Source organism: Pristiophorus japonicus, unplaced genomic scaffold, assembly GCF_044704955.1.
Source record: "Pristiophorus japonicus isolate sPriJap1 unplaced genomic scaffold, sPriJap1.hap1 HAP1_SCAFFOLD_83, whole genome shotgun sequence".
Classification (NCBI taxonomy): Eukaryota; Metazoa; Chordata; class Chondrichthyes; family Pristiophoridae; genus Pristiophorus; species Pristiophorus japonicus.
Window position 1 is genome coordinate 50,128 of NW_027254751.1, and position 144,179 is coordinate 194,306.

General features: G+C 44.6%; 2 non-coding genes and 1 pseudogene across 2 annotated transcripts; 2 read left to right on the forward strand and 1 right to left on the reverse strand.

Annotated features, from left to right (window-relative positions):
* Positions 1–3,466: 3,466 nt before the first annotated feature.
* LOC139257405 (probable G-protein coupled receptor 139) lies at positions 3,467–59,383 on the forward strand (annotated as a pseudogene).
* A 31,102-nt stretch (positions 59,384–90,485) lies between these two features.
* Positions 90,486–90,579, reverse strand: trnai-uau (transfer RNA isoleucine (anticodon UAU)). The gene is made up of 2 exons: positions 90,542–90,579; positions 90,486–90,521 (listed from the first exon to the last, which is right to left on the reverse strand). It is a non-coding gene; the product is annotated as a tRNA-Ile (tRNA).
* A 12,896-nt stretch (positions 90,580–103,475) lies between these two features.
* trnap-ugg (transfer RNA proline (anticodon UGG)) lies at positions 103,476–103,563 on the forward strand. Its single transcript is given in 2 exon segments — positions 103,476–103,511; positions 103,527–103,563. It is a non-coding gene; the product is annotated as a tRNA-Pro (tRNA).
* Positions 103,564–144,179: the final 40,616 nt, after the last annotated feature.

A 144,179-nucleotide genomic window follows, 5' to 3' on the forward strand; every position in this document is an offset into this window, starting at 1 on the left:
TCCAAATACACCACATACACTGGTTCTCCCTTGTCCACTTTATCAGTTACATCCTCAGAAATTCAAGAAGATTTGTCAAGCATGATTTCCCTTTATAAATCCACACTGACCTGGACCGATCCTGTCACTGCTTTCCAAATGCACGGCTATTATATCTTTAATAATTGATTCCAACATTTTCCCCACTACCGATGTCAGGCTTAACGGTCGATAATTCCCTGTTTTCTCTCTCCCTCCCTTTTTAAAATATGTGGTTATATTAGCGACCCTCCAATCCATAGGAACTGATCCAGAGAATATAGAATGTCACGACACTTCCAGGTACATCAATGACCTCACTCATACTGTCACTACCCATCCAGATACATCACTCACCTCACTCATACTGTCACTACCCATCCAGATACAACATTGACATCACTCATACTGTCACTACCAATCCAGATACATCACTGACCTCACTCATACTGTCACTACCCATCCAGATACATCACTGATCTCACTCATACTGTCACTACCCATCCAGGTACATGACTGACCTCATTCATACTTTAATTGCCCATCCAGATACATCACTGACCTCACTCGTACAGTCACTATCAATCCAGGTGCAACACTGACCTCACTCATACTGTCACTAAATCTTCAATCAACTTGTCTCATTTAAAAAAAAATGTTAGAAATACTTTTAAATTCTTAAACTTTTAAACAACTACCCCGGCGTACAGCTGACCTTCCCAATGCCTGCCCTCCAACAATTCCTCAGACTACATACCATCAATGCTGCTACTCGGAGCCGAGCTTGCGGCCAACAACTCACCGTAGGTAATTAGGCCTATATAGCAGTGCCTGCTCTCCAGTCACCTTGGACCCCGAGGACCAAAACCTTGCTCAGCTGAGTCTGTGTGGTTGCAGTTGTGCAGTTGTCACCCCACGTAAAAGTAGTCACGCACATGCAACTTTCACTTCGTTAATGTAACATTCGGGAACTGGACCGTCTGGACTCTGATGGACAATTGCAACAGCAACAGGCCGGTACGCCGCACCGCCATAGTTGCCCAGGAAAATACATGTTTTGACATTGACATCGCCATCCTAAGCGAGAATGGGAATGGCAGCTCAAGGCGCATGGTGTAGGTTACACCTTCTTCTGGAAAGGAAAACCAGAGGAACAACGGCACCTTCATGGATTCGGTTTCGCCATCAGAAATGAACTGGTCGACCGCCTCAAAGACACCCCATGCGTGTTTAACAAACGCCTCATGACTCTTCACCTTACCCTATCCCGGAACCAATGAGCCACATTCATCATCGCGTAAGCCCCAACACTCGATGCAACAGATGAGGCTAAAGAGGGTTTTTATTCCAACCTCGAGACATCACTGCCCCACCTCCCCACGGGCTTCAAATTGATCCTCATACTTGACTTTATTGCCAGGGTCGACAAAGACACAGCATTCTGTGGAGGTGTGATTGGCAGAGAGGGGGTAGGGAAAGCCAACTCCACTGGTACCCTACTCCTGACAAAATATCTAGAATACGAACTCATCACCAATCCTCTGTTCCTCCAGAGGGACAAACACAAGGCATCGTGGCAACACCCTCGCTCTAAACACTGGCACCTGCTCAGCTACATCATCGTCTGAGCCAGGGATCGCAAGGATGTGCACATCACCCACGTCATGGCAGGAGCTGATGGCTGTTGGATGAACCATCACCTGATCGGATCCAATATCGATATTAACATAGCCCCAAAGCAGAGGGGACAGCAGAAGCAGTACTGAAAAAACGTTATTGCCAGGGCACTGAAAGACCCAGTTAAGAAAGTCCTATACAGCCAGTGCCTCACAGCTAATCTCGCATGCCTTGATGACCCTGAGATGCTGAATGCCCACAGCGCTTGGTCTGCCCTCCAGGTCTCCATAACCAGTGCCTGTGAAGAGACACTTATTTACTCAACGAGAAACCAGTAGGACTACGATGATGAAAATGATCAGGAGATGCAAGAACTAATAACTCGTAAGCACAGAACATTTCTGAGTCTCAAGGAACAACCCAACTCTGGAGTTGCAAAGCAACGTTACAGATGGATCAAGGCTGAGGTCCAACAAAAAAAACAGGCACCTAAAGAACAGGTGGTCGGTAGAGAAAACATGGGAGATACAACAACTGGCCGACAACCACGATATGCGAGGATTCTTCATTGCAGTCAAGGCCACCTACCGTCCAAACTCACAAGGCCTCACCCCAAACCAGGTCAAGCATGGGGAAACGCTCATCAAGGACACCAAGGCTATCAGGGACCACTGGAAGGAGCACTTTCCAGATCTCCTCAATCGAGACTCTGCCTTTGACTCGAGTGTTCTCGACTCTGTCCCGCAGCATGCGACTCGCTACCACCTCAGTGAAATCCCAACATTGAACGGGGTTGGAAAAGCCATAAAACAGCTCAAGACTAACAAGGCTACAAGAGCGGATGTAACCCCTGCTGAGGCACCAAATTATGGCAGAGAGGCACTGCTGGCGCGGATAAATGACCTCTTCTCTCTCATCTGGAGGGAGGAGAGCATGCCATGAGATCTCAGAGATGCATGATCGTGACCATCTTTAAAAAGGGGGAAAATTCTGACTTTGGCATTTACAGGGAAATCTCCCTGCTATCAGCCACTGGAAAGGATTTCGCGAGAGGGCTCCTCAACTGTCTTCTCCCTGTTGCCGAGGAGCTTCTCCTGGAATCACAATGCAGATTCCGTCCCCTACGGAGCACAATGGAAATGCACTTTGCGGTGCGACAGCTGCAAGAAAAATGCAGCGAGCAGCGCCAGCCCTTATACATGGCCTTGTTTGATCTTACAAAGGCCTTTGGCACTGAGGGCATATGGAACGTCCTCCTCTGTTTTGGGTACCCCCAAAAGTTTGTCAACATCGTTCGCCTGCTCCACGAGGACATGCAGGCTGTGATCTTTACCAGCATTCCCATTACAAGCTCAATCCATGTCAGGACCGGGGACAAACATGGCTTAGTCATCGCTCCAATCTTCTTCTTAATTGTCCTCGCTGCCATGCTCCACCTCAAAGTCAACAAGCTCCCCGCTGGTGAGTCTGCTCACATTCTGAGGCTGAGCTACAGGATATTGGCGATGTATTCACAGAGGCTATGAATGCATGGCCCTTACGCTTAACATCGGTAAGACAAACGTCCTCCAACAGTCTTCGCTGCACAGCACTGCCTTCCATTCATCAAGATTCATGGCGCGGCCCTCGACAACGTGGCCGTACATCGGGAGCCTTTTATCAACAGTCAGATTGACGCGGAGATTCAACATCGCCTCCATTGCACCAGAACAGCATTCGGTTGGCTGAGGAAACGAGTGTTTGAAGACGAGGCCCTTCAATCTAACACCAAGCTCCTGGTCCACAGGACTGTTGTCATACCCATCTCCTGTATGGCTCAGAGGCATGGACGATGTACAGAAGACACCTCAAGTTGCTGGGGATATATGACCAACGATGTCTTCGCAAGATCCTGCAAAACCCCTGGGAGGACAGGTGCACCAACATCAGTGTCCTCGCCCAGGCTAACATCCCCAGCATTGAAGCACTGACCAAACTCGATCAGCTCCACTGCGCAGGCCTCACAGTTCACATGCCAGACATGAGGATCCCTAAGAGGCTCTATGCGGAGCTCCTCCACGGCAAACGAGCCAAAGGTGGGCAGCGGAACCGTTACAAGGACAACCTTAAAATCACCCTGGTAAAGTGCGACATCACCACTGGCACCTGGAACTCCCTGGTCGAAGAACGCCCGAGGTTGAGAAGGTGCATCTTTCGGTAGCATGAAGAGGTCAGGTGCAGGCAGCGGAATGATCGTGCGGCAAAGCAGTCCCACGACCCCGCCCCTTCAACCGACAGATGTCTGTTCCACCTGTGACAGGCTATGTGGCTCACGCATTGGAATGTTCAGCCACCAGAGGTCTCACTTTAGGAGTGGAAGCAACTCTTCCTCGATTCCGATGGACTGCCTGTGATGATGATGACATTATCTGATACAGTACAATTTGACGATCATATTATTTTTAACAAATGTGCTGTGTTAACAAACTGATCTTTGGGTGATTTGGAATATCCCGATTGCCCCTGCTTGATATCTGTACTTAAAGAATTCAGTTATTCAATCAACATGACCGGGAATAATTTCTTATGTGCTGTGTGCAGCCGGCTGGCACTAATACGGTGATCTAATCTGAAAGACTCACTTGAATTTGCAACAGCAACAACAGACATTATCGCGACTCACAAAAGCTGCAGGAAGATTTGTTAGTTATTTGAATATATCACTGACATACTATCAACAGTTAGAGACCATCCAATGTTCACCGTTGATCTCAAGCGTACTTTCACAACACATCCTGTTACATCACTGACCTCATTCATATTTTCACTACCCATCCAGGTACATCACTGACCTCACTCATACTGTTATAACCCATCCAGGAACATCACTGACCTCACCAATATTGTCATTACCGATCCAGATCCATCACTGACCTCACTCATACTGTTATAACCCATCCAGAAACATCACTGACCTCACCAATATTGTCATTACCGATCCAGATCCATCACTGACCTCACTCATACTGTCACTACACATCCCGGTACATCACTGACATCACTAATACTCCCGCTACCCATCCAGGTATATCACTGACCTCAATCATACTGTCACTACCCATCCAGGTGCATCACTGAGCTCACTCATACTGCACTACCCATTCAGATACATGACTGTCCTCACTCATATTGTCATCACCAATCCAGATACATCACTGACCTCACTCACACTGTCACTACCAATACAGATACATCACTGACCTCTCTCAAACTGTCACTACCCATCCAGGTACATCACTGACCTCACTCATACTTTCATTACCCATCTAGATACAACGCTGACCTCACTCATACTTTCACTACCCATCCAGATACATCACTGACCTCACTCATATTGTCACTACCCAACCAGGTACAACACTGACCTCACTCATACTTTCACTACCCATCCAGTTACATCACTGACCTCACTCATATTGTCACTACCATCCAGACACATCACTGACCACACTCATACTGTCACTACCGATCCAGATACATCACTGATCGCATTCATATTGTCACTACCCATCCAGATACATCACTGACCTCACTCATACTTTGAAGACCCAGCCAGTTACATCACTGACCTCACACATATTTTCACTGCCCATCCAGGTAATTCACTAACCTCACTCATACTGTCACTACCGATCCAGATACATCACTGACCTCACTCATACTTTCATTACCCATCCAGATACAACACTGAACTCACTCATACTTTCACTACCCATCCAGATACATCACTGACCGCATTCATACTGTCACTACCCATCCATTTACATCGCTGACCTCACTCATACTGTCACTACCCATCCAGATACATCACTGACCTCACTCATACTCTCACTACCCATCCAGATACATCACTAACCTCACTCATACTGTCACTACCCATCCAGGCACATCACTGACCTCACTCATACTTTCACTATCCATCCAGCTTTATCACTGACTTCTCACATAGTGTCACTACACATCCATATACACTTGCTTAAGTCGCCTGACGTGTTTATTGCAGGAATTCAGCATCACTCTTCGTGTTCGAAAAATCAAAGTGATCTTGTGTTGCACAGTCTTCGTTTAGTACCAGCATAAAATATATGACCAGATTCACACCATTATCGGCAAAATTTCAGTTCAATCTCCTTCCCCGCAATGAGGGACTGTCTGTGTTTTGTAGTTCCTGCCTATTGAGGAGCGATCTGGATTTCCAAATTGATGCAATTTAGGCTGAAATTAGAAAGATGAACAGTGAAACTATGAACGCTCTTGATTTCAATGGTAGACACTGTTACAGAATTTTGGAATTCCTGCTATTACTTAGAACAGTCCCACACAAAGTGTGCATTTTCAATCCTGCACCGTAGCCCCAATTCCCACAATGCAACCTCACTGAATGTGATGAACATCGCTCAGTGCTTTACAATCAGGATTTTAATAATCAAATTATAGGAATTGATTTATAGCCGTGAAAAACATTCAGATCTGAAATTTGTTCTAAATATATTCCAAAATAATAAACATTAATTAGTACATTTTATGAACCTGCTGTTTTCAACTGAATAGAATTAAGATCAATAATTAGTTCCCATGGAAAGTACTATTAATTGCAGTCATTGCACAGGGGCATATTAACCCGTTCTGGTCCGTCACTTTTCATATAAAACAAAATGTATATAATATACATGCATATAATTAGACAGGTTTTGAAATTTCGCAAGGTGGATGCTCCAAACATAGAAACATTAGAACATAGAAAACAGGTTCAGGATTAGGCCCTTTGGATCTTGGAGCCTGCACCACCATTCAAAACGTTATGACTGACCATTCACCTCAGTACCCCTTTCCTGCTTTCTCTCCATACCCCTTGATCCCTTCAGCCGTAAGGGCCACATCTAACTCCCTCTTGAACATATCCAATGAACTGGCATCAACAACTGTCTGCGGTAGGGAATTCCACAGGTTAACAATTCTCTGAGTGAAGAGGTTTCTCCTCATCTAAGTCCTAAAGGCATTACACCTCATCCTTAGTCTATGTCCCCTGGTGCTGGACTTCCCCAACATCGGGAACATTCTTCCTGCATCGAACCTACCCAGTCCCGTCATAATTTTATATGATTCGATGAGATCACCTCTCATCCCTCTAAACACCAGTGAATACAGGCCCAGTCGATCCAATATCTCCTCATTTTCAGTCCTGCCAATCCGGGAATCGGTCGGGTGAACCTTCGCTGCACTTCCTCAGCAGCAAGAACGACCTTCCTCAGATTAGGAGACCAAAACTGAACACAATATTCCAAGCGAGGCCGCACCAAGTCCCTGTACAACTGCAGTAAGAACTCTCTGCTCGTATCCTCAAATCCCCAAGCTATGAAGGCCAACATACCAGGTGCCTACTTCACCACCTGCTGTAGGTCCTTTGCAGTCGGATTCAGGTGAATTTATAATGGGGAACAAAGAAATGGCAGAACAATTGAACAAATACTTCGGTTCTGTCTTCACAAGGGAAGACGCAAATAACCTTCAGAATGTACTCGGGGACAGTGGGTCCAGTGAGAAGGAGGAACTGAAGGATATCCTTATTAGGCGGGAAATTGTGTTAGGGAAATTGATGGGATTGACGGCTGATAAATCCCTGGGACCTGAAGGTTTGCATCCCTGCATTCTTAAGGAAATGGCCCTGGAAATAGTGGATGCATTGGTGATCATTTTCCAACAGTCTATCGATTCTGAATCAGTTTCTATGGACTAGAGAGTAGCTAATGTAACACCACTTTTAAAAAATGGAGGGAGAGAGAAAATGGGTAATTTTACGCTGGTTAGCCTCACATCAGTAGTGGGGAAAATGTTGGAATCAATCATTAAGAATGAAAAAGCAGCGCATTTGGAAAGCAGTGACAGGATCGTTCCAATTCAGCATGGATTTATGAAAGGGAAATGATGCGTGACGAATCAACTGGACTTTTTTGAGGATGTAACCAGCAGAGTGGATAAGGGAGAAAGAATGGGTGTGGTGTTTTTGTACTTTCAAAAGGCTTTTGACAAGGTCCCGCACTAGAGATTGGTGTGCAAAATCAAAGCGCATGGTATTGAGGGTAATGTACTGACGTGGACAGAGAACTGGTTGGCAGACAGGATGCAGAGAGTCGGGATAAACGGGTCCATTTGAGAATGGCAGACAGTTACAAGTGGAGTGCCACACGGCTCAGTGCTGGGATCCCAGCTCTTTACAACATGCGTTAAGGATTTAGATGAAGAAATTGAGTGTAATATCTCCAAGATTGCAGATGACACTAAACTGGGTGGCGCTGTGAGCTGTGAGGAGGACGTTAAGAGGCTGCATTGTGACTTGTTCAGATTAGATGAATGGGCAAATGCATGGCAGATACAGTATAATGTGGATAAATGTGAGGTTATCCATTTTGGGGGCAAAAACACAAAGGCAGAATATTATCAGAATGGCGGCAGATTAAGAAAAGGGGAGGTGCAACGAGACCGCTTTTTCATGGTTCATCAGTCATTGAAATTTGGCATGCAGGTACAGCAGGCGGTGAAGAAGGCAAATGGTATGTTGGCCTTCATAGCTAGGAGATTTCCGTATGGGAGCAGGGAGATCTTACTGCAGTTGTACAGGGCCTTAGTAAGGCCTCACCTGGAATAATGTGTTCAGTTTTGGTCTCCTAATCTGAGGAAGGACATCCTTGCTATTGACGGAGTGCAGCGAATCTTCACCAGACTGATTCTAGGGATGGCTGGACTATCATATGAGGAGAGACTGGATCAAATAGGGCTTTATTCACTGGAGTATAGAAGAATGAGATGGGATCTCATAGAGGCGTATAAGATTCTGACACGAGTGGAAAGGTTAGATGCGGGATGAATGTTCCAATTTTGGGGAAGTCCAGAACCAGGGGACATAGTCTTAGAATAAGGTGTCGGCCATTTAGGACAGAGATGAGGAGAAACTTCTTCACTCAGAGAGCTGTTAACCTGTGGAATTCCGTGCCGCAAAGAGTTGTTGATGCCAGTTCATTGGATATGTTCAAGAGCGAGTTAGATATGGCCCTCATTAAGGAAGAAAAGGCGGGACATCTAGATAGGAACAGTGCAATCAAGCAGACACAACATGGATTCATCAAGGGGAAATCATGTTTAAATAATTTACTGGAGTTCTTTGAGAATATAACGAGCATGGTGGATTGACGTGTACCGATGGATGTGGTGTATTTAGATTTCCAAAATATATTTGTTAAGGTGCCACACAAAAGGTTACTGCAGAAGATAGAGGTACGCGGAGTCAGAGGAAATGTATGAGCATGGATAGATAATTGCCAAGTTAACAGAAAGCAGAGAGTCGGGATAAATGGGTCCTTTTAGGGTTGGAAATCGCTGGTTAGTGGTGTGCCACAGGGATCAGTGCTGGGACGACAACTGTTTACAATATACATAGATGACCTGGAAGAGGGGACAGCGTGTAGTGTAACAAAATTTGCAGATGATACAAGAATTAGTAGGAAAGCGGGTTGTGTAGAGGACACAGCGAGGCTGCAAAGAGATTTAGATAGGTTAAGCGAATGGGCAAAGGTTTGGCAGATGGAATACAATGTCGGAAAATGTGAGGTCATCCACCGAGGACAAAAAAACAGGAAAAGGGCATATTATTTGAATGGGGAGAAATTACAACATGCTGCGGTGCAGAGGGACATGGGGGTCCTTGTGCATGAAACTCTTTTGAGTGAAACTCTTTTGAGTCCTTGTGCATGAATCCCAAAAAGTTAGTTTGCAGGTGCAGCAGGTAATCAGGAAGGCGAATGGAATGTTGGCCTTCATTGCGAGAGGGGTGGAATGCAAAAGCAGGGAGGTCCTGTTCCAACTGGACAGGATATTGGTGAGGCCGCACTTGGAGTACTGCATGCAGTTTTGGTCAACTTACTTAAGGAAGGATATACTGGCTTTGGAGGGGTTAGAGAGACGATTCACGAGGCTGATTCCGGAGACGAGGGGGTTAACTTATGATGATAGATTGTGTAGACTGGGTCTTTACTCGTTGGAGTTCAGAAGGATAACGGGGGATCTTATAAAAACATTTCAAATAATGAAAGGGATAGATAGACAAGATAGAGGCAGAGAGGTTGCTTCCACTGGTCGGGGAGACTAGAACTAGGGGGCACAGCCTCTAAATACAGGGGAGCCAATTTAAACCGAGTTGAGAAGTAATTTCTTCTCCCAGAGCGTTGTGAATCTGTGGAATTCTCTGCCCAGGGAAACAGTTGAGGCAAGCTCATTGAATGTATTAAAATCACAGGTAGATAGATTTTTAACCAATCAGGGAATTAAGGGTTATGGGGAGTGGAGGGTAAGTAGGCTGCTCCATGCACCCCGGAATCGCGCTGCTCGAACTGCTGCTCCTCCTCCGACGTTGCCTTTTGTAGCTCACTAACCATCCAAATACATCACTGACATCACTCTTACTGTCACTACCAAGTCAGTTACATTACTAACCTCACTCATACTGTCACTACCGATCCAGATACATCACTGACCTCACTCATACTGTCACTACCCATCCAGGTACATCACTGACTTCACTCATACTATCATTACCCATCCAGATACATCACTGTCCTCATTCATACTGTCACTACCCATCCAGATACATCACTGTCCTCATTCATACTGACACTATCCATGCAGATACTTCACTGTCCTCACTCATACTGTCACTACGCATCCAGATACATCACTGACCTCACATACTGTCATTACACATCCAGATACATCACTGACCTCACTCAGATTCTCACTGCTGTCGAAATGTCGACTCACAATATACGACTTTGACACCTTCAGCTCCGGCAGATGTTCTTTAATTGTTACCTTGCAGCCAGGAAAGTGTCTCACTCCGTCAACGGCTAAATGTTGACTCCCAAAATGATACAGCTTCACAAAGTATTTATACAGTAAAAAAACAAGTTATGGTCTCATCCTGTGTATTGGGTCTGCCTTTGCAGTCAGTGAATAAAGTTAATGAGTTAATTACCACATCCTTGTCTTGACATCATTTCCAAATGTCTCCTTTGTCAGGGTTATTTGTGGGCCAGTCAGCCATTAATCGATCAGTGTGTGAGAATGTGCTATTTACCGACGTTGCATTGTGTTTGGATTGTCCAGTTTCCTGGTCAGTTATTTTGGGCCCATGATTTCCACAGTGCTTGATTGGGTGATTAACTTTTTGGATAACATGGATGAGTTTTGTACAAGAGATAATGGCTGGTAGTTTTAGTATCTTTTTGGGGGTGTATTGGTAATAAAGGGGAGCACCATGGGTGGTACTTATCTCGGCAAGACAGCTTAATGTTTTCTGGTAGCTATTAATCAGCCCTCAGCAGTTCAAGTCCGGGTTAGCATTTCTTATGCATACTTCTGTTGCAGACATTTCTGGAAGGACCAGGACTCCATTTTGTTTTATGACAGAAAAAGGTACAAAAACAGTGTAATTCAGCTGATAAAAATACATTTCCATATTCCCCCCTTTTGTCCTTCACAAGGACAACTTAATCCATTGTGACCTTGCACAGTCTCACTATTTCCATTTCCACACAAGGGCCCTCAGTAGTTGTTGCTACCATAACCCTAGCAGTGGTCTCAGTTATAAAACACTGTTTTTCCCCAACCTGGCACAGCAACACTTAACCAAGACAAACAAAAGATATAGGGCAAAGTCTATCAGCAAGAATATGATCAAACCCTGTACCAGAGATCTCCCGAGGGATCACAACCATCCCGATGCCCAATCCCAAAAGATGGTACCGTCCTGGCCAATAGTCTGTTTGTACTCTATTACATTTTTCCTAATGTATTCAGCTAGATTGCCGATTTTTTCTGACTTATCCGGGATATACTTACAGTATTCTCCACCTATTAACGCGCAGGTCCCTCCTTCTTTGGTTAGGAGATAATCTAAAGCCAGACAATTTTGGAGAGCCACTGTTCGAATGGCCATCATTTCATCATTCACCCCTTCGAAGTCTTGGGAAGTTGCGTTGGCTACTGATTCGACTAATTTAGCCAGTGCCCGTAACTGCCATTCATTTGAAGCTATCGCATAGCGTGGTATCATTACCTTGAATATTCCATGTATCCATATCAAATTCCTTTTAAGTCTATGGCTTCAATAGGCATCCTTTAAAATCTTTGTTGACCGAATAAAGGGTACAACAGATCCTAAGGAACAGGACCCTTCCTGTTGGCTGGCCACAAATAAAGTGCGTGGAACTATAAGACTCAGCTTTTGGTCCCTTCATGCCATCCATACTCGAGTGTTCTCCCCATCTCACCCTTCACTTGAGGCCTTATAATGGACCATTGTCCAGTTACCGGTTGCTATCTTTCTCCCGTCAGGGAGATTTGTTATGGCTGGCCACTTTGTCATTTTGGAACACTTGCTGTGTCCCATTTCTGGTTCCTTATTCTCATTACTCACGAGGCATATTATCCCTCCAGGATTTCCTATTCCTGGAGTAATACTTAGGAAGGGTGGCTGATGGTTATTATTATAATTTGGTGGGTATCAATCGTGGAACGCTGTAAGTTTATACCCTGCTGACATCCATTCTGTTAGATCCTTTGTTTCTGACACCTGGATTAGGTTTGTCCTATTTTGCACTATCAACCATTCTACCATTTCTGAATCGTTAAAGAGGACGGTTCTCAGGGGAATACCCCCTTCGGAGTGAACAGGTACATGGGAACATATCCAACAACTGGGCAAGTTTCTTTCTTGAGCATACTTATGACTCAGAGTCATAAATACGTTTACTTGCAGTTCCATTTGTTTGCGTGTCTGTACCCCGGGTACTATCATTAATGCAAAGCAAAACCCTGTCAAGCAAAGCACCATCAGTCCCCATAGCCCGTAGAGTTCCTTATCCAGTCTTCCTTTTCCTGTCAACCTGGTTCCTTCTTCCCTCCCTTCTGGTCGGGTGCCCTTTTGCAATGGGACGCATGGATCCAGGTTGGTCTTTCCTTTCCCTTGATTGCAGTATTAGTCGCCAGCAGGACCTGGTATGGTTCTTCAAATCTTGGTTGTAGACTGCTTTTTCTTTCAAAGATTTTGATGTAAACGAATTCCCCGGGCTCCAGATTATGACACTTCCCTTCCGCTGGCTTGACTTGAGCATCTTTTACCTGCCAATGAAAGCTGGAAATACATTTGGTTAGTACAATACAATAATTCAACATTTTTTCTTCCATTTTGTCTATCTCCATCTGTTTTGCAGTAAATGGTGCTGTAAAAGGTAGTCGTTGGGGACGTCCCATAACTATCTCATGCGGTGACAGGCCTGTTGTTCTGTTGGTTGCAGATCGCATTACCATCAAGGTTAAGGGCAGCAGTTCTGTCCATTTTAGTCCAGTGTCATTGCATAATTTTGCCAGCTTATTTTTAAGTATTCCATTATGCCTTTCAATGAGTCCCGCTGATTGTGGATGATAACTGCAATAAAAACATCGGTTAATCTGTAAAACTTTATACATTTCTTTTATAACAGTTCCCGTGAAATGTTACCCATTATCACTAGAAAGCTTAGCAGGGATTCCAAAGCGCGGTACGATTTCTTTCACAAAAATTTAGCAACTGTTGTAGCATCGGCCTTTTTACATGGAAAGGCTTCAATCCATCTAGAGAACACATCTACAATAACTAATACATACTTGAATCCCATACACATAGGTAATTCAATAAAATGTATTTGTAAATTTACAAAAGGCCCTATTGGATTTGGGTGGGAGGCAGATTCTACTTTTCCATCTTACCTGGATTCATTGTCTGACAGGTAAAACAATTTTCACAGATTTCTTTTGCAACTGCCGAAATACCTGGTGCATACCATGTTGCCAAAATGTAATCTGCCATCCCCCCTTTACCAGCATGTGTCAATGTATGAACACTTCGGGCAATCCATGGATGTAAGGATTTTGGCGCCACCACGCGGCCGTCATGGTGAACAGGTATTCCTTCTGGATTTTTGTAACATTGATCCTTCATCCAGGTCAACACCTCCTCCGTACTGGCTTGTATCTGGAAAGGCCAGCACATCATTAATAGTGGGTGCTGGATCTGAGCAATTATTTGTCATCAGTATAAAGAATGACACCTGCATCGCCCCTTTTGACAGAGCTGCTGACTTACTGCATTATCAGCTCAAGCGTTTCCACGTGCTGCCTCATTCAACTGGTCTGTATGTGCTTGGCATTTGTTGATGGCAAGTTTTAAGGGATATTGAATGGCTCGCAGAAGATTTTCTACTTGTTCTGCAATCTTGATAGTGGTTGCTGAAGAAGTCAGGTACCTGCGAATTTTCCAAATTTGTCCATAGTCATGTGTTACTCCAAAAGCATACCTGTAGTCGGTGAAGATATTAACTGTTTATACTTTAGCCAGAATACAGGCTCGAGTTAACGCAAACAATTCAGTTTGTTGGGCTGAAAAGGAGTCTGGAAGAGAAGCTGTTTCGACAACATTAAAGTGGGTTACAATTGCATAAGCCGCTTCAGGTTGGCCCCTATCATTTCGTAAGGCTAATCCATCAACATAATTGTTGTAGGAGGGAGGCACCTTGAGAACATACCAGAATACTAGGCATTAGGCACCTGCTAGATATATCTAAACGCATATAAGTTTAAAGTGGACACACACATAAAATGGCTGCCCAGGCATGATGGGAAATCAGGTAGTCAAGCTGTGAACTGTTGAACGTTCAATAACCAAGCAATAATGCTGTGAGGCCCACTGTAGGAATGCCTGGGATGCGGGAAGACAGATAAGAAGGAAACCATCTCCTGTGAACAAGGTCATAAACCAATTAATTCCCCAGGAAGAAAGATAAGAGGGAAACCATCTCCTGTAAACAAGGTTATAAACCAATTATTTCTCCCAGATGAAAGAACTCGGGAGAGAACCTATAAAGTCATCGATCAGCCCAAGCTGACAATAACCGAACATATGCTTCCCGGGATAATAGGGGAATTCTATTGGGTTAAAATAACCTATATGTCATCTATAATCGTTGTGATTGGCTTGTGTCCAGCCGTGATGGGCTGTGTAGCTGTAGTAAACTGTTTTATAACTGTTGTGAAACATATAAAGGTGCATGTAACCCTTTGTTCTGTGGAGAGAAACCTGGATACGGTCCTGAGTTTTTCCTCCCCGCTGAGCGTAATAAAAGCTGCATCAGCATTGGAACCGACTCTGAGTGTTGAGTGATTCTTCTCAGAAAACACTAACGCTAACAATAATATACTAGATCAGGGTTACACATTGGTACATCCGTTTAATTAATACTTAATTTAGTCACTAATTCGATTACCATTTCACATGAATGGGGTTCGCCGTCTTCTTCCGTGGGGAGTAGAGTGGCTGGATTTAAGGTTGTACATCTTTTAATTAATTCGATTTGAGAACAGTTCAACTTCATATTTAGTGGCTCTTGCAGAAGTTCGGTGTTGGGTGGCACATTTACTAAGTACAATCTCGACAGAGTTTTGGATATATAAAACGATTTGATGAATTAGAGTTATTGTCTGAGCCTGTTGTACAGTGTAATAAGCTGCTGCCAATGAAGCAAGACATCCTATGTAAAGTCCTTAATCAACAACACAAAACCCACACGAGGCACATTCTACGGAAAAGGTCACTCTATGAACTGAACCTTTATTCACAGGACCAAGTAGTGATGACCCTGCGTGTGACCTCCCTTTATATACCTGGATGACGAGGTAAGGAGTGTCTCCCACAAGTTCACAACCTGTGGTCAAGTGTGCACTTCTTAAGTACATACAGTATTGCAGTGGTGTTACATTGAGGTTATATACATGTCATAGCCTCACCCCCAAAGTCTTATTGGGATCATAGGTTAAGTCTTTCAGGTGTTCTATGCTCCCCCGTGGAGCGCTGCAGTTGGGGCTCTGGTTGTTGAACCTTGGCGTGAGTGTCTGTCACCTGTGGTGATTCCAGCCTGTCCGGGCTGACCGCAGGAACTGCTGAATGATCTTGTTGCTCGTTTACTGCTGGTGGTGTTGTGATCACCATCTCATGATCTTCCTCAGGTTACTCAATGTCCATGCTGAACTTTTTTTTACTTGCTCCAGATGCTAAGGGCATATTTACCCATTGTTATGTTTAACCACGATGATACTATTCCCCGCTTTATCCATCACCGTACTCTCAAGCCATTCGGGCCCCAAAGCGTAATTGACGACAAATACGGGGTAATTTATTTCTATACATCTCCCCCTTGAATTCGGTCTTGGTACTCGTTTTGGGACTAGCGCTTGCACTCAACTATGTTGGTCAGGTCTTGATGAATGAGGGACAACCGAGTTTTGAGTGTTCGTTACATAAGTAGCTCCGCGGGCGGGACCCCCGTCAGTGAGTGTGGGCGGGACCTATAGGCCAGCAGGAGGCGCGATAGGCGGCATTGAAGGGAGGGTCATTGAATCCTGAGCATTCATTGTTTACTGATTTGGACCGCACGTTCCGCCTGGCCATTGGAAGCTGGCTTGAATGGTGCTGTCCTGATATGGTTGATGCCATTGCCCGGCATAAACTCCCGGAATCCGTAGCTTGTGAAACATGGGCCTTTATCGCTAACAAGGATGTCCGGCAAGCCGTGGTTTGCAAAGACTGCACGTAGACTCTCCACAGTGATGGATGTCGTGCACGAATTCAAAATGATGTAATTGATCCCTTTTGAGTAGGCATCTACCACAATGAGAAACATTTTTCCTATGAACTGGCCCACGTAGTCTACATGAATACGTGACCAAGGCCTGGTGGTCCAGGGTCACGGGCTCAGTGGGGCCTCCCTGATGGCATTGCCCAGCTGAGCATACGTCGTGCAATTGCGAACTCACTGTTCCAGGTCTGAATCAATTCCCGGCCACCAAACATGTGACCGGGCAATGGCCTTAATCAGCACGATGACTGGGTGTTCACTGTGGAATTCCCTGATGAATAGCTCCCTGCCCCTCTGGGGCATTACTACCCGGCTGCTCCATAGTAGTCAGTTGGCTTGGATGGAGAGCTCATCGATCCGTCTCTGAAACGATCTGACCTCCTCAGGGCATGCTCCGTGTGCGGGCGCCCAATCCCCAGTCAGGACACATTTCTTAATCAGCGATCGGAGGGGATCTCTGTTTGTCCAGATTTTGATCTGGCGGGCTGTGATAGGGGAACCTGCGCTCAAAGGCCTCAACGGCCATGACCATCTCAGCGCTTTGCTCTGCTGCCCCCTCGGTGGTGGCCATTGGAACCCTTCTGAGCTCATCAGCGTAATTTTCAGTGCTGGGCCGGTGCCGAATGGAGTAGTGACAAGCAGCCAGCATGAAAGCCCATCGCTGTATGCGGGCTGACGCATTGGCATTGACAGCCTTGCTACCTGACAACACGGATGTTATTGGCTTGTGGTCCGTTTCTAATTCGACCTCCTGCCAAAAATGTACTGATGCATTCTTTTACACCATAGACACAAGCGAGTGCCTCATTCTCAACAATTCCATATCCCCGTTCTGTTTGAGAGAGCGAGCTGGAGGCATTAGCCACAGGTTGTCGTTGGCCCTCAGCATTAAACTGCTGCAATAAGCACCCAACCACGTAGGACGCTGCAGCGCATGTCAGAACAAATTTCTTACAGCGATCGTGCAGGGTCAACAACTTATTTGAAGTACGTTCCCCGCCCGATTGAAAGCCCGTTCCTGACAATCTCCCCAAAACCAATCGCAATCCTTACACAGGAGCACGTATAGCGGTTCCAAAATCGTGCTTAAGTGCAGCAGAAATTTCCCAAAATAGTTCAAGAATCCCAGAAAAAAACGCAATTCCGGTTCTGTTTTGGATTCGGTGGGGCGAATCCCATCTGCAGCAACCCTCCTGCCAGGAAACTCAACCTCAGGAGCCAAAAACACGCATTTAGACTTCTTGAGTCGCAGGCCATCCGGTCCAGTCGGTGGAACACATCCTCCAGGTTGTGGAGATGTTCCTCGGTGTCACGACCTGTGATGAGGATGTTGTCCTGAAATATGATTGTTCCAGGAATGGATTTGAGCAGGCTTTCCATGTATCTTTGAAAAATCGCAGCCGATGATCGAATGCCAAACGGGCACCTGTTATAAACGAACAATGCTTTGTGCGTGGTGATGGTGGTCTGTAGCTTAGATTCGACGGCCAGTCCTTGGGTCATGTGGACTGAAGTGAGGTCCAACTTGGCAAACAGCTTGCCGTTTGCCAGCGTGGCGAAAAGATCCTCCGCTCTCTAGAGACGGTATTGGTCTTGTAGGGACACCCGATTGATAGTGGCCTTGTAGTTGCTACAGATCCTGACAGAGCCATATGCCTTATGGACGGGAACGATGGGGCACGCCTAATCACTGAATTCAATGGGTGAGATGATGCCCTCTCTCAACAACCAGTCCAATTCGCTCTCAATTTTCTCCCGCATCACATATGGCACCATTCTGCTTTGTGGTGCACTGGTCTGGCATCCGGGGTGATCCGTCTCACTACTTTGATAGATTTCAACGTCGAGACGCCAGGTTGAATAGTGACTCAAATTGTTGTAGGACTTGTGATCACGAACTTCGCTCCACAGAGGACATTGTGTGCACATTCCCTCATTTTCAGTTCATTTCAGTTAAACAGCTCTTCCTCAACAGTGCGGGACAATTGCCCTGGACAATCCAGAGCAGCAGCGGCTCACTGATCCATTGTGTGTGACCTCCAACATTGCACTGCCTAGCACCGGAATTATTTCTTTAGTATACGTCCATAGTTGTGTCTCAATGCGTTCTAGTTTGGGTCTCTTGGATTTGAGTGTCCATAGCATTCCGAATTGTTGAATGCTCATGAGTGACTGGCTCGCCCCCGTGTCCAGCTCCATGCGTACAAGGATGCCGTTTAATAAAACCCTTATCATCATTGGTGGTGTTTTAGTATATGAGCTGTGAATGTTTGTCACATGAACGCGCTGAACTTCAGCGTCCATTGATTTGCACCAAGGGTCATCCTGCTTCACAGACCCCTCTTCTGGGCCATCCGCCTCGTAAATTAGCCTGGCTGCAGGCTTCCTGCACATTCGAGCTAAATGGGCAATGAGGGTGCAAATTCTGGAGACGACTTTGTTGAAACCTGAAAATCCTAGCAGTATGTTTGCCTCCATACCTCCAGCATGAGCCGAGATTCCCATTGTTGTGAACAAAGGAGCTATGATACGGCATTCCTCGCTGATTGTCCCTTTGACTGCTCTTGAGTACCCTGTTGGTGGGTGTCAATGGTCCATCCCGGACTGCATTGTCCACTGTGATGACGTAAATATCCGATCAGCCTGCCATTGTCTCTGTTGAAAATCTTCTCTGGGGTCGATTGCTGCCAAGGGCGTGTCGAACTGCCCCTGACTGCCTGCGGGGCTCTGAGTCACGTTTATGATATTCACTGCCTGATCCCCCGCCGCGTTGGAGGCAGAATTGCACCCCTATAGTATTTTGCTTTCCTCCCCCTCTGCCATGAAAGTCTGAGCCATCAACGCCGTTGCTTCTAACTTCAAGTCCTTGGTCTCAATTAGCTTTCACAAAATCCCTGCATGACCGAGTCCATCAATAAAAACAACTCTTTACATCTCCCCACTGCAGGCATCTGTGAACTTACAGAGGCTGGCCAAACGACGGAGGTACGCAACGAAGTCCGGTATTCTCTGTCCTTCGTGACATCGGTGGGTATAGAATCTGTGTCGGGCCATGTGTATTCTGCTTGCCGGTTTGAGGTGGTCACCGATTCGTTTGTTGAGCTATTCAAAGGTTTTGCCCACCTGCTTTTCGGGTGCTACTAGGTCTTTCATGAGCGTGTAAGTCTTAGGTCCACAGCTGGGCAGCAGATGAGCACTTCGCTTACCAGCCGCTGCATCTCCCAGCAACTCTTTCATGACAAAGCTTTGCTGGAGCATCTCAGTGCAATCGTCCCAGTCCTCACCAACAAAGTACCGTTCCTCTGTGCTACCGCTGGCTGGCCATTCTCCTGGGGCGTTGATTCCAGTTTCTCGTCGCCAATGTAATGTCCTTACTCAATGGCACAAAACCCACAGGAGGCACGTTCTATGGACAAGATCATTCTATGACCTGAACCGTTATTCACTGGACCAAGAAGTGATGACCCTGCGTGGGACCATTCTTTATATACCTGAATGACCAGGTAGGGAGTGTCTCCTAAATGTTCACCGCTGTGGTCAAGCTCTGGATTATTTGAGTACACACAGTAATGCAGTGCTATTACATGGAGATTATATACATGGCAGCGACAGTGCGTTCATCGCCCAGTGAGTGGGAACAATGTGTGGGGACAGTGTTGTCATTGCCCAGTGAGTGTGAACAATGTGTGTGGACAGTGCGGACTCCCATTGACCAGTGAGTGCGGAACTATATTTGGGAATAGTGCCGGCACCCACAGCCCAGTGAGTGGGAAAAATGTGTGGGGACAGTGCCGTCATTGCCCAGTGATTGTGAACAATGTGTGGGTACAGTGCCGTCATTGCCCAGTGAGTGTGAACAATGTGTGGGGACAGTGCGGGCTCCCATTGCTCAGTGAGTGTGAACAATGTGTGGGGACAGTGCGGGCTCCCATTGCCCAGTGAGTGTGAACAATGTGTGGGGACAGTGCGGGATCCCATTGCCCAGTGAGTGTGAACAATGTGTGGGGACAGTGCGGGATCCCATTGCCCAGTGAGTGTGAACAATGTGTGGGGACAGTGCGGGATCCCATTGCCCAGTGAGTGTGAACAATGTGTGGGGACAGTGCCGTCATTGCCCAGTGAGAGTGAACAATGTGTGGGGACAGTGCGGGCTCCCACAGCCCAGTGAGAGTGAACAATGTGTGGGGACAGTGCCGTCATTGCCCAGTGAGAGTGAACAATGTGTGGGGACAGTGCCGTCATTGCCCAGTGAGAGTGAACAATGTGTGGGGACAGTGCCGTCATTGCCCAGTGAGAGTGAACAATGTGTGGGGACAGTGCCGTCATTGCCCAGTGATTGTGAACAATGCGTGAGGACAGTGTGGTCATTGCCCAGTGAGTGTGAACAATTTGTGGGGACAGTGCGGTCATTGCCCAGTGAGTGTGAACAATGTGTGGCGACAGTGCGTCCATTGCCCTATGATTTTGGACAATGTGCGGGAGCAGTGCAGCCTCCCATTGCCCTGTGAGTGTGAACAATGTGTGGGGCGAGTGCGGGCTCCCATTGCCCAGTGAGTGTGAACAACTTATGGGGAAAGTGCGGTCATTGCCCAGTGAGTGTGAACAATGTGTGGGGCCAGAGCGGGCTCCCATTGCCCAGTGAGTGTGAACAATGTGTGGGGCCAGAGCGGGCTCCCATTGCCCAGTGAGTGTGAACAATGTGTGGGGACAGTGCGGTCATTGCACGGTGAGTGTGAACAATGTGTGGGGACAGTGCGAGCTCCCATTGCTCAGTGAGTGTGAACAATGTCTGGGGACATTTCGAGCTCCCATTGCCCAGTGAGTGTGAACAATGTTTTGGGACAGTGCGGGCTCCCATTGCCCAGTGAGTGTGAACAATGTTTTGGGACAGTGCGGGCTCCCATTGCCCAGTGAGTGTGAACAATGTTTTGGGACAGTGCAGTCATTGCCCAGTGAGTGTGAACAATGTTTTGGGACAGTGCGGTCATTGCCCAGTGAGTATGAGCAATGTGTGGAGCAAATGATTCATGAGACATGTGTGGGGACATTGCGTGCTTCTATATCAGAATATGGACACGCATTATATAAACCATTCCCAGGTGGATATTGGGCCCCTCAGTAAACAGTTAAAATTAATTTCCAATCACAAGTTAGAGCTTGGACTCTCAGTCTCCCATATGAATGTAAAGATAGCCTATATCCCTTGGGCTGGTGGTAATTTCCCAGTCCGTAGTCTGCAACAGCAAGAGAAATAGAAACTAAATGAGAAAAGGTTACAAGAATGAATTGTGCGCTAATGCAGATGGCTCAACCATGGCTATCGAGGGAAATCAGTGAACGTATTAAAGCCAAGGAAGTGGCATACACATTGGCCAGAAACAGCAACGAACCCGGGGACTGGGAGAAATTTATAACTCAGCAGAGGAGGACAAAGGTTTTGTAGGGCAGGGAAAATAGAGTACGAGAGGAAGCTTGCAGGGAACATTAAGACGGACTGCAAAAGCTTCTATAGATATATAAAGAGAAAAAGGATCGTAAAGACAAACCTAGGTCCCCTGCAGTCAGAATCAGTGGAAGTCATAACTGGGAATAAAGAAATGGCTGACCAATTGAACAAGTACTTTGGTTCGGTATTCACTAAGGAGGACACAAACAACCTTCCGGATATAAAAGGGGTGAGAGGATCTAGTAAGAAGGAGGAACTGAGGGAAATCCGAATTAATCGGGAAATTGTGTTTGGGGAAATTGATGGGATTGAAGGCCGATAAATACCCATGGGCCTGATGGACTGCATCCCAGAGTACTTAAGGAGGTGGCCTTGGAAATAACGGATGCATTGACAGTCATTTTCCAAAATTCCATTGACTCTGGATCAGTTCCTATGGAGTGGAGGGCAGCCAATGTAACCCAACTTTTAAAAAAATGTGGGACAGAGAAATCAGCGAATTATAGATCGGTCAGCCTGACATCGGTAGTTGGTAAAATGATGGAATCAATTATTAAGGATGTCATTGCAGCGAATTTGGCAAGAGGTGACATGATATGTCCAAGTCAGCATGGATTTGTGAAAGGGAAATCATGCTTGACAAATCTTCTGCAACTTTTTGAGGATGTTTCCAGTCGAGTGGACAAGGGAGAACCAGTTGATGTGGTGTATTTGGACTTTCAGAAGGCTTTCGACAAGGTCCCACACAAGAGATTAATGTGCAAAGTTAAGCACATGGGATTGGGGGTAGTGTGCTAACGTGGATTGAGAACTGGTTTGCAGACAGGAAACAAAGAATAGGAGTAAATGGGAATTTTACGAATGGCAGGCAGTGACTAGAGGGGTACTGCAAGGTTCTGTGCTGGGGCCCCAGCTGATTACATTGTACATTGATGATTTAGCCGAGGGTATTAAATATAATATCTCCAAATTTGCGGATGACACTAAGTTGGGTGGCAGTGCGAGGAGTATAGGTTAGGTGAGTGGGCAAATGGATGGCAGATGAAGTTTAATGTGGATAAATCTGAGGTTATCCACTTTGGTGGTAATACAGTGAGACAGACTATTATCTGAATGGTGACAGATTAGGAAAAGGGAGGTGCAACGAGACCTGGGTGTCGTGGTACATCAGTCATTGAAGGTTAGCATGCAGGTACAGCAGGCGGTTAAGTAAGCAAATGACATGTTGGCCTTCATAGCGAGGAAATTTGAGTACAGGGGCAGGGAGATGTTACTATAGTTATACAGGGCCTTGGTGAGGCCAAGCCTGGAGTGTTGTGTGCAGTTTTGGTCACCTACCTTGAGGAAGGACATTCTTGCTATTGAGGGTGTGCAGCGAAGTTTCACCAGACTGATTCCCGGGATCGAGGGACTGACATATCACGAAAGATTGGATCAACAGGGCTTGTATTCACTGAAGTTCAGAAGAATGAGAGGGGATCTCATAGAAACCTTTAAAATTCTGACGGGTTTAGACAGGTTAGATGCAGGAAGAACGTTCCCAATATTGGGGAAGTCCAGAACCAGGTGTCACAGTCTAAGGATAAGAGGTAAGCCATTTAGGACCGAGATGAGGAGAAACTTCTTCACCCAGGGAGTGGCGAACCTGTGGAATTTTCTACCACAGAAAGTTGTTGAGGCCAATTCATTAACTTTATTCAAAAATGAGTTAGATGTAGTCCTTACTGCTAGGGGCATCAAGGGGTATGGCGAGAAAGCAGGAATGGAGTATTGAGGTTGCATATTCAGCCATGAACTCATTGAATGGCGGTGCAGGCTCGAAGGGCCGAATGACCTACTCCTTCCTGTACCTATTTTCTATGATATCTATGGTTCTAGGTGCCTGGAGGTAATTGCTCTGTTTCTGGTGCTACTAACTTTTTTTGTGGCGAAAATTCGTGTGGTGCTCCAAATTTCCCTTTATCTGGAGCTCCAAATTGTGCGGTTTATGAAGCACATAATTGTCCTTTTTACGTGTCTACTAGTTTGCCGATTATATATTGCTCCTAATTGTCCTTTTTAAGTTGCGCTCTCCTAATTACTCTGCAACATGAACAGAAAATGCACCTTTTCAGGAGGTAACTCTCCTCTTTGTAAAGATAATTCCTCTGTTTCTGGAGATAATTGCGCTGTAATATCATTATTTCTGCGTTCCTGGAGTCCGCTTCCTTTGTTTCTGGAGATAAATCCTCTTTCTCCAATTTATCATTTTCTGTAACTCCTATTTTCATCTTTCAAAACCTAATTCCACAGTTTCTAGACCTAATGTCACTGCTTCTAGCGCTAAGTCACGTGTTTCTTGCGCTGAATCCCTTGTTTCTGCGCTAATTACATTGTTCCTGGAGCAGCTACTTTCCCTCTTTCTGCGAATCTTATTTTCCCTGTTCCCGGAAGAAATTCCCCTCTTTCTGTAGCTAATTCAGCTGTTTCTGAACCTACCACATTTGTTTCTGGAGAACGATCCATAATTTCTGGAAATATTAGTTCCTCTCTTTCTGGAGATTCAGAGTTGTTTGTGGAGCTTCCAATTGCCCCTCTTTTGGAGCTCCAAATTGCGCTATTGATAAAGCACCTAATTGACCAAACATATACATATAATTATATATCTATATCCGAAATGTCTTGTTTAAGGTGCGCCTTGCTAAAGCCCTTACTGCAGGGACAGCTAAGTCACACCTTTCTAGAGCTAACTCTACTTGTTCTAAAAGCAACTCCCCTGTTTCTGAAGCTAATTCCACCGATCGTGGAGTTGCTAATTTCCCAGTCTGTGGAGCTCATAATTCCTCTGTTTCTGGAGTTATTTCAGTTGTTTGTGGTGATCCTAATTCTCCTTTTTCCAGAACTTCAAATTGCGCAGTTTACAAAACGCCTAATTGTCCTATTGAAGTGTCTACTAGTTATATATATATATCTCCGAAATCTCTTTTTTATAGTGCGCTCTCCTAAATCCCCTGCTGCAGGAATAGCTAGTTTACCTGTTTCTTGAGACAATTCCTCTCCTTCTAAATGTAATTCCTTTGTTTCTGGAGCTACTTCTGCTGTACTGAATACATTTCCGTGTTTCTGGAGTTCCCAATTCCTCAGGTTCTGCAGTGCCCAATTCGGCAGTTTCTATAGCTCCCGATTCTCATCTTTTTATACATAATTCCCATGTTTCTGGAGCTAATAACTTTTTATTGGGAGAAAATTCCATAGTTTCTCGAAGTCCTAGTTACCCTCTTTCTGCAGATTCTGAGGTGTTTGTGGAGCTCCTAATTGTCCTTTTTCTAGAGCTCCAAATTGCACTGTTGATGAAGCACCTAATTTTCCTATTGAAGTGTCTACTAGTTATATATATATCTCCGAAATGTCTTTTTTATAGTGCGCTCTCCTAAATCCCCTGCTGAGAGACAGCGAAGTCACCTCTTTATAGAGCAACCTCTGCTCTTTCTAACCGCCATTACCCTGTTTCTGGAGCTCATTGTGATGTTTCTGGATCTAATTCTAATGTTCCTGAGGCTGCTACTTTCCCAGGCTGCGTAGCTCCACATTCCTGTTTCTGGAGCAACTTCCCCTGTTCCTGGAGCTAATCACCTTATATCTGTCGCTGCAAAGCTCTCTTTTTCAGGAGCACATGATTGCCTCTCTTTCTGGAGCTAATCACCATATTTCTGGACATAATTCCCCTCTCTCTGGAGCTCCTAATTCCGTTGTTTCTGAAGCACTTAATTCGAAGTTTGTGGAGTTAACTCCAATATTTCTGCAGCTAATTCCCCGGTTTATGGAATTAATTCCTGTAATTAAGGATATCCCATTCCCCATGTTTCTGGAGCTATTTCCCTTGTTCTGGGGTTAGTTTCAACGTTCCTCAAGCTGCTAAATCCCATCTTATGGGAGCTCCGAATGCCACTGTTGCTGAACTCCTCTATCCCAGGTCTGAGTTCCCATGTTTCTGGAGTTATTTCAGTTATTTATGGAGATCCTAACTCACCTGTTTCTGGAGCTTCAAATTGCACTGTTTATGAAACACCTAATTGTGCTTTTTATGTGGCTATCATTTACTCATATATTTTGCTCCGAAGTATTATGTTTATGGTGCACACTCCTAATACCACTGCTACAGGAATATCTCGTTTACCTGTTCCTTGAGCCAACTCTTCTCTTTCTATATTTAATTCATTTGTTTCTGGAGCTACTTCCGCTGTACGGAACATATTCCCGTTATTCTGGAGCTGCTAATTCGCCAGTTTCTCCAATTTCCATTTCGGCAATTTCTGTAACACCTAATTCTCATCTTTCTAGACCTATTTCCCCTGGTTCTTGTCGCAAATACCCTTGTTTCTGAACTAATTCCAGTATTCCTGGAACTCCTAATTCCATTCTCTGCAGCCCCAATTCCCCTGTTCCTGGAGCTAATTCCCCTGTTGCTGGGGCTCATCTTTTTTCTGGAGTACATATTAACCCAAATTGTGGATCTCCTAATGCATCTGTTTCTGGAGGTAACTCCCCTGTTTCTGTTGCTAATTCAACTGTTTCTGGAGCTAACTTTTTTTTCTGTGGAAAACTCCTGTGGAGCTCCAAATTTCCCTTTTAATGAAGCTCCAATTTGTGATGTCTATGAAACATATAATTACTCATTTTACGTGACTAGCAGTTTGCCGATATATATTGCTCCGAATTTTTCTTTTTAAGGTGCGCTCTCCGAATGAACAGCAAATTCACTTTTTCTGGAGGTAACTCTCCTCTTTCTAAACGTAATTCCCCTGTTTCTGGAGTTAATTGCACTGTACTGTGATTATTGCTGTGTTCTTGGAGCTCGCTTCCCCTCTTTCTGCAGCTCCCATTGCCCTGTTCCTGGAGATAAGTCCCCTGCGTCTGGAGCTGCTAATTTACCAGTTTCTGAAAGTCCTACTTTCCATCTTTTTCCAAGGTTTCTAGATCTAATTCCCCAATTTCAGGCGCTTATTTCCTTGTTTCTGCGATAATTACCGTGTTCCTAGAGCTCTTGCATCCCGCCATTCTGCGACTAATGTTCCTGTTCCTGGAGGGAATTTCCGTTGCTGTAGCTAATTATCTCTTCATGGAGCTAATACCTTTGTTTCAGATGAAAATTCCATAGTTTCTGGAAGTCCTAGTTCCCCTCTTGGGGAAGTCCAGAACCAGGGGTCACAGTCTAAGGATAAGGTGCAAGCCATTTAGGACCGAGATGAGGAGAAAATTCTTCACCCAGAGAGTGGAGGACCTGTGGAATCCTGTACCACAGAAAGTTGTTGAGGCCAATTCACTAAATGTATTCAAAAAGGAGTTAGATGTAGTCCTTACTACGAGTGGGGTCAAGAGGTATGGCGAGAAAGGAGAAGGCGGTACTGAAGTTGCATGTTCAGCCATGAACTCATTGAATCGCAGTGCAGGCTACAAGCGCCGAATGGCCGACTCTTGCACCTATTTTCTATGTTTCTATGTTTCTATGATGGACTGAATTAGTTTGAGGGACTGTATTAGTTTGATGGACGGTATTAGTTTGAGGGAGTGTATTAGTTTAAGGGACAGTATTAGTTTGATGGAATCTATTAGTTTGATGGACTGTATTAGTTTGAAGGACTGTATTAGTTTGATGGATTGTATTAGTTTGATGGACTGTATTAGTGTGATGGAATATATTAGTTTGATACACTGTATTAGTTTGATGGACTGCATTAGTTTGATGGACTGTATTAGTTTGGGGGTGTGTATTAGTTTGATGGAATGTATTAGTTTGATGTACTGTGTCAGTTGTTGGATTGTATTCGTTTGAGGGACTGTATTAGTTTGATGGAATGTATTAGTTTGAGGGACTGTGTCAGTTTTTGGATTTTATTAGTTTGATGGACTGTATTAGTTTGATGGACTGTATTAGTTTGAGGGACTGTATTAGTTTGATGGACTGTGTTAGTTTGAGGTACTCAAATAGTTTGATGGACTGTATTAGTTTGAGGGGCTGTATTAGGTTAATGGACGCTATGAGTTTGATGGACTGTATTAGTTTGAGTGTCTGTAATAGTTTGATGGACTGTATTAGTTTGATGGACTATATTAGTTTGATGGACTGTATTAGTTTTATGGACTGTATTAGTTTGAGGGTCTGTTTTAGTTTGATGGATTGTATCAGTTTGAGGCACTGTATTAGATTGATGGACTGTATTAGTTTGATGGAATCTATTAGTTTGATGGACTGTATTAGTTTGATGGACTCTATTAGTTTGATGGACTGTATTAGTGTGATAGAATGTATTAGTTTATTGGAATGTATTAATTTGATGTACTGTGTCAGTTTTTGGATTGTATTAGTTTGAGGAACTCTATTAGTTTGATGAACTGTATTAGTTTGAGGGTGTGTATTAGTTTGATGGAATGTATTAGTTTGATGTACTGTGTCAGTTTTTGGATTGTATTAGTTTGTGGGACTGTATTAGTTTGATGGAATGTATTAGTTTGAGGGACTGTGTCAGTATTTGGATTTTATTAGTTTGATGGACTGTATTAGTTCGATGGACTGTATTAGTTTGAGGCACTGTATTAGTTTGATGGACTGTATTAGTTTTATGGACTGTATTAGTTTGAGGGTCTGTATTAGTTTGATGGACTGTATTAGTTTGATGGTCTGTCTTAGTTTGATGGACTGTATTAGTTTGAGGGATTGTATTAGTTTGAGGGACTGTATTAGTTAGAGGGACTGTATTAGTTTGATGGACTGCATTAGTTAGATGGACTGTATGAGTTTGACAGACTGTATTAGTTTGATGGACTGTATTAGTTTTATGGACTGTATTAGTTCGATGGACTGTATAAGTTTGAGGGCCTGTATTAGTTTGAGGGACTGTATTAGTTTGAGGGACTGTATTAGATTGAGGGACTGTATTAGTTTGATGGATTGTATTAGTTTGAGGGCCTGTATTAGTTTGAGGGATTGTATTAGTTTGAGGGACTGTATTAGTTTTATGGACTGGATTAGTTTTGAGGGCTTGTATTAGTTTGAAGGACTGTATTAGTTTGAGGGATAGTATTAGTTTGAGCGATTGTATTAATTAGAGATATTGTATTAGTTTGATGGTCTGTATTAGTTTGATGGCGTGTATTAGTGTGAGGGGCTGTATTAGTTTGATGAACTGCATTAGTTTGATGGACTGTATTAGTTTGATGGATTCTATTACTTTGATGGATTGAATTAGTTTGAGGGACTGTATTAGTTTGAGGGACTGTATTACTTTGATGGACTATATTAGTTTGATGGACTGTATTAATTTGAGGGCCTGTATTAGTTTGACAGACTGTATTAGTAGGAGGGTTGTATTTGTTTGATGGACTGTATTAGTTTGAGGGACTGTATTAGTTTGATGGTCTGTGTTAGTTTGAGGTACTCAAATAGTTTGATGGACTGTATTAGATTGAGTGGCTGTATTAGGTTAATGGACGCTATTAGTTTGATGGACTGTATAAGTTTGAGTGTCTTTATTAGTTTGATGGACTGTATTAGTTTTATGGACAGCATTAGTTTGAGGGTCTGTATTAGTTTGATGTATTGTATCAGTTTGAGGGACTGTATTAGATTGTGGACTGTATTAGTTTGATGGAATCTATTCGTTTGATGGACTGTATTAGTTTGATGGACTGTTAGTTTGATGGACTGTATTAGTGTGATAGAATGTTTAAGTTTGATGGACTGTATTAGTTTGAAGGTGTGTATTAGTTTGATGGAATGTATTAGTTTGATGTACTGTGTCAGTTTTTGGATTGTATTAGTTTGATGGACTGTATTAGTTTGAGGGACTGTGTCAGTATTTGGATTTTATTAGTTTGATGGACTGTATTAGTTTGATGGATTTTTTATTAGTTTGAGGGACTGTATTAGTTTGATGGACTGAATTAGTTTGTTGGACTGTATTAGTTTGAGGGACTGTATTAGTTTGATGGACTGTATTAGATTGAGGGACTGTATTAGTTTGATGGACTGTATCAGTTTGAGGACCTGTATTAATTTGATGGAATATGTTAGTTTGAGGTACTGTATTAGTTTGATGGACTGTATTAGTTTGAGGGACTGTATTAGTTTGATGGACTGTATGAGTTTGATGGAATATATTAGTTTGAGCGACTGTATTAGTTAGATGGACTGTATAAATTTGACGGACTGTATTAGTTTGATGGACTGTATGAGTTTGAGGGACTGTATTAGTTTGATGGACTGCATTAGTTTGAGGAACTGTATTAGTTTGATGGACTGTATGAGTTTGACGGACTGTATTAGTTTGACGGACTGTATGAGTTTGAGGGACTGTATTAGTTTGATGGACTACATTAGTTTGATGGACTGTATAAGATTGAGGGACTGTATTAGTTTGATGGACTGTATTAGTTTGAGGGCCTGTATTAGTTTGAGGGATTGTATTAGTTTGAAGGACTGTATTAGTTTGAGGGATTGTATTAGTTTGAGGGATTGTATTAATTAGAGGTATTGTATTAGTTTGATGGTCTGTATTAGTTTGATGGCGTGTATTCGTGTGAGGGTCTGTATTAGTTTGATGAACTGCATTCGTTTGATGGACTGTATTAGTTTGATGGATTGTATTAGTTTGAGGGCCTGTATTACTTTGATGGATTGAATTAGTTGAGGGACTGTATTAGTTTGAGGGACTGTATTAGTTTGAGGGCCTGTATTACTTTGATGGATTGAATTAGTTGAGGGACTGTATTAGTTTGAGGGACTGTATTAGTTTGCTGGACTATATTTGTTTGATGGACTGTATTAATTTGAGGGCCTGTATTAGTTTGACAGATTGTATTAGTAGGAGGGTTGTATTTGTTTGAAGGACTGTATTAGTTTGAAGGACTGTATTAGTTTGATGGACTGTGTTAGTTTGAGGTACTCGAATAGTTTGATGGACTGTATTAGATTGAGGGTCTTTATTAGTTTGATGGACTGTATTTGTTTTATGGACTGTATTAGTTTGAGGGTCTGTATTAGTATGATGTATTGTATCAGTTTGAGGGACTGTATTAGATTGATGGACTGTATTAGTTTGATGGAATCTATTCGTTTGATGGACTGTATTAGTTTGATGGACTGTTAGTTTGATGGACTGTATTAGTGTGATAGAATGTTTTAGTTTGATGGACTGTATTAGTTTGAGGTTGTGTATTAGTTTGATGGAATGTATTAGTTTGATGTACTGTGTCAGTTTTTGGATTGTATTAGTTTGAGGGACTGTATTAGTTTGATGGACTGTATCAGGTTGAGGGTGTGTATTAGTTTGATGGAATGGATTAGTTTGATGTACTGTGTCAGTTTTTAGATTGTATTAATTTGATGGACTGTATTAGTTTGAGGGACTGTATTAGTTCTTTGGACTGTATTAGTTTGAGGGTCTGTATTAGTTTGATGGACTGTATTAGTTTGATGGTTTGTCTTAGTTTGATGGAATTTATTAGTTTGAGGGATTGTATTCGTTTGAGCGACTGTATTAATTTGAGGGACTGTATTAGTTTGAGGGACTGTATTGTTAGAAGGACTGTATGAGTTTGACGGACTTTATTAGTTTGATGGACTGTATGAGTTTGAGGGACTGTATTAGTTTGATGGACTGCATTAGTTTGATGGACTGTATTACTTTGAACGACTGTATTAGTTTGATGGACTGTATTAGTTTGAGGTACTGTATTAGTTTGATGGACTGTATTAGTTTGAGGTACTGTATTAGTTTGATGGACTGCATTTGTTTGAGGGACTGTATTAGTTTGATGGACTGTATTAATTTGATGGACTCTATTAGTTCGATGGACTGTATAAGTCTGAGGGCCTATATTAGTTTGATGGACTGTATTAGTTCGAGGGACTGTATTAGTTTGATGGACTGCATTAGTTTGATGGACTGTATTAGTTTGAGGGACAGTATTAGTTTGACGCACTGTATTAGATTGAGGGACTGTATTAGTTTGATGGAATCTATTCGTTTGATGGACTGTATTAGTTTGAGGGTCTGTATTATTTTGAGGTACTTTATTAGTTTCAGCGGCTGTGTTACTTTGATGCACTTCATTAGATTGAGGGTCTGTAAAAGTTTGAGAATCTGTATTAGTTTGAGGGACTGTATAGGTTTATCGGTCTGTATTAGTTTGTGGGTCTGTATTAGTTTGAGGGGTTGTATTAGTTTGAGGGTCTATATCAGTTTGAGTGCCTGTATTAGATTTATGGACTGTATTAGTTTGAGGCTCTGTTTTAATTTGATGCACTGAATTAGTTTGAGGGTCTGTATTAGTTTGAGGGACTGTGTCAGTCTGAGGGGCTGTATTAGTTTGAGGGAATGTATAATTTTGAGGGACTGTATTAGTTTGAAGGCCTGTATTAATTTGAGGGCCTGTATAGTTTGAGGCACTGGATGAGTTTGAGCGACTGTATTAGTTTGAGGGGCTGTATTAGTTTGGTGGACTGTATTAGTTTGATAGCCTGTATTATTTTTGCAGCTGTGTTAGTTTGAGGGACTGTATTAGTTTGATGGACTGTATAAGTTTGAGGGCCTGTATTAGTTTGACGGACTATATTAGTTTGAAGGTCTGTAATAGTTTATTCGGACTGTATTAGTTTGAGAGGCTGTATTAGTTTAATGGACTGTATGAGCTTGATGGACTGTATTCATGGATCACTTCGAGGGACTGCATTGTTTGAGGCGCTTTATTCATGTGATAGGCTGTATTAATTGGCGGGTCTGAATTAGTTTGATGGACTGTATTCGTTTGAGCGGCTGTATTAGTTTGAGGAACTGTATTAGTTTGAGGGAATGTATTAGTTTGATGGACTGTATCAATTTGTGTGGCTGTATTCGTTACAGGGACTGTATAAATTTGATGGGCTGTATTAGTTTGATGGACTATATTAGTTTGAGGGACTGTATTAGTTTGAGGGACTGTATTACTTTGACAGACTGTATTACTTTGAGAGACTGCATTAGTTTGAGTGGCTGTATTAGTTTGAGGTTCTGTATTAGTTTGAGGGACTGTATTCATTTGAGGGTCTGTATTAGTTTGATGGACTGTATTAGTTTGAGGGACTGTATTAGTTTGAGGGACTGTATTAATTTAAGCCGCTGTATTAGTTTGAGGGACTGTATTAGTTTGAGGGGCTGTGATAGTTTGAGGGGCTGTATTCGTTCGAGCGACTGTATTAGATTTTGGGTCTGTATTGGTTTGAGGGTCTGTATTAGTTTGAGGGACTGTATAAGTTTGATGGACTGTATTAGTTTGAAGGACTTTATTAGTTTGATGCACTGTATTAGTTTGAGGGAATGTATTACTTTGAGGGACTGTTTTCATTTAAGGGTCTGTATTAGTTTGATGGACTGTATTAGTTTGAGGGACTGTATTAGTTTGAGGGACTGTATTACTTTGATAGACTGTATTACTTTGAGAGACTGCATTAGTTTGAGTGGCTGTATTAGTTTGAGGGACTGTATTCGTTTGATGGTCTGTATTAGTTTGATGGACTGTATTAGTTTGAGGGACTGTATTAGTTTGAGGGACTGTATTAGTTTGAGGGTCGGTATTAGTTTGAGGGGCTGTATTAGTTTGAGGGTCGCGATTAGTTTGAGGGGCTGTATTAGTTTGAGGGTCTGTATTAGTTTGAGGGACTGTATTAGTTTGAGGGACAGTATTAGTTTGAGGGACTGTATTAGTTTAAGCGGCAGTATTAGTTTGAGGGACTGTATTAGTTTAAGCAGCAGTATTAGTTTGAGGGACAGTATTAGTTTGAGGGACTGTATTAGTTTAAGCGGCAGTATTAGTTTGAGGGACTGTATTAGTTTAAGCGGCAGTATTAGTTTGAGGGACTGTATTAGTTTAAGCGGCAGAATTAGTTTGAGGGACTGTATTAGTTTAAGCGGCAGTATTAGCTTTAGCGACTGTATTAGTTTGAGCGACTGTGTTCGATTGAGGGGCTGTATTAATTTGAGCAGCATTAATAGTTTGAGGGACTGTATGAGTTTGAGAGACTGTATTAATTAAGTGTCTGTATTAGTTTGAAGGGCATATTAGTTTGAGTTGATAATATGTTTGAGGGGCTGTATTAGTTATAGGTCTGTATTAGTTTGAGGGCCTGTATTAGTTTGAGGGGCTGTATTAGTTTGAGGGCTTGTATTAGTTTGAGGGGCTGTATTAGTTTGAGTGGCTGTATTAGTTGAGGGGCTGTATTAGTTAGATGGTCTGTATTCGTTTAATGAACTGTGTTACTTTGAGGGATTGTATTAGTTTGATAGACTGTATTAGTTTGAGGGTCTTTATTAGTTTGAGGAACTGTATTAGTTTGAGGAACCGTATTAGTTTGAGGGACTCTATTAGTTAGAGAGGTTGTATTCGTTTGAGATTCTGCATTTCTTTGAGGAACAGTATTAGTTAGAGCGGCTGTATTAATTTGAGCAGCATTAATAGTTTGAGGGACTGTATTAGTTTGAGGGACTGTCTTAATTTCAGGGTCTGTATTAGTTTGAAGGGCATATTAGTTTGAGGTGATATACATGTTTGAGGAGCTGTATTAGTTTGATGGAGTGTATTAATGTGATGGACTGTATTAGTTTGCGGGGCTGTAAAAGTTTGAGGGACTGTATTAGCTTGAGAGGCTGTATTAGTTGAGGGGCTGTATTTGTTTGAGGGTCTGTATTAGTTTGAGGGACTGTATTAGTTTGAGGGACTGTATTAGTTTGAGGGACTGTATTAGTTTGAGGGACTGTATTAGTTTGAGGGACTGTATTAGTTTGAGGGACTGCATTAGTTTGAGGGGCTGTATTAGTTTGAGGGACTGTATTAGTTTGAGGGACTGTATTAGTTTGAGGGACTGCATTAGTTTGAGGGGCTGTATTAGTTTGACAGACTGTATTAGTAGGAGGGTTGTATTTGTTTGATGGACTGTATTAGTTTGAGGGACTGTATTTGTTTGATGGTCTGTGTTAGTTTGAGGTACTCAAATAGTTTGATGGACTGTATTAGATTGAGTGGCTGTATTAGGTTAATGGACGCTATTAGTTTGATGGACTGTATAAGTTTGAGTGTCTTTATTAGTTTGATGGACTGTATTAGTTTTATGGACAGCATTAGTTTGAGGGTCTGTATTAGTTTGATGTATTGTATCAGTTTGAGGGACTGTATTAGATTGTGGACTGTATTAGTTTGAGCAGCATTAATAGTTTGAGGGACTGTATGAGTTTGAAGGTGTGTATTAGTTTGATGGAATGTATTAGTTTGATGTACTGTGTCAGTTTTTGGATTGTATAAGTTTGATGGACTGTATTAGTTTGAGGGACTGTGTCAGTATTTGGATTTTATTAGTTTGATGGACTGTATTAGTTTGATGGATTTTTTATTAGTTTGAGGGACTGTATTAGTTTGATGGACTGAATTAGTTTGTTGGACTGTATTAGTTTGAGGGACTGTATTAGTTTGATGGACTGTATTAGATTGAGGGACTGTATTAGTTTGATGGACTGTATCAGTTTGAGGACCTGTATTAATTTGATGGAATGTGTTAGTTTGAGGTACTGTATTAGTTTGATGGACTGTATTAGTTTGAGGGACTGTATTAGTTTGATGGACTGTATGAGTTTGATGGAATATATTAGTTTGAGGGACTGTATTAGTTAGATGGACTGTATGAATTTGACGGACTGTATTAGTTTGATGGACTGTATGAGTTTGAGGGACTGTATTAGTTTGATGGACTGCATTAGTTTGAGGAACTGTATTAGTTTGATGGACTGTATGAGTTTGACGGACTGTATTTGTTTGACGGACTGTATGAGTTTGAGGGACTGTATTAGTTTGATGGACTCTATTAGTTTGAGGGACTGTATTAGTTTGATGGACTACATTAGTTTGATGGACTGTATTAGTTTGAGGGACTGTATTAGTTTGATGGACTGTATAAGATTGAGGGACTGTATTAGTTTGATGGACTGTATTAGTTTGAGGGCCTGTATTAGTTTGAGGGATTGTTTTAGTTTGAAGGACTGTATTAGTTTGAGGGATTGTATTAGTTTGAGGGATTGTATTAATTAGAGGTATTGTATTAGTTTGATGGTCTGTATTAGTTTGATGGCGTGTATTCGTGTGAGGGTCTGTATTAGTTTGATGAACTGCATTCGTTTGATGGACTGTATTAGTTTGATGCATTGTATTAGTTTGAGGGCCTGTATTACTTTGATGGATTGAATTAGTTGAGGGACTGTATTAGTTTGAGGGACTGTATTAGTTTGAGGGCCTGTATTACTTTGATGGATTGAATTAGTTGAGGGACTGTATTAGTTTGAGGGACTGTATTAGTTTGCTGGACTATATTAGTTTGATGGACTGTATTAATTTGAGGGCCTGTATTAGTTTGACAGATTGTATTAGTAGGAGGGTTGTATTTGTTTGAAGGACTGTATTAGTTTGAAGGACTGTATTAGTTTGATGGACTGTGTTAGTTTGAGGTACTCGAATAGTTTGATGGACTGTATTAGATTGAGGGTCTTTATTAGTTTGATGGACTGTGTTTGTTTTATGGACTGTATAAGTTTGAGGGTCTGTATTAGTATGATGTATTGTATCAGTTTGAGGGACTGTATTAGATTGATGGACTGTATTAGTTTGATGGACTGTTAGTTTGATGGACTGTATTAGTGTGATAGAATGTTTTAGTTTGATGGACTGTATTAGTTTGAGGTTGTGTATTAGTTTGATGGAATGTATTAGTTTGATGTACTGTGTCAGTTTTTGGATTGTATTAGTTTGAGGGACTGTATTAGTTTGATGGACTGTATCAGGTTGAGGGTGTGTATTAGTTTGATGGAATGGATTAGTTTGATGTACTGTGTCAGTTTTTGGATTGTATTAATTTGATGGACTGTATTAGTTTGAGGGACTGTATTAGTTTTATGGACTGTATTAGTTTGAGGGTCTGTATTAGTTTGATGGACTGTATTAGTTTGATGGTTTGTCTTAGTTTGATGGACTTTATTAGTTTGAGGGATTGTATTCGTTTGACCGACTGTATTAGTTTGAGGGACTGTATTAGTTTGAGGGACTGTATTAGTTAGAAGGACTGTATGAGTTTGACGGACTTTATTAGTTTGATGGACTGTATGAGTTTGAGGGACTGTATTAGTTTGATGGACTGCATTAGTTTGATGGACTGTATTACTTTGAACGACTGTATTAGTTTGATGGACTGTATTAGTTTGAGGGACTGTATTAGTTAGAAGGACTGTATGAGTTTGACGGACTGTATTAGTTTGATGGACTGTATTAGTTTGAGGGACTGTATTAGTTTGATGGACTGCATTTGTTTGAGGGACTGTATTAGTTTGATGGACTGTATTAAATTGATGGACTCTATTAGTTCGATGGACTGTATAAGTTTGAGGGCCTATATTAGTTTGATGGACTGTATTAGTTCGAGGGACTGTATTAGTTTGATGGACTGCATTAGTTTGATGGACTGTATTAGTTTGAGGGACAGTATTAGTTTGACGCACTGTATTAGATTGAGGGACTGTATTAGTTTGATGGAATCTATTCGTTTGATGGACTGTATTAGTTTGAGGGTCTGTATTATTTTGAGGTACTTTATTAGTTTCAGCGGCTGTGTTACTTTGATGCACTTCATTAGATTGAGGGTCTGTAAAAGTTTGAGAATCTGTATTAGTTTGAGGGACTGTATAGGTTTATCGGTCTGTATTAGTTTGTGGGTCTGTATTAGTTTGAGGGGTTGTATTAGTTTGAGGGTCTATATCAGTTTGAGTGCCTGTATTAGATTTATGGACTGTATTAGTTTGAGGCTCTGTTTTAATTTGATGCACTGAATTAGTTTGAGGGTCTGTATTAGTTTGAGGGACTGTGTCAGTCTGAGGGGCTGTATTAGTTTGAGGGAATGTATAATTTTGAGGGACTGTATTAGTTTGAAGGCCTGTATTAATTTGAGGGCCTGTATAGTTTGAGGCACTGGATGAGTTTGAGCGACTGTATTAGTTTGAGGGGCTGTATTAGTTTGATGGACTGTATTAGTTTGATGGCCTGTATTATTTTTGCAGCTGTGTTAGTTTGAGGGACTGTATTAGTTTGATGGACTGTATAAGTTTGAGGGCCTGTATTAGTTTGACGGACTATATTAGTTTGAAGGTCTGTAATAGTTTATTCTGACTGTATTAGTTTGAGAGGCTGTATTAGTTTAATGGACTGTATGAGCTTGATGGACTGTATTCATGGATCACTTCGAGGGACTGTATTGTTTGAGGCGCTTTATTCATGTGATAGGCTGTATTAATTGGCGGGTCTGAATTAGTTTGATGGACTGTATTCGTTTGAGCGGCTGTATTAGTTTGAGGAACTGTATTAGTTTGAGGGAATGTATTAGTTTGATGGACTGTATCAATTTGTGTGGCTGTATTCGTTACAGGGACTGTATAAATTTGATGGGCTGTATTAGTTTGATGGACTATATTAGTTTGAGGGACTGTATTAGTTTGAGGGACTGTATTACTTTGACAGACTGTATTACTTTGAGAGACTGCATTAGTTTGAGTGGCTGTATTAGTTTGAGGGTCTGTATTAGTTTGAGGGACTGTATTCATTTGAGGGTCTGTATTAGTTTGATGGACTGTATTAGTTTGAGGGACTGTATTAGTTTGAGGGACTGTATTAATTTAAGCGGCTGTATTAGTTTGAGGGACTGTATTAGTTTGAGGGGCTGTGATAGTTTGAGGGGGTGTATTCGTTCGAGCGACTGTATTAGATTGTGGGTCTGTATTGGTTTGAGGGTCTGTATTAGTTTGAGGGACTGTATAAGTTTGATGGACTGTATTAGTTTGAAGGACTTTATTAGTTTGATGCACTGTATTAGTTTGAGGGAATGTATTAGTTTGAGGGACTGTATTCATTTAAGGGTCTGTATTAGTTTGATGGACTGTATTAGTTTGAGGGACTGTATTAGTTTGAGGGACTGTCTTAGTTTGAGGGACTGTATTACTTTGATAGACTGTATTACTTTGAGAGACTGCATTAGTTTGAGTGGCTGTATTAGTTTGAGGGACTGTATTCGTTTGATGGTCTGTATTAGTTTGATGGACTGTATTAGTTTGAGGGACTGTATTAGTTTGAGGGACTGTATTAGTTTGAGGGTCGGTATTAGTTTGAGGGGCTGTATTAGTTTGAGGGTCGCGATTAGTTTGAGGGGCTGTATTAGTTTGAGGGTCTGTATTAGTTTGAGGGACTGTATTAGTTTGAGGGACTGTATTAGTTTGAGGGTCTGTATTAGTTTGAGGGGCTGTATCAATTTGAGGGACTGTATTAGTTTGAGGGACTGTATTAGTTTGAGGGACTGTATTAGTTTGAGGGTCTGTATTAGTTTGAGGGACTGTATTAGTTTGAGGGACAGTATTAGTTTGAGGGACTGTATTAGTTTAAGCGGCAGTATTAGTTTGAGGGACTGTATTAGTTTAAGCGGCAGTATTAGTTTGAGGGACTGTATTAGTTTGAGGGACTGTATTAGTTTAAGCGGCAGTATTAGTTTGAGGGACTGTATTAGTTTAAGCGGCAGTATTAGTTTGAGGGACTGTATTAGTTTAAGCGGCAGTATTAGTTTGAGGGACTGTATTAGTTTAAGCGGCAGTATTAGCTTTAGCGACTGTATTAGTTTGAGCGACTGTATTCGATTGAGGGGCTGTATTAATTTAAGCAGCATTAATAGTTTGAGGGACTGTATGAGTTTGAGAGACTGTATTAATTAAGTGTCTGTATTAGTTTGAAGGGCATATTAGTTTGAGTTGATAATATGTTTGAGGGGCTGTATTAGTTATAGGTCTGTATTAGTTTGAGGGCCTGTATTAGTTTGAGGGGCTGTATTAGTTTGAGGGCCTGTATTAGTTTGAGGGGCTGTATTAGTTTGAGTGGCTGTATTAGTTGAGGGGCTGTATTAGTTAGATGGTCTGTATTCGTTTAATGAACTGTGTTACTTTGAGGGATTGTATTAGTTTGATAGACTGTATTAGTTTGAGGGTCTGTATTAGTTTGAGGAACTGTATTAGTTTGAGGAACCGTATTAGTTTGAGGGACTCTATTAGTTAGAGAGGTTGTATTCGTTTGAGGTTCTGCATTTCTTTGCAGAACAGTATTAGTTAGAGCGGCTGTATTAATTTGAGCAGCATTAATAGTTTGAGGGACTGTATTAGTTTGAGGGACTGTCTTAATTTCAGGGTCTGTATTAGTTTGAAGGGCATATTAGTTTGAGGTGATATACATGTTTGAGGAGCTGTATTAGTTTGATGGAGTGTATTAATGTGATGGACTGTATTAGTTTGCGGGGCTGTAAAAGTTTGAGGGACTGTATTAGCTTGAGAGGCTGTATTAGTTGAGGGGCTGTATTTGTTTGAGGGTCTGTATTAGTTTGAGGGACTGTATTAGTTTGAGGGACTGTATTAGTTTGAGGGACTGTATTAGTTTGAGGGACTGTATTAGTTTGAGGGACTGTATTAGTTTGAGGGACTGCATTAGTTTGAGGGGCTGTATTAGTTTGAGGGACTGTATTAGTTTGAGGGACTGTATTAGTTTGAGGGACTGCATTAGTTTGAGGGGCTGTATTAGTTTGAGGGGCTGTATTAGTTTGAGGGACTGTATTAGTTTGAGGGACTGTATTAGTTTGAGGGACTGCATTAGTTTGAGGGGCTGTATTAGTTTGATGGTCTGTATTAGTTTGAGTGACTGTATTAGTTTGAGGGACTGTATTAGTTTCATGGACTGTATTAGTTTGAGGGTCAGTTTTAGTTTGAGGGTCAGTATTAGTTTGAGGGACTGTATTAGTTTGAGGGACTGTATTAGTTTAAGCGGCAGTATTAGCTTTAGCGACTGTATTAGTTTGAGCGACTGTATTCGATTGAGGGGCTGTATTAATTTGAGCAGCATTAATAGTTTGAGGGACTGTATGAGTTTGAGAGACTGTATTAATTAAGTGTCTGTATTAGTTTGAAGGGCATATTAGTTTGAGTTGATAATATGTTTGAGGGGCTGTATTAGTTACAGGTCTGTATTAGTTTGAGGGCCTGTATTAGTTTGAGGGGCTGTATTAGTTTGAGGGCCTGTATTAGTTTGAGGGGCTGTATTAGTTTGAGTGGCTGTATTAGTTGAGGGGCTGTATTAGTTAGATGGTCTGTATTCGTTTAATGAACTGTGTTACTTTGAGGGATTGTATTAGTTTGATAGACTGTATTAGTTTGAGGGTCTGTATTAGTTTGAGGAACTGTATTAGTTTGAGGAACCGTATTAGTTTGAGGGACTCTATTAGTTAGAGAGGTTGTATTCGTTTGAGGTTCTGCATTTCTTTGAGGAACAGTATTAGTTAGAGCGGCTGTATTAATTTGAGCAGCATTAATAGTTTGAGGGACTGTATTAGTTTGAGGGACTGTCTTAATTTCAGGGTCTGTATTAGTTTGAAGGGCATATTAGTTTGAGGTGATATACATGTTTGAGGAGCTGTATTAGTTTGATGGAGTGTATTAATGTGATGGACTGTATTAGTTTGCGGGGCTGTAAAAGTTTGAGGGACTGTATTAGCTTGAGAGGCTGTATTAGTTGAGGGGCTGTATTTGTTTGAGGGTCTGTATTAGTTTGAGGGACTGTATTAGTTTGAGGGACTGTATTAGTTTGAGGGACTGCATTAGTTTGAGGGGCTGTATTAGTTTGAGGGACTGTATTAGTTTGATGGACTGCATTAGGTTAATGGACTGTATTACTTTGACGGAATGTATTAGTTTGATGGAGTGTATTAGTTTGAGGGACTTTATTAGTTTGATGGACTGTATTAGTTTAATGGATTGTATTACTGTATTAATTTGAGGGACTTTATTCATTTGAGGGGCTGAATAAGTTTAAAGGACTGCATGAGTTTGATTTACTTTATTAGTTAGAGGGATTGTATTAGATTGAGGGACTGTATTAGTTTAATGGATTGTATTACTGTATTAATTTGAGGGATTTTATTCATTTGAGGGGCTGAATAAGTTTAAAGGACTGCCTGAGTTTGATGGACTTTATTAGTTAGAGGGATTGTATTAGATTGAGGGACTGTATTAGTTTGAGTGGCTGTATTAGTTTGATGGACTGTATTCGTTTGAGGGTCTGTATTATTTTGAGGTACTTTATTAGTTTCAGGGGCTATGATATTTGATGGAAGTTATTAGATGGAGGGGCTGTATACATTTGAGCGTCTGTATTGGCTTGAGGGACTGTATTAGTTTGAGGGTCTGTATTATTTGGTGGGACTGTATTCGTTGAAAGGTCTGAATTAGTTTGAGAATCTGCAGTAGTTTGAATGCCTGTATTAGTTTGATGGACTGCATTAGTTTGATGGACTGCATTAGTTTGAAAGTCTGTAATAGTTTATGGGACTATACTAGTTTCAGGGGCTGTATTCGGTTGTTGGACTGTATGAGCTTGATGGACTTTTATAATGGATTACTTTGAGGGACTGTATTAGTTTGATGGAATGTATTCTTTTGAGGGGCTGTATTTGTTTGATGGAATAAATTAGTTTGAGAGTCTGTATTACTTTGATGGTCTGTATCAGTTTGAGGGGCTGTATTAGTTTTATGGACTGTATTAGTTTGAGGGGCTGTATTAGTTTGATAGACTGTATGAGCTTGATGGACTGTATTCATGGATTACTTCGAGGGACTGCATTCATTTGAAGGTCTGAATAAGTTTAAAGGACTGCATTCGTTTGATGGACTGTATTAGTTTGAATGGCTGCATTAGTTGGAAAGACTGTATTAGTTTGACGGACTGCATTAGTTTGAGGGTCTGTATTAGTTTGATGGACTGTATTAGTTTGAAGTTATGTATTAGTTTTAGGGGATGTATTAGTTTGAGGGACTGTATTAGTTTGAGGGACTGTATTGGTTTGATGGACTAAATTAGTTTGTGGAGCTTTATTACTTTGAGGGAATGTATTACTTTGAGAGTCTTTATTAGTTTTAAGGGACTTAATTAGTTTGAGGGCCTGTATTAGTTTGAGGGCCTGTATTAGTTTGAGGACTGGATTAGTTTGATGGCCTATATTAGTTTGAGGACTGGATTAGTTTGATAGACTTATTAGTTCGAGAGTCTGTATTCGTTTGATGGACTGTATTAGTTTGATGGACTGTATTCAATGACGGACTGTATTAGTTTGATGGACTGCATTAGGTTAATGGACTGTATTACTTTGACGGAATGTATAAGTTAGATGGAGTGTATTAGTTTGAGGGACTTTATTAGTTCGATGGACTGTATTAGTTTAATGGATTGTATTACTGTATTAATTTGAGGGACTTTATTCATTTGAGGGGCTGAATAAGTTTAAAGGACTGCATGAGTTTGATTTACTTTATTAGTTAGAGGGATTGTATTAGATTGAGGAACTGTATTAGTTTGAGTGGCTGTATTAGTTTGATGGACTGTATTCGTTTGAGGGTCTGTATTATTTTGAAGTACTTTATTAGTTTCAGGGGCTATGATATTTGATGGAAGTTATTAGATGGAGTGGCTGTATACATTTGAGCGTCTGTATTAGCTTGAGGGACTGTATTAGTTTGAGGGTCTGTATTATTTGGTGGGACTGTATTCGTTGAAAGGTCTGAATTAGTTTGAGAATCTGCACTAGTTTGAATGCCTGTATTAGTTTGATGGACTGCATTAGTTTGAGGGACTGTATTAGTTTGAAAGTCTGTAATAGTTTATGGGACTATACTAGTTTGAGGGGCTGTATTCGGTTGTTGGACTGTATGAGCTTGATGGACTTTTATAATGGATTACTTTGAGGGACTGTATTAGTTTGATGGAATGTATTCTTTTGAGGGGCTGTATTTGTTTGATGGACTAAATTAGTTTGAGAGTCTGTATTACTTTGATGGTCTGTATCTGTTTGAGGGGCAGTATTAGTTTTATGGACTGTATTAGATTGAGGGGCTGTATTAGTTTGATGGACTGTAAGAGCTTGATGGACTGTATTCATGGATTACTTCGAGGGACTGCATTCATTTGAAGGTCTGAATAAGTTTAAAGGACTGCATTCGTTTGATGGACTGTATTAGTTTGAGTGGCTGCATTAGTTGGAAAGACTGTATTAGTTTGACGGACTGCATTAGTTTGAGGGTCTGTATTAGTTTGATGGACTGTATTAGTTTGAAGGTCTGTATTAGTTTTGGGGGATGTATTAGTTTGAGGGGCTGTATTAGTTATAGGGACTGTATTCGTTTTAGGTTCTATATTAGTTTGATGGTCTGCATTAGTTTGATGGACTTTATTACTTTGATGGTCTTTATTAGTTTCGGGGACTGTATTAATTTGAGGGCTGGTATTAGTTTGAGGGCCTGTATTAGTTTGCGGAATGTGTTATTTTGAGTGCCTATATTAGTTTGAGGACTGTTTTAGTTTGATGGACTGTATTAGTTTGAGGGACTGTATTAGTTCACGGGACTGTATTAGTTTGAAGGTGTGTAATATTTTATGGGACGATATTAGTTTGAGGGGTTGTATTCGTTTGTTGGACTGTATGAGTTTGATGGACTTTTTTAATGGATTACTTTGAGGGACTGTATTAGTTTGATGGAATGTATTCGTTTGAGGGGCAGTATTTGTTTGATGGACTGTATTAGTTTGAGGGACTGTATTAGTTTGATGGACTAAATTAGTTTGTGGAGCTGTATTACTTTGAGGGAATGTATTAGTTTGACGGGCTGTATTAGTTTGATGGACTGTATTAGTTTGAGAGTCTGTATTAGTTTGATGGTCTGGATCAGTTTGAGGGGCTGTATTAGTTTTATGGACTGTATTACTTTGAGTGGCAGTATTAGATTTAGGGGCACTATTAGTTTGATGGTCAGTATTAGTTTGAGGGTCTGTATTAGTTTGATGGACTGTATTAGTTTGAGGGTCTCTATTAGTTTGATGGACTGTATTAGTTTGAGGGGCTGTATTAGTTTGAGCGGCTGTATTAGTTTGAGGGTCTGTATTAGTTTGATGGACTTTATTAGTTTGATGGACTGTATTAGTTTGAGGGGCAGTATTAGTTTGATGGACTGTATTAGTTTGAGGGGCTGTATTAGTTTGAGGGGCAGTATTAGTTTGAGGGGCTGAATTCGTTCGAGTACTGTATTAGATTGAGGGTCTGTATTGGTGTGAGGGGCTGTATTAATTTGAGGGACTATATTAGTTTGAGGGGTTGTATCAGTTTGAGAGGATACATTAGTCTGAGGGGCTGTATTAGTTTGATGGACTGTATTAGTTTTAAGGACTATATTAATTTGATGCACTGTATTAGTTTGAGAGGCTGTATTAGTTTGAGGGACTGTAGTAGTTTGAGGGACTGTATTACTTTGATAGACTGTATTACTTTGAGAGACTGCATTAGTTTGAGAGACTGCATTAGTTTGAGTGGCTGTATTAGTTTGAGGGACTGTATTAGTTTGAGGGAATGTATTAGTTTGATGGACTTTATCAATTTGTGTGGCTGTATTCGTTACTGGGACTGTATAAATTTGATGGGCTGTATTAGTTTGATGGACTATATTAGTTTGAGGGACTGTATTAGTTTGAGGGACTGTATTACTTTGATAGACTGTATTACTTTGAGAGACTGCATTAGTTTGATGGACTGTATTAGTTTGAGGGACTGTATTAGTTTGAGGGACTGTATTAATTTAAGCGGCTGTATTAGTTTGAGGGACTGTATTAGTTTGAGGGGCTGTATTAGTTTGAGGGGCTGTATTCGTTCGAACGACTGTATTAGATTGAGGGTCTGTATTGGTTTGAGGGTCTGTATTAGTTTGAGGGACTGTATAAGTTTGATGGACTGTATTTGTTTGAAGGACTTTATTAGTTTGATGCACTGTATTAGTCTGAGGGAATGTATTAGTTTGAGGGACTGTATTCATTTGAGGGTCTGTATTAGTTTGATGGACTGTATTAATTTGAGGGACTGTATTAGTTTGAGCGGCTGTATTAATTTGAGCAGCATTAATAGTTTGAGGGACTGTATTAGTTTGAGACACTGTATTAATTTCAAGGTCTATATTAGTTTGAAGGGCATATTAGTTTGAGTTGATAATATGTTTGAGGGGCTGTATTAGTTATAGGTCTGTATTAGTTTGAGGGCCTGTATTAGTTTGAGGGGCTGTATTAGTTTGAGGAGCTGTATTAGTTGAGGGGCTGTATTAGTTTGAGGGTCTGTATTCGTTTGAGGAACTGTATTAGTTTGAGGAACTGTATTCGTTTGAGGAACTGTATTAGTTTGAGGGACTATATTAGTTAGAGTGGTTGTATTAGTTTGAGGTTCTGTATTACTTTTGGAACTTTATTAGTTAGAGTGGCTGTATTAATTTGAGCAGCATTAATAATTTGAGGGACTGTATTAGTTTGAGGGACTGTATTAATTTCAGGCTCTGTATTAGTTTGAAGGGCATATTAGTTTGAGGTGATATATATGTTTGAGGGGCTGTATTAGTTTGATGGAGTGTATTAATGTGATGGACTGTATTAGTTTGCGGGGCTGTGAAATTTTGAGGGAATGTATTAGTTTGAGAGGCTGTATTCGTTAAGGGGCTGTATTAGTTTGAAAGATTGTATTCGTTTGATGCATTGTATTACTTTGAGGGATTGTATTAGTTTGATGTACTGTATTAGTTTGAGGGCATGTATTAGTTTGAGGGGCTGTATTAGTTTGTGTGGCTATATTAGTTTGAGAGGCTGTATTAGTTTGATGGACTGTATTAGTTTGCGGGACTGTACTAGTTTGACGAGTTGTATTTGTTTGATGGTCTGTATTAGTTTGAGGGACTGTATTAGTTTGATCATTGCGAAAGTCTGTTACTGAATCAAGGCTGGTTCTGAGTTCGGCTGATCTCACACCCAGTGAGGGTCTGAGCCCAACACACACAGAATGGGACAGTTTCGAGAGTGATTTATCTGTGTCTAACCCGTGTGCACATGCTCTGGGAAATTTCATGGGACAGTTTAGAGGGAGCGTTTCTCTGTATCTAACCGGTGATGTACTTGCCCTGGGTATGTTTGATGGGACAGTGTAGAGGGAGCTTTACTCTGCATCTAAGCCGTGCTGTACCTGTCCTGGTATTGTTTGATGGGATAGTGTGCAGGAGCTTTACTCGTATCTAACCCCCTGTACCTGCACTGGGAATGTTTGATCGGGACAGTGTAGAGGGAAATTTACTCTATATGTAACCGGTGCTGTACCTGCGCTGGAAGTATTTGATGGACAGTATAGAGGAAGCTTTACTCTGTATCTAATTCCGTGCTTTACCTGCCCTGGGCGTGTTTGATGGGCCATTGTAGAGAGAAATTTACTGTGTGTCCACCCGTGCTGTACCTGCCCTGGGAGTGTTTGATGGGACAGTGTAGAGAGAAATTCACTGTGTATCTAACCCCGTGCTGTACCTGCCGGTGAAACAATTTAACCTGAACTGGTTGTCATTCTCCACGCCTCAAATTGCTGAGCATTAAACACAGATGCAGCATTTTTGTTGGTCAGTCGTATTATTACAAAACTCATTTTGTTCACTCTGGTAGTTTCTGTCTCTGGCTGGGGTTCCGGTTCCTTAGGCACTTCCTTCACTCGTCAGCGCTGAGTATTGCGATTGAAGCATCGGTGGCATCATGTTCTGTCTCCATCGTGATTTCCACCTTCATAACTTTGACGGTCTGCCCGAGCTTCTCTTCTGCTGCAACCTTCATCTGTGATTTGGTTACATCTAGCCTTGATATACTTCGAGGAAATAGATACAAATAATGTAATAGGAATCAGAGCAATGCTTTATAATGTGCGGATTGAATCCCGGCGCGGGATGTGTTCAGCGCGGGGCTCATGCTCCGCTAAGCAAATGATATATCACCGTACAGCACACAAAGCAGACATTCGGACCGATTGCTCCATGCTGGCGTTTATGCAGCACATACACCACCAACCTACCCCCACACAACCCCCACAACTCTACATCTTACCCTATTAGCAATATTTTCTAATGTTTTCTGCCTGATTTGTTGACCTGGCTTCCCATTAAATGGTTCTGTACTATTCGCCTCAACCACTGCCTGTGGTGCTGGGGTCCACATTCTCACCTCTCTGGTTACAGAGGCTTCTCCTGAAATTATTATTGGATATATTGGTGACGATTTTATCATCATGGCCCGATTTTTTCTCTCATAATTATTTCATGATTTCAGTTTTTTAAAACTCTGTTTTAAACTGTGCTTGCTTTTCTGCTATTGCATTTATCACAGCACAAGTAACGATTAGAATCAAGCTCAAAAAGAGCACAGCTTCGATTCTACACACGAGACAAGGACGCAATGGCTTCTGTTATCAAAGGACCACAGAATCATACAGCACAGAAGAGGCCATTCGATCCATCATGCTGCTCCAGGCTCTGTGATCGAGCTATTCAGTCAGCCCCACACACCTGTTCTGTTCCCAGATCCCTTCAAATGCCGGAATTCCAGTATTGATTCCAATGACATAAGAACATAAGAACATAAGAATTAGGAACAGGAGTAAGCCATCTAGCCCCTCGAGCCTGCTCCACCAATCAACAAGATCATGGATAATCTGACCGTGGACTCAGGTCCACTTACCCATCCGCTCCCCATAACCCTTAATTCCCTGAATGGTTAAACATCTATCTATCTGTGATTTGAATATATTCAATGAGCTATCCTCAACTCCTTCCTTGGGCAGAGCATTCCACAGATTCACAGCGCTCTCGGAGAAGAAATTCCTTCTCAACTCCGTTTAAATTGCTCCCCCGTATTTTGAGGCTGTGCCCCCGAGTTCCAGTCTCCCCGACCAGTGGAAACAACATCTCGGCTTCTATCTTATCTACCCCTTTCATTATTTTAAATTTTTCTATAAGATCACCGCTCATCCTTCTGAACTCCAACGAGTAAAAACATCGTCTACTCAATCTATCATCATAAGGTAACCCCCTCATCTCCGGGATCAGCCTACTGAATCGTCTCTGTACCCCTTCCAAAGCTCGTATATCCTACCTTAAGTAAGGTGACCAGAACTGCACGCAGTACTCCAGGTGCGGCCTCGCCAATGCCTTGTACAGTTGCAGCATGACTTCCCTGCTTTTGTATTCCATCCCTCTCGTAATGAAGGCCAACATTCCATCATCCTTCCTGATTACCTGCTGCACTTTTTGAGATTCATGCACAAGAACCCCCAGGTCCCTCTGCACCGCAGCATGTTGTAATTTCTCCCCATTCAAATAATATTCTCTTTTACTGTTTTTTTTTTCCAAGGTGGATGATCTCACATTTTCCAATATTGTATTCCATCTGCCAAAATTTAGCCCATTCGCTTAACCTATCTAAATCTCTTTGCAGCCTCACTGCGTCCTCCACACAATCCGCTTTCCCACTAATCGTTGTGTCATCTGCAAAGTTTAAAAGTTATTGTTAAATCTGCTTCTATCCTATTTTTAGCGAGAACAAGCCAGATCATGCAAACTCGCAGTGTAAGACAAATTCTCCTCATCTTCCCTCTGCTAATTTTCGTAAAAAAACTTCCCTCTGGTTAACAAGTCTTCTACCACTGGCAGAGTTTCTCTTCAGTTACTTTATCCAAAGCCCTCATATTCTTGAAAACCTCTATTAAATCTATCGTTAATATCTCTGATCGAACGGGAAAAATCACAGTTGCTTATATCTCCTCATAACTCTCTCTGGGGGAACCAGTGCACCAGCGCAGCCTTCGGTCGCATGAGGAAGAGAGTGTTGGAAGATCACGCCATAAAATCTGGAACCAAGCTCATGGTCTACGAGAATGTAGACATATCCAGCCTACTGTACAGATCACAAACGTGGACCGTATATAGTAGGTACCACAAATTACTGGATAAATACCTATGTCTTCTCAAGATCCTGCAGATCCCTTGGGATGTCAGACGTTAGCGCCCTCGATCAGGCCAGCATTCCCACATCGAAGCACTGAGCACACTTGATCAGCTCGCTGGGTGGGCCACATTGTCCGCATGCCTGAAACGAGACTCGCAAAGCAAGCGCTCGAATTGGAACTCCTACACGGCAAACGAGCCCCACGTGGGCAGATGAAACGTTACAAGGTCACCCTCAACGTCTCCTTGAAAAAGAGCAACATTCCCACTGACAGGTGGGAGTCCCTGGCCAAAGACTGCACTAATGGAGGAAGAGCATCCGGGAGGTCGCTGAGCACCTCGAGTCTCATCGCCAAGAGTATGCAGCAAACAAGCGCAGAGAGCAGAAGGAGTGTGCGTCAAACCAGTCCCACCACCCTTTCCCTCAACCATTATCTACCCCATTTGGTACAGAGAACGTAATTCCCATATATGTTCAATCACCTAAGAACTCACTTTTAGAGTGGAAGCAAGTAATCCCCGATTTCGAGGTACTGCCTATGATGATGATTAAATCTCTTCCACACCTTCTCCAAGGCTTTCCTAATGTGTGATGCGGAATCGTCATGCAGAGATTAACCGATGTTTAACAGATTTTTATTTTATCTACATTATGGGTGAATCGGTGGTGTGGGCAGCATTTATTGTCCATCGCAAATTCCACCTTAACGCTGCTGGTGAATGCATCGATACATCTAGAGGGCTATTTAGAGTTAACCATATTGCTGTGGGACTGGGGTCATATATATGCCAGTCTAGGTAAGGACGGGGGATTTCCATCCCCAAAACAGGTTATTGAACTAGACGGGTAATGACAATCGAGATCCACACGGTCACCATTGCTGACACAATATTTTAATTATAGATTTATTGATTCACCTTAAATTGCACAGCTGGTGGGATCTGAACTCATGCCCTTGGATCTTTACTCCAGGTCTCTGGATCATTAGCACAGTAGCACAATCACTTTGCTACCATACCCGATGATTCATAAAGTCATGATTCTTCCTGCGTTTTTAACAGTTTTATTAACTTGCCCTGCCACCTTCAAAGATTTGTGCACATCGACTCCCAGGTGTCTCTGCACCAACACACCATTTAAAAATGTATTTTTTTACTTATATTGCCTCTTGGCATGTTCCTTCCCAAAATGTATCACTTCACACATGTTTAATTTTACCTGCCATGTGTCTTCCCATTTAACCAGACTATCGCTGTGCTCCTGAAGTCTGCTATGCTCCTCACTGCTTACTACATTTCTGAGTTTCGTGACATCTGCAAATTTGAAATTATGCCTTTAGACTTAGGTCCTGGCTATTAATCTCTATCAGAAAGAGCACTGCCACTAATATAGAACCCTAGGTTTCTCCACTCTATACTTCCCTTCTGTCTGAACGCCAACTTTTCACACCACTCTCAGTTATTTGTTCCGGTGCCAATGTTGTATCCACGCAGCTACTGTCCCTTTAATTCCATGAGGTTCAGTTACCCTATCAAGTCGATGAAGTGACATTTTATCAAACGTTATACACAACATCAGCTGCACTACGCTCATCAAACCGTTAGGTTATGACATCAAGGAACTCAATCAGGTTTTTCAGATACACTTCGACATTAACACAATTTGTGCAGGTTGTCTTTTATTAATCCAGGTTTTTCCAAGTGACAGATAATTTCATACCGGATTATGGCCTCCAGAAGTTTCCCCACCACAGACGTTAGTCTGACTGGCCTGTAGCTACAGGTTTTATCTCTCTTTCCTTTCTTGAACAGGGTGTACCATTTGTGAACCTCCAGTCCTCTGTCACCACTGACATATCCAGGGAGGATTAATGATTCTGGCCTGAGCTATTTCCATCATTCCTTCACTCAGCAACACTCATACATCCATTCGGACTAGTTATAGAGAAACATAGAAAAATAGAAATTTACAACACAGGAGTCCATTTCCAACCCATCGTGTCCGCACCGGCCGACAAAGACTCACACGACCATTGGTTAGCAGCCCTGAAGCTTACATGTCATCCTTTTAACCATTAACAATGGGGAAAAGTAAAGATCACCAAGCACAAGCAGACTGCCCCACACAACTGTGATATATCTTAAACTGAACCATTCTACACTCCAGACCAACCGGAGCCATGTGATCTCCTGGGAGAGGCAAAAACCAGTTTAAAATCCAGGCCAATTTCGTGAAAAGTATTTGAGAACATTCCTATCCGACCCATCCAGGTGATCAAAACTAGTCCTGGAGATCAACTTTATTGTGGTAGATAAAGTGTTGGATTGAAAGGGGTTAATTGAAAATGTTTGTTCAGGGACTGTAATTAATATCAGTCTCCACGGGTTTACAGAAGCTGCTTGTTCAGTGACTGTAATTAATATATGTCTCTATTTACCGAATTGTGTCACTGGAGTGATTCTCGCTCATTTTAAAAAGGCACTCCTTTCAATGTGTTACCCAATAGTCACAGTGAGAGCATCACCTCTGGCACTAACAGCGATCATCGCACTGCTCCACAGAGAGGGAGTCGGAATCTGAGAACAGTAGATTCGAATGTTACAACAATGGATCAGAATCTGAAAAAAATGGATTGGAATGTTACAACAAATGGCAGGAGTTTCATCTTGTATTTTAACTATCTTGTTGCACATTATGAGGAACTACCATTAGTATTGCGAATGCGTTATGCATTGCGTATTATTCAATACATTTACTATCCCGTCCTTGCTGTTGTTGGTTTTGCTGGTAAGTCTATCTAGTTATTCCAGTAACCATGTTTCAAAGTATTACTGGTCTCATATTTTACTCCCCCCCCCCCCCCCTCCTTGCTGCATTTGTTGTTCCTGGTAGTCTCTGTATCCAACTATTAACTCTGCAAACCATGTTTCGCTGTATTACTAGACTTGTAAATTGCTTTCTCATCTTTGCTTCAGTTGTTGTTCCTGGGACATCTCTACATCCAGCTATTAATTATTCATACGTTGTTAATTGTACGAGTGTTCTTTTAATTTATTCCACACTCTTTGGTGTTGTTGGTGTTCCTCTTAAGTCTCCATATCCAGCAATTATAACTCTAATCTATATTTCACTGTATTACTGAGTATGTCACTTAAATCTTTGGAAGACTTTATCACATTGTATATCTATTGACCCAGTCCCCTCTGTGGCCAATGTCTGAAGCTGATCGAGATTGTTCACAAATTCGGTATTCTGTTTTACCCTGAGTTCAGTTCTGACCTCTTCTCCTTTGAATCACTGGTCCTGCCAACTATCATCTCGATAATACTGGCCACCTCATTCCTTCGCTTCAATAGCCCAGTGACTTTGTTAAACAGGAATTCACCATTGCAATGCTTTCCTTGCCCACCTCACAGTTACAGTCCACTATGAATTAGAGTTCACCTAAATAATTTGCTCTTCATATCCAAACTCCACTAAGTCCTGTTCACCCATCAACAATCTGCTCTTCAATCAACATTGGATCCCGATTAAGTAATGCCTCATTTTTATTATTCTCACCCATGTATTCAAATCCCACCATGGTCTCACCCCCTCCAATTAGTCCCATTCCCCTGCTCTATTCCTATCGTCCAACAATTTTCCCCTTCAAGTATTTATCCAATTGCACAATAAATGTTAATTTACTTCCCTCTATACGTCCTCCAGTCATACTCTCTCTATTCTCTTTTTCTCATTCATTCTGGCACTTTGTAAGTTTCTCACTTTCTCTCTGTCTCTCTGTCAGTTTAACTCTGTCTCTCCACATTTTACTGTCTCTGTCTCTTGCTCATAGAATGAAAGATTAATACAGAAAGAAAGGCAACTCGGTCCATAGTGTCCATGCCGTCTCTTGGATAGAACTATCCCAGATGTCCAACTCTTTAGCCAGAAAAATGTAAATTATCCCCTTCCACGAATAAAGCAATTCCCTTTCAAAAATAAAGATTAAATTTACTTCCACCGTGTTCTCACAAATCCTATTCCAGATCGCAACAGCTCACTGCATAAAGAACACTCTTCTCATCTCTCCTGTGGTTCGTTTTTCAATTACCTTAAACCTGTCACCTCTGGTTACGCACCATTGTGCAACTGGAAGCATTTGCGACTTACTCGGTCTATCAAAACCCATCATAACTTTGAAAATCTATATTAAATGTTAAATCTTTGCTGATGATACAACGTCATCATCGTAGACAGTGACTTTAAATAGAGGAAGGCTTGCTTCCACTCTAAAAATGAGTTCTTATGTAACTGAACAGTCCAATACGAAAATTATAATCTCTGTCACACGTGGGACAGAGAGTGGTTGAAGGAAAGGGTGGGTGGGGCTCGTTTGCCGCATGCTCCTTCTTACTCCTGCGTTTGGTCTCTGCTTGCTCTCCGCGACGAGACTCGAGGTGCTCAGCGCCCTCCTGGATGCTCTTCCTCCACTTCAGGCAGTTTTGGGCCAGGGACTTCCAGCTGTCGGTTGGGATGTTGCATTTCATCAAGGAGGCTTTGATCGTTTCATTCAAAAGTTTCCTCTGCCCACCTGGGCCTCGCTTACTGTGTAGGAGTTCCGAGTAGAGCGCTTGCTTGCGAGTCTTGTGTCAGGCATTCGGAAGATGTGGCCCGCCCAATGGAACTGTCCAGGTGTACCAGCATCGAGGCACTGATAATACAAAGATAAGTGTGAAAGCATGTTGTGAGGAGGACGCAAAAAATCTGCAAAGGCATATCGATAGGCTAAATGGATGGGCTAAAAGAATGGCAGATGGGGTATAATGTGGAAAATGTGACGTTATCTTCTTTGTTATGAAAAATAAATAAGCAAATTATTATTAAATGGGGAGAGATTCCAAATTACTGTGGTCCAGATTGGTCAATGATTCTTGTGCATAAAACACAGAAGGTTTGCATGTAGATACAATTAGCAATTAGAAAAGGCAGCAGAATGTCTGGCTTTATTTCAAGTGGGACTGTATATAGATGTCCTGCTACAACAATACAGGTTGTCAATAAGACTACAGCTGGAGTATTGTGTACAGTTTCGGTCACTTTAGTTAAGGAAGGATTTACTTGCATTGGAGGCAGTTCAGAGAAGGTTCACGACGTTGATTACTGTGATGAAAATGTTGTCATAAGAATAAAGGTTGAGCAGGATGGGTGTGAATATATTAGAGTTAAGAAAACTATGAGGTGATCTTATTTAAATGTGTAAAATTCTATAGGGGCTTGATGGGGTAGACGCAGAGATGATGTTTCCTCTAGTGGGGGAAATCTAGAACCAGGGGACATCGGTTCAGAATAACGGATCGCCCATTTAAATCACAAATGAGAAGCAATTTATTCTCTCAGGGAGGCGTGAATCTTTCGAATTCTCTGCGACAGAGAGCTGTGGAGGCAGCTTCTATGAATCTTATTAAATGGAGATAGACTGATTTTTAAATGACAAGGCAGTTCAGGGTAATGTGGAGTGGGCATGAAGTGGAGTTGTGACCAAGATCAGATGTTCTTTCCAAAGAGTCAGGTCCAATCACAGATGCGTGAGCGGAGTAAAATATTTGGCTCTCGGAATGAAATCCCTGGACCGACGTGAGAGCACTGGAAGTTAGGAGAACCTGTGAATGAAATTTCTCGTCAGAGGTGGGTGTAGTGTAATGTAGGCGAACCTGGTCCTTAAATATCTAGACTGAGGGGTGTAGCAGTGTAATCTAGGGAGATGTTGGTGTGAACTCCTGAAGCGAGATGGGAGCCCTATCTGGGAAGTCCCATCATCGCATCACTGGAATCATCTCAGAGACCCCGAGGTTCATGAATATTTATTTATTGTGAATGTTTTATCGTTATTTTCTGTGATGCAATAATTCATAAATCATATAAGAGGCCGTCCATTTTTTAATATTTTATTCCTTCCTTTTATCAGCCAATTTCTCGTCTTTTGTTCTCACTTGGAGTTGAATAGAGGAAGCAAAACTCTGTTCGCTCTGTTCTGTCCACGCTATGTTATTGGCAGGTTAATATCTGCTGATCATTTAGTTCCAGTCAGTGTCTCCTTTGTCACTATCTCAAGTTCTGCATTAATGGCACTGCTTCTGATGGATGGAACAGGATTACAAGCATCATTAACATTCACAAACAAAAGGTTCGTTCAGCCAGATTTCTTTCATTTATTTACCAATCTTTAATTTGAATTTGCAATTTGGTCCCACCCATTCCGATCTGTCTCAGTTCAGTGGGTCTCTCAGCGAGAAACAGAGTGGATATATCTGTTGCCTCCGGCTGTACACTCCTGATCGTTGGGCCCCTCGTGCGGAGGGGGAGCGGGAGGTCAGAATCCTCGTCGTCGTACTGCTCCGAGGCATGGCCAAGCGGACCATCAGCTGGTCCAGGCAGCGGGCGGTCGAGAGGATCGTTCAGCCCGGCTGCCTCCCTCTCTTCCGCGGAAATGTTCAATCCAGGGTGTCCCTGGAGATGGAGCACGCGGTGTCTACCGGAACGTTCATTGCCTTCCACGAGAGGTGGGTGCCGGAGGGACTGAAGTGCATCATCATCACCGGCAAACACATTTAATTTGATTCTTCAATGGTAAAAGTTTAATTTGATTACAGTTATCGATTTTATTGCACATATATATCATCGCAGCACATTTGGAATGAGGTCACATGATGGGTCCAAGTCAGCATGGATTTGTGAAAGGGAAATCATGCTTGACAAATCTTCTGGAATTTTATAAGGATGTTTCCAGTAGAGTGGACAAGGGAGAACCAGTTGATGTGGTATATTTCGACTTTCAGAAGGCTTTCCACAAGGTCCCACACAAGAGATTAATGTGCAAAGTTAAAGCACAAGGCATTGGGGGTAGTGTGCTGACATGGATTGAGAACTGGTTGTCAGACAGGAAGCAAACAGTAGGAGTAAATGGTACTTTTCAGAATGGCAGGCAGTGACTCGTGGATCTGTGCTGGGGTCCCAGCTGTTTACACTGTATATTAATGATTTCAACGAGGGGATTAAATGTAGTATCTCCAAAGTTGCGGATGACACTAAGTTGGGTGGCAGTGTGAGCTGCGAGGGGGATGCTATGAGGCTGAAGAGTGACTTGGATAGGTTAGGTGAGCTGGCAAATCCATGGCAGATGAAGTATAATGTGGATAAATGTGAGGTTATCCAATTTGGTGGTAAAAACACAGAGACAGACTATTATCTGAATGGTGACAGATTACGAAAAGGGGAGGTGCAACGAGACCTGGGTGTCATGGTACATCAGTCATTGAAGGTTGGCATGCAGGTACAGCAGGCGATTAAGAAATCAAATGGCATGTTGGCCTTCATCGCAAGGAGAGTTGAGTACAGGGGCAGGGAAGTATTGCTACAGTTGTGCAGGGCCTTGGTGAGGCTACACCTGAAGTATTGTGTACAGTTTTGGTCTCCTAACTTGAGGAAGGACATTCTTGCTATTGAGTGAGTGCAGCGAAGGATCACCAGACTGATTCCCGGGATGGCGGAACTGACATATCAAGAAAGACTGGATCAAGTGGGCTTGTATTCAATGGAGTCAGAAGAATGAGATGGGATCTCATAGAAATGTTTACGATTCTGACGGGTTTAGACAGGTTAGATGCAGGAAGAATGTTTCCAATGTTGGGGAAGTCCAGAACCAGGGGTCACAGTCTAAGGATAAGGGGTAAGCCATTTAGGACTGAGATGAGGAGAAACTTCTTCACCCAGAGAGTGGTGAACCTGTGGAATTCACTACCACAGAAAGTTGTTGAGGCCAATTCACTAAATATATCCACAAAGGAGTTATATATTGTACTTACTACCAGGGGGATCAAGGGGTATGTCGAGCAAGCAGGAAAGTGGTGCTGAAGTTGCATGTTCAACCAAGAATTCATTGAATGGCGTTGCAGGATCGAAGGGCCGAATGGCCTACTCCTGCAAATATTTTCTATATTTTCTATGTTTCTACAATGAGGGAGCAATTGATATATAATTTAAATCAAATATCGTTATATTTCAGGATAAACAACCCCAGCTGATTGGAACTTAGGTACTTAGAATATGAACAAACTTTCATATTTTCTCGTCTAATATTCTCTGCACAAGTGGAAACCAACAGGTGAAAAGCTGCAACAATTAATCTCTTCCATTTGTGTTCAAATACTTTAAATACTCGTTTCAAGGACACCCTCAAAGCCTCCATGTTAAAATGCAACATCCCCACCGACACATGGTAGCTCCTAGCCAAAGACCACCCTAAGTGGAGAAAGTGCATCCGGAAGGGCGCTGAACAAACCGAGTCATCGCCGAGAACATGTAGAATCCAAGCACAGGCTGCGGAATGAGCGTGTGGCAAACCAGAGTCCCCACCCACCCTTTTCTTCAAACACTCTCTGTCCCACGTGTGACAGAGACTGTTATTACCATGTTGGACATTTCAGTCACCTGATAACTCACTTTAAGCGTGGAAGCACGTCTTTCTCGATTTCGAGGGACTGTCTATGATTATGATGTTACATAAGCATTTGGCGGCTCATTGACTGAGGGATAGGTCGTCTGATTTAATGCTGATAAATTAATTTATTTGGTGATTACCTTGTCAATGATTGCTAATTATTTTACTTTGGAGTCTATTTCTTGCTCCCAAATTAATGTTTAATTTACCTGTTTATTTCCCTGCCTGACAGTTAACATCCTGACGATTGTGATCCTGCCTCGTGGATCCTCCAGATGTGTCACTCGCTATCTGGTTGCCATGGCAGTGACGGATCTCCTGGTCATTATCCTCGACGTGATACTGAGGCACATTCCATTTCTTTATCAGAAAGAGTTACATTTCGTGCGGTCCTTCCACGTGTGTAATATTCACGCCGTCTTACTTCACGCAGCAACAGATTGTTCTGTCTGGTTCACCATCAGTTTCACCTTTGATCGCTTTGTGGCCATTTGTTGCCAGAATCTGAAAACTAAATATTGCACCGAGAGAACGGCGGCTGTGGTTCTGGCAACCGTTACTTTGCTGAGCGGGTTAAAGAACATTTTCTGGTATTTTATGTTGACAGGTTTGTATACACTTGCAAACATGCCCTGGTTTTGCTATATAACAAATGATGTTCTGTATTCACCGGTCTGGGCAGCAATCATATTCCTTCATTATATTCTCACCCCATGTATCCCATTTGCTGTGATTCTGCTGCTCAATACTGTCACCGCCAGGCATATTATATTGGCCAGCAGAGCCCGCAGGCAACTCCGGGGTGCCAGCAGTGGCGATTGTCCCAGTGACCCAGAGATGGCGAGCCGCAGGAATTCCATCATTTTACTGTTTGTTATCTCCGGCAATTTCATCCTGTTGTGAGCGGTGCTTATGGTGAATTCTATCTGGGCCCAGATGTACTTTTTGGGGCATGATTCTGTTTATATACCTTTTTATGTAATGGACGTTGGAATAATGCTGCAGCTGCTGAGTTGCTGCACAAACACGGCAATTTATGCCGTGACCCAGACTAAGTTCAGACAGCAGTTGAAGAATGTAGGGAAATATCCCTTCACACTGATTCTGAAATTAATTAAACGATGAGAAGACGCAGAAACGTTCCTGCATCAGATTCCCTGTGTCCTGATATTGTGAGCGAGCTGCTCTCCCCCGCGTGGCCAGTGATTCGCGTGAATAATAACACTCTCACTCACACATTGTCTACATCGTGCGCCCTGTGAGGGGCCTGCAGTCCGGGTGAATCACCATCAGCAACATAGGCAGTCCCACGAAATATAGAAACATAGAAAAATGGAAAATAGGTGCAGGAGTAGGCCATCCGACCTTCCGAGACTGCATCACCGTTCAATCAGATCATGGCTGGTCATTGACATCAGTACCCCGTTCTTGCTTCATCTCCATACCCCTTGATCCATCCGTAAGGGCCATATTTTGAATATATTTAACGAATTGGCATCAACAACTTTCTGTGGTAGTGAATTCCACAGGTTAACAACTCTCTGAGTGAAAAGATTTCTCCTCATCTCGGTCCTAAATGGCTTACGCATTATCCTTAGACTGTGACCAGTCGTTTTGGACCTCCCCAACATCGGAAACATTCGTTTTGCATCTAAACTGTCCAGTCCCGTCAGAATTGTGTATGTTTCTAAGAGGTCCCATCTCATTCATTTAAACTCCAGTGAATACAGGCTCAGTGGATCCAATCTCTTCTCCTATGCCCGCCATGGCATCCCGGGAATCAGTCTGGTGAACCTTCGCTGCACTCTCTCAATAGCAAGATCGTCCTTCCTCAGATTAGGACACCAAAATTGATCATAATAATCCAGGTGATGCCTCACCAAGGCCCTGTACAACTGCAGTAAGACCTCCCTGCTCCAATACTCAAATGCCCTAGATATGTAGGCGAACATGCCATTTGTCTTGTTCAGCACTTGCTAACTTTCAATGACAAATGCACCATGACTCCCAAGTCTCGTTGCACCTCCCCTTTTCCTAATCAGCCACCATTCAGATAATATTCTGCCTGCACGTTTTTGCCACCAAAGTGATAACTTCACAATTATCCGCATTATACCTCATCTGCGATGCATTTGCCCACTCACCGAACCAGTCCAATTCACCCTGCAGTCTCTTAGCATATTCCTCACAGCTCACACCGCCACCCAGCTTAGTATCATCTTCAAACTGAGAGATATTACACACAATTCCTTCACCTAAATCATCGATTTATATTTTAAATTGCTGGGATCCCAGCACTGAGCCCATATGCACCACATTAGTCACTGCCTGCCATTCTGAAAAGGACCCGTTCATCCCGAATCTCTGCTTCCTGTCTGCCAACCAGATCTCTATCCACGTCAAAATATTACCACCAATAGCATGTGCATTAATGTTGCACAAACATCTCTTGTGTGGACCCTTGTCCAACGCTTTTTGAAAGACACCACAACTACTGGTTCCACCTTGTCCACTCTACTCGTTAAATCCTCAAAAAATTCTTGAAGATTGGCCAAGCATGAAGAGGGCTTACTTCCACGCCGACAAATGATGCGTTGGGAGCGAGATCGAGGAACAATTAGTTAGGCAAGTTATTGTGAAGTCCAAAAACGTTAGGGTAGTAATAGTGATAGTTGGAAAATAATCAGCGTGTTCTGTGCCGTGTGTGGGAAGCAAATCAATAATTCATCCGGCGTGCAGAAGCACGCGATAATTCACACTGATGAGAGCTGCCACTCAGAGGCTCTTATTGTGGAAAGTCTTTTACGCACTCTTTCCACCTGCTGACACATTAAGAGTTCACACTGGAGTGAGATCGTTTACTTGCCAAGGGCGTGCGAAGGGATTCACTCAGTCCACGAACCCCATGGAACTGCAGTGGATTCACAGCGGAGAGAAACAAGTTAAATCTTAGAATAAGGGGACATAAAAACATAGAAGCATAGAAAATAGTTGCATGAGAAGGTCATTCGGCCCGTTGAAGCTGCACCACCATTCAATAAGATCATAGCTGATCATTCACCCATTTACTCCTTTCTCTCCATAATCCTTCATCCATTGAACTGTAAGGGCCATATCTAACACCCTCTTGACTTTCCCCAATGAACTGGCATGAACAACGCTGTGCAGGAGGGAATTCCACAGGGTAAGAACTCTCAGAGTGAAGAGGTTTGCCTCATCTCAGTCCTAAATGGCCTATCCCTTACCCTAAGACTGTCCCTTGGTTCTGGACTTCTCCAACAACGGGAACATTCTTCCTGCGTCTAACCTGTCGAGTCCAGTCAGAATTTTAGTTGTTTCTATGAGATCCCTTCTCAACATTCTGAACTCCAGTGAATACAGTCCCAGACGCTCTAGTCTGTCCCATATGTCTTTCCTGCCTCCCGCGAATCAGTCTGGTAAACCTTCGCTGCACTCCCCCAATAGCAAGAACGTCCTTGCTCATATATGGAGACCAAAATTAAACACAATATTCCAGGTGAGGCCTCACTGAGGCCCTGTACAACTGCAGTAAGACCTCCCTGCTACTATATTCAGATCACCTAGCTATGAAGGCCAAAAACCAATTTGCCTGCTTCACCGCCTGCTGTACCTGCATGCCAAGTTTCAATGACTGATGTACCATGACACCCAGGTCTCGTTGCACCTCCCCTTTTCCTAATCTGCAGCCATTCAGATAATATTCTGAATGGCGGCAGATTTGGAAAAGGGGAGGTGTAATGCCCATTTAAACCTGATATGAGGAGGAATTTCTTCTCTCAAATCTTAGTAGAGGTGTTGAATTCGCTGCCTCTGAGCGCTGTGGAAGGTGGGTCATTGAAAAAAATTAAGACAGAAATAGACATTTTCTTAACAGATGTGGGGATAAAGGGTTATGGGGAACAGGCAGGCAAGTTGACCTGAAAACGTGATCAGATCAGGCATGGTCGTGTTAAATGGTGGAGCAGGCTCGAAGAGCCGTGTGGCCTGCTGCTGATCCTATTTCTTATGTTCTTATGTCTTTATGCTGTTAAATGTACTGTGTATGGCAATGTATCCACCAATCCCTCCTGCTTGATGGTGCATCAGTGAGTTCACACTGAGGAGAGCAGTGCAAGGAATGTAGTGCAGGGGTCCAATGCATTCAGTCCCTGCAAAACAGATACACCGTTTTGGGTACTTTTGAGGGTTTTGACTCATCAGTTGGTAGCAGCAACAGCCAAGGTCAAGGCACAGTGACTGGCTCTGCTGCACAGCAGGGCAGGGAGATCAGTGGGAAAGCTCTAGTGAGAGGGGATTCGATTGTAAGGGAAATAGATCGGCGTTTCTGCAGCCACAACCGAGACGCCAGGATGGTATGTTGCCTCCCTGGTGCAACAGTGAAGAATGTCTCGGAGCGGGTGCAGGAAATTCTGAAGAGGGAGGGTGAACAGCAAATTGTCATAGTGCTGTCGGTTCCGACGATCTCGGTAAAAAAAAGGGATGAGGTCCTACGAGACGAATTTCGGAAGGTAGGAGCTAAATTAAAAGGTAGGATCGCAAATGTCGTAATCTCAAGATTGGTACCAGTGACACGTGCTAGTCAGAGGAGGAATCGCAGGATAGCTCAGATGGATACGTGGCTTGAGGAGTGGTTCAAGAGGTCGGGATTCAAATTCCTAGGACATGGGAACTGTTCTGGGGGAGGTGGGACCAGAACAAACCGGACGGTCTGCACTTGGGCAGGACCGGATCCAATTCCTAGGGGGAGTGTTTGTTAGTGATGTTGGGGAGGACTTAAACTAACATCACGGGGGATGGGAACCTATGTCGGGAGACAGAGGAAAGTAAAATGGAGGCAGAAGCAAAAGATAGAAAGTGGAATAGCAAAGGTGGAGGGCTGATAAACTCAAGGCAAAAAACCAAAAGGGCCGCATAAAAGAGAAATTCTGAAGAGGCAAAGTGCGTTAAAAAGACAAGCCTGAAAGCTCTGTGCCGCAATGCGAGGAGTATTCGAAATAAGATGGACGAATTAACTGCTCAGTCAGCAGAGAATGGATATGATGTATTTTGCATCACAGAGACATGGCTCCAGGTTCACCAAGGTTGGGAACGCAACAGCCAGGGGTATTCAACATTTAGAAGAATAGGAGAGAAGAAAAGGAGGCGGGGTGGCGTTGCTGATTAAAGAGGAAATTAATGCTACAGTAAGGAGGGACATTAGCCTGGATGATGTGGAATCGGTATGGGTGGAGCTGCGGAATTCCAAAACGGCAGAAAACGTTATTGGAATTTTTGTACAGACCACCAAACAGTAGTCGTGATGTTGGGCACAGCATCAAACAAGAAATAAGTGGGGTGTGTAATAAAGGTACATCAGTTATCATGGGCGACATTAATCTACATATTGATTGGGCTAACTTCACTGGTAGCAATGCGGTGGGAGAGGATTTCCTGGAATGTATTAGGGATGGTTTCTCGACCAATATATCTAGGAACCAACTATAGAGCTGGCCATCATAATGTGATGTGTAATGTGAAGGGACTATTTAGCAATCTTTTTGTGCGAGGCCCCTTAGCGAAGAGTGACCATAATATGGTAGATTTCATTAATAAGATGGAGTGACACAATTAATTTGGAAACTAGGATGCTGAACTTAAGACAAGGTAACTTCGAAGGTATGAGGCGTGAATTGGCTAGAATAGACTTGCAAAGGACATTTAAAGGGTTGATGGTGAATGAGCAATGGCAAACATTTAAAGATCACATGGATGAGCTTCAGCAATTGTAGATCTCTTTCTGGAGTAAAAATAAAACGGGGAAGTAGGCTCAACCGTGGCTAACAAGGGAAAGTAAGGATAGTCTTAATGCCAAGGAAGAGCCATACAAATTGGCTAGAAAAAGCTACAAACCTGAGGACTGGGAGAAATTTAGAATTCAACGGAGGAGGACGAATGATTGAGAAGGGGAACTTATATAACGAGAGGAAGCTTGCAGGTACATTAAAAATGATTGCAAAAGCTTCGAAAGAAATGTGAAGAGAAAAAGATTAGTGAAGGCAAATGTAGATCGCTTGCAATCGGATTCAGGTGAATTTATAATGGGGAACAAAGAAATGGCAGATGAATTGAACAAATACTTCGGTTCTGTCTTCACGAAGGAATGCAACAATAACCTTCCGAATGTACTCAGGGACAATGGGTCTAGTGCGGAGGAACTGAAGGATATCCTTATTAGGCAGGACATTATTTTCGGGAAATTGATGGGATTGAAGCCGATAAATACCAGGAGCATGACAGTCTGCAACCAGAGTACTTAAGAAAGTGGCCCTAGAAATAGTGGATGCATTGGTGATGATTTTCCAACAGTCTTTCGATTCTAGATCAGTTCCTATGGACTGGAGGGTAGATAACGTAGCACCACTTTCTAAAAAAGAAGGGAGAGAGAAAACTGATAATTATGGACCAGTTAGACTGATATCAGCAGTGGGGAAAATGTTGGAATCAATCGTTAAGTTTGAAATAGCAGCGCATTTGGAAAGCAGTGACAAGACCGGACCAAGTCAGCATGGATTTATGAAATGGAAATCATGCTTGACGAATTGTCTGATATTTTTTTGGGATGCAACTAGCAGAGTGGACAAGGGAGAACCAGTGGATGTGGTGTATTTGACTTTCAAAAGTCTTTTGATAAGGTCCCGCACGAGAGATTGGTCTGCAATATCAAAGCACCTGTTATTGGCGGTAATCTACTTACGTGGATAGAGAACTGGTTGGCAGACAGGAAGCAGAGAGTCGGGATAAATGTTCCTTTTCAGAATGGCAGGCAGTGGCTAGAGGAGTGCAGCAGTGATCAGTGCTGTGACCCCAGCTCTTTATAATGTACATTAACGATTTAGATGAAGGAATTAAGTGTAATATCTCCAAGTTTGCTGATGACACTAAACTGGGTGGCGGTGTGAGCTGTGAGGAGGACGCTAAGGGCTGCAGGGTAACTTGGGCAGGTAAGGTGAGTGGACAAATGCATGGCAGATGCAGTATAATGTGCAATTGGTGGCAAAAACACGAAGGCAGAATATTATCTGAATGGCGGCAGATTAAGAAAAAGGGAGATGCAACGAGACCTTGGTATCATGGTTCATCAGTCATTGAAAGTTGACATGCAGGTACAACAGGCAGTGAAGAAGGCAAATTGCAGTTTGGCCATTATAGCACGGGGATTTGTGGATAGGAACACGGAGGTCTTACTGCAGTTGTACAGGGTCTTGGTGAGGCCTCACCTGGGGTATTGTGTTCAGTTTGGTATCCTAATCTGAGGAAGGACGTTCTTGCTGTTGAGGGAGTGTAGTGAAGGTTCACGAGACTTATTCCAGGGATGGCTGGACTGTCATGTGAGGAGAGACAGGATCAACTGTGCCTTGATTCACTGGAGTTTCGAAGGATGAGAGGGGATCTCACAGAAAAGTGTAGGATTCTGAGGGAATTGCAGAGGTTAGATGTGGGAAGAATGTTCCCGATGTTAGGGAAGTCCAGAACTATGGGACTGTGTCTTAGGGCATGAGGTTTGCCATTTACGACTGAGATGAGGAGAAACTTATTCACTCAGAGAATTCTTAACCTATGGAATTCCCTGCCGCAGAGAGTTGTTGATGCCACTTCATTGGATATATTCAAGAGGGAGGTAGATATCGCGCTTACAGCAAAGGGGATCAAGGGGTATGGAGAGAAAGCAGGAGAGGTGTGTTGAGCGAATGATCAGTCATGATCTTATTGAATGACGGTCCACTCACGAAGTGCAGATTGGCCTAATCCTGCACCTATTTTCTGTTTCTATATTTCTATGTTCACCTGCTCCCAGTGTGGGAAGTGAGGTACTTATTAGATCTATCTGCTGAAACACACACCGAGCAGTTCACAAGAGACTCCCCCTGTTTACTTCTGATGTTAGTGCTAGTTTTAATCACATCCAGGTCTGAACTGTACGTGAGATGTGGTTAATATTCTGGATATTTTTCAAATAAAGGAAAGAGTGATGGGCTTTTTAAGTGCTTACTTCCAATACTGTAATTTAATAAGTATGTCGTCAATACAACCGAAAATAAGATTCATTCTTCTGGCCGGACGTTGCAATTAGAGTACTCTGTGAAAGAGCAGAGCTATCACGATCTGATCAGTAGTACCACCTGCTTCCAGCAGATGGGGATGTCCCACAATTTAATTCCAACTGGAGGGCGCGGAAATGTCCCCGAGAAAAGTATGTGTGAGGAGAGCTCATTGTCAGATTATGAGCATACAGCTCCCCACAGGGACATCACACACTGCACCCTTTCTGGGGCAGCTCTGGGTCAGACACTGAACATACTGCACCCACAGGGACATCACACACTGCACCCTTCCTGGGGCAGTTCTGGGTCAGACATGTACATACTGCACCCACAGGGACATCACACACTGCACCCTTCCTGGGGCAGTTCTGGGTCAGACACTGTACATAATGCACCCACAGGGACACCACACACTGCCCCTCCGTGGGGCAGCTCTGGGTCAGACATGTACATACTGCACCCACAGGGACATCACACACTGCCCCTCCCTGGGGCAGCTCTGGGTCAGACACTGTACATACTGCACCCACAGGGACATCACACACTGCCCCTCCGTGGGGCTGGTCAGCGTCAGACACTGTACATACTGCACCCACAGGGACAGCACACACTGAACCCTCCCTGGGGCAGCTCTTGGTCAGACACTGTACACACTGCACCCACAGGGACATCACACACTGTACCCTCCCTGGGGCAGCTCAGGGTCAGACACTGTACATACTGCACCCCACTGGGACATCACACTCTGCACCCTCCCTGGGGCAGCTCTGGGTCAGACACTGTAAATACTGCACCCACAGGGACATCACACACTGCACTCTCCCTGGGGCAGCTCAGGGTCAGACACTGTACATACTGCACCCACAGGGACATCACACACTGCACTCACCCTGGGGCAGCTCAGGGTCAGACAGTGACAAACTACACCCACAGAGACATCACGCACAGCATCCTCCCTGGGCCAGCTCTTGGTCAGACACTGTACATACTGCACCCACAGGGACATCACACACTGCCCCTCCCTGGGGCAGCTCAGGGTCAGACACTGTACATACTGCACCCACAGGGAGATCACACACAGCACCCTCCCTGGGGCAGCTCTTGGTAAGACACAGTACATACTGCACCCAAATAGACTTCACACACTGCACCCTCCCTGGGGCAGCTCTGGGTCAGACAGTGACATACTGCACCCACAGGGATATCAAACACTGCCCCTCCGTGGGGCAGCTCAGCGTCAGACACTGTGCATACTGCATCCACAGGGAAATCACACACTGCACCCACTCTAGGGCAGCTCAGGGTTAGACACTGTACATACTGCACCACAGGGACATCACACACTGCACCATCGCTGGGGCAGCTCTGGGTCAGACATGTACATACTGCACACACAGGGATATCAAACACTGCCCCTCCGTGGGGCTGGTCAGCTTCAGACACTGTACATACTGCACCCACAGGGACATCACACACTGCACCCTCCCTGGGGCAGCTATTGGTCAGACACTGTACATACTGCAGCCACAGGGACATCACACACTGTACGCTCCCTGGGGCAGCTCAGGTTCAGAGACTGTACATACTGCACCCACAGGGACATCACACACTGTACCCTCCCTGGGGCAGCTCAGGGTCAGACACTGTACATACTGCACCCACAGGGACATCACACACTGCACCCTCCCTGGGACAGCTCTTGTTCAGACAGTGTACCTACTGCACCCACAGGGACATCACACACTGCCCCTCCCTGGGGCAGCTCAGGGTCAGACACTGTACATACAGCACCCACAGGGACATCACATACTGCACCCTCCCTGGGGCAGCTCTTGGCAAGACACAGTACATACTGCACCCACAGGGACATCACAAACTGCACCCACCCTAGGGCAGCTCAGGGTCAGACACTGTACATACTGCAGCCACAGGGACATCACACACTGCACTCCCCCTGGGGCAGCTCAGGGTCAGACACTGTACATAGTGCACCCACAGGGACATCACACACTGCACTCACCCTGGGGCAGCTCACGGTCAGACAGTGACATACTGCACCCACAGGGACATCACGCACAGCACCCTCCCTGGGCCAGCTCTTGATCAGACACTGTACATACTGCACCCACAGGGACATCACACACTGCCCCTCCCTGGTGTAGCTCAGGGTCAGACACTGTACATACTGCACCCAAAGGGACATCACACACTGTACCCTCCCTGGGGCAGCTCTGGGTCAGACATGTACATACTGCACCCACAGGGATATCAAACACTGCCCCTCCATGGGGCAGCTCTGGGTCAGACACTGTACATACTGCAACCACAGGGACATCACACACTGCACCCACCCTAGGGCAGCTCAGGGTCAGACACTGTACATACTGCACCCACAGGGACATCACACACTGCACCCTCCCTGGGGCTGGTCAGGTTCAGACACTGTACATACTGCACCCACAGGGACATCACACACTGCACCATCCCTGGGGCAGCTCTGGGTCAGACACTGTACATACTGCACCCACAGGGATATCAAACACTGTTCCTCCGTGAGGCTGGTCAGCGTCAGACACTGCACATACTGCACCCACAGGGACATCACACACCACCCTCCATGGGCCAGCTCAGGTTCAGTCAGTGACATACTGCACCCACAGGGACATCACACACTGCACCCTCCCTGGGGCAGCTCAGGGTCAGAAACTGTACATACTGCACCCACAGGGACATCACGCACAGCACACTCCCTGGGACAGCTCTTCGTCAGTCAGTGACATACTGCACCCACAGAGACATCACACTCTGCACCCTCCCTGGGACAGCTCTTGGTCAGACACTGTACCTACTGCACCCAAAGGGACATCACACACTGCCCCTCCCTGGGGCAGCTCAGGATCAGACACTTAACATACAGCACCCACAGGGACATCACATACAGCACCCTCCCTGGGGCAGCTCTTTGCCAGACACAGTACATACTGCACCCACAGGGACATCACACACTGCACCCACCCTAGGACAGCTCAGGGTCAGACACTGTACATACTGCACCCACAGGGACATCACACACTGCACCATCCCGGGGGCAGCTCTGGGTCAGACACTGTACATACTGCACCCACAGCGACATCACACACTGCACCATCCCTGGGGCAGCTCTGGGCCAGACAGTGACATACTGCACCCACAGGGATGTCAAACACTGCCCCTCCGTGGGGCTGGTCAGCGTCAGACACTGTACATACTGCTCCCACAGGGACATCACACACTGCACCCTCCCTGGGGCAGCTCAGGGTCAGGCACTGTACGTACTGCACCCACAGGGACATTACACACTGCACCAACCCTGGGGCAGCTCTGGGTCAGACAGTGACATACTGCACCCACAGAGATATAAAACACTGCCCCTCCGTGGGGCTGGTCAGCGTCGGACACTGTACATACTGCACCCACAGGGACATCACACACTGCACCCCTCCCTGGGGCAGCTATTGGTCAGACACTGTATATACTGCACCCACAGGGACATCACACACTGTACCCTCCCTGGGGCAGCTCAGGGTCAGAGACTGTACATACTGCACCCACAGGGACATCACATACTGCAACCTCCCTGGGGCAGATCTGGGTCAGACACTGTACATACTGCACCCACAGGGACATCACACACTGCACCCTCCCTGGGGCAGCTCTGGGTCAGACACTGTACGTACTGCACCCACAGGGACATCACACGCTGAACCCTCGCTGGGGCAGCTCTGGGTCAGACACTGTACCCCACAGGGACATCACACACTGCACCCTCCCCGGTGCAGCTCTGGGTCAGACACTGCACCCCACAAGTACATCACACACTGCACCCTCCCTGGGGCAGCTCTGGGTCAGACGCTGTACATACTGCACCCACAGGGACTTCACACACTGCACCCTCCTTGGGACAGCTCAGGGTCAGACATTGTACATACTGCACCCACAGGGAAATCACACACTGCACCCTCCCTAGAGCAGCCACAGGGCAGACACTGAACATACTTCAGCCACAAGGATTTCAGACACTGCACCCTCCCTGGGGCAGCTCAGAGGCTGACAGTGACATACTGCACCCACAGGAACATCACGCACTGCACCCTCCCTGGGGCAGCTCAGGGTCAGACACTGTACATACTGCACCCACAGGGAGATCACACACAGCACCCTCCCTGGGGAAGCTCTTGGTAAGACACAGTACATACTGCACCCAAAGAGACTTCACACACTGCACCCTGCCTGGGGCAGCTCTGGGTCAGACAGTGACATACTGCACCCACAGGGATATCAAACACTGCCCCTCCGTGGGGCAGCTCAGCGTCAGACACTGTGCATACTGCACCCACAGGGAAATCACACACTGCACCCACTCTAGGGCAGCTCAGGGTTAGACACTGTACATACTGCACCATAGGGACATCACACACTGCACCATCGCTGGGGCAGCTCTGGGTCAGACATGTACATACTGCACACACAGGGATATCAAACACTGCCCCTCCGTGGGGCTGGTCAGCTTCAGACACTGTACATACTGCACCCACAGGGACATCACACACTGCACCCTCCCTGGGGCAGCTCAGGGTGAGACACTGTACATACTGCACCCACAGGGACATCACACACTGCACCCTCCCTGGGACAGCTCTTGTTCAGACAGTGTACCTACTGCACCCACAGGGACATCACACACTGCCCCTCCCTGGGGCAGCTCAGGGTCAGACACTGTACATACAGCACCCACAGGGATATCACATACTGCACCCTCCCTGGGGCAGCTCTTGGCCAGACACAGTACATACAGCACCCACAGGGACATCACACACTGCACCCACCCTAGGGCAGCTCAGGGTCAGACACTGTACATACTGCACCCACAGGGACACCACACACTGCACTCTCCCGTGGGGGAACTCTGGGTCAGACACTGTACATACTGCACCCACAGGGACATCACACAATGCACCCTCCCTGGGGCAGCTCTGGGTCAGACACTGTACATACTGCACCCACAGTGCTATCAAACACTGCCCCTCCGTGGGGCTGGTCAGCGTCAGACACTGTACATACTGTACCCACAGGGACATATCACACTGCACCCTCCCTGGGGCAGCTATTGGTCAGACACTGTACATACTGCACCCACAGGGACATCACACACTGCACTCCCCCTGGGGCAGCTCAGGGTCAGACACTGCACATACTGCACCCTCAGGGACATCACACACTGCACACACCCTGGGGCAGCTCAGGGTCAGACAGTGACAAACTGCACCCACAGGGACATCACGCACAGCACCCTCCCTGGGGCAGCTCTGGGTCAGACACTGTACATACTGCACCCACAGGGACATCACGCACTGCCCCTCCGTGGGGCTGGTCAGCGTCAGACACTGTACATACTGCACCCACAGGGACATCACACACTGCACCCACTCTAGGGCAGCTCAGGGTTAGACACTGTACATACTGCAGCCACAGGGACATCACACACTGCACCATCGCTGGGGCAGCTCTGGGTCAGACATGTACATACTGCACCCACAGGGATATCAAACACTGCCACTCCGTGGGGCTGGTCAGCTTCAGACACTGTACATACTGCACCCACAAGGACATCACACACTGCACCCTCCCTGGGGCAGCTATTGGTCAGACACTGTACAAAGTGCACCCACAGGGACATCACACACTGTACGCTCCCTGGGGCAGCTCAGGTTCAGAGACTGTACATACTGCACCCACAGGGACATCACACACTGTACCCTCCCTGGGGCAGCTCAGGGTCAGACACTGTACATACTGCACCCACAGGGACATCACACACTGCACCCTCCCTGGGACAGCTCTTGTTCAGACAGTGTACCTACTGCACCCACAGGGACATCACACTCTGCCCCTCCCTGGGGCAGCTCAGGGTCAGACACTGTACATACAGCACCCACAGGGACATCACATACTGCACCCTCCCTGGGGCAGCTCTTGGCAAGACACAGTACATACTGCACCCACAGGGACATCACAAACTGCACCCACCCTAGGGCAGCTCAGGGTCAGACACTGTACATACTGCACCCACAGGGACACCACACACTGCACCCTCCCTGGGGCAGCTCTGGGTCAGACACGGTACATACTGGCCCCGCAGGGACATCACACACTGCACCCTCCCTGTGGCAGCTCTGGGTCAGACACTGTACATACTGCACCCACAGGGCTATCAAACACTGCCCCTCCGTGGGGCTGGTCAGCGTCAGACACTGTACATACTGCACCCACAGGGACATCACACACTGCACCCTCCCTGGGGCAGCTATTGGTCAGACACTGTACATACTGCACCCTCAGGGACATCACACATTGCACTCCCCCTGGGGCAGCTCAGGGTCAGACACTGTACATAGTGCACCCACAGGGACATCACACACTGCACTCACCCTGGGGCAGCTCAGGGTCAGACAGTGACATACTGCACCCACAGGGACATCACGCACAGCACCCTCCCTGGGCCAGCTCTTGGTCAGACACTGTACATACTGCACCCATAGGGACATCACACACTGCCCCTCCCTGGTGTAGCTCAGGGTCAGACACTGTACATACTGCACTCACAGGGAGATCACACACAGCACCCTCCCTGGGGCAGCTCTTGGTCAGACACTGTACATACTGCACCCAAAGGGACATCACACACTGTACCCTCCCTGGGGCAGCTCTGGGTCAGACATGTACATACTGCAGCCACAGGGATATCAAACACTGCCCCTCCATGGGGCAGCTCTGGGTCAGACACTGTACATACTGCAACCACAGGGACATCACACACTGCACCCACCCTAGGGCAGCTCAGGGTCAGACACTGTACATACTGCACCCACAGGGACATCACACACTGCACCCTCCCTGGGGCAGCTCTGGGTCAGACACTGTACATACTGCACCCACAGGGACATCACACACTGCACCCTCCCTGGGGCTGGTCAGGTTCAGACACTGTACATACTGCACCCACAGGGACATCACACACTGCACCATCCCTGGGGCAGCTCTGGGTCAGACACTGTACATACTGCACCCACAGGGATATCAAACACTGTTCCTCCGTGAGGCTGGTCAGCGTCAGACACTGCACATACTGCACCCACAGGGACATCACACACCAGCCTCCCTGGGCCAGCTCAGGTTCAGTCATTGACATACTGCACCCACAGGGACATCACGCACAGCACCCTCCCTGGGACAGCTCTTGGTCAGACAGTGACATGCTGCACCCACAGGGACATCACACACTGCACCCTCCCTGGGGCAGCTCAGGGTCAGACACTGTACATACTGCACCCACAGGGACATCACGCACAGCACACTCCCTGGGACAGCTCTTGGTCAGTCAGTGACATACTGCACCCACAGGGACATCACACACTGCACCCTCCCTGGGACAGCTCTTGGTCAGACACTGTACCTACTGCACCCAAAGGGACATCACACACTGCCCCTCCCTGGGGCAGCTCAGGATCAGACACTTAACATACAGCACCCATAGGGACATCACATACAGCACCCTCCCTGGGGCAGCTCTTTGCCAGACACAGTACATACTGCACCCACAGGGACATCACACACTGCACCCACCCTAGGGCAGCTCAGGGTCAGACACTGTACATACTGCACCCACAGGGACATCACACACTGCACCATCCCGGGGGCAGCTCTGGGTCAGACACTGTACATACTGCACCCACAGCGACATCACACACTGCACCATCCCTGGGGCAGCTCTGGGTCAGACAGTGACATACTGCACCCACAGGGATATCAAACACTGCCCCTCCGTGGGGCTGGTCAGCGTCAGACACTGTACATACTGCACCCACAGGGACATCACACACTGCACCCTCCCTGGGGCAGCTCAGGGTCAGACACTGTACGTACTGCACCCACAGGGACATCACACACTGCACCAACCCTGGGGCAGCTCTGGGTCAGACAGTGACATACTGTACCCACAGAGATATAAAACACTGCCCCTCCGTGGGGCTGGTCAGCGTCGGACACTGTACATACTGCACCCACAGGGACATCACACACTGCACCCCTCCCTGGGGCAGCTATTGGTCAGACAATGTATATACTGCACCCACAGGGACGTCACATACTGCAACCTCCCTGGGGCAGCTCTGGGTCAGACACTGTACATACTGCACCCACAGGGACATCACACACTGCACCCTATCTGGGGCAGCTCTGGGTCAGACACTGTACGTACTGCACCCACAGGGACATCACACGCTGAACCCTCGCTGGGGCAGCTCTGGGTCAGGCACTGTACCCCACAGGGACATCACACACTGCACCCTCCCCGGTGCAGCTCTGGGTCAGACACTGCACCCCACAAGTACATCACACACTGCACCCTCCCTGGGGCAGCTCTGGGTCAGACGCTGTACATACTGCACCCACAGGGACTTCACACACTGCACCCTCCTTGGGACAGCTCAGGGTCAGACATTGTACATACTGCACCCACAGGGAAATCACACACTGCACCCTCCCTAGAGCAGCACAGGGCAGACACTGAACATACTTCAGCCACAAGGATTTCACACACTGCACCCTCCCTGGGGCAGCTCAGAGGCTGACAGTGACATACTGCACCCACAGGAACATCACGCACTGCACCCTCCCTGGGGCAGCTCAGGGTCAGACACTGTACATACTGCACCCACAGGGAGATCACACACAGCACCCTCCCTGGGGCAGCTCTTGGTAAGACACAGTACATACTGCACCCAAAGAGACTTCACACACTGCACCCTGCCTGGGGCAGCTCTGGGTCAGACAGTGACATACTGCACCCACAGGGATATCAAACACTGCCCCTCCGTGGGGCAGCTCAGCGTCAGACACTGTGCATACTGCACCCACAGGGAAATCACACAATGCACCCACTCTAGGGCAGCTCAGGGTTAGACACTGTACATACTGCAGCCACAGGGACATCTCACACTGCACCATCGCTGGGGCAGCTCTGGGTCAGACATGTACATACTGCACCCACAGGGATATCAAACACTGCCCCTCCGTGGGGCTGGTCAGCTTCAGACACTGTACATACTGCACCCACAGGGACATCACACACTGCACCCTCCCTGGGCCAGCTCAGGTTCAGAGACTGTACATACTGCACCCACAGGGACATCACACACTGTACGCTCCCTGGGGCAGCTCAGGTTCAGAGACTGTACATACTGCACCCACAGGGACATCACACACTGTACCCTCCCTGGGGCAGCTCAGGGTCAGACACTGTACATACTGCACCCACAGGGACATCACACACTGCACCCTCCCTGGGACAGCTCTTGTTCAGACAGTGTACCTACTGCACCCACAGGGACATCACACACTGCACTCCCCCTGGGGCAGCTCAGGGTCAGACACTGCACATACTGCACCCTCAGGGACATCACACACTGCACTCACCCTGGGGCAGCTCAGGGTCAGACAGTGACAAACTGCACCCACAGGGACATCACGCACAGCACCCTCCCTGGGGCAGCTCTGGGTCAGACACTGTACATACTGCACCCACAGGGACATCACACACTGCCCCTCCGTGGGGCTGGTCAGCGTCAGACACTGTACATACTGCACCCACAGGGACATCACACACTGCACCCACTCTAGGGCAGCTCAGGGTTAGACACTGTACATACTGCAGCCACAGGGACATCACACACTGCACCATCGCTGGGGCAGCTCTGGGTCAGAATTGTACATACTGCACCCACAGGGATATCAAACACTGCCACTCCGTGGGGCTGGTCAGCTTCAGACACTGTACATACTGCACCCACAGGAACATCACACACTGCACCCGCCCTGGGGCAGCTATTGGTCAGACACTGTACAAAGTGCACCCACAGGGACATCACACACTGCACCCTCCCTGGGGCAGCTATTGGTCAGACACTGTACAAAGTGCACCCACAGGGACATCACACACATCAGAATCTGAAAAAAATGGATTGGTAAAAAAACTGATAACGTCTGTTGGCGAGCGAGATGGACTCGGGGGCTCGTGCACGACCTGCCTCGTCCTCCTATTCTGTCTGCTGATCACCCTCTCCCTCTCTACCTGCAAGCTCTTAGGTTGCGGGGTGACCACTTCTCGAAGGGAAGTGGGTAACTATTTGATAGCGAACAGTTTGCAGAGCTCTGGGGAAAGAGTCTCATTCCATGCTTCTGTGATGCTACAATCCTCTCTCTCAGTGAGCTTGTGTTTTCACCTTTAATCGTCAGTTCATGGATTTAATTCCCGGCCGTGCCGGCAGGGATTTTCTCACATTTAGTGTGCTGGTTCTCTTTTTCTCTCTCTATCATTCATTCTATTTCTCTCTGACTCTAACTTTCTTTACGTGTGTCAGTCTCGCTTTATGTATACTTCAGTTGCAGTCAATTTATGTCCGCTTTTCTCATTGGGGATCTGTTTATCTGTCCAAATATGGTTTTTCTCTCTGTCACTCTCTCCTTCGCTCCCCACATCATTTTATTCCATACCTTATGAGTTATCTCTTAAGCGCTGGTTCAGTCTGAACTTGCTGATACTGATTGGTTGACGTGCATTTTAACATTATTCATTCAAATATGTTCAGTGTTGACGGGAAGATTACATGTTCTGTGGGTTAAAGCAAGGAGCTTTCTTGTCTAGTTACGGACGGTCAGTTCAATGCGTTATTTGCCTAAGTGCTGTGCTTCTGCGGTTCAACTTTTCACCGACCACAGTTAAAAACAAGGCATATATCCTCCCACGTTTGCAGAGTATGCAGGCGTGTAGTTTGCTCTGCGCTGAAAACTAAATTTTGAGTCTGCAAGCGATTTGCCGAATTTCCAAGCACTGCATTGCAGCGTGCCCATGACCAGGATGGCCGAAATGTTAATGCGATGGAATTAAAATCCAACTGATGTGTCTCTGCTTCTGGTAGATGTTCAAACAACTGGTTTGACAATTAAACTTAATGCTTGTTTGTTATGAAAGCGTGGAAGCGGTCATAATCTCTGCAAATAATATACTTTTAATTCACCCATCAAGACAACATTTCTTTAATTATATTAGGTGTTCTGCCAATTGTCTGAACATTGGAACAGGATTAGACCATTCCGCCCTTTGTGCCTATTTGCCATTCTGTTAATTCTTAGCTGAGCTCGATCTTAACTCCATCTATCTGCATTGGCTCCACATCATTTTAACGAGTGTCTAGCAAAAACTATTAATCTAAAATTAACATTTTTAATTGAGCTAGTATATCCTGCCTTTTGTAGAAGATAAATCCATCACCCTTTAAGTGAAGAAAATTTTCCTAACGTCTCTATCGAATGTACTGCCTCTGATTTTAACATTGTCGTAAACTCCCCCGCGAACAGTAAAAAAAAGCTTGATCTCTATATATCTTATTCATTCGTTTCAAAACCTTAAAATCTCAATCAAACCACCACTTAATCTTTTATATTCCAGGGAGTACAGGCCTAGTTAATGTAATCTCTCCTCATAATTTAACCCGAGGCATCCTGGTAACATTCTGGTGACTATGACCTGCACACATTCCATTCCCGCCTATCATTTCTAAGGGGCCGTGCCCATAAGGGGACTCGATATAATGTCTTTCTAGATATAGCAGAGGGCTCAACAAACAGCGGGCACATATTTATAGTAATTGGAGAAGGTTTACAGGAGATGTGATGGGAAATTTCCACAGGCAGAAAATTGTGGTTGTCGAATACGAATTGCCTGAAAGAGTGTGCCTTTTGATCAAAATGGAGTCCTGGCCCTTCCAGAACTTTCTGCATTTTAGCAGTCAGCTTGCATAAACAGCTATACCTGGGTTGAGATGGTTGATGGCCATCAGACAGCTAGGAGACAAGTCATGCTGAGACAAGTAAAAAAAAAAATTCAAAAAAATAAATAAAATAATTTTTTTAAAAAATAAAAAAAATAAAGCTAGCAAAAAAAAAAGCTTTATTGAATGGAGAGAGACTTGTGAATGTCTTGTCTTTGAATGAGAATGCTTCTGTCTTTTCTCCTTGTGTCTGGAAACCTGTTTGGAAAGGTTGTGGAGCTGCCTGTTTGTTTTAGCTCCACCCACTTTTTCAAACAAAGTGAAGTTTTTTTTAACCCTTCCTAGTTTTGTCCTGTATGTGGGAAGTTTAAGACATTTTAAGTTAGAAGCGCAGGTGTGAATTTATTCGGATGAGAAGTTACGGAGCTAGGAAATGCACAAAGGATAGGTTTGTTGAGACATGGTCCCGGTGGTTAAAAGTTGAAATGACTTTTTTTTTTAAAAAAAAGCTTTGTGGGTCTCTCGATGTGCAGGCTGGGGGAGTACACTATTTGTCCTTGGTGTAAAATCTTGGTACAAAAGCTTCTAGCTCAGTAAGAGGATTTGTTTTTGATAAAGAGTGGCAGTACAATAGTTGAATTGGGATTTTGAGATATTTCAGGTGATCTCCTTGAGTGCATTGGAAAAATCTTGGGTTTGGAAGCCTTTTAATAAGATTAGAAAACAAGTACTTTACATTCTGTGATCTGTGAATCACTATAAGCATAACTGAGAAGTCCGTGCAAAACACAGATTCTTCCGGTTCAGAAGCCCAATAGTGACAAATGGAGGTTTGTCCATGACCAACGAGCTGTGAATGAATCTACTATATTCTCACAATGCTTAGAGTTGATTTGGAATGAGGTATCCCGGAATGCTTTCCAGAACCTTAAAAGTCCCTCACTTCAGCACCCGCCTTGGGATTACAAGATTACACTAAGCTATTCAACTTATTTGTGCATCACAAGTCGGGTTTTGCACAATCTGTTTTGACTCAGTTACATGGGGACAGGCAGCGACCGGTAGCATATTTCAGTACCCAACTAGACCCAGTGGCACGCGGACTACCAGGATGTCTTCCTTCGTTGGCAACAGCTTATTATGCTATGCAACAGGCTCAGACAATAACTCTAAATCATCAGACCATTTTGTATATCCCACACTCTGTCGAGATTTTACATCCTAAATGTGCCACCCAATACCTAACCTCCGCAAGAACCACTAAATACGAGGTCGAACTGTTATCAAATCCGAACCTTATCATCAAAAGATGCACTACCTTAAATCCAGCCACTCTACTCCCCACGGAAGACGACGGCGAACACCATTCATGTGAAATGGTAACCGAATTCGTGACTAAACCACGTATCAATCTCACAGATGTACCAATGTGTAACCCTGAGCTAGTGTACTATGTTGACGGATCAGCCCTACGAAATGATAGGGGCCAACCTAGAGCGGCTTATGCAATTGTAACTCAGTTTAATGTTGTCGAAACAGCCTCTCTTCCAGACTTCTTTTCAGCCCAACAAGCCGAATTGTTTGCGTTAACTCGAGCCTGTATTCTGGCTGAAGGACACACAGTTAATATCGACACTGACTCCAGGTATGCTTTTAGGGTATCACATGACTATGGACAAATTTGGAAGATTTGCGGGTACCTGACTTCTTCAGGAACCCATATCAAAAATGCAGAACAAGTGGAAAATCTCCTGCGAGCCATTCTTTGCCCTTTGAAACTTGCCATTATCAAATACCAAGCACATACAGGCCAGTAGAATGAGGTGGCACTTGGGAATGCCAGAGCTGATAATGCAGCTAAGTCAGCAGCTCTGTCAAAAGGGGGGATGCAGGTGTCATTGTTCCCACTAAGGAAAGATAATTGCTCAGACCCGCCACCCACTATTAATGACGTGCTGGCCTTTCAGACACAGGCCAGTACGGAGGAGGTGGTGACCTGGACGAAGGATCAATGTTATAAAAATCCGGAAGGAATATGGGTTCAGCACGACGGCCGCGTGGTGGCCCCCAGATCCTTACTTCCATGGATTGCCCGATGTGTGCATACATTCACACATGCAGGCAAAGGGGGATTGGCAGATTATATTTTGGCAACTTGGTATGCACCAGGTATTTCGGCAATTGCAAAACAAATCTGTGAAAATTGTGTTACCTGTCAGACAATGAATCCGGGTAAGACGGAAAAAGTAGAATCTGCCTCCCACCCAAATCCAGTCGGGCCTTTTGTTCATTTACAAAACGATTTTATTGAATTACCTATGTGTATGGGATTCAAGTATGTATTAGTTATTGTAGATGTGTTCTCTAGATGGATTGAAGCCTTTCCATGTAAAAAGGCCGATGCCACTACTGTTGCTAAATGTTTGTTAAAAGAAATTGTACCGCGCTTCGGAATCCCTGCTAAGCTTTCTAGTGATAATGGGTCACATTTCACGGGAACTGTTATAAGAGCAATGTGTAAAGCTTTGCAGATTAATCAACGTTTTCATTGCAGTTATCATCCACAATCAGCTGGACTTGTTGAAAGATATAATGGAATGCTTAAAAATAAGCTGGCAAAACTGTGCGATGACACTGGACTGAAATGTCCAGAACTGCTGCCCTTAGCCTTGATGGTAATGCGATCTGCAACCAACAGAACAACAGGCCTGTCACCGCATGAGATAGTTATGGGACGTCCCCAAACGACTACCTTTTACAGCACCATTTACTGCAAAACAGATGGACATCCACAAAATGGAGGAAAATATGTTGAATTATTGTATTGCACTAAACAAATGTATTTCCAGCTTTCATTCACAGGTAAAGGAAGCCCAAGTCAAGCCAGCGGAAGGAAAGTGTCATAACCTGGAGCCAGGAGAATTCGTTTACATCAAGATTTTTAAAATAAAAAGCAGTCTACAGCCAAGATTCGAAGGACCATACCAGGTCTTGCTGGCGACCAATACTGCAATCAAGGTAAAGGAAAGACCAACATGGATCCACGCATCCCATTGCAAAAGGGCACCCGACCAGGAGGAAGGGACGAAGGAATCAGAGGAACAGAAAAAGGAAGACTGAATAAGGAACTGTATGGACTATGGGGACTGATGGTGCTGGGCTTGACAGGGTTTTACCTCACATTATTGATTACACCAGGGGTACAGACCCACCACCAAAGGGAATTGCACGTAAACGTATTTATGGCACTGAGTCATAGGTATGCTCAAAAAAGAAACTTGTCGAGTTGTTGAATATGTTCCCATGTACCTGTCCACTCCAGGGGGGATATTCCCCTGAGATCTGTCCCCTTTAACGAATCAGAAATGGTAGAATGGTTGACAGTGCAAAATCTGTGGAACAGGGTTTGATCATATTCCTGCTGATAGTCTTCGCCCTGTATCTATTTCTGTCGTTATTAAGTGTTGCTGTGCCAAGGTCGGAGAAACTATGTTACCTACCGAGACCACGGCTAGAATTATGGTAGCAACAACTGCTGAAGGCTCTTGTGTGGAAATGGAAATGGAGAGACTGTACAAGATCAGAATGGATTGAGTTGTCCTTGTGAAGGACAAAATGGGGGAATGTGGAAATGTATTTTTATCTAAGCTGATACCATACGGTATTTGTGTGCCTTTTGATCAAAATGGAGTCCTGGCCCTTCCAGAACTTTCTGCATTTTAGCAGTCAGCTTGCATAAACAGCTAAACCTGGGTTGAGATGGCTGATGGCCATCAGACAGCTAGGAGACAAGTCATGCTGAGATAAGTACCCCCCCCCCCCCATGGTGCTTTCCTATTGTCTACACTACAGGAGTTCCATGTCACCCCACCCTTATCTTCTAGCCATTATCTCTTTCCGAGACCTCATCCATTTGATGCAAACAGATAAACTGACCAGGAAATTGGAACAATCCTGACACAACACAAGACAGGTGATAGCCCATTACCTATGACTCATGGAATAATGGCCATTTGGCTTTCTGATAACCATGACAAAAGAAAATATCTGGATACCATGTCAGGACCAGGATATAGTAATTAACTCTTTATCTGTATTCACTGACTGTGAGACAGAACAATACACAGGGAGACGCCAGAACTTTGGTTTTACTGCATAAATATCTTGTTAAACTGAACCATTTCGGAGTTGTTCACTTAGCCCTTGACTGAGTGTAATCTACCCCTTGCTAGCAAGTAAATTGAAACTTCTACCGGAGCTGTAAGTGTCTGTGTCATTCTTTTCGGAGGTCGAGATTTCGACACAGGATGGGCCGAAATTGCCTCCTTCCGTGCTGTAAACTTCTATGAATCTATTATATTCTATAACTTAGTTTACTCCAGATATAATCTAACTACATCTCTGTACTGTTGATGAAAAACTTCCATTGCATTATAGTCTAACCCCTAGTTATAAAGCCTAACATGCCATTAGTTGTTTCGAATATATTTGTAACTTGCTAATGCATTTTAGCGGGATGGACACTTGGACTGAAAACCACTTTGGAACTCCATCCCTCCGAGCTGTGCTCTATTTAATTAGTACTCGGACCTAATCTATGTGATCTAAAATGGATGACCACACAATTACCTGTCAGGAAACTATCTGCCACTGAGTCGTCCATTCATTTAATCTATCAATATATCTTTATAAATACACGGTAGCATCTTCACTAATTACTATATCACCAATATTTGCATCATCGTCAAACTAGGATATATGGCTGCCTGTTGTGCCTTCTTAATCTTTAAGAAATATAGAATGAAACAATTTTTTTAACACTAACATTTTAAAACGTGCCATACTTTGAAGCCCTGGTATGGTCTGTCGGAAGAGGAGGTAGGAGTAAGATTTCGGGTCGATGACCCATCTGATCCTACAAATATACATCATGCAACTGTGCGCTGTTTTCAAACAGTAAAAGCACGGGCTTGCATCCCCGTAGCATCTTTCAGAAACATAGGATGATCCACTTGCTCGCCGTTGCTCAGTTTGAGCTCCGACAGGACGACCAGCCTCCAGACATCATTACAGCCTTAGTCCAAATATGGACAAACGTGATTAATTCTAAACTTAGACGAGAGTGATTTTCCTGGACATCAAAGCAGCATTTTACGGAATGTTTCATCAAGGAGGGTTCCAACGTTGAAGTCCTTGCGGGATTAATCTCCACTGCTGGAGACATACCTAGCAGAAAAAATGATGGTTATTGTCGTTCGACGCCAATGATCTCAGCTCAGGATATCACTGCAGGAGTTCATCATCACCTGCTTCATCAATGACCTGCCCATCATCATAAATTCAGAAGTGGGCACGATCGTTGAAGATTGATTTTTCCAACTCGAGTCTCAATTCCACAGATAATGAAACAGGAAATATATCGCCTTTCCTTTATTTTCGCTTGGAAATACTTCTACAACAGGACATTGGTAGTACCATCACCTCGATGACTGGACCATAGAGCCACATAAATTTACAGCACAGAAGGAAACTATTAAGTCCATCGCGTCCTTGCTGGTGGACAAAGCACTATCCTGCCAAATCCAATTTCGAGCTCTTGGACCATAGCCATCAAGTCCATATACAAGTACTGCAGTGGTTCACGAAGTTTGTTCATCACTACCTTCTCAAACGCAATTAGGGTTGGGCAATAAATGTCAGCCATGCTACTTACGCCCACATCCACTGAATTAATATTTTATTAAAACGTGCTTTACAATAAATAAAGTCATTCTTCAAGTATGGTCACTGGGTGTACTGTCGGGCAATACTGCAGCCAATTACCACACAGCAAGATCCCATCGATGGTGGGATACAAATATGTGCAGGACACAAAAGAGCATTCCCCACCTCTTAGAATCATAGAATCGTAGAAGTTTGCTTCAGAGAAGGAGAACATTCGGCCCATGCTGTCTCCGCCAATCGAAAGAGCTATCCAGCCGAATCGCACTTCCCAGCTCCTGATCTGTAGCGTTGCAGATTCGGGCAATTCAATCCATATACAAGTACTGATTGAATGTGATGAGGGATTGTGTCTCCGCCAACTTTTCAGTGAGTGAGTTTCAGACCCAAATTCATTCTGGGCGAACAGATTTCTCCTCGACTCTCGTGTAATCTTTTTATAAATTACTTTAAATCTAGGCACTTGATTATTGACCTCATTAATCAGGGGCATATGTGTTTCTTATGGAAACTATCTCGGCCCCTCACAATGTTATACACCTCAATTATGTCACCCATTATTCTCATCAGTTCCGAAGAAAACAACTCCAATCTTTCCCCAGAACCAAATCTATCCATTCCTGGCAACATCCAGAGGACAATAGAGGAAACAGATGGAAGTGGAGGAGAATTGTTTGTTTTTAAGCTGTGAGTTGTCGTGATCTGTAATGCACTGCCTGAAAGGGTGGTGAATTATAGAATCATCGATGAATAGAATTGTTACAGCACGGATGAAGGCAATTTGGCCCGTCGAGCCCGTGCTGACACTCAGTGAGTCTCACCCCCATGTCATTTCCTTGTAGCTCTGCAGTTTCAACAGTAACCCTCAAAATGGAATTGGATAAATGCTTGAAGGGGCACATTTTGCAGGGCGCTGTGGAAAGATCTGGGACTAATTGGATAGCTCGTTCAAGAGTACGATGGTCCAAGTACTCTCCATTGGTAATGTATGATTTTATGAAATGTTTTCTGATAGTTTCATGTAAATGGCGCTAGTCATTTGCCCGTTCCACAGTCCCACTTCATTCATTTGTACATGCGAATATGCTTTTCCAACCGAGTTGCAATGAAGTGGGATTCGGTGGCAATGCGATGCAGGTCACGTAGTTTATCAGGGCGCAGTGGCCAAGTGGTAAAGCTTCGGTCTCGTAAACCAAAACACATGGGTTCGACCTCCACATGCATCTATCGAGATTTTATCACATTAAATGTGACATTCTAAAGCTTTTTCCTTTTTAACTATCAAAACACTTCACAATTTTGAACTTATATCATAAGTCGCCTCTTAACGTTTTGTATTCTAAGGAGAAAAATCCCAGCTTCTCCATTCTCTTCGTGTAATGAGGTCCCCAACTCTGGCAGTATTCTTGTAAATCTATTCTGCACCCTCTCCAAGGGCTTGACTTCTTCCATGAAGCGTGTTGCCCAGAACTGAACGTAATATTCGAGCGAAGACCTCATAAGAGCTTTTTAATTGTTTGGCATAAATTCCTTGTTTTTATACTCTATTCTTCTATTAACAAAGGAAAAGTCCTCATGTCTTCCAGATCCTGCCCCGTGTATTAAATTGTACGATTTAGAGCTGGTTAATACAATACAGGGAGAGTATTTTGACCGGTTTCAGGATCATTGATCTCCAGACGCAGATGCCTCAAAAGGGATTTAAATTTTCACGTATAAATCTGGCCCCGTTAAAATTGTATCACTAATTCATATTGCCTCTCATCATCCTCCTAAAATATATCACTTCACAATTCTCTGCGTTAAATTACATCTGCTATCTGTCTGTTCATTTCACCAGTTGGTGATTTTCATACTCCCTCTTTGTAGCACTTACTATCTGCTTTGTGACCCTTTGCTTTTCTTTCGAGCTTTCCCATTCACCAGGATCTGTGCTACTTTTTGCATTTGTGTACGTTTTTACTTTTAGTTTAATGTGGTCCCTTACTTCTTTATTCGTCCATGCCTGTTTTTTTGGCCCCTCAGGGGTACACACTGATACTGTATCACTTTTAATTATTTTTAACACCTCCTCTCATTTTACCCATTAACAGATTTTCCAAGTTTATTCTGGACAGTCTCTGTCTCAGCCCCTTGAAGTCGGTCTTACCTAAATATAGAATGGTAGTAACTGTTTCGCGTTTCTCCCTGTGAAGTTGAAGTCGATAATGTTTTGATCGCTATTAAATACATTTTCACTTACCCTTAGGCTATTGAATAAATCCGGCTTGTTACTCATTACTAAATGTAAATTGGTATGCCCCTTGTTCGTTCTGGAACATATTATTGTAGAACTAGCCCGGACACACTCAAGAAATTCACAATTTTCTAACAGGTGCTAGTCCGATTATCCCAATATATATGAACATTTAAATCCGCTATGAAAACCACACTTTCTTGAATACACGCTTGTCTAATGTCTACATTTATATATTCTAGTACTTCACAGCTGCGACCAGGGGGCCGATACACAACTCCCACTTTTGTCTTAATTCCTTTCCTATCTCTTAATTCTACCCATAAAGTCTCCACGTCCGGCTTACTTGTAATTATATACTCGCTTAGAACTGAATCGTAGAATCATAGTTATTTACAGCACGGAAGAAGGATATTTCGGCACATTCGCTCAACGCCGGCCAACAAAGAGCTATCCAGAGGAATCCCATGTTCCAGCTTTTGGTCCGTCGCCGTGTAGGTTATTGCACTTCAAGTGCATATCCAAGCGTGCTTTAAATGCGCCGAGGGTTTTTGCCTCTACCATCCTTTCAGGCAGTGAGTTCCAGATTCCCAACTTGTTCTGGGTGAAGACATTACCCTTCAATTCCCCTGTAAACTTGCAACCAACGACTTTAAATCTATCTCCCCTTCTTGTTGAACATTCTGCTCTGAAAAATAGGTCCTTCCTATCCACTCTCTCTCGGCCCCTCATAATTTTGAACACATCAATAATGTTTCGCCTCAGCTCCCTATGTTCTAATGAAAATAAACCCAGCCTATCGAATCATTATTCATAGCTAAAATTCTCCAGTCCAGGCAACATCCTCGTAAATCTCTTTTGCACCCTCTCTAGTTCAATTACATCTTTCCTGTAATGATGTGTACGCAGTAATCTAGCTGTGGCCCAAATAATGTTTTATATAGCTCAAGCATAACTTCACTGCTATTGTACAATATACCTCAGCTAATAAAGGTAAGTATGCCGCATGCCTTCTCAACTAGCACGTTTTCTTTGCATCCTGAAACAGGGAGACAATGATGAAATATTACAACAACAACTTGCATTTATGTAGCGCATTTAATATAGTTTGACGTCACAGGGTGCTCCACAACAGCTTAAACCAAATCAAATAATGTTGACACCGAGCCACATAAAAGAGATATTACGGCAGATGGCAAAAAACTTGGTCAAACAGGTAGGTTTTAAGGAGCATCAATCTTGACATCTTTTTGAAAGACCGTAAGCCCGGAATATTAATCAGTTTTATTTCCTCAAGGTCTGAAAGTTGTGAGAAGTTGGCTTTTGAAGTAGACTCATGGGTGTCGAATTCATTATATCATATAGGATATTCATTGGAAAAACAGGCTTTTCGGCCCAACCTGTCAATATCGCCGTTTGAGGCCTCTTTCCGCATCCAGCACTATCAGCATTCAGTTCTCCCTCATATATTTATCTAACCGCTCCTGACATGCATCTATAATATTTGATTCAACCACTTTGGTAGCAGCGAGTTCTACATTTTTACCACTCTCTGGCTAAAGAAGATTCTTCTTAATTCCCAATTTGATTGTTGCTGATTTTTCTTATATTGATGTTCTCTAGTGATACTCTTCCCCACAAGTGAAAACACTCTGTATCTACTCTCTCAAACATTTCAAGATATTAAAGGGCTCTATTAGGTCACCCCTCAGACTCCTCGTTTCGTTACAAAATAAATTGAGCCTGTCGATACTTTCCTGATAGTATACCATCTTCTCCACACCCTATCCAGTGCCTCGCTATCTTCTTTTTAATTTGGCGACCAGCATTGCATACAGTACGCCTAATGTGGTCTAACTGTCGAGAGGTCTGAATTTGGTCAGTTTTGAAACAGGCGTGGCCCGCATATCATCTTTTGAGGAGACATTTCACAGCCATCCTGTAGCAACTAAAGGCCGTTTGCTTACAGAAGCTGATTGTACATTTTCAACATTCTCGATATGGGTGCACGGGCAGGACACGTCGTGAAGGGGACATTTTGCAGCGTATTTATGTACGGATGCAAAAAGCCTGAAATGGAATAGCCGAGTTCCGCTGGATGGCAGACGAGAGGTTAAGGCGATGGACTGCGAATCGATTGTGCTCATTTACGTTGTTAATCGTTTGTTGTTGATAAACCTTCCAAGCATTTGACTGAATATGACATAAATTATGCTTTGAATCCAAATCTCATCAAAACTCAAATTTCCTGAAAACATAGGTTATCCATTAAGCTGACTAAGTCACGGTGATTTATTATATTTTCTTGAAATGCCAACTGAATTTACTGACTGGAGGAATTGTACTAACTCCACGTGATCGGCTCGGCACATCCTTGGGGCGAATTGCGAGCGGTGCGAGCACATCCTGCAGCAAAAACTGCAACTGAGTCATTAATCTTCTTTAAGGAAGGGGAAATGCCCCCTATACCTCATGCTATACAAGTGGGCACAGTTACATCCAAATCTCATCATGCTTAATCCCCTCTTCGCGGGACTGGAGAACCATTTTCAAGAAGGAGGCTCATGGTCTGCTCAGCAGAAAGTCAATGTTCTGCATGTTCTTTCATTCAGCTTTCCAACTGGACACAGGCGACCAATTGCCGTGCGAGCAATGCTGACTATTCTAAGTCAACAATATTGGAATGTGTTTACAAAACTAATTTTGAATATGTAACCTGTATTATCAAATAAGAATTTGCAGCATGAATAGCTCTTTATTGTCGTCTCTCTCGGCATTCTCATAATGAATACTCTACCTTAAGCCAACTGTAATTGGTGCTGCTTTACTTCACTGCGAGCGCGAAGGGACACATCTGTGAAGATATTTGCCCCGAATTAACACTATTCCTGTGCTATTGTCCACATCTTTCTTACCCATTTCTGCCCTTGTTGCAGGTTAGATCAGCCCAGGCCGTCCATTGAAGCCTGATAACTCAATCAGCGAAAAGCAGAGAAATACAAGAGACAGAGACAGGTAGAGACAGAAAGAAGCATGCGAAGACAATATCAGAAAAGGTCATTGCATCTTGAGGGGAAATTCTTTTGCTCTCTTGAAATGTTGTAAAGCGTAAAAGATAATTGGGCGACGGTTTAAACGTGACTCGTTCCCTGGCGGATCTCTCAGGCGCTTAGATAGGGAAATGCAGCCCGCAACTAGAGCTCTTATTTGTTCGAGCACTGAATGGAGCTTTAAACAGTGTAGTGGCGAGCAGGTAAACTTGAGTGGATTTCAGACCCACAACAATAAATTATACGGCTATCGCAGGCAATTGCGGTTTGCTGCAAACTTTCACTTTCCAGCCTCGGAACCAGCCAACCCTGACCTGAAGGGCTATGTGGAAAGGACAGGAAAGTGGGACTAGCTGAGAGCTGGCACACTCTCGATGGGACGAGTGACCTCCTGCTGTGCGGTAATAATTCTATTAATTTACAATTGGACTTTGATAGGAATGGAATCGACAAGTTTGAATGTTTCTGTAGAACATAATCAGCGAGAAGTCCAATGCACGAGCCATTGCAACACTGAGCACAACATTTGTCGCGAAAAGTTCAGGAACATCCTTGTTTCTGTTGGAGGTGGTGCAGGAATTATGTGGAGATAACCAATGCGTTTACATATCTTCTCTTTGAAATCGAGCGTGTTTCCGGCACATTATTCTTTACATCAGAGTTACTGATTAAATGTTTATGCTGTTGTCACAGGAAAAACTCCCGAAGCATCCGAAACTCCCGTGGCTTTTCTGTGGCTCTGTTTACTCTCTTCCCTTCCTCCTGCACGCTGCCAGTTGGTAACCTTGTTTTAAATGTTGCTCTGGTCGAGGGCATTCTACAGTCTCAGAACCCTACCGTTTCATATGTTTAGTAATTATGAAATTCATTGAGCTACAATGGCAGCGCTTGCGACAATACATTAAAAAGCGGTTTATTGGAAACACGTTGAGATCACAGTTTGGTTTTGCGCAGAATTGAACCTCTATCACTCAAGATTGACTGTTATATTTACAATAAACTGTATCTTGTTATAAATGTTGGCTCATTAGTTCCGTAGAATTAGATGAGGAATTGTTTGATCCCCTCATTTATCACATGTGGGGAACAGACACGGGTACTCATTGACAAATGGCCCACAGATTGCCACTGAGATAACCGGAATGAGAGAGACAGACAGCACCGTGATACATGGCCGAATATACAAGACAGATGGATCAATAGAAAAAGGCCTCAGACATCACATGCAAAATCATCGGTTGCTCTAGGTGAGGCTCGAACTCACAACCTCGGCATTTCCCGGGCCTGCACTGTCATATAAGTACCGCGCGCTAACCGATTGCGCCACTAGAGCTGCATGCATTGCGGCATCAGTGCTCCCATCATAGAGCTGCCTGTTCCATCTGTCTCACAAGCAAGAAGACAAAGATTCATCGAATCATTCCACACAGAAGGAAGCTGTTCATCCCATCGTGTCAGTGCCGGCTCTCTGCAAGAAGCCTTCAGTTATTGCGACTCCAAACTTTTTCGCCATAGACGTGTTTTATTTTCGTGTGTAATCCATTTTGTTATTTGTAATGAATTTGGATGTCCTTGCGGGAAATTTATAAATATATCTGTGCATCTATCTGTGATTTGTAAATTAAATTGTGTGGAACCTTGATAATCAAATTATTTGTGTTCATATCTTTGATTTTATAAATGTACTTGTTTTATGTCTGTTTTCTTTATGAATTTATCTCGAAGTATCGCTGTGCTATAATTGTATTTACGTTTATTTGCGAGGTGTTTAAAAGTAACATAGATAGAAAGGTATGCACAGAAAATACATTTATAACAAATACAGATGCTCCACAATACTATTATAAATAACTTTGTTGCATTCAAATGCATAAACACTAACATAGATATACAAAATATATTTATATCCCACAGAACAAATTGCAACAGAAACACCAAAATATACTTAGAGCAATCACTAATCAAAGAACATTGTACTCTCTACGGTCCTCAGCAAATTCTGGTGTGCCTGTGTTTCCTGTGCTTGTGCTCAGTGTAAGGGAAGGTTTGGGCGAGCCGTGGTATATCGTTTCCCAAGGATGGGCTGAAATGTGGTGTCTGAGGCCACGTTCACTGCTATAGTTGATATATAATAATCAATTGGACTTGTGTAAAAAGGCATAATTACAACATCTACAGATGTTTCATCCTGGTACACAAATCCACTGGCAAATTAGTTCAATCCCTCACCCGCCCCAGTAGTTAACCTTCCCGCGAGCTCTATTGATGTACAACGCGACGTACTGTAACAGGTCACTCCTGCGCCAGAACTGGTCCCAATGCCCCCGGATTCTGGAGCACAACCTCGTGCACCGTTTATCCAGACACACGTTGCCATTTCTAAATTCAATTGCGCGGTGCACTGGAACTAATCCATAGAATACCTTTGTGGTCCTGCTCATATATTTCCTCAATTGCACTTGAAACTGTGACTAAAGGAACTCATCCCCTTCATTACTTATGTCAATGGTTAGCACATAGATCACGGCTGCTCCCCTTCACCTCTCAGAATGTTCTGCACCGACTCAGTGATGTTCTTTACCTGGCAGCAGGGAGGATGCACACCACGCATGACTCACGTTTGCCATTGCATAAAGGTACTGACTGTTGAATCGCCAATGACGTCAACTTATGTTACTTTTTAGCTTCAAAAACAAAGTACTGCGAATCCTGTAAAACTGAAATGAAATCAGAAAATGTAGGATATACACAGCCAGTCAAGCAGCATCTCTAGAAAAAAACTTCTGATGACTGGTTTGTGATTAAATGTCATTGACGTGAAGCTTCAACAATGCAATCCAGACACTGTCCGATATTGTAATCCTAAAGCGCCAGTTTGTGGGTATTGAAACCAATCCAGGTACCACGCATGAATCTGGGAGCTAAAGTGTCGTTGTTGTTCTTGTAAAGTCGCAACATCAGAGGACTGCAATGAAATGTCCAAGTCTTTAAGATAAATCATATATTTTACAGTTAATAAAACGAGCCAGTTAGAAAACACATTCAATCTACAAAATGGTTAACTTGTGCCGTTTAATTTCCGCCATGGGAGCCGGGGAAAAATACAGACTTTGGCTGTTTTTTAAATTGCAGTTCACTGCTGTTGCCACTAGTTTACTTTGAACAGTCTCCATTTGAACATTCTCACAGAGGCTGTCTGACTGGTTCACGAGTTCTCGATATCAATGTTTACTCACCCCTGTGACCACCACCTAGTTGTTAGGATGCAGCGCTCTATTCTCGTCGACACAGTTTCGATGCCCGTTCCGGCATTCATTAAATTAAAATGAAGCTTATTAAATTAATTTCATAACACTCTGTGAAAGATTAATAATTATTGCAATCGCCATTCACAACATGTCATATTCTGTTTCAGACTGAGGGAAATACATGGCAACAGAGAGCCTGCCAAACTTGAATCAGATTTTGTGCTTTGCGTGTGATGACATTTCAGCCGTTCTCAGATATGAGAGGCAGACGGGGAAGACTGACGGAAGGCAGACAGAGAGCGAAAGACAGGGGCAGAAGAGGGTGAATGGTGGAAGGGAGACAGTAAGTGACAGACAGGGTAGGCAGACGGGAGCTAGCCAGAAAGATAGCAAACTGGGCTGAGATAGAGAGAGACAGACAGACGGTGGGGTGAGGCAGTGAGAATGAGAGAGAGCGGTTGAGACAGAGGTTTAAGAGACAGATAAATAGCGAGTTGGCTGAAACAATCGGGGTAGATAGGGTGAGACGCCGAGTGATACAGATGGGGGAGACAGCAACGGCAGACAGATGAAGGATAGAATAAAAGGAAAAGGAGGTGGGGTAGCATTGCTGGTTAAGGAGGAGATTAAGGCAATAGTTAGGAAGGACATTAGCTTGGATGATGTGGAATCAATATGGGTAGAGCTGCAGAACACCAAAGGGCAAAAAACGTTAGTGGGAGTTGTGTACAGACCTCCAAACAGTAGTAGTGATGTTGGGGAGGGCATCAAACAGGAAATTAGGGGTGCGTGCAATAAAGGTGCAGCAATTATAATGGGTGACTTTAATATGCACATAGATTGGGCTAACCAAACTGGAAGCAATACGGTGGAGGAGGATTTTCTGGAGTGCATAAGGGATGGTTTTTTAGACCAATATGTCGAGGAACCAACTAGGGGGGAGGCCATCTTAGACTGGGTGTTATGTAATGAGAAAGGATTAATTAGCAATCTCGTTGTGCGAGGCCCCTTGGGGAAGAGTGACCATAATATGGTGGAATTCTGCATTAGGATGGAGAATGAAACAGTTAATTCAGAGACCATGGTCCAGAATTTAAAGAAGGCTAACTTTGAAGGTATGAGGCGTGAATTGGCTGAGATGGATTGGCGAATGATACTTAAGGGGTTGACTGTGGATGGGCAATGGCAGACATTTAGAGACCGCATGGATGAACTACAACAATTGCACATTCCTGTCTGGCATAGAAATAAAAAAGGGAAGGTGGCTCAACCGTGGCTATCAAGGGAAATCAGGGATAGTATTAAAGCCAAGGAAGTGGCATACAAATTGGCCAGAAATAGCAGCGAACCTGGGGACTGGGAGAAATTTAGAACTCAGCAGAGGAGGACAAAGGGTTTGATTAGGGCAGGGAAAATGGAGTATGAGAAGAAGCTTGCAGGGAACATTAAGACGGATTGCAAAAATTTCTATAGATATGTAAAGAGAAAAAGGTTAGTAAAGACAAATGTAGGTCCCCTGCAGTCAGAATCAGGGGAAGTCATAACGGGGAACAAAGAAATGGCGGACCAATTGAACAAGTACTTTGGTTCGGTATTCACGAAGGAGGACACGAACAACCTTCCGGTTATAAAAGGGGTCGGGGGGTCTAGTAAGGAGGAGGAACTGAGGGAAATCCTTATTAGCCGGGAAATTGTGTTGGGGAAATTGATGGGATTGAAGGCCGATAAATCCCCAGGGCCTGATGGACTGCATCCCAGAGTACTTAAGGAGGTGGCCTTGGAAATAGTGGATGCGTTGACAGTCATTTTCCAACATTCCATTGACTCTGGATCAGTTCCTATGGAGTGGAGGGTAGCCAATGTAACCCCACTTTTTAAAAAAGGAGGGAGAGAGAAAACGGGGAATTATAGACCGGTCAGCCTGACATCGGTAGTGGGTAAAATGATGGAATCAATTATTAAGGATGTCATAGCAGTGCATTTGGAAAGAGGTGACAGGATAGGTCCAAGTCAGCATGGATTTGTGAAAGGGAAATCATGCTTGACAAATCTTCTGGAATTTTTTGAGGATGTTTCCAGTAGAGTGGATAAGGGAGAACCAGTTGATGTGGTATATTTGGACTTTCAGAAGGCGTTCGACAAGGTCCCACACAAGAGATTGATGTGCAAAGTTAGAGCACATGGGATTGGGGGTAGTGTACTGACATGGATTGAGAACTGGTTGTCAGACAGGAAGCAAAGAGTAGGAGTAAATGGGTACTTTTCAGAATGGCAGGCAGTGACTAGTGGGGTACCGCAAGGTTCTGTGCTGGGGCCCCAGCTGTTTACACTGTACATTAATGATTTAGATGAGGGGATTAAATGTAGTATCTCCAAATTTGCGGATGACACTAAGTTGGGTGGCAGTGTGAGCTGCGAGTAGGATGCTGTGAGGCTGCAGAGCGACTTGGATAGGTTAGGTGAGTGGGCAAATGCATGGCAGATGAAGTATAATGTGGATAAATGTGAGGTTATCCACTTTGGTGGTAAAAACAGAGAGACAGACTATTATCTGAATGGTGACAGATTAGGAAAAGGGGAGGTGCAAAGAGACCTGGGTGTCATGGTACATCAGTCATTGAAGGTTGGCATGCAGGTGCAGCAGGCGGTTAAGAAAGCAAATGGCATGTTGGCCTTCATAGCAAGGGGATTTGAGTACAGGGGCAGGGAAGTGTTGCTACAGTTGTACAGGGCATTGGTGAGGCCACACCTGGAGTATTGTGTACAGTTTTGGTCTCCTAACCTGAGGAAGGACATTCTTGCTATTGAGGGAGTGCAGCGAAGGTTCACCAGACTGATTCCCGGGATGGCGGGACTGACCTATCAAGAAAGACTGGATCAACTGGGCTTGTATTCACTGGAGTTCAGAAGAATGAGAGGGGACCTCATAGAAACATATAAAATTCTGACGGGGTTAGACAGGTTAGATGCAGGAAGAATGTTCCCAATGTTGGGGAAGTCCAGAACCAGGGGTCACAGTCTAAGGATAAGGGGTAAGCCATTTAGGACCGAGATGCGGAGGAACTTCTTCACCCAGAGAGTGGTGAACCTGTGGAATTCTCTACCACAGAAAGTTGTTGAGGCCAACTCACTAAATATATTCAAAAAGGAGTTAGATGAGGTCCTTACTGCTAGGGGGATCAAGGGGTATGGCGAGAAAGCAGGAATGGGGTACTGAAGTTGAATGTTCAGCCATGAACTCATTGAATGGCGGTGCAGGCTAGAAGGGCCGAATGGCCTACGCCTGCACCTATTTTCTATGTTTCTATGTTTCTATGTTTCTATGAGTAGACAGAGACAGAGAGAGAGGCATACAGGAGAGAGAGGACCAGAAAGACCTACGAGGAGGGAGAATAAGAGAGACATATGGGGGATCAGAGCGAGAGACAGACATGGGTAGGAGAGTGGGAAAATAGACTGATGGAGACAGGCGGTGGAAAAAGACAGAGAGAGGCAGGTGGGGAGAAAGAAGGAGGAGTCAGACCGGTAATACACCGAGAGAGAGAGAGAGAGAGATCGTACGGTAGCAGAATGGGAATGTTACTGAACTCCTAATCCAGAGGCCTGGTCCAAAGTTTCCGAGATATAACTTGAGATCCTGCAAAGGCAGCTGAGGAATTTAAATTCAGTTAATTGCATCAATCTGAATTTAAAGAGCTAGTATAAGAAATGACCATGATAATACTGGAGTGTCGTAACAATTCATCTGGTTCACTAATAGCCTTTAGGGGATGAAGGAGAGAGTGATACAGCAGACGGAAACGGGCAAGTCAGAAATAGAACAGACGGACCAGACAGACACAGCAAAGTTCGGGAGAGAGACAGCCAGAAAGGGGAGACAGCGAGGGTGACAAACGGTGGAGTTAAACAGGAGGGAGACAGGGATGTCGCGACAGAGGAAGGCAGTAAGAGAAGTAGGTTGACAGACTGTGGGGCCAGACGGTACGAGAACTTCAAGGGACAGACTGTAGAGACAGACGGGAGAGGGGTGGAGGGGGAGAGACTAATGGGCACAGACGGGGAGACGGAAAAAGAGATAACAGCAGAGGAAAGAAAAATACAGTGGGCGTCAGACGGAGAGACAGGCGGGAGGGGCACAAAGAAAGACAGGCGGGGGTTACACACGTGGCGAGAAAGTCGACGGAGTGATAGATAGGACGAGAGAGTGTTGGAAACAGATGGCGAGACAGAAAGAAAGACAGATGTGAGGAGACAGAGAAAGAAAAATAAACGGGGAGACTCTTTCCAATCTCGCTCTCTCGTCTAATTTTAGTATATAACAATGTAACTGACACTGAAAATAGTATCGTGGAACATAAAGTTGCAAAGAGACGTTTATTAAGTGTTTGCGAAAAAAACTGTGCAGTGATAGGTCCCTGTGGCGAAGTGTAAATTCTTCCACATTGAACCTAAGAACGATGGATCAGAGTATATTATACTTCGACACTGTGCCTGACAATGATATTTAGTAGTGCAAGTTCTGTTATCTCTCCTAATCCTCCGGTTTTTGCTGGTCATAATTCACCTGTCTTTTGAACACCAAATGCCCCTGTTTCTGAAACTCCTAATTTCGTGTAGCCGGTGTCTGAATTCCCCATGTTTCAGAAGCTCCTTATCCCTCTGTTTCATGAGCTCCTTATCCCACTGTTTTAGGAGCTCGTTATCCCTCTGTTTCAGGAACTCCTAATTCCCCTATTTCAGGAGCTCGTTATCCCTCTGTTTCAGGAGCTCCTAATTCCATGTTTCGAACTCCTTATTCCCCAATTTCTGCAGCTCCTAATTCTCCATTTTCTTGGACTCCTCATTGCTCTGATTCAGCTGTTTCTGTTTCCCCAGTTTCTGGAGCTCCTCATTTCCCTGCGTCAGGAACTCCAGATTATCCTCTTTCTGGCGCTCCAATTCCACTGTTTCTGCAGCTGCTCGTTCTACTGTTTCAGTAGCTTCTTTTTCCCTTGTTTTGGAGTAACTAATGTCCCTGTCACTGGAGCTCATATTTTCCCTGTATCAAGTGATCCTAATTCATTTCTTTCTTTAACTCCTATCTCTCCTTTTCTCCTGCTCCTAATTCCCCTGCTTTACAAGGTAAAGTGCTGGAGCTCTTAATTTTCCTCTTCCTAATTACCTTATTTCTAGAGCTCCTCCTTTCCCTGATTATGATGCCCTCTCCTAACTCCCCAGTATTTAGAGCTAAGAACTGGAGCGGTCTAGCAATTTCTCTGTTTGTGGAGCTCTCTGCTAATTTTCAGGTTTCTGTCATGATCTCCTAATTCGCCTATTTCTGGTGGCCCTTCATAAATCCCTCGTATCCGGAGGTCCTGATTACACTGTTTCCGTTGATCCTCATTCTCCGTGTTTCTGGAGATTCTAATTCAACTGTTTCTTGATTTATTTCCTCTCATTTTAGGGCTCTCTCATTCCGCTGTTGCTGTAGATCAACCAATGCTGCTGTTTCTGGAGCTCCTAATTCCCGTTTCTGGAGCTTCAAATTTCCCTGTTTGCAGAGCTCCTACTTCCCCTGTTTCTGCTGCCCTATCCCAATTCATACTTTTTATGAATATCCTAACTCCGCTGTTCCAGCAGCTCCTACTTCTGCTGTATCTGGTGCACTTAACTCCACGTGTGTACAGTCACTCACCTGAGGTAATGGAAAGCCGTTTGCTTTAAGAAGCGGATGGCACATTTACAACATTGTCGATCTGGTTGCTTAAGCAGGACAAGCGGTGAAGTGGACATTCTTGCAGGATATTTCTGCTTGGATGCAAAAAGCAGGAATTTGAATGCCTAACGTTGCTGCAAACGGTAGACGAGGTGGCCCAGAGTTTCAGGCGAATAACTGCTAATCCATTGTGATCTGCATGCTCAGGTCCGAATCCCAGACTCGTTCTTATTGTGTTAAACGTTGGAATCCTTTTGTTGTTTTGTCAATCACATAAAGCCTCATGGCCAAATTTGCCTTTTACTGTCAAGGATGCTGCACTTTGGTCATGTCATGTCTCAAATTAATGTAGGGCCTGTAATTCCGGCCTGACTGGGTCTGTACGGAATATGTATGCAACCAGCACGGACTCACAAAAGCCCTTCCTTGGCGTGCGAGGCGCATGCACTGAAAATCAGGTTTCCCAATGTCAAATTCTTGCTTGACAGATCGAACGCTCTTCAGGAGAAGGATATTCGATGGGTGAGTATGCGCTATTTGCCATCTATTGCTCAGCGAATGTCCTTAAATTTCTTGCGCCTGGGAAAAGCTGGCGCATAGCCTACTTTTATCAGCATAAGTGTTTTAAAACATGTAAAAAAATATAAAAACATCTACAAATAAAATGTAATAACATTTTTATGTTTAAAAAATCTGTTCACTGAGGAAGGTTTATTTTAAATCCTAAATAACAAACTTTTTTTTAAATTCGAAAAATATATTTTTTTCTAACACATTTGTTAACTTTAATTTAAATTAATATTAAATACGTGAGGTGTTTTTTTTTTAACTTTTTATGTGTGTTTGGGTGATGGGGGCGTTTTCATTCGTAATATTGAGAACCCCTACTGAAGGAGATGCTATTATTACAAATGATAATACTGTACCTTCTTTCGCTGTCCAGAGCCACGTGAATCCAGCTTATCCCCCCACAGTTCCAAGACGTGAATGTGCTGCGAAGGGCGGGAAGAGAATGCCTCAGATGCGGACGGTGCAGGAGCAAAAGGTAGTTGTGGAACGTTATCACTATTTTCAGCTGAGCGCCTGGGGGAAGCCGAGCACAATGACTTCAGGACCAATATATTCATCAAAGGTAAAATTTACGTTCTTATGTTCTTATTCGCAAGATTATGGGGAGGGGGACTAATTTGATCGCTCTCTCAGAGACACAGCACAACCAAGTTGGGCCGAATAGCTTTCTTCACTGCCGTCAAAATATGCCCTTTTAATATAGAATGGGTTACGCACTTTACTGTCGGCTGCTCCTTGGTCTAGGGGTATGATTCTCTCTTTGGGATTATCACAGTGGAAAGGCGAGAGGTCCCGGATTAGTTTGTGTCTGTCTAAATGGATTTGCTGTCAGTCCAGGATCAATCTGTGTCTGTTTTCAAAGGGATTTGCTCTCAGACCCGGGTCATTCTGGGCCGGTTTAAAATTAAAGAACTCGCAGTCCAAGAACATTCTTTATCTGCTTCAGGGGTATTTGCTTTCATACCCAGTCAAGGGTCATTCTGCAACTGTATAAAAGGGATGTGCTTGCAGTCCCGGATTATTCTGTGTCTGTTTAAACGGGATGGTTGTCAGTTCCGGTGCATAATCTTTCCCTTTAAGACGGATTTTCACATAGTCCCGGATCACCATGTATATTTTGAAAAGGAGTGTGATTTCAGCTGTGATGACCGAATTAAGCTGTCGTGTTCCAAGTTCCAAGCCCAGATAAATTGCGCACCCAGATAGCAGCGTTTCTGTTCATTTACTTGAAATATGCTCAGCTTTTCCAAAACCCACTCCTTGATATAGCTGTTGCCCCTAATTTGCTCGGAATATAAACAACAACAATGTTTTTCCTCATTGCAGCAGCCGCGTGGCTTAATGGATAAGGCGTCTGATTTTGATTACAACCGCGACGTTATCAGAAATTTGCAGGCTGGAATCTTGCTGCTGTAAATTAACTCGCTGCGGGAACTGTTATATTCTTTGTTGTCATTCTGCCACAAAACCAGTCATCTAGTGCAGTCACTGACATGAAGGAAAGGAAGGCTGTTTGCTTCAAGAAGCTAATGGCACATTTTCACTGTCGATCTGGTTGCACGGGCAGAAAAAGCGGTGAAGTAGATTTTCTTCAACATTATTTGTGTTTGGATGCAAAAACCAGCAGATTCAATTGCTGACGTAGTTAGCAATAGGAGACGAGGTGGCCGTAGAACTTCAGATGAAGATCTGCTAATCCAGTGTGCTGTGCATGCGTGAGTTCGAATTCCATCCTCGTCGTTATGAGGTTAAGCAATTGACCCTTTCGGTTATTTTTTCAATCATATTTAATCTCATGGCCAAATTCAACATTTAGTGACAAGGATGCTGCACTTTGGTCATGTAATGTTTCAAATTAATAATATATTGATCAAAGGGAAAACATTAGCAGGGCTATGATCATGGGGTCTAATTACATGGTCTCTGAGAGACAGTACATGCAGGATGGGCCGAATACTGAACTAACGTCAGAGTCTGAGCCCGAAGCTTGTCGCTGTCGGCGGCTCGTTGGTCCAGGGTTGAGCTTCTCGCTTCGAGATTTTCATAATTCAAATGTAAGAGATCTCGTTTTCAAATCCCGAACGAGCTCCGCTATCTTTTAGACAAAATCCGCTTCTCACAGCCGGTCGACATGTGAGAAAAATTAAAATTTTAAATGAAAACGTGTAATTTCCCGCAGTTGTTCCCATGGCGTCCAAATCGCAGAGTTTCACAGAAACAAGGTGACATTTACTAATTGAGTAACATTTAAATATCTCAGATTTTGATCCCTCTGTTTTTTTTGTCAATCACATTTAACCTCAATGCCAAATTCACTTTTCACTGACAAGGATGCAGCTCTTTGGTAATGTAATGTCTCAAATTTATAATATATTCATCAAAGGGAAAACATTAGCAGTACTATGGAGAGGGGGACTCATAAGATCGGTCTCTGAGAGTCAGCACAGGCACGATGGGCTGAATAGTAAACTACCGTCAGAATCTGAGAGTCACACTCCTCATTGTCGGCGGCTCGTTGGTCTAGGGATATGATTCTCGTTTTGGGATTTTCACAATTGACATGCGAGAGGTCCCGGGTTCAAATCCCGGACGAGCCCTGCCAACTTTTAGTCAAAGAACCGCTTCTGAGCAGGTCAACATGTGAGAAAACGTACATATTTCAAATTAAAACGTGTGATGTCGCTCCGTTGTTCCCACATCGTCCAAATCCTGGAGTTTCCCAGGAGCAAAGTGAAACTCACCGAACTGAGTAAAATTAAAGTATCTCAGATGTACTCGGCTCTGTTTCTCATTGGACAAGCAAAACCTGTGTTTAATTCCGACCAATACTTGATCAGTATATCTTCGTTTCTGCACGAATGAACTCACCTACATTGGGATAAGCATACATTCAGCGTCAATCTCAACTTCAACGTGAAGCAAACTCTGCCCTGAATATGAATGCATCCTGTTTCTCGAGCGCTGAAAAGTCGTGAGAAGGTGACTTTTGAATTAATCCCTTGGCTGCCGAATTCAAACCGGATAAGAAATCAATCCGGGAGGCTGCCTGGTCTGATTAAAAGGCCCTATATTTCAGGCATGTTATAGTCTTCTGGCCTCAACACTAGGTTCAGCGTATCGGATCGTAAGCATCACTACCATTGTCTGGTAATGGCGTTGACACCTATATTTTAGGCATTTTATCGGCTTCTGGCCTCAGCATTAGCTTGAACATATGGGATCATAAGGACCGCTCCCATTGTCAGATAATGGTTCTGCTGTTCCCACCAACACCATTCCTGGACGATTCTTTGTTACTTTATTCCCCGATCACCACCCACTTCGCCGTTTCCCCGTTGTGCCATTTATTATTTAATCACTGCTGCGTTCCACTGTATCACAACCATTCCCTTTTGCCTTTCACGCTGCCTATATTTTCCAGGCGCTGATTTTGTTGAAAAAGTCAGGAATCTTTAACTTTTCCCTAAAACATCTGAATGAGTATCCTATTGAACGTGAAAACGTGAAAATTTACTTTTTGTCGGGTTGGTTTTACTTCCCTCCCTCCTTCCTGCCTGTCTATCAACTGTGGCTTCAATAACCTTCACAGACCCGCGTGGTCCTCAGCCCCACGTTTATTCACACACAGCACAATTGCCTTCAAGAATGACAGAAATCCCACTTTTTTATTTTAAAACGGAACTGCTGTAAGTCAAGGGTCATTCTGCATCTGTACAACAGGGGTGTGCTTGCAGTCCCGGATCATCTGGTGTCTGTTTAAACGGGATGGTTGTCAGTTCCGGTTCATAATTTGCTCTTTTAAGACGTATTTTATCATAATGCAGGATCATCCTGTATAGTTTTAAAAATAATGTGATTTCAGCTGCCATGGCCGAATTGTAAAACTGTTGTGTTTCAAGCTACATTGACGTTGCCTGTGCCCGTGCGCATCCATATCGCAGCGCATCTATTCATTACTCGAAATATGCTCATGTTTTTCGAAATTCACTCCTTGATATAACCCTTGTCCCAAATTTACTCTCAATATAAAAAAACAACAAATGTTGCGCCAACGGCAGCGGCCGCTTTCTCGAATGGATTAAGCATCTGACTTCGGTTCTTACCGCGATGCTATCAGAAGATTGCAGGTTCGAGTCTTGCCACGGTCAACTTACTCGCCGTGTGAAATTTTATATTTATTATTTTGATTCTGCCTCAAAACCAACCATCTCGTACAGTCACTCACCTGATGTAAAGGAAGGCTGTTTGCTTTAAGAAACTAATGGCACATTTTCATCACTGCCGATCTGGTTGCGTGGGCAGAACAGGCGGTGAAGTAGACTTTCTTGCACATTATTTCTGTTTTGATGCAAAAAGGAGTGGATAGATGTCTGACGTTGCTGTAAGTAGGAGACGAGGTGGCCGAGAGGTTCAGTCGATGGACTGCTAATCCAGTGTGCTCCCAATCTCGTCATTATTGTGTTAAACATTTGACCCCTCTCGTTTTTTTGTTAATCACATTCAACCTCATTGCCAAATTCAACTTTTTACTGACAAGGATGCAGCTCTTTGGAAATGTAATGTCTCAAATTAATAATATATTCATCAAAGGGAAAACATTAGCAGGACTATGGAGCGTGGGACTCATCAGATAGGTCTCTGAGAGTCAGCACAGGCACGATGGGCCGAATACTAAACTACCGTCACAATCTTAGAGCTACGGTTTTTGTTGTGGGCGGCTCGTTAGTCTAGGGGTATGATTCTCGATTTGGGATTTTTACAATTGAAATGCGAGAGGTCCCGGGTTCAAATCCCGGACGAGCCCTGCCGACTTTTAGTCAAAGAAACGCTTCTGAGTCGGTCGACAGATGAGAAAAGAGACAAATTTCAAATGTGTGATTTCGCTCCGTTGTTCCCACATCGTCCAAATCCTGGAGTTTCCCAGGAGCAAAGTGAAACTCACCTAACTGAGTAAAATTAAAGTATCTCAGATGTTCTCGGCTCTGTGTCTCATTGGACAACCTAAACCCGTGTTTGGTTCCGGCCAATCCTTGATCAATATATCTTAATTTTCGCATGCATGAGGTCACCTCCATTGGGATAAGCATACATTCGGCGTCAATCTCCACTTCAACGTGAAAGATACTCTGCCCTGAATATGAGTGCGTCCTGTTTCTCTCGCGCCGAAAAGATGTGAGAAGCTGGCTTTTGAATTGGTCCCTTGGCTGCCGAATTCAAAACATGCAGGAAATCAATCTGGGGTGGCCAAGCTGCCTGGTCTAATTAAAAGGCGTTCACACCCTATATTTCAGGCATGTTATAGTCTTCTGCCCTCAACATTAGGTTCAGCGTATCGTATCATAAGCACTGCTCCCATTGTCTGGTAATGGTTCTGCTGTTCCCACTAACACCTCCTGTGGACCATCCTTTGTTACTTTATTGCCCGCTTACCACCCACTTTGACTTTTTCGCATTGTGTCATTTATTATTCAATCACTCCTACGCTCCACTGTATCACAGACTTTCCCTTTTGTCCTTCCTCGCTGCCTATTTTTTCTAGGCGCTATTTTTGTTGAAAAAATCTGTAAACTTTACATTTTTCCGAAAATATCAGAATGATCATCTGACTGAACGTGAACCCGGGCTCTTCATCCACAGAATCTGCACGACCTGCTGAGTTTTACAGAATACTCTGTTTTTGTTCATTCTGTTTCCGCATCCCTTTTAAGGTGATGTGCTGATGGTCGGGGTCATACTCTGTCTCTCTAAAATGGTGTGCGAACAGTACCGGTTCGTTCTGTGTCTGTTTAAAAGAGATGTGCTGTCTGTCCCGAATTTCAAACTTCAAATTTCAAAAACTGCCTTTGGAGGGTGCACGAATTTAGTTTGTTTGTGTGTTTGTGTAAGCGAGAGAGTGTGTGCTAACATGCTGCGCGATCTTACTGTGCATTTCATGTCATGGGGGAAAAAAGGCATTATTTGCAACTTGAAGCCACACTGATTTAATTGAACACGCATTGGAGGATTGCCTGACAGGAGAAGAATCTGCTGTGGGAATTTGCTATTCCACATCTGAAAGAAGGCAAATGACATGAGGTAGAAACAGCGATTTTAGCGAAAGCTTGCGTATGGGCTGTGTGGCATGATGACCTCCTTCCCCCTTATTTTCAAATACAAATCAAATCAAGACAAGACAAACATGACTGACTGACTTTGTTTAGGTATATATATATTTCAATATTTATATATATGTATAATAATATACATTCCTTACTTGCTAACTTTCACAATAAATGTGTTTTTTCTGTTCTGCTCTGGGCTCTATTACATTTGACCTCTTTCACAACACAAGCAGCTGCTGTCAGATCCAGCAGAAAGGCACTCGCGATTTTAAAAGATCGCCTTTGTTGCCCACATCTTCCCTCGTGGCTTGCCTTCCACCATGGGCTTACTGTGTTTGGGTATTTACTGACTGCACCACCTGATTTCCAGTGGAATTCATCCAGTCACACAGCCTTCGTTTAATCAAAAATATATAGATTACGAAACAATTATTTATTTATTTAAATCAAATCAGATTAAAATTTTTGAAATAAAATTGTAAATTTATTTATTTTCTTATTATGATAAATATATATATATTTCAAATTGGCTTTTTGTCTGGGTTGGTTTTACTTCCCTCCCTCCTTTCTGCCTGTCGATCACCTGTGGCTTCAACAACCGTCCCAGCTGCGCGTGGTCTTGCGACCCACGCTCACTCACGCACAGCACAGTTGCCTTCAGGAATGATAGAAATCCCACTTTATTCTTTTGAAACGGAACTACTGTCAATCATGGGTCATTCTACATGTGTAAGTGGGATGTACTTGCAGTCCCGGATCATTCAGTGTCAGTTTAAACGGGGTGGTTGTCAGTTCCGGTTTATGTGAGTGAACTTTAACATTGTTGTTGCCAATTTAAGTGTATCTAAGGGTTAAGTCATGGCAGGAGAGCTTGGTCGGGTGTTATGCTCCTCCTGTATCTTGTGGGAACTCAGGGACGATACCAGTGTCCCTGACGACTACATGTGCGGGAAGTGTATCCTCCTCAAGCTCCTGACGGTCCGCGTTACGGAGTTGGAGCTGAGGGTGGATTCACTCTGGAGCATCCACGATACTGAGAATGACGTGAGTAGCACGTGTAGCGAGTTGGTCGTACCGCAGGGAAAGGGTCCACAGCCAGATAGGGAATGGAAGACCAACAGGAAGAGCAGTGCAAGGAAGGTAGTGCAGGGGCCCCCTGTGGTCATCCCCCTGCAAAACAGATACACTGCTTTGGGTACTGTTGGGGGGGATGACTCATCAGGGGAGAGCAGCAGCAGCCAAGTTTATGGCACCGTGGCTGGCTCTGCTGCACAGGAGGGCAGGAAAAAGAGTGGGAGTGCGGCAGTGATAGGGGATTCAATTGTAAGGGGAATAGATAGGTGTTTCTGCGGCCGCAACCGAGACTCCAGGATGGTATGTTGCCTCCCTGGTGCAAGGGTCAAGGATGTCTCGGAGCGGGTGCAGGACATTCTAAAAAGGGAGGGAGATCAGCCAGTTGTCGAGGTGCACATTGGTACCAACGACATAGGTAAAAAAAGGGATGAGGTCCTACAAAATGATTTTAAGGAGCTAGGAGCTAAATTAAAAATTAGGACCTCAAAAGTAGTAATCTCGGGATTGCTACCAGTGCCACGTGCTAGTCAGAGCAGGGATCGCAGGATAGCGCAGATGAATGCGTGGCTTGAGCAGTGGTGCAGCAGGGAGGGATTCAAATTCCTGGGGCATTGGAACCGGTTCTGGGGGAGGTGGGACCAGTACAAACCGGACGGTCTCCACCTGGACAGGACCGGAACCAATGTCCAAGAGGGAGTGTTTGCTAGTGCTGTTGGGGAGGAGTTAAACTAATATGGCAGGGGGATGGGAACCAATGCAGGGAGACAGAGGGAAACAAAAAGGAGGCAAAAGACAGAAAGGAGTTGAGGAAAAGTGGAGGGCAGGGAAACCCAAGGCAAAGAACAAAAAGGGCCATTGTACAGCAAAATTCTAAAAGGACAAAGGGAGTTAAAATAACAAGCCTGAAGACTTTGTGTCTTAATGCAAGGAGTATCCGCAATAAGGTGGATGAATTAACTGTGCAAATAGATGTTAACAAATATGATGTGATTGGGATTACGGAGACGTGGCTCCAGGATGATCAGGGCTGGGAACTCAACATCCAGGGGTATTCAACATTCAGGAAAGATAGAATAAAAGGAAAAGGAGCTGGGGTAGCATTGCTGGTTAAGGAGGAGATTAAGGCAATCGTTGGGAAGGATATTAACTTGATGATGTGGAATCTATATGGGTAGAGCTGCAGAGCACCAAAGGGCAAAAAACGTTAGTGGGAGTTGTGTACAGACCTCCAAACAGTAGTAGTGATGTTGTGGAAGCCATCAAACAGGAAATTAGGGGTGCATGCAATAAAGGTGCAGCAGTAATAATGGGTGACATCAATATGCACATAGATTGGGTTAACCAAACTGGAAGCAATACGGTGGAGGCGGATTTCCTGGAGTGCATAAGGGATGGTTTTTTAGACCAATATGTTGAGGAACCAACTAGGGGGGAGGCCATCTTAGACTGGGTGTAGTGTAATGAGAGAGGATTAATTAGCAATCTCGTTGTGCGAGGCCGCTTGGGGAAGAGTGACCATAATATGGTGGAATTCTGCATTAGGATGGAAATGAAACAGTTAATTCAGAGACCATGGTCCAGAACTTAAAGAAGGGTAACTTTGAAGGTATGAGGCGTGAATTGGCTAGGATAGATTGGCGAATGATACTGAAGGGGTTGACTGTGGATGGGCAATGGCAGACATTTAGAGACCACATGGATGAACTACAACAATTGTACATTCCTGTCTGCCGTAAAAATAAAAAAGGGAAGGTGGCTCAACCGTGGCTATCAAGGGAAATCAGGGATAGTATTAAAGCCAAGGAAGTGGCATACAAATTGGCCAGAAATAGCAGCGAACCCGGGGACTGGGAGAAATTTAGAACTCAGCAGAGGAGGACAAAGGGTTTGATTAGGGCAGGGAAAATGGAGTACGAGAAGAAGCTTGCAGGGAACATTAAGACGGATTGCAAAAGTTTCTATAGATATGTAAAGGGAAAAAGGTTAGTAAAGACAAACGTAGGTCCCCTGCAGTAGAATCAGGGGAAGTCATAACGGGGAACAAAGAAATGGCGGACCAATTGAACAAGTACTTTGGTTCGGTATTCACTAAGGAGGACACGAACAACCTTCCGGATATAAAAGGAGTCAGAGGGTCTAGTAAGGAGGAGGAACTGAGGGAAATCCTTATTAGTCGGGAAATTGTGTTGGGGAAATTGATGGGATTGAAGGCCGATAAGTCCCCAGGGCCTGATGGACTGCATCCCAGAGTACTTAAGGAAGTGGCCTTGGAAATAGTGGATGCATTGACAGTCATTTTCCAACATTCCATTGACTCTGGATCAGTTCCTATGGAGTGGAGGGTAGCCATTTAAAAAAGGAGGGAGAGAGAAAACAGGGAATTATAGACCGGTCAGCCTGACATCGGTAGTGGGTAAAATGATGGAATCAATTATTAAGGATATCATAGCAGTGCATTTGGAAAGAGGTGACATGATAGGTCCAAGTCAGCAGGAATTTGTGAAAGCGAAATCATGCTTGACAAATCTTTTGGAATTTTTTGAGGATGTTTCCAGTATAGTGGACAAGGGAGAACCAGTTGATGTGGTATATTTGGACTTTCAGAAGGCTTTCGACAAGGTCCCACACAAGAGATTGATGTGCAAAGTTAAAGCACATGGGATTGGGTGTAGTGTGCTGACATGGATTGAGAACTGGTTGTCAGACAGGAAACAAAGAGTATGATTAAATGGGTACTTTTCAGAATGGCAGGCAGTGACTAGTGGGGTACCGCAAGGTTCTGTGCTGGGGCCCCAGCTGTTTACACGATACATTAATTATTTAGACGAGGGGATTAAATGTAGTATCTCCAAATTTGCGGATGACACTAAGTTGGGTGGCAGTGTGAGATGCGAGGAGGATGCTATCAGGCTGCAGAACGAGTTGGATAGGTTAGGTGAGTGGGCAAAGGCATTGCAGATGAAGTATACTGTGGATAAATGTGAGGTTATCCACTTTGGTGGTAAAAACAGAGAGACAGACTATTATCTGAATGGTGACAGATTAGGAAAAGGGGAGGTGCAATGAGACCTGGGTTTCATGGTACATCAGTCATTGAAGGTTGGCATGCAGGTACAGCAGGCGGTTAAGAAAGCAAATGGCATGTTGGCCTTCATAGCGAGGGGATTTGAGTGCAGGGGCAGGGACGTGTTGCTACAGTTGTACAGTGCCTTGGTGAGGCCACACCTGGAGTATTGTGTACAGTTTTGGTCTCCTAACCAGAGGAAGGACATTCTTGCTATTGAGGGAGTGCAGCGTAGGTTCACCAGACTGATTCCCGAGATGGCGGGACTGACCTATCAAGAAAGACTGGATCAACTGGGCTTGCATTCACTGGAGTTCAGAAGAATGAGAGGGGACCTCATAGAAACGTTTAAGATTCTGAAGGGGTTAGATAGGTTGGATGCAGGAAGAATGGTCCCAATGATGGGGAAGTCCAGAACCAGGGGACACAGTCTAAGGATAAGGGGTAAGCCATTTAGGACCGAGATGAGGAGGAACTTCTTCACCCAAAGAGTGGTGAACCTGTGGAATTCTCTGCCACAGAAAGTTGTTGAGGCCAATTCACTAAATATATTCAAAAAGGAGTTAGATGTAGTCCTTACTAGTAGGGGGATCAAGGGGTATGGCGAGAAAGCAGGAATGTGGTACTGAAGTTGCATGTTCAGCCATGAACTCATTGAGTGGCGGTGCAGGCTAGAAGGGCCGAATGGCCTACTCCTGCACCTATTTTCTATGTTTCTGTGTTTCTATGTTTTGCCCTTTTAAGACGTATTTGCTCAGAATGCCGGATCATCCTCTATCGTTTTTAAAGGGGTGTGATTTCAGCTGCGATGACCGATTGTTAAACTATTGTGTTTCAAGCTACATTGACGTTGACGCATCCATATTGCAGCGCCTCTATTCATTACTCGAAATATGCTCATGTTTTCCCACATCCATTTCTTGAAATAAACCCCTGTCCCAAATTTGCTCTCAAGATAAAAAAAAACACAAATTTTGCGCCGATGGCAGCGGTCGCGTGGCCTAATGCATAAGGCGTCTGATTCAATTGTAACCACGATATTATCAGAAAATTGCAGGAGCGAGTTCTGCCGTGGTCAACTAACTCGCCGCGTGAAATTTTACTTCTATGCTTTGATTCTGCCTCAAAACCAACCATCTCGGACAGACACTCACCTGAAATAAAGGAAGGATGTTTGCTATAAGAAGGTAATGGCACATTTTCATCACTGTCGATCTGGTTCCACGGGCAGAACAGGCGGTGAAGTCGACTTTTTTGCACGTTATTTCTGTTTGGTTGCAAAATGGATGGATGTCTGACGTTGCTGTAAATAGGAGACGAGTTGGCCGAGAGTTTCAGGCGATGGACTGCTGATCCAGTGTGCTCCCACCCTCGTCGTTATTGCGTTAAAAATGTCATCCCTCTGTTTTTTTTGTCAATCACATTTAACCTAATTGACCAAAAGCACATTTTACTGACAAGGATGCAGCTCTTTGGTAATGTAATGTCTCAAATGAATAATATATTTATCAAAGGGAAAACATTAGCAGGACAATGGACAGGGCGACTCATAAGATCGGTCTCTGAGAGTCAGCACAGGCACGATGGGCTGCATAGTAAACTACCGTCAGAATCTGAGAGCTACGCGCCTTATTGTTGGCGGCTCGTTGGTCTAGGGGTATGATTCTCGTTTTGGGATTTTTACAATTGAAATGCGAGAGATCCAGGACGAGCCCTGCCAACTTTTAGTCAAAGAACCGCTTCTGAGACGGTCGACATGTGAGAAAACGTACATATTTCAAATTAAAACGTGTGATTTCGCTCCGTTGTTCCCACAGCGTCCAAATCCTGGATTTTCCCAGGAGCAAAGTGAAACTCACCGAACTGAGTAAAGTTAAAGTATCTCAGATGTACACGGCTCTTTCTCTGATTGGACAACCTAAACCCATGTTTGGTTCCGGCCAATACTTGATCAGTATATCTTCATTTCTGCATGAACGAGCTCACCTCCATTGGGATAAGCAGACATTCGGCGTCCATCATCACTTCAACGTGAAACATACTCTGCCCTGAATATGAGGGTGTCCTGTTTCTCTCGTGCCGAAAGGATGTGAGAAGCTGGCTTTTAAATTAGTCCCTTGGCTGCCGAATTCAAACCGTACAGGAAATCAATCCGGGTGGCCAAGCTGCCTGGTCTGATTAAAAGGCGTTCACATCCTATATTTCAGGCATGTTATAGTCTTCTGGCCTCAACATTAGGTTCAGCTTATCGGATCATAAGCACCGCTCCCATTGTCTGGTAATGGTTCTGCTGTTCTCACTAACACCTCCTCTGGACCATCCTTTGTTACTTTATTGCCCGCTTACCACCCACTTTGCCTTTTCGCATTGTGCCATTCATTATTCAATCACTCCTACGCTCCACTTTATCACAGACGTTCCCTTTTGTCCTTCCTCGCTGCCTATTTTTTTTCAGGCACTATTTTTGTTGAAAAAATCTGTAAACGTTACATTTTTGCTAAAGTATCGGAATGATCATCTGACTGAACGTGAACCCGGGATCTTCATCCACAGAATCTGCACGAATTAGTGAGTTGTACAGAATTCTCTGTTTTTGTTCATTCTGTTTCCGTATCCCTTTTGATGTGATGTGCTGATCGCCGGTGTCATTCTCTGTCTCTCTAACATGGAATGCTATCAGTCTCGGATCATTCTGTGTCTGTTTGAAAGGGATTGTGCTGACTCTCCCGGATTTCAATTTCAAATTTCAAAAACAGCCTTTGGAGAGTTCAGGAATGTTAGTTTGTTTGTGTATTTGTGTAAGCAAGAGAGTGCGTGCAAACGTGCTGCGCGATCTTAATGTGCATTTCATGTCATGTGAGAAAAAAAGCATCACATGTAACTTGAAGCCATACTGATTTGATTGAACACGCATTCCAGAACTGCCTGACAGGAGAAGAAGCTGCTGTGGGATTTTGCTATTCCACATCTGAAAGAAGGCAAATGACATAAGTTAGAAACATAGCGATTTTAGCGAGAGCTTGCGTATGGGCTGTGTGACATGAAGACATCCTTCCCCCTTATTTTCAAATACAAATCAAATCAAGTCAAGACACGACATGACGGACTGACTGACTTTTTTTTATATATATATATGTATATATTTATAAACATTCCCTACTTTTTAACATTCACAATAAATGTGCTTTTTCTGTTCTGCCTGCACTGGGTTCTATTACATTTGACGTCTTTCACAGCACAAGCAGCTGCTGTCAGATCCAGCAGAAAGGCACTCGCGATTTTAAAAGATCGCATTTGTTGCCCACATCTTCCATCGGGGCTTGTCTTCCACTATGGGCTTACTGTGTTTGGGTATTTACTGACTGCACCACCTGATTTCCAGTGGAATTCATCCAGTCACACAGCCTTCGTTCAATCAAAAATATATAGATTATGAAACAATTATTTATTTATTTAATTCAAATCAAATTCACTTTTTTGCAATAAAATTGTGAAGTTATATATTTTCATTTTATGATTAATATATAAATCTATTAAATTGTCTTTTGGTCTGGGTTGGTTTTACTTCCCTCCCTCCTTCCTGCCTGTCTATCACCTGTGGCTTCAACAACCGTCCCAGCCCCGCGTGGTCCTGAGCCCCACGCTCACTCAGGCCCAGCACAATTGCCTTCAATAATGATAAAATTCCCATTTTATTCTTTTAAAAGTGAACTGCTGTCAGTTAAGGGTCATCCCTTTTGTATAGGGATGTGCTTGCTGTTCAGGATCATTCGGTGTCTGCTTAAACGGGATGCTTGTCAGTTCTCGTTCAAAATTGCCTCTTTATGACGTAATTGCTCATAATCCGGGTCATTCTTTATACTTTGAAAGGAGTGTGATTTCAGCTACGATGACCGAATTGTTAAACTGTTGTGTTTCAAGCTACATTGACGTTGCCTGTGTCCGTGTGCATCCATATCGCAGCGCATCTATTCATTACTCAAAATATGCCCATGTTTTCCTACATCCACTCCTTGATGTAACCCTTGTCCCAAATTTGCTCTCAATATAAAAAAACAAACATTTTGTGCCGATGGCAGCGGCCACGTGGCCTAATGGATAAGGCGTCTGACTTCGGTTGTAACCAAGATGTTATCAGAAGATTGCAGGTTTGAGTTCTGCCATGGTCAACTAACTCGCAGCGTGAAATTTTATATTCTTTGTCTTGATTCTGCCTCAAAACCAATCATCTCGTACAGTCACTCACCTGAAGTAAAGGAAGGCTGTTTGCTTTAAGAAGCTTATGGCACATTTTCATCACTTTAGATCTGATTGCACGGGCAGATAGGCGGTGAAATAGACTTCCTTGACATTATTTCTGTATGGATGCAAAAAGTAGGGGATGGATGGCTGATGTTGCTGTAAATAGGAGACGAGGTGGCCGAGAGGTTCAGGCGATGGACTGCTGATCCAGTCTTCTCCCACCCTCGTCGTTATTGTGTTAAACATTTGAGCCTCTGTTGTTTTTGTCAATCACATTTAACCTCATTGCCAAATTCAACTTTTACTGACAAGAATGCAGCTGTTTGGTAATGTAATGTCCCAAATTAATAATATATTCATCAAAGGGAAAACATTAGCAGGACTATGGAGAGCGGGGCTCATTACATCGGTCTCTGAGAGTCAGCACAGGCACTTGGAACACAACAGCTTAACAATTCGGTCATCACAACTGAAATCGCGCTCCCTTTAAAAATACACAGGTAGATCCGGAAGTGTAAAGAAACCCGTCTTGAAGCGACAGATTATGAACTGGAACTGACATCGTTCTCTTTTAAACAGACACAGCTTTCCAGGTGTGGAAGCAGTAACATGACATTTGGAAAAGCATAATTTGGTCAGGCAGAGTCAGCATGGATTTATGAAGGGGAAATCATGTTTGACAAATTTGCTGGAATTCTTTGAGAATGTAAAGAACAAGGTGGGAAAAGAAGGAACCAGTGGCTGTGGTATATTTGCACTTCCATAAGGTGCCACATAAAACGTTACTGCACAAGATAAAAGCTCACGGGGTTGTGGGTAATATATTAGCATGGCTGGAGGATTGGCTAACTAACAGAGAACAGATAGTCGGGACACATGGTTCATTCGCTGCTTGGCAACCAGTAACCTGTTGGGTGCCGCAGAGATGAGTGCTGGGACCCCAACTATTTCCAATCTATATTAACGACAGGGAAGAATGGCCTGAGTTTAACATAGCCAATTTTGCTGACGATACAAAGATGGGAGGAAAAGCAATGTGTGAGGAGGACACAACAATTCTGCTAAAGGACAAAGGCAGGCTAAGTGAGTGGGCAAAAATTTTGCAGATGGAGTATAATGTTTGAAAGTGTGAGATCATACACTTTTGCAGAAAATTCAAAGAGCAAGTTATTGTTTAAATGGAGAATGATTGCAAAGTGATGCAGTACAACGGGACATGAGAGTATTTGCATGAAACACAAAATGATTGTATTCAGGTGTAGCAAGTGATCAGGAAGGCCAATGGAATATTGGCCTTTATTGCAAAGGGGATGGAGTATAAAAGCAGGAAGTCTTGCTCCAGCTATACAAGTTATTGGTGAGGCCACACAAGGAATATTGCGTGCAGTTTTGGTTTCCATATTAATGAAAGGATATACTTGCTTTGGAGGCAGTTCAGAGAAACTTCACTGGGTTGATTCCGGGGATGAGGGGGTTGACGTATGAGGAAAGGTGCAGCTGGCTGGGCCTCTACTCTTTGGAATTCAGAAAAATGAGAGGCGATCTTATTGAAAAGTATAAGATTATGAGGGGGCTTGACAAAGTGAATGCACAGAGGATCTTTCCACTGCTGAGAGAGACTAGAACTAGAGGGCATGATCTTAGAATAAGGAGCCGCCCATTTAAAACAGAAATGAGCACTGTTCGGATATAAATCCAGCCTCTCCCTTTAAAATGAAGGGAACACAAAATAATGAGAAATTGCCGAAACCCAGAATTGAACCATGGACTTTGAAATCGAACGTTCTCCAAAAGCGCTATTTCCACCCGACAGCAACCGTACGAAAACTTTCTCACACATTTCTAAAAGAAAACATAACCCCTGGATAAATTGCACTGCCGAGTCAATCCTCACTTCGGGGCAATTTGTCCCAAACAAATCTCGAAGCTCTGGTTGTGTTACTCAAAAGTAAAATGATAATGACAATCTCTATGCTCAGGTTAAGTTATCGCTGCCTATGGCGCAAGCATTCTCTGATTACATTCTTGTACACGATGCCATGTTCAAAATGATGCATAGGTCCACACTGGCAATGAATTGCCTGACAGCCGAGCTGTGATGAGCAGGGTTTGTTCGGGTGATGCAGCATCAGAATGCAATTCGAAGTCTAATGATAATTGTGATTATTATCACACTGCAGTTAAATGTTGGCAAAACTTACAATGTCAGTCAGAAATGTTGAGAGAGGTCGAGTTGTTTACTGCTGAACTTAAAACAATAGTGGGGGAAGTATTTTGTATCGCTGCAACGAATGATGCGCTGCTGATGTTCGGGGCAGCAGCAGTGTGGTGAGCTGCAAGTTTGTTCAGGAGCACCCACAGTGCGGCTAGGCATCCACTGAAATCTTTTTCATTCTGTCCTTTTCTCTGGATTTTTCACTCTTGGAGCCGGTGAACATTTGCTTTGGTTTGCCTGTCTCGGGGGACAGAGCTGTTCTGTCTGTCGATTCCTGCTTATGACCATTTACGGGACCAGGCCACTGCTTCACCTTTTATCAGCATCCCAGCAACAAAATAAACAGAACGTTTGTCTCTCCGCCCCAGCGGCAAAAAAGAAATGGATGTTATTCCAAATAATTCCAAACCCTTGGGATTCTGTGTGGATTTGTTTCTATTGAAAGATTGGATTTTAAATGTTGTAAAAGAACCGAAAAAATTATGAGAAATATTTGAACGCGTAAGGGGATATCGGCGTTATTAGCACCAACTGAGCTAACCGGCCAAAAAGTGTGCTGAAGGTAGGTGCCAGCCCAGCCTGAGGGGATTATGTTTCCGGCTCACACTGGGTGACCGAGTTACTGCATAAACATTGAACACATGACATCGCTTAAACATTGTTCACTGTTCATATATAAAACTGGGCAGGGTGTAAATAAGAAGTAACAGAAAAACAGCGCATGAATCCAACAATTCATTGTAGAAATTATTATCATGCAAGCTCTAAGCAGCCCATCTTTCAAGCACTTTCCAGATATAAAACCAGCTTCTCCCATAAAATAAAGGGAACACAAAATAACCAGCAATTGCCGAAACACGGGACCTTTAAATCTGCAGTCTAACGGTCTCCCAACTGAGCTTTTTCGGCCTGACAGCAAATGAGGCAAAATTTTCTCACAGCTTTTTGAAGGAAAAGCTAACCTCGGGAGGAATTGCCCCGCCCACACAGTCCTCATTTCGGGGCAATGGTTCCAAACACATCTCTGAGTTCAGGTTGTGCTAATATAATGTATAATGATAATGAAAATCTTTATGCTCAGGATACGTTACCAGTGCCCATAGGCCAGGCATAATCTGATTCCAATCTTGCACACGTTGCTAAGTTTAAAATGTTGAATTTTCCACAATGGCAGTGCATTGACAGATAGCCGTGCTGTGATAAGCAAGGATGATGTGACGCAAAAGGTACATTGAAGACTAATGATGGACATGACTGGCAACATTTACAGTGTCAATCAGCAATTCTAGTTTTAGTTGTTGAGAGAGGTCTAGTCATTGACTGCTGACTTTAAAACAGCAGGCACAGAGGTGTATGTTGTATAACTGCAACATATAATGCGCTGCTGATGGTTGGAGCAGCATCAGTGTGTTAAGCTGTAAATTTGTTCAGGAGTACCACTGTAAAGAGCCGAAAATACACTGAATCAAACGCAGGCTGCAGCGGTGAAAGCACCAAATCCTCACCAATAATCCACCGGGGAAGCTACTGCAAATATCTTTGCCAGCAAACAGTCTGCTATGTATGCACGCCTACAATGTTATGATGCAATGTTATGATGTACTGTAACACTGAATGTACCTTCACCCTGTACACACCTTACCTGTACACCAGAGGCTGCTGCTGCTGGAGACCTAAGGGTAACATGCACACTGCAGGTAACACTGTATAAAAGGGAGCTCACCTCTTGGTGTCATCACTCTTGGTGCTGCAATAAAGAACTACAGTCTTAACATTAAGTATCATACCCCTGCCTCGTGGATTTATTAGCAGAATATCTACCTGCACAATAACTGGCGACGAGGTCATGAACTACACGCACACCATTTCGAATTTCATCAACTTTCATCTATTCACCGATGGAGAAGATATGGACACCTTCATGGATAGGTTAGAACACTTCTTCATAGCCAACGACCTGGATGGGGACACACTGGCTACACTGCCGCACATATGCAGGGCCGTCCTGCTTAGTAGTTGTGGGCCCACTATCCAGGGCCTTGTCAGGGACTTGCTAGCCCCAGCGAAGACAACAATCAAGAGTTATGGGGAACTTTTCACCTTAATACAGGAGTAACTAAAACCCCAAAACCAACATCCTCACAGCCAGGCACCGGTTCTACACTCACTGGCGACCTTAAGGCCATGATATTGCTAAGTATCTTGCAGATTTCTGAAGATCACCATGTGATTTTGGCGACCACCTTAACGAAGCACTAAGGGACATATTTGTTATCGGAATCGGCCACAAGGGCCTCCTCCACACACTGCTCTCTGCAAACATCACAGTCACCCAGCAGAATGCAATTAACTTGAGCCGGGCCTACGTGATTTCAGTCGGCGACCGCAAGCGAATAATGACCCACACCCAGAACTCTAAACTAACGAATGCAGTGAACCGAATGGCTACTTCTAAGGGCAGAAATGCTGCCCTGAGTCCCGCATCCCTGAGTCCACCACATGGGGCAAATCGGCTAGCCCCATGGTGGCACTGTGGAGGAAACCACAGGGCCCAGTAGTGCCGCTACAGAGACTATAGATGCAAAAGCTGCAATGCGAAAGGGCGCTTTCAGAGAATGCACAGAAAAGGCTTTACTCACCACGTCGCTGAAGAATTGTCTGATCACCTGGGCTAAGACATAGATGAAGACGAAGCTACTCAACCCCTAATGTAACGTTGAATTGTGATGCCGGAGTAACTGATGAGAAAATGTAATGAATGCTTGTGTAAGTGATGTTGAGAAAAAGTTTGTAACGCTTAATGATGATGACAGAAATTAAAAAATGCCAAATGCAACCATGTATGGAGAGATCAAAACACAAGAAATTGATGTAAATGCTGTAAGTGATAATGTAAAGAGAGAAAGCAGTGTAGATTGGACTATGTATGATAGGAGCCAATTAGTCATGTATACAAGAAGTATACTGTTAAAGGACACCGGGTTCAACAGGGACAATGTTTATGCCAGAGGAATCCCCCAGTGGGAGACCCCCAGATGCAGCGGGCTACCTGACCATGTAGCCTGGACTTTTGGGACAAATGTGATGCCCCAGGAAGGGCTTACACACACACAGTGGGTACAGACCCAGTGCAGGGACAGGGACAGCGGTCAATGGGTAGCACAGCCACCAATATTGGCAACCTGCCCCAGATCAGCCCTACATCCCCTGGTCACCAGGAGCGAGAGGCCAGTACCCTCCAGCTTTCCTGCCGGACCCTGGAATGAGCAGACTTTCATCACAAATGGAGGAAAAGAAGCCCACACAGGCCTGTGGGCCTGCCCACCACCATCATCATCCATCATCATCGCCAGTCCCTCGAATCCAGGATGACTTGCTTCCACGTCAAAAAGTTCACAGGTGTTTCAAGTTCACAGGTGTTTCAATGAAGCACCTAACATTCCAGGTCAGAACTAAGCCTTGAAATTTGGACGATGCCTGTGTGTGGATTTTTTAAAAGTGTGGTGGCCGTTGCACACCATCCACCACACGAGCTTGACAGAGCTATGCCTTGGTCCAGTGGCAAGGATTAACCAAGACGACTGGAGACCAGCTCTGCTACACAAATCACAGTGTGGGCTGGACTGTGATGCCCCTGGGCCATCGCCTCTTCTGGGCCCCGAACCCGCGTCTCTCCTGGGCCCCGATCATATCACTCTGTCTCTCGCCACTTCTTCGCCACTCCTTCGCCCTGACTTCGCCGCTCCTGCAGTAACTGCCCAAGCTCCAATCACCGACCTGGACATTGGTGACGTCACTCTGCACTGCCGTTGCTCTCCTGCTCCAGAACGTGCTGCTCCCAGGAATGGTATGCCTCCACTCTGCTCCTTCCGCTCCCCGGCCTGCTCCGAATGTACTCGCAGGCTGCGGGCTGCTCAGCCTACTGGGCCAGGCGACCACACTGCTCCTTCCGCTCCCCGGCCTGCTCCGCTGGTGCTCGGAGGCCGGGGACCGCTCAGCCGACTGGGCCAGGCCTCCACACTGCTCCTTCCTCTCCCCGGCCTGCTCCGATGGTGCTCTCACGCCATGCACCGCTCAGCCTACTGGGCCAGGTGCCACACTGCTCCTTCCGCTCCCCGGCCTGCTCCGCTGGTGCTCGCAGGCCGGGGCCGCTCAGCCTACTGGGCCAGGTGCCACACTGCTCTTTCCGCTCCCCGGCCTGCTCCAAAGGTACTCGCAGGCTGCGGGCCGTTCAGCCTGCATTAATGCATGACAGTCCGCACAGCATACACCCTCGCTGCTTAACCCTGCCCACCACCACACACTTACCCACTCTACAGAGTATGTACCCTACCCACTACTGCACTGGCACACCCACTGAGGGATCCCACAAAAGTGACACCCAAATGGTCTCTGCGTGAGGGGGGAAATGTATGAGGCCAGCTTCATGCACAGGAATCACATCTGGCACCAACACAGCCCTCACCAAAAGCTCCCACATCCCACTACTGATCACATCACCACCTTCACCCTGCACAGACCTTACCTGTACACCAGAGGGTGCTGCTGCTGGAGAACTAAGGGTCACCTGCACATTGCAGTTAACCCAGTATAAAAGAGCGCTCACCTCTTGGTGTCCTCTCCCTAGGAGCTGCAATAAAGGACTACAGTCTTCACAGTTTAAGTACCATACCACTGCCTCGTGGAGTCATTAAAAGAGTGCCTACATACAAACAGACCAACGCAGTCTTCCTCCTTGCTCCTTCGAAATTCACATCACATTCGTGCAACGTAAAACTGTTTGTAGCAAATGGTATTTTTGTTGAGACATCGATGACCTGGAAGAGGGGACAGAGTGTAGTGTAACAAAATTTGCAGATGAAACAAAGATTAGTGGGGAAGCGGGTTGTGCAGAGGACACAGCGAGGCTGCAAAGAGATGTAGATAGATTAATGAATGGACTAAGGTTTGGCAGATGGAATACAATGTCGGAAAATCTGAGGTCATCCACCTTGGGATAAAAAAACAGTAAAAGGGAATATTATTTGAATGGGGAGAACTTACAACATGCTGCAGTGCAGAGGGACCTGGGGGTCCTTGTGCATGAATCCCAAAAAGTTAGTTTGCAGGTGCAGCAGGTAATCAGGAAGGCGAATGGAATGTTGGCCTTCACTGCGAGAGGGATGGAGTACAAAAGCAGGGATGTCCTACTGCAACTGTACAGGGTATTGGTGAGGCCGTACCTTGAGTACTGCGTGCAGTTTTGGTCACATTACTTAAGGAAGGCTATACTAGCTTTGGAGTGGGTACAGGGACGATTCACGAGGCTGATTCCGGAGATGAGAGGGTTACCTTATGATGATAGATTGCGTAGACTGGGTCTTTACTCGTTGGACTTCAGAAGGATGAGGGGTGATTTTATAGAAACATTTAAAATAATGAAAGGGATAGACAAGATCGAGGCAGAGAGGTTGTTTCCACTGGTCGGGGAGACAAGAATTAGGGGAACAGCCGAGGGGGAGCTTATTTAAAACCGAGTTGAGAAGGAATTTCTTCTCCCAGAGTGTTGTGAATCTCTGCCCAATGATGCAGTTGAGGCTAGCTCATTGAATGTCTTCAAATCACAGATAGATAGATTTTTTAACCAATAAGGGAATTAAGGGTTACGGGGAGCGGGCGGGTAAGTGGAGCTGATTCCACGGCTAGATCAGCCATGATCTTGTTGAATGGCGGAGCAGGCTCGAGGGGATAGATGGCCTAATCCTGTTCCTAATTCTTATGTTCTTATGTTCTTATGAAAGACATATCCGCACAAACACTGTCGTAAGTGCGGTAGGCATCCACTTAAATCTATTTCTCCCTGTCCTTTTCCCTGGTTTGTGCACTATCGGTGCCGGGTGAACATTTCATTTCAAGTATTTGTCCTGAACTGAAGCTATTTGCCCATTTCAAGGGGAGAGAAGCGTTCTGTCTAACCGTTCCTGCTTATGACCATTAACGGGAACAGGCCGCCAGTTCATCGTTTATCAGCAGACTAAGAAATAGAAATAAACAGAAAGATGTGCCTCATCGCCACAGCGGCAAAGAAGCAATGGAAGTTATTGCAAATAATTCGCAACCCTTGCGATTCTGTATGAATTTGTTTCATTATAAATATTGTATGAAATGTTATGAAAAACCGGAAAAAAATATGAACAGCATTCGAACAGGGACCAAACCCGCTACCTTGGCGCTAAAAGCCCCATGCTCAAACCAACTGAGCTAACCAGCCACACCGTGTACCGAGTGTGTGTTTCCGGTACACACTGGTTGATAGATTTAATACACAAACATTGAACACATCACATCGCGTAAACATTGTTCACTGTTCAGATACAAAACTGGGCAGAGTGTAAATAGAAAGTAACAGAAAAAGAGCGCTGAATCTAACAGAATTCATTTTGAAAATTATCACACAACCGCTGAACAGCCTGTCCCTCAATTATTGTCCACATATAAAACCAGCCTCTCCCCTTAAATTTGAAAAAAATCAAAATACGCAGAAATTGCCAAAACCCAAGATTTGGCTCCTGCAAGGGACCTTTAGATCTTCAGCCGAACGCTCTCCCAACTGAGCTTTTTCGGCCCGAAAGCAAATGAAGCAAGACTTTCTCACACTTTTTTGAAACAAAACCTAACCCCGGGAGGAATTGCCCCGCCCACTCAGGCCTCACTTGGGGGCAATGGGTCCCAAACTGATCTCGGATGTCAGGTTGTGTTAATGTAATGTATAATGATAATGACAATCTTAACGTTCAGGTTAGGTTATCATTGCCCACGGCCCAAGCACTCTCTGATGCTTGTCTTGTTCACGTTGCTAAGTTCAAAATGTGTATTTTTCCACACTGGCAATGAATTGACTGAAACATAGAAACATAGAAACATAGAAAATAGGTGCAGGAGCAGGCCATTCAGCCCTTCTAGCCTGCACCGCCATTCAATGAGTTCATGGCTGAACATGAAACTTCAGTACCCCCTTCCTGCTTTCTCGCCATAACCCTTGATCCCCCGAGTAGTAAGGACTTCATCTAACTCCCTTTTGAATATATTTAGTGAATTGGCCTCAACTACTTTCTGTGGTAGAGAATTCCACAGGTTCACCACTCTCTGGGTGAAGAAGTTTCTCCTCATCTCGGTCCTAAATGGCTTACCCCTTATCCTCAGACTGTGACACCTGGTTCTGGACTTCCCCAACATTGGGAACATTCTTTCTGCATCTAACCTGTCTAAACCCGTCAGAATTATAAACGTTTCTATGAGGTCCCCTCTCATTCTTCTGAACTCCAGTGAATACAAGCCCAATTGATCCAATCTTTCTTGATAGGTCAGTCCCGCCATCCCGGGAATCAGTCTGGTGAACCTTCGCTGCACTCCCTCAATAGCAAGAATGTCCTTCCTCAAGTTAGGAGACCAAAACTGTACACAATACTCCAGGTGTGGCCTCACCAAGGCCCTGTACAACTGTAGCAACACCTCCCTGCCCCTGTATTCAAATCCCCTCGCTATGAAGGCCAACATGCCATTTGCTTTCTTAACCGCCTGCTGTACCTGCATGCCAACCTTCAATGACTGATGTACCATGACACCCAGGTCTCGTTGCACCTTCCCTTTTCCTAATCTGTCAACATTCAGATAATAGTCTGTCTCTCTGTTTTTACCACCAAAGTGGATAACCTCACATTTATCCACATTATACTTCATCTGCCATGCATTTGCCCACTCACCTAACCTATCCAAGTCACTCTGCAGCCTAATAGCATCCTCCTCGCAGCTCACACTGCCACCCAACTTAGTATCAAACGCAAATTTGGAGATACTGCATTTAATCCCCTCGTCTAAATCATTAATGTACAATGTAAACAGCTGGGGCCCCAGCACAGAACCTTGCGGCACTCCACTAGTCACTGCCTGCCATTCTGAAAAGTACCCGTTTACTCCTACTCTTTGCTTCCTGTCTGACAACCAGTTCTCAATCCACGTCAGCACCCTACCCCAATCCCATGTGCTTTAACTTTGCACATTAATCTCTTGTGTGGGACCTTGTCGAAAGCCTTCTGAAAGTCCAAATATACCACATCAACTGGTTCTCCTTTGTCCACTTTACTGGAAACATCCTCAAAAAATTCCAGAAGATTTGTCAAGCATGATTTCCCTTTCACAAATCCATGCTGACTTGGACCTATCATGTCACCATTTTCCAGATGCACTGCTATGACATCCTTAATAATTGATTCCATCATTTTACCCACTACTGAGGTCAGGCTGACCGGTCTATAATTCCCTGTTTTCTCTCTCCCTCCTTTTTTAAAAAGTGGGGTTACATTGGCTACCCTCCACTCCATAGGAACTGATCCAGAGTCAATGGAATGTTGGAAAATGACTGTCAATGCATCCGCTATTTCCAAGGCCACCTCCTTAAGTACTCTAGGATGCAGTTCATCAGGCCCTGGGGATTTATCGGCCTTCAATCCCATTAATTTCCCCAACACAATTTCCCGACTAATAAAGATTTCCCTCAGTTCCTCTTCCTTACTAGACCCTCTGACCCCTTTTATATCCGGAAGGTTGTTTGTATCCTCCTTAGTGAATACCGAACCAAAGTACTTGTTCAATTGATCCGCCATTTCTTTGTTCCCCGTTATGACTTCCCCTGATTCTGACTGCAGGGGACCTACGTTTGTCTTCACCAACCTGATCACTGTGATGTGAGCAGCTAGGTTTGTTCGGGTGATGCCGCGCCAGAACGTACATGGAAGCCTAATGATAATTGTGATTGTTCTCACACTGCAGTTAAATGTTGGCAAAACTTACAGTGTCAATCAGTAATTCTAGTTCCATATGTTGATTTAATGTTCTGCTGAAGTGTTCATAAAGATGCAAAGCTCACCAGGCTACATCTCACAGTGTTGAAGACACAGTGAAATATGCTGGTGTGTTTATTCAAATTTCAGAACATAAAATATGAGTAAAATTCCCCGTTCTTTTGAAGACACTGATGGGTTGTGAAAGGGAGATGGGCCGAAGTCACACTGAGCCGCACTGAATTCGAACCAAGGTGAAATTATAACAGGTTCAGTCCTTAGCAGTGAGATGCTGAAGAGAGATAAGAGTCGTGAAACAAGGAGAGAGTTAACGATACTGATGTTGAATCTCCTTTAGATCAAACACTCCATGAAGTTTCTGCTGGGGAATTCAGATCTGGGAAATCGCCTGTGAAACTTAAACATAGACATACAGTGAGCCAATGTGCAATACAGGAAGGGCCAGGCCAAATGAATATCTTAATGTTCAGGAAAAGCCCATGGCCCAGGCATTCTCTGATTACAGTGTTGCACAAGTTACTAAGATAACAATGTTGAATGTTTCCACACTGGCAATGCATTGAGTAATAGCCGTGCTGTGATAAGCAAGAGTGATCTCGTGCAAAAAGGTACATGGAAGACTAATGATAGCCATGATTAGAAACATTTACAGAATCGAGCAGAAATTCTAGTTCCATTTGTTGAGAGAGATCAAGTCATTTACTGCTGACTTTGAAATAGCAAGCACAGAAGTATTTTGTATCGTTGCAACGAATGGTGCGATGCTGAAGGTTGGGGCAGCAGCACTGTGGTGACCTGTAAATTTGTCAGGAGCAGTCGATTACCTTACAGTTCAAACAGCCCAAAATATACTGTTCCCTGACCGGGAAGCAAACCCTGAGGGTCTAGTAAGGAGGAAGAACTGAGGGAAATCCTTATTAGTCGGGAAATTGTGTTGGGGAAATTGATGGGATTGAAGGCCGATAAGTCCCCAGGGCCTGATGGACTGCATCCCAGAGTACTTAAGGAGGTGTCCTTGGAAATAGTGGATGCATTGACAGTCATTTTCCAACATTCCATTGACTCTGGATCAGTTCCTATGAAGTGGAGGGTAGCCAATGTAACCCCACTTTTTAAAAACGAAGGGAGAGAGAAAACAGGGAATTATAGACCGGTCAGCCTGAAATCGGTAGTGGGTAAAATGATGGAATCAATTCTTAAGGATATCATAGCAGTGCATTTGGAAAGAGGTGACATGATAGGTCCAAGTCAGCATGGATTTGTGAAAGGGAAATCAAGCTTGACAAATCTTTTGGAATTTTTTGAGGATGTTTCCAATAGAGTGGACAAGGGAGAACCAGTTGATGTGGTATATTTGGACTTTCAGAAGGCTTTCGACAAGGTCCCACACAAGAGATTGATGTGCAAAGTTAAAGCACATGGGATTGGGGGTAGTGTGCTGACATGGATTGAGAACTGGTTGTCAGACAGGAAACAAAGAGAAGGAGTAAATGGGTACTTTTCAGAATGGCAGGCAGTGACTAGTGGGGTATCGCAAGGTTCTGTGCTGGGGCCCCAGCTATTTACACTGTACATTAATGATTTGGACGAGGGGCTTAAATGTAGTATCTCCAAATTTGCGGATGACACTAAGTTGGGTGGCAGTGTGAGCTGCGAGGAGGGTGCTATGAGGCTGCAGAACGACTTGGATAGGTTAGGTGAGTGGGCAAAGGCATGGCAGATGAAGTATAATGTGGATAAATGTGAGGTTATCCACGTTGGTGGTAAAAACAGAGAGACAGACTATTATCTGAATGGTGACAGATTAGGAAAAGGGGAGGTGCAAAGAGACCTGGGTGTCATGGTACATCAGTCATTGAAGGTTGGCATGCAGTTACAGCAGGTGGTTAAGAAAGCAAATGGCATGTTGGCCTTCATAGCGAGGGGATTTGAGTACAGGGGTAGGGATGTGTTGCTACAGTTGTACAGGGCCTTGGTGAGGCCACACCTGGAGTATTGTGTACAGTTTTGGTCTCCTAACCTGAGGAAGGACATTCTTGCTATTGAGGGAGTGCAGCGTAGGTTCACCAGACTGATTCCCGGGATGGCGGGATTGACCTATCAAGATAGAGTGGATCAACTGGGCTTGTATTCACTGGAGTTCAGAAGAATGAGAGGGGACCTCATAGAAACGTTTAAGATTCTGACGGGGTTAGACAGTTTGGATGCAGGAAGAATGTTCCCAATGTTGGGGAAGTACAGAACCAGGGGACACAGTCTAAGGATAAGGGGTAAGCCATTTAGGACCGAGATGAGGAGGAACTTCTTCACCCAGAGAGTGGTGAACCTGTGGAATTCTCTGCCACAGAAAGTTGTTGAGGCCAATTCACTAAATATGTTCAAAAAGGAGTTAGATGAGGTCCTTACTGCTAGGGGGATCAAGGGGTATGGCGAGAAAGCAGGAATGTGGTACTGAAGTTGCATGTTCAGCCATGAACTCATTGAATGGCGGTGCAGGCTAGAAGGGCCGAATGGCCTACTCCTGCACCTATTTTCTATGTTTCTATGTTTCTAACAGTGAAAGTGAAAATCCCAGCCACTGGACCACCAGGGAAGCTGCTGCAAGTAACTTTGCCAGCAAGCAGACAAACACAGTCTTTCCTCCTTGCTCCTTCGATATTCACATCCCATTCGTGCTAGGTAAAACCGTTCGTAGCAAGTGGCAATTTTGCTGAGAACACGAAAGGCATGTCCGTGCAACCACAGCATTGAGTGCGGGTAGGCATCCACTGAAATCTATTTCATTCTGTCCTTTTCTCTCGGTTGTTCACTCTCGGTGCCAGTTGAACATTTAATTTGGTGTATTTGTCTTGAACGAAAGCGTTTTGCTTTTCTCGGGGGACAGAACCGTTCTGTCTCTCCGTTCCTGCTGATGACCATTTACGGGAACAGGCCGCCAGTTTATTGTTTATCAGCAGACCAAGAAACACAAATAATCAGAAAGATGTGCCTCTCCACCCCGGCGGCAAAGAAGCAATGGATGTTATTCCAAATAATTCCCAACCCTTGGGATTTTGTATACATTTGTTTAATTATAAAGATAGGATTTTAAATGTTATGAAAAACCGAAACTAATATCAATTGCATTCAAATAGACCGCACTGGGATCGAACCAGCGACGTTAGCGTTAGTAGCACCATACTCTAACCAACTAAGCTAACTGACCACACAGAGCACTGAAGTTGCGTGAAAGCCCAGCCTGACGGGATCATGTTTCCGGCTAACACTGGGTGACAGAGTGACTGCATAAACATTGAACACATCACATCGCTTGAACATTTTTCACTGTTCAAATTCAAAACTGGGCAGTGTTTAAATAGAAAGTAACAGAAAAACGGCGCTGCCTCTAAAAAAATTCATTTTGAAAATTATAATGGAACCGCTGAACAGCCCATCCCTCAAGCACTGTCCCCATACAAAACCAGCCTCTCCCCTGAAATAAAATAATCAAAATATGCCGAAACCCGAAGTTGAAGCAGGTACTTTTTGGTCTTAACGCTAACGCTTTCCAAACTGAGCGATATCGGCCTGCAAGGAAGTGAACCAGAATTTTCTAACACCTTTGTGAAAGAAAACCTAACCCCGGAAGGAATTGTCTCGCCCACTCAGTCCTCACTTCGTGGCGATGGGTCCCAAACAGATCTCGGAGATCAGATTGTGTTAATGTAATGTATAATGATAATGAAAATCTTAACACTCAAATTAAGTTATCACTGCCCATGGCCCAGGCACTTTCTGATTCCAGTCTTGCCCATGTTATTAAGTTCCAAATGTGCATGTTTGCACAGTGGCTATGAATTGCCTGATAGCTGTGCTGTGATGAGCTAGGTTTGTTAGGGTCATGCAGCGCTAAAACGTACATGGAAGCATAATGATAATTGTGATTGTTCTCACACTGCAGTTAAATGTTGGCAAAATTACAGTGTCAATCAGCAATTCTAGTTCCATCTGTTGACATATTGTTCTGTTGAAATGTTCATAAAGATACAAAGCTTCCACACCAGGCTAGTGTTATGAAGTGTTCATAAAGATACAAAGCTTGTACACCAGGCTAGATCTCACTGTGTCGAAGACACAATGAATTACATCAAACAATGCATGAATTCAGAGCTGGGAAATCGCCTGCGAATCCTAAACATAGGCACACAGTGAGCCAATGCGAAATACAGGAGGGGCCCAGGCCTGATGAATATCTTAATGCTCAGGATAGGTTATCACTGTCCATGGCCCAAGCGCTCTCTGATTACAGTCTTGCACACGCTGCTAAGTTTAAAATGTTGCATTTTTTCACACTGGTAGTGCATTGACTGATAGCCATGCTGTGATAAGTGAGTGTGTAGCGCAAAAAGGTATATGGATGCCTAATGATAACCATGATTGATCTGACACTTGCAGTGAAATTTTTGCAACATTTACAGTGTCAATCGGCAGTTCTAATTCCATATTTGAGAGAAGTCTAGTCATTTGCTGCTGACTTTAAAACAACAGACAAAAAAGTGTATTTTATATCACTGCAATGAGTGAATCGCTGAATGATGCGCTGCTCATGGCTGGGGCAAGCTGTAAAATGGTTCAGGGGCGGCCAATTACATTGAATTTCAAACAGCCCAAAATACACTGAGCCGCACTGACCCCGAGCCAAGGTGACATTATATTAAGTTCAGTCTTTAGCAGCGAGAAGCTACATAGAGATAAGAGTCGCGAATCAAGGAAAGATTTTCTGATGCTGATGTAGAATCTCATTTATATTATACACTCCATGAAGTCTTTGCTGGGGGATTCACAGCTGAGGAATCGCCTAATAAAGCAGCTCAAACATGTGAAACTACAACCTCAGTCTCTGCTCCAGGTCTGTCATTGCAGGGAGGCAGCTACTGACTCTGCCCCAGGGGCTCAGCTTGTGTGGAGTTTGCACATCTATACCCGGTGTGGTCCTGAGCTACACACAACAGAATGCGATCAGGTTCCTTCCTCCGCCTTATGCATCTTGTTTATTGCACGTGGTTTGGGACTGAGCCTTACATAGAGCAGGGAAAGCCCAGACGCCATCCCCACATGTGGTATGTTACTTTTCTCACCCAGTGTGGTACTGAGACCCACACTGAACAGGGAAAGCCCAGACTCCATCCCCACCTGTGGTATGTTACTCTACCTCATCCAGTGTGGTACTGAGACCCAGACAGAGCGGGCAAAGCCCAGACTACATCCCCAACTGTGATATGTTACTCTATCACCCAGTTGGTACTGAGCCCCACAGAGAGCAGAATGGGTCGAGGCTCCATTACAGGCCTGTGGTTCGTTGTTGTCTGTGTGTGCTACTGACCCCCATAAAGAGCAGAAAGAGCAGGGTCCCATCATTAACCTGGGCTTTAGAGTGTCTGGTTCCCCGGGCATTCAGTGAAGCAAGCACGTGTATATCTGATCCCTCCATTGAAGAACATATACTATAGCAGAAGAATTCGTGGAAAGATTCCGAAAGTTGTGACGAACTCAGATATCATGTTAATTGGTTGATGAAGCGTTCTAAAAGCTGAACGCAGGTTTTCTGTTCAATTTGTTTAAGGTATTTTCTTTCACCAATCATTTGCATGTTCCCACAATGAATGCTACTTTCTTTAATTGGGATAACTAAACAGATAATGGACAGTTGATAGCTTGCTCACTGTGATCAGAAGTTTTGGCTCAATAACCTCATATGTTGTTGCCAAATCCACACATATCTGTGGTGCAATTGAGTAGCACGTTCGTTTATTAACTAACTATTAACTAACAGGGCGGTGGTTCGAGGTCACCGAGGGATTGTGCTTTTACTTCATGGTCTTCAATATCTGTGGGTTTGGCTGCAAGAAAATGGGCGGCAAACTGTGCCAGATGGAATTCAAGTCGGAAAGTGTGAGATCCTCCATTTGGATCAGAGAAAGCCATTTTGTTGCACCGATGGTGCTCGCAGGCCGTGGAGCAGGCAGACTGCTGGGACAGGCCTCCACGCCGCTCCGGAACCTGCTCCGAGGGCTGAGCGGCCCAGAGACTGCGAATCTTTAAAGATGTATGTGCTAAAATGCCCAAATCTCTCTCTGTCTCCACTTTCGTTCGTGCTTACCCCTGATGCATGAATGACTGTTGAGCATTTACCCTGCCCACGTGCACTAATCTAAGTTATTCACAATTTGCCAGTAATGAGACCAATCTCGCAAAACAGTAAGATCTGCCTGAGGCAGACGAGACCCGAATACTCGCTCAAAGCTCGATATCCTTTGCAAATGTGCAGATTGTGCCATCACCGACATCCAGATCATTAGTAAAAATAGTAAAGAGCAATGGACCCAACACGAACTCCTGCGGGACCTCACTGCTGGCCGGTATCCAAACCAACCCAAAACCATCTATATCACCTTGATGCCTTTGCACTGCCAGCCCGCTTCCAATCCAGCTCATTGTAGTATGAGTGATACCAGGAAAACATGGAAAAGAGTGGCTAACGTAAATATTGGTCCCCTGGAGGATGAGACTGGGGAATAATAATTCGGTACAGGGAAATGCAGAGACATTGAACAAATATGTTGTATCAGTCCTCACGGTAGATGATGCTAAAAACATCCCAATAATAGATCATCAAGAGGCTATATAGAGGGAGGAACTATAAACAATCACTATTGCTAAAGATGTAGTATTTGGTAAAATAATGGGAAGAAAATGGACAAATCCCCTGAACCTAATGGCTTGCATCCTAGGATCTTTAAAGAAGTGGCTACAGAGACAGTGGATGCATTGGTTGTAATCCACTAAAATTCATTGGATTCTGGGGAGGTCCCAGAAGATTGGAAAACCACAAATGTAACACCCCTAATTAAAAAAGGAGGGAGACAGAAAATTGGCTAATTTCTTTCATTGGGAAAAAGCTGGAGTCCATTATTAAGGAAGCGGTAGCAGGACATTTGGAAAAGCATAATACAGATAAGCAGAGTCAGTACGGCTTTAAGAATGGGAAATCATGCTTGACAAATTTGCTGGAGTTCATTGAGGATGTAATGTGCAAGGTAGATAAGGGGGAACCAGTGGATGTGGTATATTTGGATTTCCAGAAGGCACTCGATAAGGTGCCACATAACAGGTTACTGCACAAGATAAAGGTTCATGGGGTTGGGGGGTGGGCTAACTAACAGAAGACAGAGAGTCGGGATAAATGGTTCAGTTTCCGGTTGTCAAAAGGCAACTAGTGGGGTGTCACCAGGATTACTGCTGGGGCCCCAACTATTTACAATATATATTAATGACTTGGATGAAGGGAACGAGTGTAATGTTTCCAAGTTTGCTGACGATACAAAAATGGGTGGGAAAGCACATTGTGTGGAGGACAGAAATAATCTGTAGACAGGCTAATTGAGTGGACAAACAAAAGGAGTATAATCTGGGAAAGTGTGAGGTTATCCACTTGGGCAGAAAATAAAAATACAATTTATTATTTAAATGGAGAAATATTACAAAATGCTGCAGTACAGAGGGACCTGGAGTCCTTGTGCATGAAACACAAAAAGTTAGTATGCAATACGCAAATAACTATGAAGGCAAAGAAATGTTGGCATTTATTGCAAAGGGAATGGCGTATAAAAGCAGCGAAGGCTTGCTACGATTGTACAGAGTCTTGGTGAGACCACACCTGGAGCACTGCGTACAATTTTGATCTCCTTATTAAAGGCAGGATATACTTGCATTGGAGACAGTTCAGAGAATCTTCACGAGTTTAATTTCTGAGATGAAGCGGTTGACTTATGAAGATAGGTTAAGCAAGTTGGGCCCTATACTCATTGGCGTTTAGAAGAATAAGAGATGATCTTAATGAAATATATGGTACTGAGGGGGCGTGACAAGGAAGATGCAGAGAGGTGTTTTCATTCGTGGGGGAATCTAGAACTAGGGGGCATAGTTTAATAATAAGGGGTAGCAGATTTAAAACTGCGATGAGGAGAATTTTCTTCTCAAAGTGTCGTAATTCTTTGGATTCTCTACCCCAGAGAGCTGTGGAGGCTGGGTCATTGAATATATTTAAGGTGGAGATAGACAGATTTTTGAGCGATAATGGAGTGAAGGGTTATGGGGAGCGGGCAGGGAAGTGGAGCTATGCCCAAGATCGGATCAGCCATGATCTTAATAAATGGCAGAGTAGGTTTGAGTAGTCAATGGCCTACTCCTGCTCCTATTTCTAATGTTTTTTAAAGTGTGAACTATCGATGCAACTGTCAGAATGGACATTATTCAGTCTGAGATAACAGCAGAATCCAAACCCAGCAGTCACTTGTGAACTCGCTGCTGTCTCAGCAGGTGGGATGACCGAATGTATCTCTTCCCACACACGGAGCAGGTGCACGGCCTCACCGCAGTGTGAACTTGCTGGTGTGTCAGCAGGTCGGATAACTCCGTGAATCCCTTCCTACACTCAGAGCAGGTGAACGGCCTTTCCCCAGTGTGAACTCACTGTGCATCAGCAGGTGGGATGATTGAGTGAATCCCATCCCACACATGAAACAGATGAACGCCCTCTCCCCAGTGTGAACTCGCTGATGTGTCAGCAGGGTGGATGATATAGTGAATCCCTTCCCACAGTCGGAGCAGGTGTACGGCCTCTCCCCAGTGTGACTGCGCCAATGAACTTCCAGATCAGTTGGGAAATTGAATCCCTTCCCACAGTCCCCACATTCCCACGGTTTCTCCTTAGTGTGGGTGTCCTTGTGTCTTTCCAGGTTGGACGATCAGTTGAAGCCCAGTCCACACTCAGAACACGTGCATGGGTTCTCCCCGCTGTCAATGCTGCAATGTTTTTTCAGGCTGTGTAACTGGTTAAAGCTCTTTCCACAGTCAGTGCACTGGAACTCTCTCACTCGGGTGTGTGTGTCTCGGTGCTTTTCCAGTCACATTGATGTTTGAAATCTGTTCTGACAGACAGAAGAGACAAACATTTTTCCTTCCACATTCAAACGCTGATGATATTCAGGTCCTGAGGAGTCGAGTGATTCTGTCAGATCTTGAAGTGATGTTTGGTTTGTGTTTACCGTCTGCAAATCCTGCCCTTTGAATACCCTGGAGAAGGAGTTTACTAAAATTATTACTGCAAGTACAGGACAGAAATTCAGAACAGACAATTCTAGATCCTACGGAACATTCTTTCCTCTCTTGTTCGTCCCAAAGCAGTAAATTCCTGCCCCATACACTCATCCCTGTCCCTGTCCTGAAATTCAAACACATCGCACGTCTGAAGGCAACTTGTCCTCCGCTCCCAACTGTCATCACCAACTCTGGTTGTGTTCAGTTCTACACTAAATGTTTCCCCTCCCCTGAAGGTGCTGACTCTGGCTGGGTTCAATTCTACACTCACTGGTTCCCCTCCCCTGAAGTTGCTGAGTCTGGCTGGGTTCAGTTATACACTCACTGGTTCCCCTCCCCTGAAGGTGCTGACTGACTGGGTTCAGTTCTACACTCACTGGTTCCTCCATCCCCCCGCCCCCTGGAGGTGCTGACTCTGGCTGGGTTCAATTCTACACTCACTGGTTCCCCTCCGTTGAAGGTACTGACTTCGGCTGAGTTCACTTCTATACTCACTGGTTTCCTTCCCCTAAAGGTGCTGACTCTGGCTGGGCTCATAGAAACATAGAAACAGGTGCAGGAGTAGGCCATTCAGCCCATCGAGCCTGCACCTCCATTCAATAAGATCATTGCTGATATTCACTTCAGTACCCCTTTCCTGCTTTCTCTCCATACCCCTTGATCCCTTTAGGCATAAGGGCCATATCCAACTCCCTCTTAAATATATCTAATGAACTGGCATCAACAACTCTCTGTTGAAGAGAATTCCACAGGTTAACAACTCTCTGAATGAAGAAGTTTCTCCTTATCTCCGTCCGAAATGGCTTACCCCTTATCCTTAGACTGTGTCCCCTGGTTCTGGATTTCCCCAATATCTGGAAAATTCTTCCTGCATCTAACCTGTCCAATACTGTCAGATTTTTATATGTTTCCATGAGAACCCCTCTCATTCTTCTAAACTCCAGTGATACAGGCCCAGCCGATCCAGTCTCTCCTTATATGTAAGTCCTGCCATCCCGGGCATCAGTCTGGTGAAATTTGGCTGCACTCCATCAATCGCAAGAATGTCCTTCCTCAGAATAGGAGACCAAAACTGAAGACAATATTGCGGGTGAGGCCTCACCAAGGCCCTGTACAGCTGCAGCAAGGCCTCTCTGCTCCTATACTCATATCGCCTAGCTATGAAGGCCAACATGCCATTTGCCTTCTTCACCACCTGCTGCACCTGCATGCCAACCTTCAATTATTGATGTACCATGACACCCAGGTCACATTTCAGCTTCCCTTTTCCTAATCTTCCGCCATTCAGATAATATACTGCCTTCATGTTTTTGCCACCAAAGTGGATAACATCACAGTTATCCACATTATACTGCATCTGCCAAGCATTTTCCCACTCACCAAACCTGTCCAAATCATCCTTCAGCCATTTAGCATCCTCCTCACGGCTCACACCGCCAGATAGCTCAGTATCATCTGCAAACCTGGAGATATGAAACTCAATTCCTTCATCTAAATCATTGATGCATATTACAATAGCTGGGGTCTCTGCACTGAGCTCTGCGGCAATCCACTAGTCATTGCCGGTCATTCTGAAAAGGAAACATTTATTCCAAGTCTCTGCTTACTGTCTGCAAACCAGTTCCCTATCCACCTCAATAAATTACCCACAATACCATGGCCTACACTTAATGGTCCACTGAAAAGGGATTGATATTGTTTCTGTCACATATTGGTGCAATGGGGCAGTTTTAAATTGCATGGTTAGGGAAGACTAGACACTTTATGAGTCAATCACTGGTACTTTATGTCAGTGTGTGATTGACAGGTGTGTGTAGGACAGACACTGCCACTCACTCTCTGGTACTGTGTATCAGTGTGTGATTGACCGGTGTGTATAGGACAGACAGTGTCACTCACTGTCTGGTACTGTGTGTCATTGTAAGATTGACAGGTTTGTATAGGACAGATACTGCCACTCAATCTCTGATCCTGTGTGTCAGTGTGGGATTGACAGGTGTGTATAGGACAGACACTGTCAATCACTCTCTAGCACTGTGTGTCATTGTAAGATTGACACGTTTGTATAGGACAGATACTGCCACTCAATCTCTGATCCTGTGTGTCAGTGTGGGATTGACAGGTGTGTATAGGACAGACACTGTCAATCACTCTCTGGCACTGTGTGCCAGTGTGTGCTTGACAGGTGTGTATAGGACAGACACTGACACTCACTCTCTGGTACTCTTTGTCAGTGTGTGATTGACAGTGTGTATAGGGCAGACACTGCCACTCCCTCTCTGGTACAGTGTGTCAGTGTGTGATTCACAGCTGTGTATAGGAGAGACACTGCCACTCACTCTCTGGTACTGTGTGTCAGTGTGTGTTTGACAAGTGTGTATAGGACAGACACTGTCACTCACTCTCTGGTACTTTGTGTCAGTGTAATTGACAGATGTTTATAGGACAGACACTGTCACTCACTCTCTGGTACTGTGTGTCAGTGTGTGATTGACAGGTGTGTATTGGACAGACACTGCCACTCACTCTCTGGTAATGTGTGTCAGTATGTGCTTGACAAGTTTGTACATGACAGACACAGCCACTCACTCTCTGGTACTGTGTGTCAGTGTGCGATTGACAGGTGTGTATAAGGCAGACACAGCCACTCACTCTCTGGTCATATATATCAGTGTGGGTATTGTTATTGGCTGTAGGATAGATAGTGTACATGTCACTGTCTGTTACTGTGTGGCAGTGTTTGATTGTCAGTAGAATACAATATGTAAATCATTTAACTCCAGCTTTCTAATACAGTGTGACCTAACTGATAGATATATTACTTTTCCAAAAATGACCTATATTTTATTCTCTGATAAAGTACACCAGTGTGGGATTGAGGGAGGATATAGGAAAGACACTGCCACTGTCACTCTCTGGTACTGTGTCTCATTGTCGGATTGACTACTGAATATGGGATAGACACTGTCCCTCTCATTCTCTGATATTGCTATCAGTACGGGATATATTGGTTAACATCGGATAAATATTGCATCTCTCAATCTCTGGCACAGTGAGGCAGAGTTGGATTGCCAGGTGAGTTATTTTTTTAGAAATACTACCCCTGTTTTTCCTTCATTCTACGTGTCAGATTCTGATGACAGGTGAGTGTTGGATAGATATTGCCTCTGTCATTCTCTGACACTATGTGACAGGTGAGATTTGGATAGATACTGCCTCGGTCATTCTCTGACACTATGTGACAGGTGAGTGTTGGATAGATACTTTCTCTGTCATTCTCTGATACTATATGACAGGTGAGTGTTGGATCGATACTGCCTCTTTCATTCTCTGATAATATGTGACATATTCTGTTTGACAGATGAGGGTAAGATTGAAACTGCCACTTTCAATAGGCGGTGTAGTTTCAGTGTGGGACTTACTGGTAATTATAGGATTGATACTGACACTTTCAATCGCTGATCCGCTAACAGTTAAATATAGAATTAATATTGTGGGTGTCTGGTGTGGTGGATTTGAATCTGCATCTGCCCATCTCTGGTATGTGAATGAGAATTTTACTCTGTATATCAGTTTCTGAGACAAGAGCATAGGTTTTATCCTGTACCTGTCAATTACTGGTAATTGTCTGTGGGTTTCATAGAAACATAGAAACATAGAAAATAGGTGCAGGAGTAGGCCATTCGGCCCTTCTAGCCTGCACCGCCATTCAATGAGTTCATGGCTGAACATGCAACTTCAGTACCCCATTCCTGCTTTCTCGGCATACCCCTTGATCCCCCGAGTAGTAAGGACTTCATCTAACTCCTTTTTGAATATAGTTGGTGAATTGGTAGAAAATCCCACAGGTCACCACTCTCTGGGTGCAGAAGTTTCTCCTCATCTCGGTCCTAAATGGCTTACCCCTTATCCTTAGACTGTGACCCCTGGTTCTGGACTTCCTCAACATTGGGAACATTCTTCCTGCATCTAACCTGTCTGAACCCATCAGAATTTTAAACGTTTCTATGAGGTCCCCTCTCATTCTTCTGAACTCCAGTGAATACAAGCCCAGTTGATCCAGTCTTTCTTGATAGGTCAGTCCCGCCATCCCGGGAATCAGTCTGGTGAACCTTCGCTGCACTCCCTCAATAGTACTGACAGGTACAAAGGAAAGCTCACTCTCAATTAAGCAGATACTGGCATTCTGTGTGTGTGTAAAACGGATATTCTCTCAATCCCGGATCATTCTGTGTGTGAGTAAAAGGGATATTCTCTGATATTTGAAAATGGGGACACTGTGGAGACATGGGGACATGGGGACATGGGGACACGGGAACACGGGGACATGGGGATATGGGGAGCTGGGAAATTGGGGACACGGGGGCAAGGGGACATGGGACGGGGGGACATGCGGACGCGGGAACATGGAAACATGGAGACATGGAGACATGGGGACGTGGGAATATGGAGACATGGAGACACGGGGACATGGATACATGGGGACACGGGAACACAGCGATGTGGGGACGTGGGGATATGGGGAGACGGGGACTTAGAGACACGGGACACTGTGGAGACATGGAAAAATGCGGATCCGAGAACACGGGATATGGGGAGATGGGAACATGGGGACATGGACACGGGAACATGGGGAACACGGGAACATGTGAACATGGGGACATGTGGATATGGGGACACGGAGACACGTGGACACGGGGACATGTGGATATGGGGACACGGAGACACGTGGACACGGGGAAACGGGGACATGTGGACATGTGGACATGGGGACATGTGGACACGGGGACATGTGGACATGGGACATGGGGACACGGGGACACGGGGACATGGGGACATGTGGACATCGGGACACGGGGACACGTGGACATGTGGAAATAAGGACATGGGGACACGTGGACATGGGGACAAGGGGACATGGGGACATGTGGACATAGGGACATGAGGACATGTGGACATAGGGACATGGGGACATGTGGACATCGGGACATGTGGACATGTGAACATCGGGACATGTGGACATGTGGACATCGGGATATGTGGACATCGGGACATGTGGACATTGGGACATGTGGACATCGGGACATGTGGACATGGGGACATGTGGACATCGGGACATGTGGACATGGGGACATGTGGACATCGGGACATGTGGACATGGGTCATGTGGACATGTGCACATGGCGACATGTGGCCATGGGGACATGGGAACATGAGGACATGCGGACATGGGGACATGGGGACACAGGGATGGGGACATGGGGCATTATTGGGACATGGGGCACTATGGGGACATGGGATACGTGAACATGGGGAGATGGGGAAATGGGGATACTGTGGGTATATGAGGATATGCGGACACATGGACACTATGTGACTTGAGGACATGGGGACATGGGCAAATGAGGAAATGGGGATATGGGGACATGGGCAAATGAGGACATGGGGACATGGGGACATGTGGACATGGGGATATGGGGACATGGGGATATGGGGATATGGGGATATGGGGATATGGGGACATGTGTACATCGGGATATGGGGACATGGGGATATGGGGACATGGGCAAATGGGGACATGGGGACCTGGGGACATGTGGACATGGGGACATGGGGATATGGGGAGATGGGCAAATGGGGACATGGGGACATGGGGACATGTGGACATGGGGACATGGGGATATGGGGACATGGGGACATGGGGACATGTGGACATGGGGTTATGGGGACATGGGGATATGGGGACATGGGCAAATGGGGACATGGGGACATTGTAACATGTGGACATGGGGACATGGGGATATGGGGATATGGGGACATGGGGATATAGGGATATGGGGATATGTGGACATGGGGACATGTGGACATGGGGATATAAGGACATGGGCAAATGCGGACATGGGGACATGGGGACATGGGGACATATGGACATGGGGACATGGGGACATGTGGACATGGGGACATGAGGACATGGGGATATGGGGACATGTGGACATGTGGACATGGGGACATGGGGACATGGGGACATGGGGATATGGGGACATGGGGACATGGGGACATGTGGACATGGGGACATGTGGAAATGTGGACATGGGGATATGGGAACATTGGGACATGGGGGATATGGAGATATGGGGATATGGGGACATGGGGATAAGGGGATATGGGGATATGGGGATATGGGGACATGGGGATATGGGGATATGTGGGTATGGGGATATGGGGGTTATGGAGATATGGGGATATGGGGACATGGGGACATGGGGATATGGGGACATGGCGATATGGGGACATGGGGATATGCGGACATGGGGATATGGGGATATGGGGATATGGGGATATGGGGACATGGGGGATATGGGGATATGGGGATATGGGGACATGGGGAATATGGGGATATGGGGATATGGGGACATGGGGATATGGGGACATGGGGACATTGTAACATGTGGACATGGGGATATGGGGATATGGGGATATGGGGACATGGGGGATATGGGGATATGGGGATATGGGGACATGTGGACATCGGGACACGGGGACACGTGGACATGTGGAAATAAGGACATGGGGACATGTGGACATGGGGACAAGGGGACATGGGGACATGTGGACATAGGGACATGAGGACATGTGGACATAGGGACATGGGGACATGTGGACATCGGGACATGTGGACATGTGAACATCGGGACATGTGGACATGTGGACATCGGGATATGTGGACATCGGGACATGTGGACATTGGGACATGTGGACATCGGGACATGTGGACATGGGGACATGTGGACATCGGGACATGTGGACATGGGGACATGTGGACATCGGGACATGTGGACATGGGTCATGTGGACATGTGCACATGGCGACATGTGGCCATGGGGACATGGGAACATGATGACATGCGGACATGGGGACATGGGGACACAGGGATGGGGACATGGGGCATTATTGGGACATGGGGCACTATGGGGACATGGGATACGTGAACATGGGGAGATGGGGAAATGGGGATACTGTGGGTATATGAGGATATGCGGACACATGGACACTATGTGACTTGAGGACATGGGGACATGGGCAAATGAGGACATGGGGATATGGGGACATGGGCAAATGAGGACATGGGGACATGGGGACATGTGGACATGGGGATATGGGGACATGGGGATATGGGGATATGGGGATATGGGGATATGGGGACATGTGTACATCGGGATATGGGGACATGGGGATATGGGGACATGGGCAAATGGGGACATGGGGACCTGGGGACATGTGGACATGGGGACATGGGGATATGGGGAGATGGGCAAATGGGGACATGGGGACATGGGGACATGTGGACATGGGGACATGGGGATATGGGGACATGGGGACATGGGGACATGTGGACATGGGGTTATGGGGACATGGGGATATGGGGACATGGGCAAATGGGGACATGGGGACATTGTAACATGTGGACATGGGGACATGGGGATATGTGGATATGGGGACATGGGGACATGGGGACATGTGGACATGGGGACATGTGGAAATGTGGACATGGGGATATGGGAACATTGGGACATGGGGGATATGGAGATATGGGGATATGGGGACATGGGGATATGGGGATATGGGGATATGGGGATATGGGGACATGGGGATATGGGGATATGTGGGTATGGGGATATGGGGGTTATGGAGATATGGGGATATGGGGATATGGGGACATGGGGACATGGGGATATGGGGACATGGCGATATGGGGACATGGGGATATGCGGACATGGGGATATGGGGATATGGGTATATGGGGATATGGGGACATGGGGGATATGGGGATATGGGGATATGGGGACATGGGGGATATGGGGATATGGGGATATGGGGACATGGGGATATGGGGACATGGGGACATTGTAACATGTGGACATGGGGATATGGGGATATGGGGACATGGGCAAATGCGCACATGGGGAAATGGGGACATGGGGACATGGGGATATGGGGACATGTGGACATGGGGATATGGGAACATTGGGACATGGTGGATATGGAGATATAGGGATATGGGGACATGGGGATATGGGGATATGGGGATATGGGGATATGGGGACATGGGGACATGGGGATATGGGGATATGGGGGTTATGGAGATGTGGGGCTATGGGGATATGGGGACATGGGGACATGGGGACATGGGGACATGGGGATATGGGGACATGGCGATATGGGGACATGGGGATATGCAGACATGGGGATATGGGGATATGGGGATATGGGGATATGGGGACATGGGGGATATGGGGATATGGGGATATGGCGACATGGGGATATGGGGATATGGGGACATTGGGATATGGGGACATGGGGATATGGGGACATGGGGACATGGGATATGGGAATATGGGGACATGGGGATATGGGGATATGGGGATATGGGGACATGGGGATATGGGGATATGGGGGCATGGGGATATGGGGATATGGGGATATGGGGGCATGGGGGATATGGGGATATGGGGATATGGGGACATGTGTACATCGGGATATGGGGACATGGGGATATGGGGACATGGGCAAATGGGGTCATGGGGACCTGGGGACATGTGGACATGGGGACATGGGGATATGGGGAGATGGTCAAATGGGGACATGAGGACATGGGGATATGGGGACATGTGGACATGTGGACATGGGGACATGGGGACATGGGGACATGGGGACATGGGGATATGGGGACATGGGGACATGGGGACATGTGGACATGGGGACATGTGGACATGGGGACATGGGGATATGGGGACATGGGGACATGGGGACATGTGGACATGGGGATATGGGGACATGGGGATATGGGGACATGGGCAAATGGGGACATGGGGACATTGTAACATGTGGACATGGGGACATGGGGATATGGGGATATGGGGACATGGGGATATAGGGATATGGGGATATGAGGACATGGGGACATGTTGACATGGGGATATGGGGACATGGGCAAATGCGGACATGGGGACATGGGGACTTGGGGACATATCGACATGGGGACATGGGGACATGTGGACATGGGGACATGAGGACATGGGGATATGGGGACATGTGGACATGTGGACATGGGGACATGGGGACATGGGGACATGGGGACATGGGGATATGGGGACATGGGGACATGGGGACATGTGGACATGGGGACATGTGGAAATGTGGACATGGGGATATGGGAACATTGGGACATGGGGGCTATGGAGATATGGGGATATGGGGACATGGGGATATGGGGATATGGGGATATGGGGATATGGGGACATGGGGATATGGGGATATGGGGGTATGGGGATATGGGGGTTATGGAGATATGGGGATATGGGGATATGGGGACATGGGGACATGGGGACATGGGGATATGGGGACATGGCGATATGGGGACATGGGGATATGCGGACATGTGGATATGGGGATATGGGGATATGGGGATATGGGGACATGGGGGATATGGGGATATGGGGATATGGGGACATGGGGGATATGGGGATATGGGGACATGGGGACATTGTAACATGTGGACATGGGGACATGGGGATATGGGGATATGGGGACATGGGGATATAGGGATATGGGGATATGTGGACATGGGGACATGTGGACATGGGGATATGGGGACATGGGGACATGTGGACATGGGGACATGAGGACATGGGGATATGGGGACATGTGGACATGTGGACATGGGGACATGGGGACATGGGGACATGGGGACATGGGGATATGGGGATATGGGGACATGGGGGATATGGGGATATGGGGATATGGGGACATGTGGACATCGGGACACGGGGACACGTGGACATGTGGAAATAAGGACATGGGGACATGTGGACATGGGGACAAGGGGACATGGGGACATGTGGACATAGGGACATGAGGACATGTGGACATAGGGACATGGGGACATGTGGACATCGGGACATGTGGACATGTGAACATCGGGACATGTGGACATGTGGACATCGGGATATGTGGACATCGGGACATGTGGACATTGGGACATGTGGACATCGGGACATGTGGACATGGGGACATGTGGACATCGGGACATGTGGACATGGGGACATGTGGACATCGGGACATGTGGACATGGGTCATGTGGACATGTGCACATGGCGACATGTGGCCATGGGGACATGGGAACATGATGACATGCGGACATGGGGACATGGGGACACAGGGATGGGGACATGGGGCATTATTGGGACATGGGGCACTATGGGGACATGGGATACGTGAACATGGGGAGATGGGGAAATGGGGATACTGTGGGTATATGAGGATATGCGGACACATGGACACTATGTGACTTGAGGACATGGGGACATGGGCAAATGAGGACATGGGGATATGGGGACATGGGCAAATGAGGACATGGGGACATGGGGACATGTGGACATGGGGATATGGGGACATGGGGATATGGGGATATGGGGATATGGGGATATGGGGACATGTGTACATCGGGATATGGGGACATGGGGATATGGGGACATGGGCAAATGGGGACATGGGGACCTGGGGACATGTGGACATGGGGACATGGGGATATGGGGAGATGGGCAAATGGGGACATGGGGACATGGGGACATGTGGACATGGGGACATGGGGATATGGGGACATGGGGACATGGGGACATGTGGACATGGGGTTATGGGGACATGGGGATATGGGGACATGGGCAAATGGGGACATGGGGACATTGT